The 144,179-nt window shown below is 41.7% G+C and overlaps 3 protein-coding genes across 6 annotated transcripts in view; 2 read left to right on the top strand and 1 right to left on the bottom strand.

Annotated features, from left to right (window-relative positions):
- Positions 1-25,177, top strand: part of LOC142097510 (dynein axonemal assembly factor 8-like) — a 78,284-nt gene extending 53,107 nt beyond the window's left edge. For both annotated transcript variants that reach the window (XM_075179400.1, XM_075179399.1), the window contains exons 25-31: positions 1-9; positions 8,030-8,127; positions 9,459-9,555; positions 14,337-14,548; positions 16,311-16,396; positions 22,686-22,749; positions 23,049-25,177. The exon at positions 1-9 is cut by the window's left edge and continues 187 nt beyond it. In XM_075179400.1, the coding sequence (XP_075035501.1) occupies positions 1-9; positions 8,030-8,127; positions 9,459-9,555; positions 14,337-14,548; positions 16,311-16,396; positions 22,686-22,749; positions 23,049-23,126 (644 nt within the window). In that variant the 3' untranslated portion in view covers positions 23,127-25,177. The remainder of the gene's footprint in view (positions 10-8,029; positions 8,128-9,458; positions 9,556-14,336; positions 14,549-16,310; positions 16,397-22,685; positions 22,750-23,048) is intronic.
- A 16,010-nt stretch (positions 25,178-41,187) lies between these two features.
- Positions 41,188-111,159, bottom strand: SBK1 (SH3 domain binding kinase 1). 3 transcript variants are annotated; one of them, XM_075179398.1, is made up of 5 exons: positions 111,059-111,159; positions 109,149-109,225; positions 49,962-50,164; positions 48,491-48,693; positions 41,188-48,177 (listed from the first exon to the last, which is right to left on the bottom strand). In XM_075179398.1, the coding sequence occupies exons 3-5, from the start codon at positions 50,155-50,157 to the stop codon at positions 47,398-47,400; spliced, it is 1,179 nt and encodes a 392-aa protein (XP_075035499.1). In that variant the 5' UTR covers positions 50,158-50,164; positions 109,149-109,225; positions 111,059-111,159; the 3' UTR covers positions 41,188-47,397. The 3 variants fall into 3 exon arrangements, with proteins under 3 accessions (XP_075035499.1, XP_075035498.1, XP_075035497.1); XM_075179397.1 differs by lacking the exons at positions 109,149-109,225; positions 111,059-111,159 and adding exons at positions 59,784-60,207; positions 60,242-61,202; XM_075179396.1 differs by lacking the exons at positions 109,149-109,225; positions 111,059-111,159 and adding an exon at positions 87,287-88,023.
- Positions 111,160-111,336: 177 nt separating this feature from the next.
- XPO6 (exportin 6) lies at positions 111,337-139,215 on the top strand. The gene is made up of 24 exons (XM_075179395.1): positions 111,337-112,029; positions 113,767-113,857; positions 115,763-115,875; positions 118,034-118,231; positions 118,323-118,482; positions 118,672-118,749; positions 122,488-122,983; positions 127,433-127,559; positions 127,655-127,764; positions 127,856-127,964; positions 128,229-128,321; positions 128,847-128,916; positions 132,472-132,631; positions 132,713-132,805; positions 132,947-133,091; positions 133,180-133,326; positions 133,730-133,916; positions 134,005-134,160; positions 135,217-135,331; positions 137,049-137,220; positions 137,316-137,477; positions 137,788-137,886; positions 138,146-138,376; positions 138,588-139,215. Exons 1-24 carry the CDS (start codon positions 112,027-112,029, stop codon positions 138,687-138,689), a joined length of 3,417 nt encoding a protein of 1,138 aa, XP_075035496.1. The 5' UTR covers positions 111,337-112,026; the 3' UTR covers positions 138,690-139,215.
- Positions 139,216-144,179: the final 4,964 nt, after the last annotated feature.

Genomic DNA, 144,179 nt, shown 5'->3' with positions numbered 1-144,179 from the left:
GGATGTATGGTACGTGGATATGTCTTTCATATGTGTCTGACCTTGTTTTATCTGTACCCTCTAAATCAGTGTTGGCTAACCTGTGACACTCCAGGTGTTGTGAAACTACAAGTCCCAGCATGCTTTGCCAATCTATAGCAGCTTATTGCTGGAAGGGTATGCTGGGACTTGTAGTTTCACAACACCTGGAGTGTCACTGGTTAGCCAACACTGATCTAAATCATCCCCCGTCATCCTGATCTAAGCTTAGGTTTAGGAAGATTTGGGAGTAGCAGTGAAGTTTGCTTTCTAATATTGGGGGTGGGGGGTGGGAGGTAATTGGCCTGATTCACAACAATATTGTTGCCTACTTAAAAACATATTGGGCCTACTTCATCTTCAAACTTGCACCCGTGTTCCAATCCAAGTGGATCTCAAGATACGTTTCCATTTCAGTCTGGGTGTAAGTACGCTCTGCCTAAACGTTACTTGTCGTTTGTTGACAGACAGAACAGACTGCAGGATGCGCACAGGTATATGTGCAATATAAGATACATGGGGAAAAATATTTTTTAAAAAGAAATGACCTAATCTCATAATACTCATATAATAAAAATGTGTTTGAAAACAAAAATGTTTTAACTTTTTTTGACATTAAATACATAAACCAGGATGCTCTTAATGCATACTGGACATACAATACGTTTTTATCATTTCTCATACTTACATACACATGTTCTGTGCTATTTAGTGTTATGCATATGTGTAATTTTTAATACAAAGACTATGCCGTGTTAGTCATCACTATCAGTCGGCACTGACACCTGACCTGTAGCTGGTGGAAATGATACAGCTAATAAAACGTACTTTCGATAAGCACAGACCTTGTATCTGTTGCACCTGTGTTAACACGCCCTCGCCATGCCCTCGACACACCCTTGACACTCCCGTACTGTACATTGTGTGCGTTCATGCGCCCATTGCCTCCCCCATTCCGCCTGTCAAGTTGTAGGCTGTCATAAGCGTCATTGGCTTACAGACATGAATTGTATGCAGTTGAGATCACTGACGTAAGGTCCCTTTCTCAAAATTGACCACCAGATTTCTCTGAAAGTATAAAAAGAAAATCACTGTCAATATCTCTCTGAATGGCAGTCTGCACCCTGGTGGCTTTTATTATTCAAAATATATTTAACACCTGAAAATATGGGCTTACAATGGACCGGTATAATATAGTGTAACTAGTGAATGTGACCAGTCACAGCTTAGTGACCTTGCGAGGTGCATAGGGACAATATTAGACTGGGGCTCAGGGCACAAATCTTGGTGGAGCCTCCTACATGGTAGTTGATGGACCAGCGACATGCGGTATTACACAGGCCAGTTGCCAGTAATAGTGACAGCTACAATATGGAGACAAGACACTAAGTACTCAGAACCCCTTGTTTTTTTTTGGTGGTATTTTGTTTACATGTTTTCTATCCACGACCCCTTCTCCAGGTTACTGCTGAAGCATAAAAACAAACTGCTCAGATCATGCTTCCGGTTGTCCCTCAGTGCCACTTGGGGCCGGCAGTGCTCTATGTTCACTGACTCAGAGCTGATTGGATAGGCTGCAGCAGCTTCTGGTTCAGCACTGATTCCATAAACAACTAGCAATGTGGGCTACATAGGCGCTTACAGAATGGGCAGGTCTAAGCGCCAGCTCCAGAAGTTGCATGTAAAGCCATGCTTTCTGCCAAATCTAGTACGCTGGGCTATATTTGCGTTCAAGTACACAAAGGCTAAATCGTATGGTTACCTAGTATAATATGCTGAGCCATGCCTGGTGCCAGGTAAACAAAGTCTAATATGCAGAGCCATACATTGTGGCAAGTGTAATATGCAGTACCATATCTGGTACCAAGTCTAATATGAAAAGCTGTGTAGGATGCCAAGTCTTATGTACTCAGCTGGGAAATTGGGAAATTGTCAAGTTTGCCACCCAATACCGACATTGCTTGCACATTACAAAGACTGTACAGAATCAGCTGTGCAGAGGAGTCAAGAGGGAAGCCCCAGTTTCCACTCGCTCCACCCTGAGGACTGATAAACCCAAAAGCATTTGCTACTAATGCATCCACAGCTGTTTGTTGTCTTGCCTTTTCTCCACTGCTCACTGGGTACTGTAAGCACTGCCACCACAATAAGCAGGCAGTGTATGGCAGCATGGGAAGAAGGAAAGGCAATTCTTCATATATGGGCAGCACAGTGGCGTAGTGGTTAGCACGTCTGCCTCACAGCACTGGGGTCATGAGTTCGATTCCCGACCATGGCCTTATCTGTGTGGAGTTTGTATGTTCTCCCTGTGTTTGCGTGGGTTTCCTCCGGGTGCTCCGGTTTCCTCCCACACTCCAAAAACATACTGGTAGGTTAATTGGCTGCAATTAAAAAAAAAAAAAAAAAAAAAAATTGACCCTAGTCTCTCCCTCTCTGTCTGTCTTTCTGTCTGTCTGTGTGTGAGTGTGTGTCTATAGTAGGGAATTTAGACTGTAAGCTCCAATGGGGCAGGGACTGATGTGAATGAGTTCTCTGTACAGCGCTGCGGAATTAGTGGCGCTATATAAATAAATGATGATGATGATATGTCACCTGCACCACCACTAGGCTCTGGTTCTTCAGTGCAGGGTGCAGTAGGTAAGGGCAAGGAATCCGGGCCTGCCGGTGGTACAAGAATTCCTCCTGCTTTGCACACCCTGGTTCCATTGATGGGTGAGGCTGGTGCCAGCTGGTCTGTGCCATAGCTAGGAATTGTGGTGGTGGCGGTATTGGGAAGGTGTGCAGAGAGTGTTTTTGATGTGGAATGTGGTTCGGTTGGCATGGGCATGATAGAGCCATGTCTACATCTTGCATTGTCCTTATTATATAGATATAATTTACTGCATATCTTGAAGTTTCCTTTCTCTCTCAGGTGCCATCATTTTCCTTCTCTTCCTTCCCTGAATTGTTTTGTTTGTTGAGTGTGTTTTACATGAGTTTTTAGGCCGTGCCTTCTTGTAACTGGATGCAAAACTCTCCTGGATGCCAGATACCTATTATACAAGTAACTGGTATCTCTAGTTCTCCTGCAGCTTGTTAATACATTTTATATTCTCCTTACCTGATACAATAGATGACATATTGGATTTTTAAATCTCAGGCAAACTAAATGTAAAAGAGAATGTTTTCCAATAAAATTAGACCAGCCTCTTATTATTGAATATGAACATAAAAACGCAAATCTGGATTCCATACAATTCTGAAATGCTTTTGTTACAGATTGGCAAAACTACCTGAACTGAGGTAGGATGGCTGCTCTGCGTTACATGTCCGTCCATTAGAGGCAATGTTGGTTTTTACTATCTTACCTTTTTGGGGACTTTAAGGGCTTCTGCATTTTTTTAATGTTTTCTTTTCTTTTTAAATTTTTAATACAAACAAGAAATGAAACAACAATCAAAAACTGAGAGAGGAACTGGGGTAGGATAAGAGGACAAAAACAACAATAGGAGCTGTATTTATATAGCAATTCTCTTGCACATCCTCATAACGATATAAACGTAAGCGATATGTGATAAAATGATCAAACCCACGAGAGGCCATTGGCAACGTAGACCTTAGCAAAGCTCCATGTGCTGCGAGAAGCATACGGCAGATAGCAAGACCCTCTGTCCTTGTAGTTGCTAGAGATGTACCATTTAGCTTGTCAGTTGGGTATCCTACGTCAGACCCTATATGATGCCATGTTGTGAATTATCCAGGTTGTGCATCATGACTGTGGTTTTGGTCTCTAGTGGGTCATGAGGGTGATACCGTGTGTTTGTCTTATCTTGCCTGTTAAGTGAGTGGACCTGGCCCAATGCTAAGTTGCACTGGGCCCATCCTAGTACCGCTGTACACCATCAGCAGTGCACACTTGCAGCACTAATAAGCTAATTGTGCCCCCTTTGGAGAATAAAAATATAACTGTGGCCTCATTGTATTCAATATAATTAACTGTGCCCCCTTCAAATTAGGAATAATCACCTGGGTCTCATTGTATATTAATTAATTAATGCTGCCTCCATAGTATTAGGAAAAAAAAAAATTAATTTGTCCTCATTATTTTTTTTAATATTATTGGCCTCATAAATAAATTAATAGCATTCACATTTAATTAATAGGCTTATTTCCCCCCAATCAGCCTCAATAGCATATTAATAGCAGTCAATTATATTAAATAGGTCTATTTCCCACAATAAGCCCTTGCATTAAATCAATAGCCCCCATATTTAGTAGAGATTCCACATTGGAATAATAGCCCCTATGATATATTTATAGCTCCACAAAACCAACATTGCATTAATAGCTCCCACATTTAATAAAGAGCCACCACATAGCTTTAATAACCCCCACCAGCCACCACACTTATGAGCCACCATATAACACTGATACTCCCCACATACTACTAATACCCCACCCCCACATAGCTTTAATCACACACCAACTACCACATAACATTACTAGCCCCCACAATACATTAATACCACCCCCACATCTGTAATCCAGGAACCATAGCAATAAACCTGTGCCACTTAAACCAGTGTCCTCCTGGGATTCCTACAGCCCCCCTCCTAGGTTATGTGTCTTTTGTTTTTTAAATTGCTAGGGTTATCTGGGTGGCAGACAGGCCCACTAAACTGTAGGTGGGTGCCTAGGTTGCCTTGCCGTCCCTACTTAGCATAAACCTCCTTAAAAGGCATAAACTACACATAAAACATTTACAGACTTGTGCATAACGTTTTCGAATCCACATAAAATAAATGGTGTGTGGAAGTGATAGTTCGCCTTTAATATTTTCTTGAGAGTAATAAACCTAGCATTTGCAATGTGTAAAGGGTAAAAGCAGAACATTTTACACAATTAATGATGCACTGAAAATGACAGCAGTGAACCATTATTAACCACCTTGTCAGTCCATATTTCCTACTTACTGGAAAACCTTAGTATGTAGGGTTTAAATTATTGATACATTTCCTGTACCTCTTCCAAGGATTATAATAAAACTCTTCATGATTGCCTTACTTGTCCAGTATATTCTGTCCATGCATTAAACAGCGACTTCATTTCTTTCCATCAGTACAGAAAATGATCATGTGATTCATTAACGGTTAACCACTTCAGTAGAGGTCATTTGCAAAGTGCACATCAGCTGCTCCACACAGCAAAAAGCAGCTTTGGACCTTCCGTGCAGCTTAGAGTGCGCCTATCTTTCCGCTAAGATGCTTAGGTTCCTGGAACAAGATGGCCGTGTTTGAGAAGGAGTTTGTACAGGCAGAGGGGAGGATTTGGGTGGAGTGAAGGCGTTCCTACTAAAGTAGGCGCAGAAACAAGATTACATTTTGTGGAGTAAGACTATAGCATTGAGATAAATTGGTGGAGAAGACATATTGTCAGTGGTGTTCTTCCATGATGTACTTTAGCAGTGTGCTGACTTCCATGTACATCCCCAACAGGTTGGACTTTTATGTGAAGATTATACTTTTGCACAGTGCTTCAAAGGATATTTCCATCACTCAGCACATCAAAGCTCAGTGCTTGTTTGTAGAGGTGTCTTCTGAGAGTGGAGAATGAGTGTGCATCTTGACGTGGGCTGGTAGACCATCTAGATCAGACCTGGCCAACCTGTGGCTCTCCAGGTTTTGTGAAACTACAAGCCCCAGCATGCTATTCCAATAGATAGCCAACCGGTAGCTGTCAGGGAGTGCTGGGACTTGTAGTTTCCCAACACCTGGAAATGGGCAGCACGGTGGTTAAGTGGTTAGCACTTCTGCCTTACAGCACTGGGGTCATGAGTTCAATTCCTGACCATGACCTTATCTGTGAGGAGTTTGTATGTTCTCCCTGTGTTTGTGTGGGTTTCCTCCGGGTGCTCCAGTTTCCCCCCACATTCCAAAAACATACTGGTAGGTTAATTGGCTGCTAACAAATTGACCCTAATCTGTGTGTCTGTCTGCGTGTCTGAGTGTGTTAAGGAATTTAGACTGTAAGCCCCAATGGGGCAGGGACTGATGTGAGTGAGTTCTCTGTACAGTGCTGCGGAATTAGTGGCGCTATATAAAAAAATGGTGATGATGATGATGATCATGATGATGATGAAGCCTCAGGTTGGCCAGGCCTGATCTAGATAATATACCAGTGCAAAACCTAAGGCATTCAGATGTGCGCACTACATATTCTATTACTTCAGTGTATCTAACACTGACTTTCAATTCACCTCTGTGTCCTATTCCTATTTGTAGTTGATCCTTATATCTAGTGCACATTCATATATCAAGTTGATCCTTGTGATTTTTATCCAATTTCCACTGATCTTGTGTCTTGAACCTATTACTAGTGCCTCTTACACTAGAGATGCAGATGTTTGTGACGTTATGTGTGTGAAGACGCATTTGTTGGGACGTGACCGGTTCCTTGCAGACATTGGGGCTGGATATTTTAGAATGACCCAATGATAAACTACAGTGGCAGGCTGGATGCCGAGAGTCTTCCCTAGTCCGAGACATCATTTGTTAGCGGCCTCTGACCCGCAGTACATGTGCTTCCACACGCATGTAGTGTGCACCATCAGGTGCGCAGACAGCAGCGAATCAGGAGGTTATTCTTTTTCACCAACATGGACATAAAATTCCTCAGCTTTACTTTGTCAATGTCGATCAGTCGCCAAAAATAAAATAAATTTACCTAGATGTACTGTTATTAAGTTATATCCTACAGCTTATTTTTCTATGTTGTGAGGATCCACAGGTAATGGGCATACATAAAATCATGCTTTTGTTCATGTCGAAATTTACATGTAAGTAATAAAATAATGCATGTTCTCCAATTACGCTGTCATTTAAACGCAAGTTATGGTTTGATGAAGGAGTCCCTCTTATTCATGTGCAAGTTGCTTTGTCCTCTATTCCATACTGACTGGCGTTGAGACAACACTCTCGTTCAGAAACTTCATGTAATAACACAAGGACTATAGACCTTAGCAGGGGCGCATGGAGGATTTTTAAGGGGGGGTTTCCCCTCCACCCCCAAAAAAAACGACCCGCGAGAGAGCTGCCGCGCATGCGCAGCAGCTCCGTTTCGGCAGCACTGTACTATACAGCAGCCGCGGCGCTGTCAAAGAAGCATCCGCGGCGGTGCTGTATGCAATACAGCACCGCCGCAGGAAAGCTTCTTTGACAGCGCAGCGGCTGCTGTATAGTACAATGCCGCTATGTAGGGCACTTTTTAGCGAAGGGGAGAAACCCCCCCTGCGTACGCCCCTGCTAAGTACTGAAAAACACTAACACACAACCTACCTTTTGGCTCAATAGCCACAACTACAGTAGGTGTAGCTCATATCTCAGTGGGTGTTGGTTGTATTCTGTTGCCCTGAGGCATATTGACAGACAATAGATATATTTATCAGGATGTGAGGGAAGCCAGCATTTGTGTGGTGCCTAGTATAAGTAATATTAATGAAAAAGTGTTACTTAATAATATGTATATTTGCATTCTCCCCTGTCCCTCCCAAATAGCGGAAGATGGAATTGTCAAATAAGAAATATCTACTATTTCCAAGATCCAAATTCCTGCAGTTTGGTGGTCTAAACAAGCTGGTTTCCTTGCAGAGCAGTTGACGTTCACTGTCACTTTATGTTTGACGTATCCCAGCATCCTCGCTGCCAAGTGGCGCCATTTACCGTAACATTGTCCAGATATTGCAGGTCTTGGAGGGAGTTGGAGCAACTGCTAGTTACGGGTCTATCTGTGTGGCCTTCTCCTCTTCCCTTGTGACGCTTTTACTTAATGAATGCCGCCTGGCAGTTGACCATCATATTATACAAACCTGCATAGAAGTGAGCGCCAGGGTTATAAATTGGTCTGCTTCTAAGTAAGCTTAAAATGTATCCTGATGTCCAGCAACGATATTTCTTAGTGAGTCAGCATCTTTGCTGCTTTAATATGGAATATATTTGTCCATTACTCTTTTCACCCCTCTCTCCCTTTACACCAGGTTCCACATCTTACCAGGCAGCAGTCCGAGATATAAAGTATTTCTTTCCCGAAGGTCTCGTCTGCGATCACTCATCTGTTGTTCTGGAAGCTGAGCAGGTAGAAGGCATCATTCTTTCCTTCTTCACAGTCAGGCCAAGCAAACCTCTCTGGCCACTCAGTGGAGGGAGGCGCTTTGTGGGTGGTACCAATATTTTACGTCAATGCTCCCTAACTGTAGGTGCAGAATTGGCAGCTGACCTAACCATGTTGCACCGCCTGGGATGCATTTGTAAACATTTGTTGCATGCAGGGCAAATGCTACATACCCTTGCATGCCACACGCACACATACTGGCTAGCCGTAGTTTTACACTATATTTTAGAGTTGAGCTCAGCCACGCCCCCCCCCCTCCCCCTCTGAACTCTAGATTGGGTTGTGCATTGTACATTTTGCCCCCTGCAGCACAGAAATGGTTTCTTCAAGTGCAATTTAAAATTCAGCCCCTAAGTTCCCAGCTGCCAGTCAACGTCTGGCCGCTCAGCAGGACATAACTCACTGAATTTTCCTTTAATAAATGGAACACCACTTGGCCAGGAAGCGTTAACACAATACTGGAAAACTTTGGCTGAGTTATGGGAGACCAGACAGACAGAACAGCTTTCCAGAACATACCATGAGACCGTTGCCCAAAATAGCTATCATGAAAGAACAAGGCGTATGTTGATATTTTTGGTTGTCCTGAATTTATCAGAAAATGATGATTCTGCAACGGGAGTGGGGGGGACTGGGCAATATGTATTGTATTTACAATAAATATCTATTTCTGTCACAATACACTGAGTGCCTGTGATTAATGCACAGCTGCGTCCTTATGCATTCATACTCAAGGGACATTAATGCTTCAAAATATGTATTAATATATGAAAAGCAATTATTTACATGCTGAAACTGCTTAGCTGTTTTTATATATATAAAGCAATTACCTATTTCCTTATGGGAATGTGCTTGTAGCCGTGTATGACATGTGTTAACCTATCACCTTGTGCTGGACTGCTGTAAGCATATTGATTGACATGTCCTTCACCAATGGCGAATTTCCTGCACAATAGTGGTCTCTAAGGCTCCTAGTGCAACAGATCTGGTCAGTAAGGATCTTTCAGTCATTGCCAGCACATCATCTGCGTGAGATAGACCCATATTACAGTAGAGAGCTGTAATCTGCTCTCTCGGCTTGCTTAGCTGGTGTGACACTTCCTAAGGCTCATTTGCTGATGTACATGCTAGCAATCCCTTGCACGATATTATCTGCTAAAGAGTGGCCTTAATCCTACAGTGACCAGTAACGTGAGACCTTACAGGATTCTCTAGTACCAAAGACGTGTAAGAAATGTAAATTTAAAAAGATTTACCCCCCTGCTCTAAAGACATTAACACCTTTTTGTCTCTAGATCTCCAGATTGACACGTGATGTCTTATTCAACGCCAGAGCTCAGCGACAGACGAGGAAGAACCTTCTATGTCAACTAGGGTCATCCCAACGTATAGGTAATTTCTCTTGTGTCCTGCCTGTCAGTCCCGGGTGTGGGTTCACTTGTGGCAGTCACCAGCGGGAGCAGGACAAACTTATATTTGCCACAGTGAGAGTCTAACCTCATCTTTAAGGTGTTGGACATTGAACAGAGAACTACACCGTCACCAGTGTTACTTTGGATCCCAGGAGATAGCTTCCCCAATATTTGTCATGGGGGATAATGTGGCCCCTACGGTTTCTACCTGGACCCTGTTTCTACTGCTCGGTTTTTTTTTATGCTAAAAAAAAAAAAAGCTTAATTGCTGAAACAAATAGCCCCTGAGTTGTCCTCCCTGGCATTTTGGAAGTCACCCGTAAACATTGTGCTACTGTTATACAAATACGTCTATCAGGTTGTCACAATAGGTTTGAGGAGGTGTGGGGATCTTGGGTGGAATTGCTCCCTATTGTGAAGATGACTGATAACATGTCATCATTACCTGGAGATGTTCTTCTTATCTGCGTGAACTTCGTTTTCCACTAAGGGCTAGGGTTGGCAGAACAAGGTGATGGCATTTGCGGAAGAGCAGAGGCTTGTTCAGGCCAATTAGAGTAATTGGGCGTAGTGCCGTAGCTTCTTGCTAAGCACAAGTACCAGTGTGCCTATTTTTATGGAGCATCGCAAAACGAGATTTCATAGGCGGAGTGAAATGATTGCCATTAGTGGTAGATAGTGTACATGTTTAGGAGCATTATTTGATGTACGTATGAGAACATAGCTATTTACACTCTCAGATGGCGCTGGAAGTATCAGGTCATGTCCTGTACTCAGTGGCGCATGCAGGGGGGGGGGTTCTGAGTCTCCAGAAACCCGCCCCCCCCCTGCGCTAACTCAGTGCCCACCATATCGGCACTGTCCTATACAGCAGCCGCGGCGCTGTCAAAGAAGCGTCCGCGGCGGAGGGAAACCCCCCGCCTGACAATCCTGCATGCGCCCCTGTGTACTAGTGGGACAAATTTTGCATCTTTTAATAATAAATAATAAACCAAGCAAAAATTGAAATGTTTAGTTTAATGAATGGGGTGGATGTTAGGTAGCATACCTCCCAACATTTAGGGGGGAATTCAATTCCCTGCGTTGTTCTTTAGAAGAACACGGGCCACACAATATTACAGTTATTACGGTTATAGTGCACATTGTTACAGTTACTACGGTAATTACAACGCTGATTTTTGCTTGCGGTAAAAATTTGTGTTGAAATTACCGTAGTAACAGTAATGATGTGCGCCCCGTGAAAACAACGTGGAGAATTGAAACTACCCCATAGAATTAAGAAATCAAGCCAAAATAAGCCTCAACCCCATTCTGATCAAACTCCGCCTAGAAATGGAAATATTTATGTATACGCCTCCCAATTTTGTTAAGCTGCAGCCTTTTATGGCCCGCGGATTTGGATCTCCCACTAAAATCAGGACGGTTGGAAGTTATGAAGTAGTAGAAGGTTAAACTTCTATTTGACAATCACACTTTTGGAGAGGCGCACTTCAAGTTTGCAAAGGTGTCTCCTGAGAACGGAGACCACAAAATACTCTGAGGGAACCATCTGAACGCATTGGGGCAATAGCCAGGCTATTTGTAGTGCGCATTGAGAGCGCTTCATATATGGGGTTCACTGTTTATAGTGATTTGCATACTCGGTAACTGGGATATATGTGTGTCTATCACCTTCAGGCTTAACAATAAAGACCAGTGGTTAGACAAACACTTGGAGCCTCTTAAGTGTATGGAAAATGCAAGTCACATACACACTCACACGTGTGCTCTGCTTATGACGCACACTTGTGTCAGCAACTCTACACAGGATCACAGCTGCTGAGCACATCCGCTACCGTCAGACAGCCCCAAGACGCGCCACACTTTCTCATTAACCCTTTCACTCACAGCATGATGCTTTATGAACTGTATGCCGTTTGCAGATATGTTTAGTTTCCCCAGTCAAACGCCTTAACTAATCCTGGCTGAAGTTAAATGGGTTCTGTGTATCAAGCAGATTAGTGGAATTGTGTTTGCGTGTCAGACATAATGGAAATAGTAGAACTCTGCGCCTCGCTTTGTTTAGTATGTCTTGGGGCTAGACTTACCCAGTGCAATTTGGGAACAGATGTGGAACTGGTATAATTAAATCGTGTGCGTTTCACATTGTAGACTTCAGTTCTCTGAAATAAAATTTATATTTTGCCCTTGTAATTAACTATACGGTGATTTTGTGGAAATGTGCAGTTTCCCAAAAATTAAAAACTACCTATTTAATAGACATATTTCCAGCTCACTTTCCACCCCAAAGTAATCATTTGGCAAAATTAGTAGTTTGCTATATTGGGCTCATTTAGCCAATCAGACATTAGGGGTCATTTAAAAAAGTGCAGGCCTAAGGCGCAAATGCTGTTTTCTGATTTCACCCTCCTATTTTTTAGTGAACACACCTGTTTATAAGTGGAAGTGCATGGGTTTCAGGGCCCAAATGGTGGCATCTGCAGGGTGCAAAATGAAGCATATTCGGATGGGAGAAGTTGGGTGGATTGGGTATTTCCTTGCTGCAGTGTGTCGGCGGCACAGCCTGGGGTAGTGGGTGGGGCGCACAGCCTGGAGTAGTGTGTGTGGCTGCACAGCCTGGGGTAGTGGGCGGGGAGCACAGCCTGGAGTAGTGGGCGGGGCGCACAGCCTGGGGTAGTGGGCGGGGCGCACAGCCTGGGGTAGTGGGCGGGGCGCACAGCCTGGGGTAGTGGGCGGGGCGCACAGCCTGGGGTAGTGGTGGGGCGCACAGCCTGGGGTAGTGGGCGGGGAGCACAGCCTGGGGTAGTGGGCGGGGCGCACAGCCTGGGGTAGTGGTGGGGCGCACAGCCTGGGGTAGTGGGTGGGGCACACAGCCTGGGGTAGTGGTGGGGCGCACAGCCTGGGGTAGTGGGCGGGGAGCACAGCCTGGGGTAGTGGGCGGGGAGCACAGCCTGGGGTAGTGGGCGGGGAGCACAGCCTGGGGTAGTGGTGGGGCGCACAGCCTGGGGTAGTGGTGGGGCGCACAGCCTGGGGTAGTGGTGGGGCGCACAGCCTGGGGTAGTGGGTGGGGCGCACAGCCTGGGGTAGTGGTGGGGCGCACAGCCTGGGGTAGTGGGTGGGGCACACAGCCTGGGGTAGTGGGCGGGGAGCACAGGCTGGGGTAGTGTGCAAGGTGCACAGGCTGGGATAGTGTGCGGGGCGCATAGCCTGGGGTAGTGTGCATGCGCACAGCCTGGCACATTCTAAATGGAGGGCAGACAGACAGGAGGCACAATGGGAGTCAGAAGAAGAGATCAAGCGCAAGAGGAGCAAGTAGTGGGAAGGGCATGAGAAAGGGTGAGGTAGTTAAGCATGGTGAGAGGGTTAGGTGGATGACAGGTAGGCTTTGAGGGAACAGATGAGTTTCGAGTGCGCGTTTGAAGGTGCACAAATTAGGGGGCAGTCGGATGGAGCGTGGGAGGTCGCTCCAATGGAGGGGACAGCCCTGGAGAAATCTTGGATTCTGGAGTGGGATGAGGGGATCAGGAGGGAGGAGAGACAACGGTCATTGCCAATCACAGGGAACAGGATGGAGTGTGAATGGAGAGGAGATAAGAGATGTAAGGGGCAGTGGAGTGGGAGAGGGCCTTGTAGGTGAGGGTGAGGAGTTTAAAAAGGATTATTTCAGGGAAGGGGAGTAAGTGTAAGGCAAGTTAAAGAGGGGAAGCGGAAGAGAAGCGTCGAGAGAAGAAGTTGAGTCTTGCAGCCGCATATAGTCTAGACCTAAGGAGTGCAAAGTGGGAGAGGGGGAGACCGGTGAGAAGAAGGTTACAATAATCAAGACGGGAAATGATAAGAGCATGGATAATGGCTTTAGAGGCATCCTGAGATAGGAAGGGCCGGAAGTGGGTGATGTTACGGAGTTGGAAGCATTACATCGCTCTATCACAATTGCCCGCAGGGTCAGGCTTGGCTGGGGGGCATTATCCCCCCCGGGCTGGTCCCATAGTGGGCTACCTTGGGCTGGGTCACTGGACTACCTGGATTTTATTTCCTTTCAAACATTCATAATAGGCTGCTGAGTTGAGTCTTGCCCTATGGGCCAAAATATCCCAGCCCTCCCCTGATTGCCCTCTGCTGGATTTTTTAAAAGTAAATTCCACTTCCAGCCAGTATAATACCAGCCTCCCCAGGACATATAATAAAATATTAAATGAAATTGTGAGAAGAGATTAGCATACAATCCCATGTTTCTCTTTTGCCTGTAATAGATCAGTGCAGATGGATAAGACAGCTGCCCTCGTAGCACGCATACAATCTATGGTAAAGATCCTTGCAGCGTCTATGAGTGTATTAAGCGCACTGTTATCCCTTGTGCTTTCTATAATTATCAGATATAACTTGGGTGACGACAAGCCCAAATACAGGCACAATGAAAGTGTCAGTCGAGTTTGATGTTTCTGCAATTTGTAAGTAGATGTATGCACTGCACAGAGCACATCGTATTATTTTCTACAGAATAATTATACAATCATGTCAATATTTAACGTATACTAATCAAGAAGTAACACTCTTAAATCACTCTATAAATTACATGTGACAGGCAGGTGGTGTGTCTGCTTGTCAGAAAGAAATCCCATCTACACTGTGTATTTTATGCTAGAAATAACTTAGTTAATACCATTACATTATTATACCAATGCATAAAGTAGTAGCATTTGTTTTTGATTTTAACCTACACAATGAGATGTGTGACATAATTTTCTGTGTTTCATATTTTAGATCTGCCGTTCACTAGTGCTCTGTGCCAGACAACCTGCTTGCTGTTCCCCTCTCCGGCTCTAGGGGGCTCTTCACCAGTGTACATCCAAGGACTAGAGCAGCTGATTGACAGAGAGTTCCGTGTCACAGGGGCGCGGCTCACGGTGTTTGACCAATCACAGGCTCAGTTTGTGGCAGAGTTATACAGCCTAAAGGATAGCCTGACAGCTGAGGTATTTCTATGCATGCAAGGTCCCATACGCATCTCTCATTAACTCGTTGGGCCCGATTCATCGGGCGCGTATCTAACGATTATAAGCGTATCGTACGCAAAATCACTTTGTGCCTGCCCAGATCCGGGATGTACGCCAGTAAACGCAGCCCTCTCCGCTCAGTCTTTGTATGCAAAGGACACTTACTACAGCCTACTATTTTGGGGAGTGAACAGGGCGGGGAATGGACATTCCTGTAGTCATTGTACACTAGGAGCGGGCCATACTCAAGCGCACGCAGCCACATCTGAATCAAGTTCTGGGCATTGGAAAGTTACTTGTCTTTCTGTCGTATCTCCAGCTACAGGGCTAGTCTAAGTCCTGAGTACCAGTCATGTCATGCGTTTTAAACCAAACGCAGGGTGCGCTCAGTATGCGTCCCGCCATTAATCAGGCCCCGTGTCACCACTTGGCTAAGCTTTTCAACATTACTGTCCGTAAGTATAGTATTTGTGGAGTAGAAGTACTTATGTACAATCCATCATTCTGCTTTAGTACAATGTGTGCATCCATCCATACAATGACCGCAGCCCCCAAGTGGTACATTGACTGGACCAAGATGTCTAGATGCCCCTAGAGAGATACTTGTGCTCCTCACGTACAGCTTTACTGAATTCATACTACAGTGATGTCTGAAACACATGGCAGAACCATTGTATGACCCTGCAAGAACATTCATACAAAATAGATATTATTAAAATTAAGATTATGCAACTATAATTAATAATTAACAAAACATGCCATAGAGAATACATGGGAGCAGATTAAGAAATTTAGTTTGACCTTTATAAAGTACTAAGTCAGCACCCATCTTTAGAGAAGATGTGCACCCAAATATAGATTTTTTTTTTTATAGTAAACTTCCCTCCCTCAATTATCGTAACAGAAGTGGCACAATGCCTGACAACCCAGCCATTGAAGAAATACCCATCAACTAAATACTCATAGAACAGTCATTTTCTGCTCCTTCATCGTAAATACTGCAGCCATAGATAACAATGCCTGCACTATATAAGTATAAAAACCACCTCTATGCCTGGCCCCTCCCTAACCCTGCCCTAGCCCCGCCCTGGTCTTGCTCTAGCCCCGCCCTATGCACAAGCAGCCTCCCACAGACTATCCTCTCACAAAAAAAGAGCTATGCCACGGCTTTCCTTACTCTGATTTAAACAAACAAACAAACAAAAAAATATATATATATACATATACATAATTTAATACACAATTAAAAACATAAGTACTCCAAAACATGGTAGCTCCAATGCTACATTTATTTGTCAAACAGTGCTTATGTATCATAAGGAGTAAACCAACCTCTATTTTGATATATAGAGTTCAATGCACCATACAGAATGACACGGAAAGACCTGCTTAATATAATGGTGCTATACCAATCAACGATAATAATAATAATAATAATAATGACTTGCATATATGGCCACAGGACTCCTCTGAGTCTCCTAATACTCTTGTATATCACAGTAGACAGTGCATTATCCCATATATAAATGTTATATGTATAGAATAGAGTTTCTCAGCTATCTCAGTATAAGCACCCATGAGAGAGACAGATTAATGGGCTACTTCAGTTTGATATGTTAGTGTAAAGCATAAAGTATAAACAAACGTCATTTATTAAACATAGAAGGGCATTTAGACATAATGGGGTTTTATAAAACTGTTCGACAGCACTTATTTCTGGTTTTGTTTTTGTTTCTTGCAGTTCAAGGTTCTAATTGAGGGTCCTTGTCTGCTAATAGCTGCTCAGCGGGACAATGCACTAACCTGTTTCCACTCACTAATGGGCAGGTAAGCGCCAATGTACTTATGTCAGGATTAAAACACATGAGAATAATTAGCAAAGGAAATTATCTAAATAATTTATTGCCATTATATTGATCATAACAAATTGTTTGGACAATGAATGTTTTCCACAACAAAAGATTAATGCAAAGTGAAAATGGCTTGGAAAATCATCCAATAGGAAACTTCTTTGTTGCCATGTGGTAATATTTTGCTTTTCCATTGGCTTGAGGGAGTTTGGATGATGGTTTTGTCACTGAATTTGCAATAACGGTTCAGACTTTTACCTCACAAATCAGTGATTAGTGGCTCAATTGTAACTTTCTGGCTTTTTTTTTTAGCATCCCTGCATTTTTTAGTAGGTCAAATTTTGCAGTTCTTCAGAACACATCACACGTATCAGTTTTATGCAGTATGACAGTATAAAATTTGCTTTTGATTTTAATTGCTACTACACCCACCGGATCTGTCACAACCCATAATCTGTCTTCATTTTCCTGTACTAGTTTTATGACATTTTGTTAATTAGAAACTTTATGTTTTGACAAAGGAATTTACAGGTGTGACACATTACATATTCTAGTAGTATATATTATATAATAAGGTTAGTGTTTATAGACCGGTTTTAAAACCAAACACAAAAAATACTTATAAACAAGCAAAGGGCTGATTGATATGTTTTTAAAATTTTCTATTTGCTCATATATGTAAAAGGAGAGCATTCCTGTCTAGAACTTTAACTTGTGGTGATTTGTTTCCAGTAATAAATTATGGGAAGGCACTCCCACAGGGTGTGGTAACTGGTGGCGCTCAGGACAGTAGGTGTAGGGCGGGTACCTGGTGGGGTTGTACTGGGCCACTTGTGCTGGGGTGAGGAAAGCCTGTCTAGTATAGTGAGCAGCACAGTGGCCTAGTGGTTAGCACTTCTGCCTCACAGCACTGGGGTCATGAGTTCAATTCCCAAGCATGGCCTTATCTGTGTGGAGTTTGTATGTTCTCCCCGTGCTTGCGTGGGTTTCCTTCGGGTGCTCCAGTTTCCTCCCAAACTCCAAAAACATTCTAGTAGGTTAATTGGCTGCTATCAAAATTGAACCTAGTCTCTCTCAGTCTGTCTGTCTGTGTCTGTGTGTGTTAGGGAATTTAGACTGTAAGCTCTAATGGGGCAGGGACTGATGTGAGTGAGTTCTCTGTACAGCGCTGCGGAATCAGTGGCACTATATAAATAAATGATGATGATAGTATAGTTGTGTAAGTCTGTCACAGAGACAGGGGAAGACTCTGGAAAGGATCTCAAGAATAAATTCTTAAAGCGAATCATCTATGAGACCAATGTCTTCCCCAGGCAACCGGGGCTCAAACCGAATAGCGTATCACATCACGTAGGTCTCCTATACCCTTCTTTTATACAAGAAATAGCCTCCAAATCCTCAATCTGAGGTAGTGAGTCAGGGAATTGTGCTGCAATGCTATGTCTGAGTTGGAGATAAGAAAAAAAGGGGTATTTGGAATTCTGTTTTGTTGATGAAAAGGATTCAACACGAATTAAAGCCGACGTAGGGTCCACGCGCCCACCTTCATCCATGCGGCAGAATCCAGCAACGAGAAAAGCCCAGGAAGGTTATTAATGACCCATAATGGGGCGCAGTGAACAGTTTTACCTGACAAAGATATAGACCCGACTTTATCTCATTTCACTTTATCACCAGTTTGAAGATGTCCAGTGTCAGAGGTGAAGGAGAGGAGCCCAGGGTCATGTTTACATGTTAACAAATATTTTATAGACAAACAGAAAGTGCAAAAGAATATGAGGATAGAAGGGAAGAGCTCCGTAAAGAGGAGGGAAGTGCAAACCATGGTGAAGGGTCGTTTTGTCCTTCTCACCACAGGACCCAGACTTCAGTAACTAGATCTGGTCTGATCTGAGATAATATGTCCCGTAACCCAAGGGGAGGCAGGGGGTCTGCCTGTTTGCAGTGGGATGCAATGGCTGATGTGGCTGGTGCCAGGACATGTGAGGGCGATTGTATGGAGTGTTTGGATAAGCTTTAGGGAGAGTATGAAAGGAGATCGATCCACAGTTCTTTAGGGATCTAGATTTCCATCATAGAGTTGAGGAGTCCGTGGATATTGTCCCAAAACTGGGACTTCCAGGAACAAATCCACCATATGTGATGTTCCCCTTTAGCCGCAGTTTCACCAACAGGTGGGGACAGATGTGGGGAACATATTACTCAGCTTGTCAGGGTTATAGTACCACCGATACCTTCCTTACTTTAAATATCGGCTATTACACTTTTTCTGCCTTTTTCTTTGTAATGGCGTACCAAAAAACATGAACACATAACGGTGAATTAGTATGTATATTTACATGTATGTTTGTGTCTTTTTGTTGACCATTTAAGTAAAGATTTATTTTTTTTAAAGAAAGAGAGAAAACCATTAACATGACATTAACACAGATGGACAATGACCACATGCGCGGTCAGATACAACCAGATGTACCAGCCTATATCTGGATGATCCAGTAGTTTTGAGCCCACGCTGCAATTTCTGACCAACTAGATCTAAAACAATCTATTTGCCTGACACCATTGAAGTGTGTATTGGCACCAAAGTTGTCTGACAAATAAGTCCATAAAAGTACACACTTAGGGCTAGATTTACTAAACTGCGGGTTTGGAAAAATGGAGATGTTGCCTATAGCAACCAATCAGATTCTAGCTTTCATTTATTTAGTGCATTCTACAAAATGACAGCTAGAATCTGATTGGTTGCTACAGGCAACATCTCCACTTCTTCAAACCCGCAGTTTAGTAAATATACCCCTTATTGGTGACATAATTGTGATGACACTCTAATTCTTATTCATCTGTATATCTGTCTCTTAATTAGCATGTGACGCTCATTAGACCGTTATATACTAAAGCTGTGCTAATAAACTACCGGATAACACCACCTCCAGGTCGGGGTTCTAATCATGGCAGAAGAAAGCCCTTGTGTGTGCAAGGAATAGGACATGCTGGATCTTCATCCTTGTGCCTCAGTTCATCACCTTGCGCCACGCTTAACAAAATCTCATTTTATGGTTAGAAATATAAAGCCTCCAATGTGCCTCAGCCCATCTCACATCCAGAACAAACCCTTTGCCATAGTGATGCCACCTTGTCGTGTAAACCTGTGGCCTGGTATACAGTCCGGATTATATCATTACTAAAGCAATCTCACAACACCACAACTAAGAGTAACAGAATTTAGTGTTGTGCTGTCTGGATACCAATGACTAACAGTAATATTTCTACCCATGCCTAAAGCCTCCTATTGGCACTGCTGCTGTATTCCAGGGCAGCGAGGGGTTAACTCATAGCATGGCACCGAGGGGTCAGGGAGAGAGAGGATTTGGTAGATTGAAGCCGGGACAGTTCAGTTTCCTCTGATGGATTACGCTTCGGGTAAATCCGTTTATAGAAAGCTTTTGTTATGCCACAGATTAGACGGTGTGTCAGGATTTCCATGACTTAAAAGCTGTCACCGAGCTGCCCATACAAATGCCAAGAGCGCACCTTCACGCGCCGTCAAGGGCACCGGGACGCGTTAACCCTGTCGGCGCTGTGCCTGGAGATCAGCCTTCGCATCCAGCTTGTGTTCAACCAAGTTTGTACAAAAACATGGTGACTCTATAACCTTAATAACAAGGGGTACACTAATTATTTTACTACTAGAAGAGACATTCACCTTGCAGCTTCTCACTGACCTCATACATGTTATCTACATGAGGAATAAACCACCAGAATGTTCTGTGTATCACTGTATCCTCAATTCCTATCAGCCGATCTGCCAGCGACAGAGGCCAGTGTGACGCTGTGAACCCAGGTCTGGCCAAGTGAGTGCCAACCAAGTGCGCAGCTACACATGTAACTACACACACACACATATATATATATATATATATATATATATAATATTTGTATAGCTACAGACACACGCTTATTATATATATAATCCACCTCTTCCACAGATATAATATATATAATGTAAGATACAGGCGTTTAATTCAGAAAGCCAACAGGGACCAGCCTGTGTGACAGGAGGCTGTGTCAGTCCCAGCGGGGAGCTGTGTTGATTTCTTCCTCTCTGTCAGAGGGGAGGGAGGGGGGCACAGGCGCTCCTGACTTGCCCCCTCCTTAGCTCTCTTAGCTCTTATCTCTGATGTTCCAGCACTGCTCTCCTCAGAACCATGAGTTATAGCCAGCTGTACAGGGAAAGTAGGCCAGACAGAATTTAAAACATTCTATTGAAATAATACAAAACTGAGCGAAGGGATTTTTACTTACCTTCACTCACATGGTCTTTTCGGATTGGTTATTTTGAGGGTACTGGGAAAACGATTATTTTTCTGCCCACTATTCAAAACTCTTTCAGAGTTGCCACCTTGCCAACCGCTGACTGTTTTTTGTTTTTTTTTGTCAAATGCGGTTCTTTATATTTATACTGTCATCTTCTCCCATTTGTATAATAAGATTATTTTTGTTGTTTTATTATCAGGATGCTAGGTCAAACGCAACCGAGCTTTATTTGAATGCTGTAGCCCTGCTTAAAGTTAGCGCCAGTGTTAAGGGGCGCAGGACTGTGCAGTTCTGTCCTGTTGTCCATTTTTCTGTACGTGCGGAAATGTAGGAATAGTGCAGCTAAATGACACTTGTCTGCATGAGGGATAAAACTACAGTATACAAATAAAAAATGGATCCAATAAGATATTGTTATTGTAAGCTATGATAAATAAAGTTTGATCGTGTTTGATTGCAATCTAATGCCAATTGAAATCTGATATTTCCCTCATTGTGGAGGTGACACTAGTAGCATCAAAATGATGTATTTTCATATTTTCAGGTTTCCACATAGTATGTAAGGAGGGCATAGTTATTTTATCAATTGTCAGAATTAAAATGACTATGAGCAGCACAGTGGCCTAGTGGTTAGCACTTCTGCCTTACAGCACTGGGGTCATGAGTTTGATTCCTGACCATGGCCTTATCTGTGTTGAGTTTGTATGTTCTCCCCGTGTTTGCGTGGGTTTCCTCCAGGTGCTCCGGTTTCCTCCGACACTCCAAAAACATACTGGTAGGTTAATTGGCTGCTATCAAAATTGACCCTAGTCTGTCCGTCTCCCTCTCTGTCTCTGTGTCTGTGTCTGTGTGTGAGTGTGTGTCTATATTAGGGAATTTAGACTGTAAGCTCCAATGGTGCAGGGACTGATGTGAATGAGTTCTCTGTACAGCGCTGCAGAATTAGTGGCGCTATATAAATAAATGATGATGATTACATTGTGCTACAGTCATTATTTCTGTATCCCCCCCCCCCTGCTTCTGTGTTCTGTTACTTTTTCCTGTGCTGAGTACAGTAAGTAGCCGAATAATCACTAATTTAGCTGATAATAGAGCAAGATATATCACCAAATGACACCTAACTGCTGTCCCAGAGAAAAACTGCAACGTCTGATATTTTATTTTGGTTACACAGCACTACTTTATATTAAAAAGCATACAATGTCAAATATATTATTGTATTTAGCAAGTGTGAGATGAGAATCTCCTCTCACCCACCGCAATTGCGTGCGACTCTCCCAAACCCCTTCACATCATGAGGTGCTGAAAACGTAGTGAACTTTATGGGCTAGATTTACTAAGCTGTGGGTTTGAAAAAGTGGGGATGTTGCCTATAGCAACCAATCAGATTCTAGCTGTCATTTTGTAGAATGTACTAAATAAATGAAAGCTAGAATCTGATTGGTTGCTATAGGCAACATCCCCACTTTTTCAAACCCGCAGCTTAGTAAATCTAGCCCTATGTCTTTCTTTGAGGAAGGAGAAGTGTATTACAAAGTAACCATCAGTAAAACAACATATTTCCCGTAGTCAATTGTCACTGGGAATGTTTTCATTTTTGTGTTTTAGCGGCTCTTAACATTTTTCGTAACCCAATTACTTGTGAGCTGAAGATTGCAGATCAGAGTTCTTACAACTAATTGTCGTTTTTAACTTTATTGCAACATTGTTGGCAGATAATTAGATCATTTTAAATATTTTTAAACAAAAGGCAGTAGAAAAATGAATAAATATTGTTTTCAAATCATCTTGTTATCTCTTATAGCATATGAATTTAAAAAGTTATTGGGCATCTCCTTTAATTTATTACAAGCTGATTTTTTGGGGCGACTTGGTGGCACTAACAGGCCACAGCTGCAACTATAATCCATCAACGTCTTATTTATCCCTATTTCTCTCTTTTCCTGTTGCAGCGTTAACTTGCAGAATGGACAGAGCTTCGTACAGTTAGTTCTGTGTCCTCAGACCCAGTCACAAGTAAGTAGCGAGTTCCGCAGCATCGTCTGCCTGGTATGATGACTTATACACAACTGACACAAAGCAGACGCTGGGAAGGTTGTGAGAGAATTGCATTTACGCAGTTGATTTCATTTAGCAGAAGTGAATTCCATTCTTGTCTGGGCCTTTGGGAAATGCGAGATAAGAGTGCGATATGCTGACGCTGTATTGTGTTTCTGATCATGCTGCACCTTCTCATTTCTCCTTTTTTCTGTGCATCTACCGTCTTCTATCTCCCTCTCCCACCCTCACTCCATCCATTCTGCTTCTCTCTTCAGGCCGACAAGATGATCAGCTGCTTTTTTGATTCACTAACCCCTGACAGCATTCACCAAATTGTGCCTCAGGCCTCCTGAGACAAGGAGGTAGACATCCTTTTTCATCAACGCTCCAATGACAAGACTCAATGTCATCCTGATATTCTACACAAGAGAGGTTAACCCATGTGACTCTGGATAGGTTGTCATATATAGACACCGGAGGTGTATCTGGCATGGAAAGGCCTCTGCCAGAGATACCCAAGAGAGACCTCTCTGCTAGAACTGGGAAGACCCAGCTGCTCAGAGCTTCAGCCCTATTCTCTGGTGACCACCTTGATCTTCCATTTAGCTTGATTGATCTGATGGCCTACATGAACTTTTATTTGAGATAATTCCCGTAAAAGCTGGGGCTGGAGTGCAGAGGTATGTTACGGTCTCAGAAATGCCATAGCTATAAATGTGTCTTCTCCTGAGGGGTCCTGTCCAGCTTGTGTTCTCATTCTTTGAGGTGGCTCATGACAGTTTTATGTAATAACTTTTACTGTAATAAAAAAGGCAATTAGAGGTTCCTGAAACCTCTTCAGGGTATATTTACTAAACTGCGGGTTTGAAAAAGTGGAGATGTTGCCTATAGAAACCAATCAGATTCTAGCTGTCATTTTGTAGAATGCACTAAATAAATGAAAGCTAGAATCTGATTGGTTGCTATAGGCAACATCTCCACTTTTCCCAAACCCGCAGTTTAGTAAATCTAGCCCTTAGTTTCTATTCTGGTGCACACAGATGCCCCTCTGTGACATGGCATGTTGAAGGACATCTTTTTGGATCAACGCTCCATGGACCTGTCGCCTGAGTTCTCGAGATGTCCGTGTGTTCCATATAACATCTTCTTCCCTTACAATTAATTGTATCTGTTTTCTTATGGTCTGTTGCCTTGTTATGTACATGATAGTCTCACTCAAACTTGGTGGCTAATTTAAGACTCAATTCTCTAATATCTCCTTCCATAAGAGGGTAATTCTGGGTTGTTTCTGAGGGATAAGTTTGATATTCTTTTTTCAAGATGATTTTTTCACTTTGTTGTTTAGTCCATTTGCTTATTAACTAATTTAATATCATTGTTTCTGCACCTTACCCTAAACCACTAATATTAGCAGCCCACTTCTAGCTTCTTGAGACCTAGGGGTAAATTTATCAAGCTGCGGGTTTTGAAAAGTGGAGATGTTGCCTATAGCAACCAATCAGATTCTAGTTATCATTTATAATTATATTTAGAATTTTTAGTACATTCTACAAAATGACAGCTAGAATCTGATTGGTTGCTATAGGCAACATCTCCGCTTTTTCAAAACCCGCAGCTTGATAAATTTACCCCCTAATCTTCATTAAAGGACTTAAGCCAGTAGGGAATATTCGTCCATCGGAACCAAATTAAGTTTTAAGAGACTCTGCACTAGGATAGCGGTGAGAAGGTCTGTAGTAGTCCCATAACTATTATTTATAAATATCTACAATACAGATGAAACAGATTCCATCGATGATGTGGGAGATCTCCCAGGAACTAGAAACAAACAAACAGGAATATTCTGTGGGTTGCTATCCCGAAGGTGATCTCTTTCATTATGCTGAGATACTTGGTAAATGTTGAGTTTGATGACGGGTAATATGGAGTTTCTCAGGGTTTTCTCCTTTATACTAAGATGATTGATCTCTCTCATGGTATTTTAGAATGAGCCATATAAGGTTTTCTGGGTCCACCTTTAATGAAATATACCATGATTCCTTTTAGGGATCTGTTATTAAGAATAAGAACGTGTGTCTTTGCCATTGTTCCTTCTAAGCGCCCCAGTCTGTAAATATAAGGGTTAAATACTTGCTCTCATGAGAACTCCACCCAGAATGGCTGCACCGTGTATCTAGGATTCACTGCAACACTATATAATGGGCAAATCACAAGTACTATTTAACTCTTCCATCACCGGATCACCAGCTTGTACAAAAAAACGTCCTCTTTCTTTCAAGACTCAATTTTGTCAAAACAAGAAGGGACGAGACACACATTTCTTGCTTCTATTCATTGTTCCTGGTTTAAATTATTCTAACTCAAATATATTTATTTTTATGTTTGTAAAAAATAAAACTTCTACTTAAGGTATGGTCAGCATCTGTCTTTTTTTTATTCTTAAAGTGCACACAGTGAAGGCAGCTGTATTAATTATCTAGGAACCAATGAGATTTGCTCTCCAGTGACATGACTGGATCCTAGTGGATCCATCCTCAGGAATAACATTCCAGCTCACAACATGGCAGCGTCCAACCTTTTTTCCTAGGTTTAATGAGAGTTTGTTTATAAAGAAGGGAAGATCATTAAACGTAGTAGACAAATAAACATATTTGTAGAAGTAATCAGGCCTTTTCACTAAGATGTAGAGACCCTATACACCTCCCCCTCCCTCCGCTCACATTTTTTCAACATGCCAGAATTATTAAAGATAAAAAGGTGAGCGGAGGGGGGGGGGGGGTGTATAGGGTCTCTACATCCTAGTGCAAGTAAAACGTGGACTGAGTGGACTTAATGTGGGGTTAGCTCGGCACAGAGTGTGGGTTTCCTCCGGGTGCTCCGGTTTCCTCCCACACTCCAAAATCATACTAGTAGATTATTTGGCTGCTATTAAATTGACGTGTGTGTGTGTTAGGGAATATAGACTGTAAGCTTCAATGGGGCAGGGACTGATGTGAGTGAGTTCTCTGTACAGCGCTGCAGAATTAGTGGCGCTATATAAATAGCTGCTGCTGATGTTGAATTCTGGCCAGCAGTGCTATAGACAAGACAGCCCTTACAGTTTTAATTGATATTCTCTGCTTAAGAAGTGGCACTTAATCTTTTCCATGCATCTATTCCAATTTACCTGGTTGGCTTAGTGCTTTGGACCAGGTAAACCAATGATCCGAAAAAACAAATAAGATGACACCAAAGTTAATGCAAGAAGAAAAATAACCCCAGAAGATGTGTAAGATTAAATAAATAAATAATAGATGCTGAAGTATAATTAATACTATAAAAGCTATCTCTTTTTTATAATTAACAATACGATATAGCTTTTATTTGATACTTATATCGGATAGCTTTTATGGTTTTTAATCATTCTTGGCATCTATGATTCATTTATTTGATCTATCACATCTTGTTTGTTTGCTTTTAATTCTTCTTCTCGTATTAACTTTGGCTCCGTTATTGTTTTTTTCCTGTGCATTTTGCATATTTCCTTGTTAAAAGGCAGCCTAGTTTTTTAGTTTTATTGTTGATTGATTTAGTGTCTTATAGGTCGTTTTTGTTTGGTGGTGGTGTTTAGCCCAGTGAGCCGCCAGCGAGGATCTTGTTGCTGTAAGGATTTGGGTCATCAGTCTCTGGTGGGAAGGAAAGACTAGAGACATATTCTCATGCCTAACAAAACAGTGGTTTGTTTTGGGTGGGTAGAAGCAGAAAACCCGGCCAAAAGTATCTCGGCCACAAGACAGGACCACCAGAGGTGATGTAAGCTACCCACCGATTCACCAGGTTCCTGTAAGCAGAATGTTAGGAAAGAGAGACCTTGTCAATCTGAAAGGAGTGAGGTACTACCTATACATGATCTTATATATTCATCTACTTGCAGATACCCTACCTGGATTTGTCTGCACTGGTCCTCACCAGATCCTGGTCACATTTATCCATAATAGGGACTAATGGGAGAGATATACAAGATTGTTAATAGTAGCTAGCCCTTGGCCTGGGAAGGTTTGAAAGCAGAGTTTCAAAATGTGTCTGATCGTCAGTACTGCATGGATAGGGGTTGTAAAAGGCATCTGGGATGAAGGTAGACTCCCTGTGAGTAGCAAAATAGTTCCCTATATCAAAATAGTGAGAGAAAACTAGATGAGATGAGATCCATGGTGTGAGAAGCTTTGGCTGAAGCCCAGGGAAGAACTGAGTTGAAGTGAAGACAACTGCTGGAATTGTCTTCTGAGAGCAACTTGAACCTAAAGGAATGAAGGTCCCAGAAGGCCGTGGGTGCACTCATTTAATATACAATGATGTACACAAATATAATTTGCAAGACATCATTTGCAATTTGAGACAACCTCAAATTGTAAATGGTAAAACCATTCTCATTCTGCATGTGATACAATGGCATGTAATAACTTGCTCTTACGTGCAGACTGTAATATTTAAAGCAGGTAGACAGGTGTGTGCAACAGTCCTGGTATTTTCCAGAACACTATGGGCTCATCGAGAATGCAAAACATCTAGCCAGTGGAAGTCCTTTGGTCAGAAGCAAACCATTTGTCAATGGAGACTTGACATGGCACCCGGCAAGTTAAATTCTGTAAATAAACTCATTGCATCTTGCCATGGATAAGAGTATAACAGCCAACCCCAGAAGTCCGTAGGTCTATCCTGCTGGGTGTCAACAACACAGGCTGGTGGTTTAACGGGTTGGCATGTGTCCTGTTGCACACTAAGGGCTAGATTTACTAAGCTGCGGGTTTGAAAAAATGGCAATGTTGCCTATAGCAACCAATCAGATTCTAGCTGTCATTTATTTAGTACATTCTACAAAATGACAGCTAGAATCTGATTGGTTGCTATAGGCAACATCCCCACTTTTTCAAACCTGCAGCTTAGTAAATCTAGCCCTAAGTATCACTTGATATGAGATACATGATATCAGAATTTCAGTCATGATATCCAGAAACAGCTACCGTAAATGAATCTTAATGAATAATTCACCATCTTCATAAAATTGAGCAACTGTAGAATGAGATGGAACCTGCTATTCAGAGTGGAATCCACACCAGCCAATATTCAACAACAATGGGAGCTATGTTAGTCTATATGGTGCACCACTCCTGTGTCACTTTCACCAAAATTACCAACAGGCCCCACCCTTAGTTAAAGTGTATTAATTATGCGCTCAATAAATTACACATATATGGATCTTGTGCTTATTTTACTCAGAAGTGACAAATATGAGATACAAGTTATCTCCAAACAACCTTAGACTGTCAGCTCAATAAACAAGATACCGAGGCAGGTAAACAATTTCTTTTGTCACGTAGGGACATCCGAGTAGTCTTGGAAACAAGTCCACAGGGAGTCTGCACTGATCCTTCCAGCTGTGTCTCCAAGTTCCCACATGAGTCCTCTCTCCAACAGCAAGGTAACATATGAGACCGACACTAGTGTAAATATCCCTATAAGCCTTTTACAGGACTCTGCATGTTTTTATTACACAAATTTTTTTTTACAAACAGATAAAATTATTTTAAAAATTGTAAAAAAAACTTTTAGATATTTTAAAAATATTTTTTATAAAGAATAAAGCATTGTTGGGATTATTTTAATCTCGTACTTGCCGACTCTCCCAGAATGCATGGGAAACTCCTAAAATAGTAGACAATCTCCCGGGCCCTCTCGATAGAGTCTGGCAATCTCCGTTTCCCAGCCAGAATGAGATTTGGTGAGCATAGCGCAGCGTGACAATGCGATTGGGTGGAGAATCATGACGTTAATTGTATCATTAAGATCCACTTAATCTGACTTCACGGAGCTCCCTTCCTTGTCTCCCGGAGGAGAGCTCAGGAAAATAGGCGAGTATGGTTAATCTGTTATCGAGATCAAGAGATGGCAATAACAGAAGAGATATTGCAGTAGTGGAAGTGTTAAATAGGCTTCCTCATGGGATCCTTGGATATTCATGGTGTTATCATCATCATCATCATTTATTTATATAGCGCCACTAATTCCGCAGCGCTGTACAGAGAACTCGCGCACATCAGTCCCTGCCCCAATTGGGGCTTACAGTCTAAATTCCCTAATATAGACACACACTCACACAGACACAGACAGATAAAGAGGGAGACAGAGACTAGGGTCAATTTTTGATAGCAGCCAATTAACCTAGCAGTATGTTTTTGTAGTGTGGGAGGAAACCGGAGCACCCGGAGGAAACCCACGCAAACACAGGGAGAACATACAAACTCCACACAGATAAGGCCATGGTTGGGAATCGAACTCATGACCCCAGTGCTGTGAGGCAGAAGCGTTAACCACTAGGCCACTGTGCAGTAACCCTTTGATGCATAGGGTGAAACTAAAAATCGCTGACATAAACGACAACTTTCTGCTTCCAATAGGGCTCGTTGCCCTTTTATAAACCTGACCCTAAATGTGTCACTTAAGTGCAACACTATTGCGACTTGTGTGCCTAATCCATACTTATCTGCCCAATTCCTCCAATCAGATGGTGAAATATTTTACTCCCCACAGACAGCACCATACTGACCCACAATTCCATGCGCATATGCCAAGAAAATGGGCCAATTTGTGCAGAAGTAGGCGTATGATGAGCAAAAGAACATTTGCCCTGCACTGGTGCACTTTAATAAAAGCACGTGAAGGGGGAATAAAACTAAAATAAGAATAAATAAGAGACAGGCAAGGTGGAAAGAGGGTTAGAGAGATGGAGATCGCTTGCAAGGAAAAATGAAAGAGACCGTATCATCAAATGAGTATATGTTTGTCAGTTGTGATTAGATATCGCTTGAAGCAGGGAAATTATTATATGTGGTTTTTATTTGTTTGTTTATTTTTACTGTTCCGTTTATGGAATAAATGTCTCTTATGATTTGTCACTTTTCACTCCGGCTCATGTACTAAGCGCAGCCTATGTGCAGACCATCTCATCATGCGTCGCTCTGTCCGGTGCATACATTGGTACACACCCACTTTCTGGTTTGGGTCATATCCTGGGGGTATATTTACTAAACTGCGGGTTTGAAAGAGTTCAGGTGTTGCCTATAGCAACCAATCAGATTCTAGCTGTTATTTTGTAGACTGTACTGAATAAATGATAACTAGAATCTGATTGGTTGCGTATAGACAACATCTCCACTTTTACAAGCCTGCAGTTTAATAAATTAAGTTCCTAGTGTAAATGCTGTGTGTGACCATTTATGGGATTCCAGAATCAGATGGAAACACAAATGATGGAACAACTAAATATGTGACTTTACATTGCCGGCTTCAAGGGGGCGGAGGGATCACGCTGGCACCAAAGCCAGATAAGGAGGATTGAAACAAGTACACCAAAAATGTTGAGGAATTGGAATAAGGAAAAAGAACCTTGCGCTCCGCTTTCCCTGCATTTGTTGTTGATTTTAAATAAAACGGTGACCGTTATTTACACCCACACCAGCCTGTGCGTTTTGATTTCAGAAAATCGGGTTTGTTTCTTCCTGCTGGATGCCAACATATCCTCCCTTGTGTCACATTAGTACCATGCTTTTAATTCATTACAAAATGTTACCTTTTTCTCCTATAACACAGCTTGTTCAAACCTCATTTGTATATTAAATAAGTAATGAGAGTGAGAGGAGATCAGGGCTGACTTTATTACATGTATCGTAATTGTACGATTTAATGTTTGATTATTGGGTATTTGTGCACTTAAAAGTGAACTTTTCCTTACAAAGTGGGTCTGGTTTATAGTCCCGATCCCTGCCACCTCCGATCACGTGTAAATATTATACAGCAAAATAGTCTTCAGTCCACTGGAATTAGTGTCAGTTAGTGGTAGTAGCTGCAGTCCTGGTAAAGACACTTCCTCCAAAGGTGTCTGTCAGCTCACTATAGATGCAGATTACAATGTATCAAATAGATGACCATAGAAAGAGTATTATAATGCCTCTGAAGAAATCATTTAAGAGTGAAGAGACGCATATGGCCGATGTAACCTTGTGGGCTGTCATTATCACTCGCATCTGTATACCGGAGCTTTCATTCACATGCGATGGATACTCCTATTGTAACCCCACAGTGAGCAATGTAAGTGTTCATCTCGGCACATATGCTGCATTGTAGTAGTCTCCATCCTTTCTGCTCCACTGATTGAACTGACTTACTTTTACTAGCCTCCGTTGATGTGGTGGTGCCCGCTTCAACGCTGGAGTTGGTGATCTCCTATTATGGTCATCTATGTGATGTATTGTAGCCGCTCTTCCAGTTACCTGCATTTATAGTGAGCTGACAGACACCTTAGCGTGGACTGTATTTATTAGAACTCCAGCTGTTTTCACTAATATCAGTGGACTGAAGACTGCGTGTCATCTGTATTTATCACTTCGATTCAGGACCCTTGGGTCTAGCTGAAGCAGGAGTGAAACGGATCCAGGAGGCCTCGATGATCGATCTGCTCATCTAGAGTCCTCAGAGTCGCACAAGCAGTATAGGAGTATTAGGACCAGAGTCTGTGTCTGAGTACTGACTGGAATTCATCGTAATAACAGACTGGAACTGTTGTTAGGAACTCAATCTCGGCTCCTGTGGCCAGGCACACAGGACTGGAACCCACTAATAAGAACTCAGATAGAAAACACACAGAAACTCAGAACAGAAGAGACTGGAACTGGAGACAGGTGCTAGGATCTCAGAACCGTTACACAGAATGGCAAACTCAGGACTGCACGTCAGCCATAAACCTGGAACCCACTGACAGATACACGGAACTGGAAATAAGCCCTAAAGACTCAGAACCAGCCGTAGCAACAGAACTGGTGATACTGGTAAAGCCACAGGTGCTGCAGAATAGACACTGGATAGTACAAAGTTCTTACTGAGATAAGCACTCTTGCTGAATGCAGAATATTGCAGGAAGATGAGCAGCTTGGAAGTGCAGAGTACTTGCAGACAGATGAACTCCGGGTAATGCAGGATACTTGAAAGAAGATATACACTTTGGAACTGCAGATAGTTGTAAAGAGATGTGCACTTTAAAATGCAGGATGTTCACAGAAGATGATCACCTTGTAAACACAGGGTAATCAGGACCAACTGGAACCAAGCACTATTCTCAAGAGAGAAGTGTGTTGTTCTGGCAATCAACAGATCTCAGCAGCAGGTTTAAATAAGATGTTCCACACAACTATTGGCTGCACAGTTCATGTGATCACAGCTCCTGAATCTGGTTGGTCTGGAACGATCACCTGACTGCATCCAAGATGGCCACACCCATGCAGCAGAACAAACAGTATGTGTTTGCTTACAAACAAAGATGTGATGGACAGGAATGCTGCAGGCGACCAGGAGTGACATGGGTAGCCGCGCTATAACAGCGGTGGATGTGGTAAGTGCGGCTAAGACCCCGATGTGTGACACTGTGGAGTTTGTTGTGAGACCTTATGTCATAGTTGCCTACTCTTCCGCAATGTCCGGAAGACTCCCGAATTTATGGGAGTCCTCCTCCTCAATGATCATCCACATATAGGTGTCTAGACTACATTCAGCAAGGGTAACCCGCATATAGGCGTCTAGACTACATTCAGCAAGGGTCACCTACATATAGGTATCTAGGCCACATTCAGCAAGGATCGCCCACATATAGGCGTCTAGGCCACATTCAGCAAGGGTCACCCACATATAGGCGTCTAGGCCACATTCAGCAAGGATCGCCCGCATATAGGCGTCTAGGCCACATTCAGCAAGGGTAACCCATATATAGGCGTCTAGACCACATTCAGCAAGGGTCACCCACATATAGGCGTCTAGACCACATTCAGCAAGGATCACCCACATAGAGGTGTCTAGGCCACATTCAGCAAGGGTAACCCATATATAGGCGTTTAGACCAGCTGCACCCATCCAAAGAAGCAATATTGTGCATCCCTGCATCATATTATTTTATATGTAACATTGGTTAATAGACTTGTTTATGTAAATAATTTGTGTTTTCTCCTTATGATAGTGCCCATTGAGTGAATAATACATGGCAGGAAGTAACACCATTCAGGTCTCCTCTGGCAGTAAAGTAACATTTCACCTCAGTGACCCCTAAAATCTGGGTCACATCCTACCTCAGCCATTGGGGCAGGGGGTCATTCTGTCTGATTAAAATGCCCAATTATGCAAAGCACCGCGACTCCCAGACTGATGGCTGCTGAGGCAGCCAGTTTATCAGAGGTAATTAAATCATTTCCACAGAATGAACAGAACCTTCTGATCACATAGCAGGTATGGTGCGGGCAGCCGTGCCAAGCTCCCACGCGTGCTGCCCTGCCAGATCCTCCTCCTGTACACAGAACAGGTACAGAAGGGGCGGCAGCAGTGCTGTCCTCCCCCACACAGGCTCCGTCCTGCCAAGTGCTCTGTTTGTAGGAAGGAGCAGGCAGTGCCAGACTCCCTCTCACTCTGCCACATATATGCCCTCTGAGAGTCCCCTGTTTATATCATTACTTGTGTGCCCAACAAATACCAGGCGTAACGCTCTTTACAGTCTACACTTTCCAGCAATATTGCCAACCTGCCTACCTCCCGCCACATGCCTCATCACCTCGTTGTACCCTGATGTTTATTATGATGATAGGAAATGGAAACATAATTCTAATAGGCAACAGCTTTACATTTTACTTTCATATTCCCATGAATGTTAGTGATCTACTCTTCAGGGCAGACACTATTTCAGCCATTCAGCTTCCCTGTTGTGTTCGCCACACTGGCCAACGTAAACGCCTGCCTCATATTATATAAAACATAGTATCGCTACCTGTGGCAGCGGAGAGGTTGTGATAGGTAGATGCAGTCTTTCCTTCTCTCGCGCCTAGGGCAGCAGTGTTCAGTGGGCAATATATAAATAGATTTATGCTCATTTTATTTCCTTTTTTTTCTTGACCTTATTTACTTGGTCTTTGCCAACCTCTTATTGGGAGTTTCGGGCAGAGGATCTTGAACATGTGGGGTACACAGTTATTTATTTAGAGCAGATGTATTCACAGCACACCCCTGTTGGGAGTGTACAGCTACTCCGTACCGTAATATCTGATTCTACTAGGGATCAGCACAATTTACCTGCACAAATTCCCATTCCGGCACTGAGGCCGAGCCATAGGGAACTTCCTAAATGCTTGGAGTTTCCAGTCAATCCAGAATGTCCTCCAGTTAATCATTCTCTTAGGTGTGGAAACTCCATGGTTCTAAGCCAGTGTTGGCTAACCTGTGACACTCCAGGTGTTGTGAAACTACGAGTCCCAGCATACCCTTCCAGCAATAAGCTGCTATATATTGGTAAAGCATGCTGGGACTTGTAATATCACAACACCTGTCACAAGTTAGCCAACACTGTTCTCAGCAAATGTGATACTATTTGTCTGCAAATCTATGCCCAATACCCAAGGCTAATTGTAAGTGGAATAGCTGATGTGACTGCTATGGCCAGCACGTGGAGATCTGTGACCAAGAGGAAACATGTTTCTATACCTCTATGGCAATTATAAGCAAGCTGATGAGGGCTACATGGCGGGCCCTCTAACCTTCTAAAGGGCCACACATTATCTTTAATCTCAGTGATAAGTAAAAGCAATACTGTAATAACGTATCAGCGGGCAAGTGTTACCAGCTATAACAAACACATCTGACAATAAACCAGAAAGGAGCCGGGGCCGCAAGTGGAGGCTGGGAGGGCCGCAGGTGGAGGCTTGGAGAGCCGCAGATGAGGGCTGTAAGGGCCGCAGGTGAAGGCTGGGAGGGCCGCAGGTGAGGGCTGGGAGGGCCGCAGGTGGGGGCTGGGAGGGCCGCAGGTGAAGGCTGGGAGGGCTGCAGGTGGAGGCTAGGAGGGCCGCAGGTGGGGGCTGGGAGGGCCGCAGGTGGGGGCTGGGAGGGCCGCAGGTGGAGGCTGGGAGGGCCGCAGGTGGAGGCTGGGAGGGCCGCAGGTGGAGGCTGGGAGGGCCGCAGGTGAGGGCTCGGGGGCCGCTTGTTGCCCATCAATGCTGTAAGTCCTCCCCCGGCCAACTGGATTCAGCAACTACTGAGGGTAATTGGAATATTTATATAGTCCAGGTACGTGTGTCAGATGGGCAAACCTGCCCTTATGCACTTGGGATCCACTGTTGGTGAACAGATCTGACCACGCTGTTGAAGAAATATTGTCCCTTTCAGGAAAGGCTGCATCTACTACTCACAACCTTATACTGTCAGATGTCACAGGTAATGACATTATGTTTTATATCATCTCAGAGGAAGAGATGCGATAACAGATGGTTTATAATCTGTCAAGCTGCAGCAGGAATTCTCCAAGCCCTGTGTTCTTCTATAGCGCCCACTTAACTCGTGGAGGAATTTGATAAAGTGGGTCTGTTGGAGCTCTGAGAGGTCGTCTCACCGTGTGTTCTATCTGGGCTATTAAAACGTCAAACATTATTACCCTTTGATATATCTAGGCTGCAGGACGATGGATGTATAACAACATGTACGCTCTGAATGCATTATGCCGAGTGCTGAAAGCATGCACTTGTGATATACTGCTGTATGAAGTCTGAGAAGAATCGCATTACGTAAGCCCTATCATGAGATATAACACTTGGGGGTTGATTTATCAAAGCGTCTAGATGGAAAACTGGAGGTGTTGCCCATAGCAACCAATCAGATTCTAACTATCATTTTCTATAATGAATGATGGCTATAATATGATTGGTTGCTATGGGCAACACCTCAACTCATCCTTTTAGGAAGCTTTAGTAAATTTACCCCTTCATGTTAGCGCTATGCTGATCAAACCTATAATATGGATCCTTAAAGTGCCCCTATCGCCTACACATAGCTGGGGCACTTTTTTTTATGGATGAACCAATATCAATTCACTAGGAATTAGTGACATCAATGAGACAAGTGGCACATCCCTCCGTGATGTCAGTACCTCCTAGTTAAGTGATGTGCTGAATGTTGGTTCAGGCCACAAAATGACTACCCCCCACTTTACCAGACTGAGACTTTGGTAATCTATACCCTCAGATGCACACAGATTGGGATGCACGGTGACAGAGTGGTTAGCATTGCTTCCTTGTAACACAGGTTTGTATTTGACCAGGACAATATCTGCTTGGAGATTTCCCTCCCTCTCCCTGTTCCCTATGTTTATTGGCTTGTGACTAAATTGGACCTAGTGTTTGTTTTTGTGTACCTGGGAAGTGGGAAATTAGATTGTAAGCTCCGTGACATGGACTGATGTGAACAAACAATCGATCTCAGATTGTACAGTGCTAGGTAATATGTTGGAGCTATATAAACAAAGAATAATCCTGCAAATACTAATTTACAGCATAAGGAATAAACACACCGCAACCGTGACAAGGACTCTTGTGCAGGTAAAGACCTGCGTTTTGTTCATATACTGCTGCTATGGCAAGCCAGGGGCTGATTCCTTATCCCCTAGTATGTAAGGTAACTACATGTCTGTGCCAGGAGGGGAGGGGGAGCACAGAGCTCTATACTTCGTCCCCCCCTGCAGATTTAACAAGGGTTGTACTCTGCACGGTCCTTTCATGTGGTTATCTGATGCTGTTGCCGCGGTAACCGTGAGAGCCCGCTGGGTAAGGTCTACATACAGCTTAGGTATCACACCAAGGACCATACATAACGGGGTACAATAACAGGCTACAATTAAAGGGGTGACATATATAATGTATACATTAATATTCAGCTCTGACAATGGTAAGAGACAGTATTGTGGTGCAAATATAGGCGGGTTCTTTTCAGCAAAAAATATGTCCTTTTATATAACGGAAATGTGCAACAATAAATTCCGCCACGCTTAATGCAGAAAATATATATATGGAGATTAGTATATGTCATATACCTTACATGAGCAGTCCATGGCTGTAATGTAAAATTATGTCCTCCAGTTATATCATTAGCAATAAGGAAAGTGTTCACTGGCTGAGAATGACAATTGTTTATATCTCTGTACTGAAAATGAGTTTTAAGCAGGATGACATCAGACACTGTGGTTTGGCTGTACAAGGAAACGCAATAAATGTTGGTTCAGAACTATCCAACAACTCCAGACCTCTGATCCAAATAGGCCCATTGGCTCCTATGAATGGATAAGAGCGGATTTCGCTGCTGGACGTCAGGAGAGGAAAATACATTACCACAGTTAATCTGCAGACGGACACATTAATATAGTTTGTACAATCTAATCGTTAAGGGGAACATTTGCAGAAGAAATCATGCAAGAGGTTTAGGGGCTGACTTACTAAAGCACGTAGCTATTGGTAGCTTGCCCTATGCGGTGTAGAAAAAATATACAAAAAACAAAGCAGATCTGACAATGAGCGAAAGTTACACTAGTAAATCATATCTAAACCCTGTTTTGAGAATCCTGAAAAATTCTCACCAGCAGGGGCGCCCAGAAGGGGAGAGCAGGTACAAAGTACGGGGCCCCTGCCTGTCTGCTGGGCCCGGACGTGTCTGTATAGTGGGAGGAGCCACCAACCTGCTGTGGACACAACCCCTCAGTGGCTATGGAAAGAGCCCCAAAAAGTTGCTGTACTGAGGCCCAAAATTCCTCTTGGCAGCCCTGATCACCAGATTGCACAATTATGGTGTAAATAAGCACATCGGACAGTTCAGGGTTGAGAGTTACGTATGAATGCCGTGTGTAATTTATTATAAAGTTAGTTTTCATTTCTCAGTGTTTGACACCCAAACAATGTCAGCTCTGGCATTTCACCAATATCTGCAACTTGCATTTCTGTGGACACGGTATGGATACGTAACTAGTTTAATGTCTCTCAGTGGAGCAGAACACTCTATATATATTTATAGTAATGGACCATCTGTCATTTGGTGCTTCTTACCCCTAAAGCAGACCATGCTGTTTACCACGCTGTTTGACATACTGATAGACAGCCACAAAATAGCCCACAGATTCACAGTGATAAATGCATGCAGACAGACGCTGGACACAAATATGAGACACTGGAAGAAGAGACTCTGAATACTTTGTATTTTCTTACCTCTTCCTTTCCCATAATCCTCTGTTTCTTCTGTCACAGTGATTGGCTTATCCCTCACCTGTCAATGATTGATGTGAGCAGGTTAAGGCAAGTTCTGGTCCAGGCGCATGGGTTACTGAGAAATGGTTATATTGTAAAGTGATGAAGAGAGAGCAATAGGTGAGAGGAAGGGATGGGTGCATTTGTCTGTGAAGAAAACAGAATATCGTGGACCTTGCCTAAAGACATACTCGCCTACTGTTTGCATCACCCCTCTGGAGTCAGAGGCACAAGTCAGCCATTTTGTGGGCTGAACCAATATTTTACCAGGAACTAGTGACTGAGGCATGAGGCACTCTGTGATATCACTAGAGCTTAGTGAATTGACAGGCTTGTTGCTATACGCTGCAAAATGGCTGACTTCCCTTTGTGTAGGTGATAGATAGATTTTAACTATATATATATATATATATATATATATATATTTTAACAAGCAATAATGTTTTTTTTAAAAAAAGACATCTAAATATACATGACAATACGATTATGTTTTTTTGTGTAATACAATCAAAACAAACATGGGAGTTTATTAACAGACGGAGAGCTAATATGCAGTAACCCATAGCAACCAATTAGCAATAAGCTTTCATCTGTCTTTTAGTGCAAATAAAACATATGACAGCTGTTTGCTGATGGGTTCAAATGTACAGTAACCCATAGCAACCGATAGTAAATAACCCTCATTGTTGTAAAAAATGGTAATGTATTACATAAGTTATAAAGTTATATATTATGTGTGATATTATTATATTCATTCTTAAAACACGTTCCAAACTGGTATCTTTTTGTAAATCAGAATTTAGAATATGCTTGAATTAAACACAAATAAAAATGTTGCTCAGGTAACACATTTACAGATATACAGCATTTATGTGCCCTCTAAGGCCTGGGCTGCATTCAGAATCAGCAGTACCTCACTACCCTGCCCAATTAATTCAACCTAACAAGTTCAGTTTTTAACACTATAATCTCCAAATCAATCAGCGTAGAGGGAACGCTGCACAGCAGCCAGTGACAGATGATATAGGGGGGGCAGGCCGCGGTGAATACAAGTGACAAGCTTACCAGGCTGACCTCAATCCATGTCCTTACACCATTCCCTCCTGGTGCCTTTTCCGGGAATGTCTCAGTTTGAGGTAGACACAATGCTGATCTGGGCCACAGATCCAGGGATGTCCTTCTCTGATCCCTGCCTGTCTGTTCACATCATAAAGCGCCTGAAAATCAAATCACCTTCATGACTGTACAGTGTATTTAAAAAACATTTGTTTGAACCCTGATCGGTTCCATCGGAGATTGTTTAGGTTTTATTAGGCTTTGGTCTTCTCGAAGTTGGCTTTGTACCCATCATTCAAGTTTAATTTATGTATTTCCTTGGAATTAATTGGCATATAAGTAAGAATATTATTAGTATAATTATTACTACAGTATTAAATTAATATTATTTATTTTAGAGACCCTCAATTCATATTAAGTTATGACTTGGTCACTTCTGTTAGTATATACATATTTACAAAAAATAAAGTCTCTGTTTTCAATGTGTGTTCCATACAATGTATATAATCTATTTCTTTCTTGCAAATGTCTGGAGGTTATATATATGAGCCTAGGTGTATAAATAGCAAGCTCTGTGCCGTCTCTGTGACACTTTTTTCCTCAGCCTTAGATTGCAGGTTTTTTTTCATGTGTTAATTTGGTGGATAAATATAGAAAAATTTCATCCAATAAGAGTATAAGAGCAGCGAATATAGAAAATGTGTTAGATATATGGCTAGCAACAAACGAGAGGCAGCAACTGGTACCTCTTGTGGAAGACTTCATTTTGGCTAGGAATATGCATTCATTATTTGCTTTACCTTCTTAGTACATTTCCATGGCCTTTGTTCAGACCTCCGATAGCACAGGAAGTGGTATTCAGGGCCGTAACCAGGGCCGTGCGAGAGGGGCGCCCGTCCAGGGCGCAACGCTGAAGGGGAGGCGCAATTTATCAACATTTTATTTAAAATTGAGGTCTATGGGGATGGCAGTTTTGCTTCTCGCCCCGGCACTAAAATCATACTTACCAACTTTTCCTCGTTGACTTCAGGGAGATCTCGGGGGAGGTGGGCGACGAATTGCATTATTTTGAATAATTAATCTCTAGAGACTGAAGTGTCTTTTACATTTCTGTCTCCATTACTAAAGTCATGTTGTCTTACCTGCCAGTCTTTGATTAAATCTTGGTCTCCATGAAAATGGCCAACTCCATAGGCATCAATACATGGACAAAGGACACAATTTCTGAACTGTGTCATCATGTCACAGATGGCGAAGCCAAGCACGTCTTGTACTGGCTCAGCATCAGGGAGAATGCCAGACTCTTCAGTGAGGTAGGGAGATCACCCCTATTTCAGGGAGTCTCCCTGACATTCAGGGAGAGTTGGCAAGAATGGATAAAATTTTAAGTTACGGCTCTGAGTGGTATTATAAAGTCTGCTCACACTTCACAACGGAGGTTATATACGAAATTGAGAAATGATTGGTCCATAATTTTTGCACAAATGCAACTATTTGTCCTCCATAGAAATGCACAGGTGAGGTGCAAGCCCTCATTCTGTTCTAACTCGTGTCAAGTGCGGGGGGGGGCTTCGTGACGCCATTGGATCACAGTGGCTCTGCCCCTGCTATGTAATGCTGAGATTCATATCATCACATGGTGGGGGTGGGGTGTGATTGCTATCGCCAACTTTTTTAAATAATTGAGGGTTCCTCCACCCCTACATAAAAATTATAAGTGTTTATTTATAGACATTATTAGGGGCAGCACAAATATTGGTGGCAGTGACAAGCTTAGATTGTAAGCTTGCTTACCTCTCTGTATGTGTGTATTACCCAGTATTGTTTTATTAATGTTTGCTCCCCATTGTAAAGCTCTACGGAATTTGCTGGCACTATATAAATAAATGTTGATGATGATGATGACTGCGATGATGTCCGTCCTCTTGCGACCCTGCTCTGCCCCTGTGTCGGCTTCTCTTTGCTTGCCCTGACGTGGTGGATGCAGGAAGTGGCGGAACTACCACCGGCAGTTACGGGCCCCCTGCTCAACTCCTCTCCCCCCCTGCATCAGTCACACACCATTCAGTAAAACCAGGGTCGTTCTTTATCACCTGCTGGTTAGAAGTGGTATTGCAGCAGCTGCTTTAGACAGAAAGACTTGTCTAGGGGGTAAATCAGAGAATCCTATCACCACCACCCCTCTGGCTTTCCCCGATGTACCATCCTCAACGAAATTAAGGAAACAAAACAGCCATTGTATTATTTTCAATTTTCAATTTATTGTCTACCAAGAAAAGAATACAAAGTAAAAATACACGCACATTGTATAAGCTTTTCCTCTGCACCGCCGGTACTGTACATATTATTTTCAGAGGCCGCAGAGAGGATTCCAATACAATGACTACATTTCCGAGGACATGTTTGTTTTTTTTGTTGTTTTTTTTTTTTTTTATATTGTTCGATTATTAAATTGCTCCTCCCTAAATTGCAGTGCAGGGACACACAGAGACACTTTTAGCACAATGACAGACCACACAGTTAAACCTAAGAAAACAAGGACATTTTGTTCCACATCCGACATTGATATATTTATTTATTTTTTTTGCCGTTGTCAGAAACGCCCAAATTTTGGGAACTTCTGAAGGATTCGTATATTTACGAATGAGCGTAAAAAATATATTTATCCTGAAAGATAAAATATACGTTATGACTGGAACTGGTGAAATCTCACAGGATCATTGAAAGTCACTGAACTATTTGAGGGTTCCACATAAATGATTTGTACAGAAATAGTAGAGCATGTTTCTTCATAAGGATTGATATGTGCTCTCTTCATACATGCAGGCACATGTTCCATATAGGAACAGTTTAAACTGCAGCAAGTGAAGAAGCCTGAGATGGGAACTCGTAAGACTCATTTATTCACAGGAAGATCCATGCTCAGTGCTTACATATGATTTTTAAGTGTTTTTAATTTGTTTGTTTTTTTAATGGGCTCTGTAGGACACCATTTATATAGCATCTTGCGAATGCATGAAAAGTAGTTTTGAGGCACAGAGCAAGAAATTTATTAATTGGATTAGTCATACTTGCCAACTTTAATGATCTCCCCCTCTGGGAGAAAGGCCTGCTCTCCCGGGGCTCGGCGAGAACTCCCAAAATGCAGGAGTCTCACGGTCATGTAGAAAGAGTAGGCAAGTATTAAACTGAACGTGTTGTCCAATCTGCGTGTCTGACATTACACATCTTGCCAAAGTGGCTTCTAGTTATAGACTATGTCATAAAGCCAACTAATTAGATGTTGCTTTTGTACCATTCTTGCCAACTTATTGATGGTTCCCTCCGGGAGTTCTCGGGGCGGAGGGGACATGATTTGTGCCATTTTTGCCCCCCCTCCCCCATGACGTAATGGCACGCCTGCATTGCAGCTCTAATTCTGCCCACTTCACTAGGAAATGGGCAGATGAAGGAGGATGTCCTACTCTCCCGAGAGTCCGGGAGACCTATCTGGAATTCAGGAGACTTCCGGGAGAGTTTGCACGTATGATTTATACTCAAGAGAGATGTAAAAGCTATATCACTGCAATAAGCATTGTAATAGCCACCAAAAAAATGAGGTGGACATTTTTGGCACCTCAGTAGCAAAATAAAAATCCCAAACAAACAAAAAAAAACACATACTAAAAAGTTTCTCGGCCCTACATTTCTGAACTACAATTCCCATGATGCCGTCTGAGAGGTCCTCTCACTTCTGTCTGTATTATCCAGTATTGTTATATTACTGTGTTTGTTCCCAATTGCAAAGCGCTACAGACTGTGCTGGCGCTATATAAATAAATGATGATGATGATGAGAGTTCACCAACAGTTTGTGAATCAGGGTTCAGTTAAGCACTATGGGGCAATTAGTAGCTCAGTGGCTGTATACCAATGACACTGAAATGCTAGACACCAAGGTTTTTATCCTCCTGCTAATTTCTACTCACCTTTGATAAAACACTCATCTCCATGTCCCAGGTACCACAATTATATTGTAATCTTAACTGGGCACAATGATATTTTTCTGCTCCTAAACGACCATAAGTTACAGTGTGGTTCCGGGTCTTGTGCTTGGATTCCGGCTACAATACGCCCCCCTCGCCTTCATCTACAGTCTCCTCAAATCATATTTGCGAAATGCTAATATAAGAAAATTAAAAGCACAATGAAAGTGCCTTCCTTGCGTGCTGCGGGCATTAACAATTGTTAGCGGACGTTTGGTTAGATAGCACTGACTAAACTCTCTAGGGCCTAAGCTAAGTATCTTATTTATAATGCATAATATTATTAAGTATTCTCAGGAGAGAACAAAGAGAGAGAAATTAAAGACTCGGTGGACAACTGTGTTTGGAGTTTGTTAAGAAGATACTATCAGCAGCTTCTTAAGGAAGAATTACAATATATTTACATCAAAGTTAACAAGAAAAGATATTTTGCAGGACATTTTGTAGAGATTTCAGCTGTTTTAGCACACTGCAGAACATGATATAGCGGATAGAATCTGAATTTTTAAATGGTGATTAATATCTGCGGACAATAAACTGTACACAAAAGGTTTTCTTTTCAAATGAAAGGATATTAAACATTGTTATAGGTGGGTTATATTTTAACATTTTCCCAACATTGTACCTCATTAACCGTGGATTCAAAATGGCGGACAATTTGAGTAATCTGAGGGGGAAAAATGCATTTGATAAATAATAGGTCTGTTTTGATGGAGGTATGTGGAACAAAAGGCATTGCATTCACAAAAAAAATAAAAAAATCCACATTTACAAATATGCTTAGCTATCTCTATACATAACTTTATCTATATATATATATATTTTTAAACAGGTCAGCTAAACTGAGGTAACTTTTCTAAGCTAGCCCTAACCTGGAATCAGAAATACTCTACACTTAAGTTAAAAAGTTTTTCAATCATCACCTTATCTACATTATTGCACTAATATTGTGAACATTGAAGACGTCTAAGGCAAAAAGGGGGAAGGGGGTATGCTACTTTAGTTGTCTACCCACTTGGTTTTGAATATACAGGGTCTTACTCAAGAGGAAAACATGAAAACTCAGTACTGTATACCTAGGCCCTAAAACCAGGGAGAGACAAAAAAATAAAAGGAGGATTGTGCTCTGACTGATTATTTCCAAAGACGTAAACACAGTTTTATAGACATCTATAAATGATTATCTTTCTTGACTTAGCTCCAAAGTATAGACAGAGGCAGCTAGACCAAATGTCAGGTTTTTTTGTTTTTTTTTAAATCTGATTTGTACACTGCTTTTCTGTGATGGCCACTGGTATTCGCTGTGGCGTTATGGCACTTCTGCTATTTTAGCAACGCTGTAGCCCTTTACATAGTTTGTATTTACCGAGGCCTTACTTGCAAGCCCCTGAATACACATTGAAAGCTTGGAAAATGCAGAAACTTAGCATGGGAGCAACTACTGCTTGTAGTGACAACAAATCTGAAAGCAAGTGTGACTTAGGCCACTAATTTCATGTATGTATATAACAGCATCTTAAGGGAGGCTAAAGAAGAACCCTTAGTGTTTTATTAGGTACTACACACACCCTGATTTAGTCGCCACAAAAGCTTCAAAGCTGGTGCCACTAGCTATTAAAGTCGACCCAACACTTCCACTCAGTGGAGGTAGCCATTTTGTTTTGAACCACCATTCATTGAAAAATGTAGCCTATCAACTCGCTAGGAACTAGTGACATCACCGAGACAGCTGAGTTGGCAGGCTGGATAAAATGGCTGCCTCCGTGCTGTTTAGATGAGGATTCGCTTTAAATCCATGTAGCAGGAACAACAATGAACTAGCATTGGCCTTTCCAGAGAAAATGAATACCGAATGAAAGACAAGATTTAATCCTACACAAAATAATAGACAGAGTCGATATGCCAAACACAACCGTACACTTGCTACATATGCTCTGCATAGGCAATTTTTTGGGATGGGGAAAGGATTACTGCAAGTACACCCACTAAATAACCATTTCTCTGTCAGATGGACTGTCAAGGCACATAGTTGCCAACATTTTAAATAATTGCCAGGGACCCTGCTGCCGTGGAGATACATAAATGCCCACTAAGCATGCTACTGTCTAGACGGGCGTTCGTGCACTACAGTCCCCACCAAGATATTTTTACAGACCTTGGTGATAATGTCATTTTTTTGTACCTTAAATACTCAAATGCAAAAAATATTAACTTATAAAGCCTTGGGAATGTAAATAGATAATGAAAATTGTATTCAGTATATAAAGAAGATGACTTATACTGCTCAGTTGGTCAAACCTGAAAAACAGGGACGTTTTTTTTGGGGAAAAATATTAGAACTTGTGGCCGTCCCTGGAAATTAGTGACAGTTGGCAACTATGAAGGCTTTGTATGGCTATATTTGTGTTAGGCAGGAGGCACCACTCCACAGAATCCAGTGTGTCCTAAACTAGTCTGTTTTTAGGCTGGAAATTCATTCAACTTTGACTATGGTCAAATTAGAAAGTAGGGAAGGGAGGTCAGTCATCATCAGTCATCTCTGAGTGGCAAATCAAGTAGGTATGACCATGTCATGCCAAAATAAGTCAAATCAAATTCTCATACCATCTGAATTAGCTATGCCTATAATGAGGCACCAACATTTGGGAGCAGCAAAATGTTCGATTTTGTAAGGGATGAGAATGGGTACCAATTCAGTGAGGCGCATACCGGCCTACAATAAGATACTTGCATATTTGCCTCATGACTACATATACAATATGGAACATGTATTAAAATTGGTGCACAGGAAAAATGCATTGTATCCCATATTAACCAGTAAGACTTTTGCTTTCATTTTCTAACCTGCGCTGGAAAAGTGACAGAATGAGATTGGTTGCCATTGGCAACAGCATCTTTGCCCTGTGCGCCCATTTTCAAAAGTGCCCTCGTTGTATTGTATGCATACTTTGCACAATTGCCATATACAGTTTTTTTTTTTTTTACATATATACGATCAAACATTCAAAACAACAATATACTAAGGATAAAAATAGCTTTCTGAAGGACCCCAAAAGTTCTCTCATACGGAACTGTGTCTCTAGATGAGCATTCTATAGCTTTTCATGGCAGGTTCTGTGTTTCCATGGAAACTGTCTGAGCCAATCAGTGCCACTTTCACAATTAGTTATATGAGCTGGCTGAACATTAGCCAATCAGAATGCACCTGACATCCTTGTGGTGAAATTTCCTATCGCTTGTGCTAAAAATATGAGAACCTTTGGGATACAATTTCAGTAACCAAAATGAATGACAGTGACCATAAAACAAACAAAAAAAAAAAAAAAAAAAAAAAGATTCACACATTTCTGGTTTTCATTTGTCCCTACAACTTTCTACTGTGCAAAGTAACAGAACTCCCGATTTAAAGGTTCCCGTTCTGGATTCTCACAGGGATGTTCAAGTGTGTAAAAAAAAAAAAAAAACACACACACGTAACACAATTTAAAAAAAGTTTGATATGTTTTCAGGGAATGTTAAAGGCGCCGTATCTAAAATTAAAGAGTAATTTTCAAGATCCATGATCTAGACTTATATGAAGAGATTACCCTGGTACATCGGCCATTCAGCCTTCTGGATGTGCTATAAATTAATGCAAGCCCTTATTTGTCTGGAGGGTTGAACAGCAAAATAGAAGGTATGAGCTGTGAAGAGAATGAGCGACATTTATTAAAATTGATGCACAGGTAGCTGCGAAGATTTTTTTATGATGTAACCCATAGCAACTAGTCATATTCTAATTGTCATAGAAAATAAAAGCAGACGTCTAATTGGTTGCTATGTGCTGCATATATATTTGCACAGTTACCTCTGCACCAGTTTTCATATCTCCCACTGTGTTTGTTGCCCTGTGCAGTAATGTAGTCTAGTGTCCGGCTGGTTAGTCAGTTGCTGTGCGCCAGGTCTGGTCTTCCTGTATAAAGTAACTTTGTGTAAGAGTATGTGACATTGCACTACTGGTCTATTGTATCGTTTGGTTGTGTAGAAAACGAGAGGGAAAGCTTGCATTAATACTGCCTGCCTTATACCGGTTTTTAAACGTCTGACACCTCTCTCACCCTTATCATACAACCCATGTAATATAAGGTTCCTGGTCCCGCAGAGGCAGAAACAGCACAAAAGTCACTACCCTAACAATCCTTTTGATCAAAAAAGCGCCATTATCCTCTCCCTTCCATAAAATATCCATAAAACATCAGTTCTTCCTTTCACCAAGCCATTCTCACATCAGCAATATATTTATTTTATTTTTTTTTGCTTGTAGGCTCATGACCATTAAATGCTAAGAGGTCAAACCCGTTTTATGTCTTAAGCCAGGAGGTGACCTTTACTGGAGACAATGACATCACTGTCCGATGAATATGAGTGGGTGTCCTGTCCGCATTACACACATATCTCAATAGCGGTTGCTAGCAGCATCTGAGCTTTGCTCTTGTCCTGCCTCCCTTCTGTCCTGCCAGTGCCAGCAGGTGGTTGTCCTGCTTCTGCCAGAGAGTGAGGGACACGTGGTGAGGAGCCTCCCTCAGTAAGTATTGTCCTCTTGAGAGGAGTGGGGTTCTCGTGACGCTGGGGCACCTGTGGTAACTTTTCTCCTGTCTGCTTGCGGGATCGGTAAGAAGGTCTACGCCTAGCTTCTGACAGTAGGTCATATTTTATGTAGAAGAAGACCTCCTTAACTGGGCTTCTCTTTTCTGATTCTAAAGAAAGAAGGCGTTGGAACATTCGTAGGGCATTGTCTGAAAAACGGCGCCATTGGGAAGGAAGACCGGGAAGACGGCCTTTCTGCCAATGCACAAACTCCTCAAAGAAGGCATCTCCCGGTGAGGCGGACTCCCAGGGAAAGTTGCCAGTGAGAACACAGAAGATAAGTACTCCAAAAGCCCAGACGTCCAAGCTCGTCTCTACTGGAAAGCCTTCTGAGCGGCCAGCTTGGCACACTTCTGGTGCTGTGTAGGGGATAGTGCCGCTCACGCGTTTCACGCGGCAGCCCACCTTACGAGTCATACCAAAGTCAGCCAGCTTAACCCGCCGACACTCCCGATCAAAGAGAAGAACATTCTCCGGTTTAATGTCGCGATGAACCAGACTCTTGCTGTGCATAAAGTCTAGAGCCAAGCCCAGCTGTTGTACACAGCGTTTCACCATGTCTTCAGGGAGTCCCACCTTGAAGGAAAAACATAATTACTGAGAAGTTTCAAAGAGATCTTATAACTATGTTCAACTACTGCAAATGCACCAACTTATAGCTATGGACCGGAGACCAATATCTGGCATTCAGTAGAATGACTCCCGACAATGAACGCAGTGATTATTAATTAAACTCTGCCTGTTGTCTACATACATTGTGGTGTGTACATCTAATACACAACTATTGTTCACAATTGTGACTTTGGTTCAGGATTGTATTTCCACACACACCCAGTTACGCAGCCAGACATAAAGAAGAAGAAATATCATCTGATGTGTTTGATCTCACCTGTGGTGGAATAATATCAAAGAGGTCCCCAGCGGGAGCATACTCCTGAGCGAAGACATAACACTCCTCTGTCTGGAACAGCACATGAAAAGCTCTGATAATGAAAGGGCTGCAGGACAGAGCGCTGGTCACACTGAATTCCCGCAAGAAGCTCTTCAGCTTGGTTTTATTTTTGTTCACAAATTTCAGAGCCATCTTGTTACCTAGAAAGTGAGATTAGAGGTCAGATATGTACCACTTACACTTTGTATATTTTTTTACATGACTATTGTAACTTCTGGCACTGGAAGAGTGAAGCACAAGATTCCAGTGGCGGAATCCTTCATCTTTAGGGCATAAGGCACAGAGTCACCGCTGTAAAATTACAGATGTTTTTTTAACATTTAGTCAAATGTAAATTTAGTTTTGGCTTAGTATTTGGTAGAATACTTTCAAATATGAACTTGGTACATTACAATCTCTAAAATGAGAACACGTCTTTTTGCAAGATTTTGTGGAGCCTGCCATTTGGGGGAATAGATTTTGCTTTGCACGAATATTTCGCTTACTTAGCAAGTGACAGCATTATGGGGGAAAATGGTTTATCTGGAGAAACAAACTAATATATTTATCATACATATTTCTGGAGGTTAGAAACAGCTTATTAATACAGAGCTACCTTGGGTACTGGCAACAACTGTACTGCAATAAAATCATCCAAAACGAATATAAGACTAATTATAATAAACTAGGGCAAACCTGCTGAGTCTACATGGCTAGGAACTTGTTACAGGGATATGTTCATTTTTAAGTTTCACTCCAGTTAAAATATAATTTAAACTTAAAATCTACAAGAGGTATCAATTCCAACACATGCTCTAATGGGATCATTGTTAACACTGGGACAAAAGGCATTGCAGTGCTGGTGGAGAGTAGTTATTTTTCATTATGGGGTCCCTCATCATCATCATCATCATCATTTATTTATATAGCACCACTAATTCCGCAGCGCTGTACAGAGAACTCATTCACATCAGTCCCTGCCCCATTGGAGCTTATAGTCTAAATTCCCTAATATAGGCACACACAGACACAGACAGACAGAGACTAGGGTCAATTTTGATAGCAACCAATTAACCTACCAGTATGTTTTTTTTTTAGAGTGTGGGAGGAAACCGGAGCACCCGGAGGAAACCCACACAAACACAGGGAGAACATACAAACTCCACACAGATAAGGCCATGCTCAGGAATCAAACTCATGACCCCAGTGCTGTGAGGCAGAAGTGCTAACCACTAGACCACTGTGCTGCCCCTCCTGGAATGGAGCCACCAAAGTTCTACTTGTTAAAGGTTTTTGGAATGTTATGTAAAAATTGCATTATAGCTGGAGTTGCCCTTTACGGTAAAGGTGACGCCCACCTTTGGACATTAGATTGTCACCGATCAATCTCACCTCACCTCCATTATTCCAGATATGTTCCCAATATTACCTGTGCTCTTGTGGGACACCAGCTCCACCCTGCCATACGTTCCCTTTCCCAGTTCCCGAATCAGCTCATAATGTTTCTGCACTTCGCTCCCGGTCAGGCTGCGGATTGCTAGTGCCTGCATGTCTTCCGTGATCACAGGTACGCCACAGCAGCCCAGCTTCCGAGACGGTTCCTGATCCACCGAGCCAGCACTCATACTCACACTGCAGGAACAGAAGGTACCTGGTTACAAACACAGCTAGCAGAAGGCACAACAATTAAGTCCTAACATAGGAAATATGATTCTGGGCCTCCCTGTAGAACAAATAGACAAGTCAACAAATAAACTAACAACACACATAGGCAGCGTGGTAAAACTTTTAATCGTTCGTTACTGGAAACGACCTGACTGTCTTTCATGTCAAGAGATTCTTTAAAGTGCATTAGGTTTGTGTCCAGCATGGAGTATATCCCTAGTATGCAGTACAATTTGGTAAAGAACTCCCAGAAACTATGAGAACCCTAGAACACCGGACATTCAGTATGTTTACCGGGAAACATATATACACCAGGAAATCATGAAATCACTCTTGGTTTGGGTTGTCCACTTGAAATTCAATCCCTTTCCCCCAGCTCCTCATCCCCTGGATAAACCTCGTTAAAAACCACCATAGGCTCTGATCTTACCTTTTAATACCAACTTTAGTTTAATTTCTATTCACTTAGGGCTAGATTTACTAAACTGCGGGTTTGAAAAAGTGGAGGTGTTGCCTATAGCAACCAATCAGATTCTAGTGGTCATTTATCTATTGCATTCTACAAAATGACAGCTAGAATCTGATTGGTTGCTATAGGCAACATCTCCACTTTTTCAAACCCGCAGTTTAGTAAATATACCCCTTAGGACTTTTGGGCTGATACCAAACTCCAACTGCAAGTACAGGTCTCTATGGTATCCTGACCTGCACAATAACCCTCTATACTACATCAATAAGGACATGTTTATCAATTATCCTCTTCAGTAATCATTATTGATTGTTTTACAAGCTATGTAACCGGATATTGAACACAACAACCATATTACTATCATTGTTCCTCTCATGGCAAGGGAGGTTTGTGCAATACTGTTTTTGATGTAACCGTGCAAAATTCTAAATAAAGAGTATAAAAATTGCATATATGCAAACTAGGAAATTGTCTAGAGCAACAAAACTTTCAACGGGGTGGAAAGCTAACCAGTATTCTCTGTTCATTACTGCTCTGCATGGCAGAGCACTGGTGAAGGGGTGCCACTTGCACTGGTGGGCACAGCAATGGAGATGTTTGGAGGGGAGGATACCTAGCACTTCAAAAGCGCTAGGCACGCCCCCAAGGTGTGGCCAAGCTCCTCGTCGTGATGTGACCACATCCCCATCATGCCGTGGCCAGGACCTCTGTACCGATGCTGGCTACCGAAATGTTGGGAGGTATGTTACAAGCCAAACCGCACATTAAGGCGGCTGGTATTATGAATAGGTTCCCCACATCACAGGAACACTTATTTGTGTCTATACCTCCTCTGTAAACACAATCTGAGAATGGTCATAACAAAACAAAGGCTTAAAAAAAATGTCACTTTAGAATAATCATTATTTTATCTGCCACCTCTGAATTGTATTAAAAAAACACCAGATGTATTTATCAAGCATTAATACATGTGTTTATAGGATATGACCCTAAATATACCCCGTTACTAATAATTAACATTTTGAAAACAATTAACACACTTGGTTACAGGACTTGCTCTCCATGGACGGATTACACGGGGATTATACATCTATCTCCATTTCATTAAGCGACTCTGCGTACTTACAGGTGGCGCCTAGACAACTCGCTCTTATTAAAGAAAGATTATATATATATATATATATATATATATATATATATATATGGAAAATAAAGGAGCAATTTCTGACTAGTTTGTCTTGAATGCCTCCAGGCATCATCTGTGAAGATCACAAGGTGACAACAAAGTGTGAATTCATTAATTTACCCCCTCGAGGATCAGTTGGCCGCTCTTCTGTCGAATCATAAGCTGATTTCCTCGGCGGACCTCCTTACGCAGACTGACACTATCATAGTGTAATTAACTGCAATACTCTCCTGCATACTATGGGACATTACATAATTTATCCAGGTCTCCACTCTCACCCGACGCACTGAAGGACGAAGTTGAAACCTATCCCGCTTAAAACACGCTCCCAAAACTCTTGCGTGAAAATTCAGCTGCTCTAAATGAGGACATTACGGTGGAAGAGATCTCGGAGCCTATAAAATCTATAAAGCCTTCATCTGTACTGGGACTTTTTAAACCAAATTCTGGAGGAAGAAGTCTTCGACTGTGAGCAAATATAGGGGTGAGTCCAAAGTCGGTCAAGACCCTACTCTCTGCTCTAATTACTGGCCAGTATCACTGATAAACATAAACCTAAAAAATGATGCTAAAATCCTAGCTAATAGATTAGCCCTTTGCATGTAGGAATCAAGCTCAACTGGGTATATCTGTCGTGGAGGCTGAAGTCTATGGTAGGTTTCTAGATATAAGATAAAATCCCAAAAAACTGAGATACTAGATTTCTACCTTACCTATACAGAAAAGACTATGGGCTAGATTTACTAAGCTGCGGGTTTGAGAAAGTGGGGATGTTGCCTATGGCAACCAATCAGATCCTAGCTGTCATTTTGTAGAAGGTACTAAATAAATGAAAGCTAGAATCTGATTGGTTGCTATAGGCAACATCTCCACTTTTACAAACCCGCAGCTTAGTAAATCTAGCCCTATGTTGGGAAATAGTTTTATCTTTAAATGGCATGATGGCTTGGTGATGAATTTGGTCAACTAAATGCATCACCAAGCAGTACCACCAGCTCTTCCAGGCCAACCTCCCTTCTATTCTACAAGAAATCAAATCAGTCCTGACTAAATGGAACAAGTTTTTTATATCCTAGATAAGGCATATCAAATGAGTGAAAATGAACATCCTACCTAGGATCTTCTACCTATTCCAAATCCCCCCCCAATTCAGTTTCCTCCCCATGTGTTTAGATCCATTCAGCGCAATGATTTGACCTTTATATTGGCAAACAAGCTTCCAAGAATTAAGTTCCTAAAACTTACAGCTCTCAGCACAGTGTGGAGTCCTGGGCATACTGAATTTAAAGCACTACTATTTGGTGGAGCATCTGACTCAAAGGGGTGTATTTACTAAACTGCGGGTTTTAAAAAGTGGAGATGTTGCCTATAGCAACCAATCAGATTCTAGCTGTCATTTATTTAGTATATTCTACAAAATGACAGCTAGAATCTGATTGGTTGCTATAGGCAACATCTCCACTTTTTCAAACTCGCAGTTTAGTAAATATACCCCAAAGTGTCCAATGGTGTCCTCCAAAGATATCTCTAAAATTTGGTCTGCAATTGAGGTGAATTCAATCAAGGTTGATTCCCTCCATTCCCTCTTGTGGCTCCTGCGGCTTCTTTACCCTTGATCATCACTATCACTATCATTTTGGGATCACGTAAAATAGAGCCGTTCAACTAGTCCCAACTCCATAATTCCAATATGTAACAACCCAGGATTCAGATCAGTTCGCTCAGACCTTACAAGTATCTGATTCCACCCACCTTGATTGACAAGTGACATTAGATAACTGAATGATCTTACTCATGGCCAACCATTCCCAGACTTTCCAGAGTTACCATCACAATTTGCCATTCCCAATAATTATTTTTTTTACCAATATCTTCAAATACTACCAATATCTTCAGCTTGACTAAGACAGGCTCCCACGAAAGGACTAGTTTCAACACTATATGATGAACTTGTCAAACCTGAGACCTCACTAAAAGGCCCACATGAACAAATTTGGACGGCCAACCTTCAGGAAATCAAAAATGATGAAGAATGGTCCGAAATTAGAGAAAAGACAGCTAGTAATCTACTCTGCTTCAAAATAAAGGAAACTTCCTATAAACTTTGGATGTTTCAGATGATTTATGACAAGGTTGTTCTGCTGTCGGTTTTCATTGACATTTGGGGGCAGTACCCCACATTGATCCCATTCTGGAAAGACATTAAAAGCTTAGTAAACTCTGTTCTGAATCTTGCCATCCCTTTGTCGCCCAAATATTTTCTTTTTTCACTGGGTGTACCAGCTACCATCAGCTACCCACCACCAAAAGAAGATTAATCAGACATATCATGTCTGCTGCCACCTTACAACTAGCGGACAACTGGAAATAGCCAACAGCCCCAACCAGACAAGTAATCCTCAACAGAATTTGCCTGTTCCTTGCCAAGTACGGAATAAGAGCACCTGCGCAGCTAGTTTTGCAGAGCAATGCAAAAATAAGATTTCATTTTGTAGAGCAAGATTATTGAAATGAGATAAAGCAGTGCAGGGGGGCCGATCTTAGGGGCATTCCTTGCTGTGGGGAAGGATGCCCACCATCTTCCCTCCACAATAGGGGCCTGATTCATTAAGGATCTTAAATGAAGAAGTTTCTTATTTAAGTCTCCTGGACAAAACCATGTTACAATGCAAGGGGTGCAAAATAGTTTTCTGTTTTGCACATAAGTTAAATACTGACTGTTTTTTCATGTAGCACACAAATACTTGATAGCTTATTTGTACACTGAAATCTAAAGTTGATATTTGTGTGCTACATGAAAAAACAGTCAGTATTTAACTTATGTGCAAAACAGAAAACTAATTTGCACCCCTTGCATTGGTAACATGGTTTTGTCCAGGAGACTTAAATAGGAATCTTCTTAATTTAAGTACCTTAATGAATCAGGCCCTAGAACTTGATATTTGCATCAGCTCTGAGCTGATAGAGCTCTTGTGAGAGGTCTTGTCCTTTACCTTTCACGGGATGTATTTTGTGCCTTTCAGTTGCACTTTGGCACATTTCTAGGTGCTGTATGCCCAATGTAAGAAAAAAAAAGCTTCAAAACACACAAAAGTGCTGATATATAATAAAGACAGGGACAATCCCCCTCACTCTCATGATCCATTTTAGCTATAACTGAGCAGTATTTTAGGAGTAAAATAGAAAAAATGAATAATTTGAATGAAAAGGGTAATTCTATAGGGGTAGTAGGTTAGACAGCTTAAATGTATCAAGCTGCGAGTTTCCGGCAGGTTTGAAAAGTGGAGATGTTGCCTATAGCAACCAATCAGATTCTAGTTATCATTTATTTAGTACATTCTACAAAATGACAGCTGGAATCTGGTTACCATGGGCAAGATCTCAACTTTTCACACCCGCCGGAAACTCTCAGCTTGATACATTTACCCCCTTGATGTACAGTACATTTCGTGAACTTGATACTCCCTACACAGCTTTAGTGCTGAAATACAATCCCAATAACAAACAATTTTTGCAGTATAATGTAATAATCAAATAGCTGCAATTTAGAAAGTCAATAGTGATGTGAGAATCCTGTGTTGGGTCCTTCTCTGCTGCTCTGCACACTTGACCGTTTCTCAGCTCTGCTGAGCTTTGACAATAGTATGTTTGACAGTGCACTATTATTCCTTGCTATGGGATTGATCCGTCAAATGTACTAGTTGACAAGGCACAGCAGAGCATGAAGACTGCCAAGCGTGTAGGCTGGGAGAGAAGACCCCCGCTCCGGACTGTCACTCTGGATTTTGTAAATGTTTAGATGTGTGAGTGGCCATCCCATTTAATGTAGAAAAAATAAAATGTATTAACACAAAGGTAACATTTTTCTTTTTGTCAGCACTGTTTGAAATCGGGGTCAATTTGAGGATGCTGAGTGCCCTGAGGGGGTCCCGTCCTTGCATCTTCCACCACTGTAATCACCATTTGTCCCCGCAGGTTGACAGCATGAAGGTAGGACGGGTTCCTAGTATGCTAAATAAAGGAGAGCGCTGATCATGAAAACAAGTCATCCAATTGTTTAGACAAGAAAACTTTCAGCTTCTATCCACTGTCCTTTCCCCCCTTCCACTGATGCAATACAAGCACACCCCAATCCTCTCCTAAACACTCACAGCATTAATCATGACAGCTGGGATGGATGGAACAAATGCTAGAGGGATTTAGTGCAATATAATCAAATAATTCCATGTATATTGCATACGGACATATGTTGTTCTTTAAATGGCTCCCCCCAGTTTTGCTATCCAATTGACATTGACTTGACATGACTTTCATGCAACTATGAAACACTCCATTTATGGAACCCCAGGGAATTTGAGAAGGGACTTAGTTTTGTGAATTTATTTAATTCACAAGTAGCTTAGTTTACGGCATTAAAAAGCCTAATTGTAATATAGTAACATTACTGGTTCATAATAATCCATAAATAAGTTCAGGATGAGATGCTAACAAAATGGCTTGTCCACTGGCAGCACACTCGGTGCATGGCAGTGTATTAGACCGCTCATGTAAAATACACGTCTCAATGAGAATGCCTTTTTTTGCACCCAGGCTGCATTGCTAAATCTTCTCCACTGTGTCTGATAGATATACAATCTCGGTCACTGGGTCACTGGATGGTGGCAAAACGAATTAAAGAAAAAGAAAAAATAAATAGTATATTCAGTCTAATGACCATTCCCTGGATGAACAGTGCAGACAGCGCTCTATGAAATGGCACGCAGGGAGTTAATGTGCTCCTGTCTCTCTTTGATATACAGATTCCTAGTACAGTCAGTCCTCTTGTCCCACCCTGCAGTGCAAGAAAACTGGGAAAGGAAGCATATTAAATTTCTGCTCTGGGCCTCATTGTCTCCCAGGTGTCAGGTTCCTGAACCTCGTATACCTGAACAGATATTTCATATATCACCTAACAGTGGGATTAACCCTACAAATGCAAATAGCAGGTAGACGTAAGGAAGGAATCAGCATCGACACAAAAGATCACATATATAACAATAAGCCAACAACAAATAAGAGCGTGTAAAGAATTTAGCTACACTCAAAACAAAACAAAACATGTAGGACTGAGCCTGTTTATAAACAACAAATACAGTGAATGGCTTTATCTGCACATGAAACACAAATCCATATCTTTACATCAAGTATAAGTACAAAAATTCAATATACAAGTGAGAAAACTGCATACACACATCCCAAATATAAGTATGTGTATACATATCACAAAGCACAATTATTCCCCGATACACAGCAGAAGCTTGGTGTAATTGCAACAATTCAGTGTTTGCACACACCAAATAATCCCTGTACTTGGTAGGAAGGAAGGATGTACCTTTAAAACGCACACAAATACATAGAACAATGCTTTAGCGGAAAGTAATCATGCAATTACACGATTGGAACAGCAGACAGAGAATTGATATTGTGATATCTGTACACAACATTCTATAAATGTACTGTCGGTTCCAATCACACATGGAAGAACATCAGCTGTCACTGTTGTATACAAGATCATATCAAGGTAACCTAGCACACACAGACTAGGTAACTAATATATGTAATTTGTGAGTACACCCCATAATTCTAGTTGATCATACATCTTCCTACATCATTCAGATGTTGCTGTCAGGAAGCATAATATTCCATGCATGTGTGTTTAAAGAAATATACATCTAATACACAAATATGCATGTAAATGATTTGCAAGTGTATATATACTGATTGGTTAAGTGATTCCTGGTATTTGTTCCTTTTGTGTGTACACTTTGCATAAGAGCATTGTACATACAGACCATACTGTGACCAGACAGAGTGCATAAAAGATGTACTTACTCAGTAAGGTTTCGGTGTACACAGCCATGTCTGCACAAGCATTGACTAGGACACACTGTAGATTTTGTGGCGTCCCCCCACCAGCCCCCTGAGCGCACACAGCCACACCTCAGAGCACACCCAGCTGCAGACAGCCCCTAGAGCTGTCACACACCTGTACAGACAGCACACAGAATGGAAGCCTTCCCGGGGGAAGCTTCCCAGTGATAGATGAATAAGCCTCTTAGTATAACATTACACCTGAGGTACATACTGCAATGTCTCAGTAACTTCACCCTATGTGATTATTTAAGGAACATCCATTGTCTGTACCAGGGCCAGAACAACACTGTAGCTAAACTTGACATTAGTCAGCCGCCTGAGGCTAATGGCAAACTACAAGGTGAATTTAGCACCACCTTGCTTGCAGGATTTTGACCCTGTGGAAAATTCTAATCCCATTTCATACCTTTCTGACATTTTCAATGTTATGAGGTAAAAAATAATAATAATAATCATAATCATCATCTCCACCTATTAAAAATGGAACAAATTAATTTTGAAATTAACATGACAAAAAAAAACTGGCTAATGTCAACACTGGCCAAAGTTTCAACATCATAGTTTTTTAACATACCCAGCTGCTTCTAGATTTTATTATAAAGTGCTTTACTATTTGAGCCATGTGTTGATATATCCACAATTGTTGTTGCTTTTTGTTATTCAATACATTTAGCCATTGTCTTGTTGTTTTCCTAGAGACAAAGAAATATGTCTTGGTTTGCAAGACATAATTCAAAATGGCTGACACATAGTTTTCCATGTATCCCTGACAACGGACACATGCAAATTCCTGAGGTAAAAAAAGATGTACACCAGATATGTGTGGATTTAGAATAATTTTCATAGCCAGGCTGTATGTGTGTAGGTTCTTAAATAATACAAATAGGTCTTTTCATTGCTATCCTGTCTATTGTAGGCATGGAGTATGCAAAAAATGAACATGTACATGCACAGAAGCAAGCATACAAGTAGCCATTTATCTAGGCACACAAGCATGTAGAGAACAATGAATTGTGTTATGATAAGAGGCAAATAGGTTTTCTATGCAGCCTTGCAGTTCGGTGTGATTCACACAAAGGCGCACAGTGTGTCTGTCTCACATACAAATATTGCACAATGCCGCAGAATTAGCTCTTTTCATGACCACAGTTCTGCCCTGTAGGTGTCATTCGTAGAGGCCCGCATGTGTCAGACATATACACATAACACTCCAACATAACATTACTCTGTAGGAGTGACCCTGCAGGCTGGCCAAGGCAGCTCTTACAGAGTTAAGTACACAACTATACATATATTTTCCAGGATACACCAACTGGACTTCAATGCTGTAATGTCATGACTATTAATGCATGCATAATAATACAAGGCCAGGAAGAGCTGTAGGAAGCATAGTTCTGCAAGGCTTATCAGATATGGTGCTGGGGTGTTATACTAATCCTTTATTTGTGCAGAAAGGCCTAATATGTAGTGGTGCTATGAGTGTCTGTGTGTCTGGCAGAGCAAGGAACACATAAGATTGATCTGTAGATGGTTATTATAATGGTCTGCTATGTAGCAGGGACTGGCTACCGGAGCAACAATCTGCAGGCCTCTGACAGCAGACGTGGCTAAAAGGAGATTTGCCAGAAAAGCGATGGTCTGCAGTTGCTGGGCAGAAAAGTGTTAATGATCTGATGCTCATTCAGACTTGATAAAAAATAGGTTAATGCGCTGGCTGTAGTTGTCATGCATGTTATGGGTTAATTAGCAGAAAAGCTGATGATAGACTAGGTTCACATATAGGTGTCATTGGCAGCAGAACGGTGAATGTGTCTGGTAAGGAAGGGGTGCACAGCTTATCATATAAGTCTGGTTACTGTAAAAATCTAATTTTTGGGCTTGCAACGTGTATAAATTGCCATGGTTAACGCTGCTGGTGGGGAGTTTAGGGGAAGCACCCTCTGTGGACCCCCATGTTAGTAAGAGTTAATGTTGGCCTGGCACTGAAGAGGGTATTGGTGTGCATAGGGCTTCCTTACCGGTATGTGGTAGTAATCAGATCCTGGGTGAGAGCCCTCTTTCCTCTTCTCTCATGTCCGATTGTCCTGGAGTGTCTTCTGTACCCGTATTGCTTGATCCAGTCACATATTAGACACTGCTTTACCTTTCATAAGCTGGGCCTCCCCTTCTGTCCTAACCTGTCCTCTAGCTGTGTATGCAATGCCACCCAGCTGCCCAGAGAGCCTGTGAATGGAGCTAGAGGTATAGCAAGCCACTGTCCTCTCCTGTCTCCTACCTGCCCTGGCAGTATTCACCATCTATCCCCCTGCTCTTTTGTATTCTCCATGGTCTGTAGTCTCAGCTGCTGCACCTCTCTCTCCCTTTCCTTGGTCTGCAGTCTCTGTCTCCGTCTCCCTAACCTGGGTCTGTATTCTCCGTCCCTTCGGCAGTTCTCTCCCTAACCTGGCTCTGCAGTCTCTGTCTCCGTCTCCCTAACCTGGCTCTGCAGTCTCTGTCTCCGTCCCTTCTGCTTTTGTCTTCCTTACTTGGGTCAACAATCTCCGTCCCTTCTGCTGTTCTCTCCCTTATTTGGCTTTGCAGTCTCTGTCCTTTCTGCTATTCTCAGTCTTCCCTGGGTCTCCAGTCTCTGTGTCCTTTCCTTCTGCTATTCTACTCCTTCCCTGGGTCTCCAGTTTCTGTCTCTGTCCCTTCTGCTATTCCACCCCTTCCCTGGGTCTCCAGTCTCTGTCTCCTATCCTTCTGCTATTCCACCCCTTCCCTGGGTCTCCAGTCTCTGTGTCCGTCCCTTCTGCTATTCCACCCCTTCCCTGGGTCTACAGTTTCTGTCTCCTATCCTTCTGCTATTCCACCCCTTCCCTGGGTCTACAGTCTCTGTGTCCGTCCCTTCTGCTATTCCACCCCTTCCCTGGGTCTACAGTCTCTGTCTCCTATCCTTCTGCTATTCTCAGTCTTCCCTTGGTCTGTAATCTCCGTCCCTTCTGCTATTCTATCTCAGCCTGTTCTCTCTCTCTCTTTTGTCATCCTTTCCTGGTCTGTATGTCTAAATCTCCCAGTCTGTGCTTATTTCTGTTTCATCCCTCTTATTCTTCCTATATCCCCTTTTCTCTGTCTATTATGTGACAGTCTCTCCCCTCCCTGTTTATCCTCTCTGCCTCCCCCCTCCCCTGCACTCTATCCCATCTCTTCTGATCTCCCTCCTTCCTCTGTCTACTCTCTTCGCTATTTCCCCATCATTCTCTCTCTCTTGTCCTCTAATAACCCTATGTGTCCCTCTCGCTAACACTCTAATTAATCTTTTCAGATGCTTCCTAATTCCTCCTGTCTAGCTTCCCTTCTGAGCACTCTGCTTCTCTGATCTCGCAGGTGCTTTAACCAACATAGAAGTATATCTCTCTCTTTAGCTCAACTGTCTCCTTCTTCCCATCCCTATTATTTGCAAACAGGTTATTTTGCATGCCCCCCTCTGCAGGTCTATTAATGGCTCTCTCCCTACAAAATACAGTGTTCTGGTGCACGGTTTGTGTCCATGTGTCTAGTCACTATACATGATTAAGCACACACCTATCTAATTTTTTCATCATTTATTTTAATTGATAACCACACCGAACCTCTTCCCCCCCCCCCTGTTTTGCCACCCTATTATTTAATATTCTCCGCTCAGACCCCCACAAACTATTTCTTCCCCATATCCCATGGCTGATTGCAGCTGGGTCCTAGAGGCTGCATGTTGGTTTCTAGGTCAGCTGTGTGGGAGGAGGGAGCGAGAGTGCTGTCTCTTTAACAGCAGGTGTTTTGGGCTTCCCTTAACCCTTCCAGCACCAGTAGGGGAGTTCCAGATCGCTGCACGACAGCGAGGGGGATCAGAGCATTCCTAGATCACACCATCCATTCCTATATATACTGTATATGTCTTCATGTAAGAGCTGTCCTTGATATTCCATATTACAAGAACATGCCCTCATTATGTCTGACACCAGTATACTTGCCTATTGTGTGTGTGTGAGCCTATTGTCTGATTTATGTTTTCAGATGTGTCCGTCTGTGCTTATTATATCAACCTCATTGTTTGACGTTGTCATTGTGCCTTTTATATCTCTGTGATTTTTTTTTCTCCCTTGCTCTTGGTCCCATCTTTAGCAATTGAATCTCTGGACCCTTTGTCCTGTTGACAAATTCTCATTTGAGGAATTCAAAGCTGTTTTAGAGATGTATAATAACAACGTAATTGTGACCTGTGAGTTTATAACATTTTCTTTTGACTCTGCAATTCAAGGGGTGGACAACAGGAGGTCCAAGGCACGCATGTGGCCCTCTTAATTAGGGTAATATCCCTTTCGGTTGTGTTTGTGGAGACTGTGATGTTGCAGATTATTTACCCAGTCCACTGGATGTGGCCGGTTAGTCTGTGATTGGATGATGTCCTCTCACCATGTTGGTCGGCTAGATAACCATAGGCTAACCTACAGCCTGGGCTGTGTGAGCACAAGGACACTTGTCCCATGATCTCATAATGGGATATCTTGTTTCTCCACAACGTCAATGTGTGTCCCTTTTCTCTGAACAGTGGCCGCTTGTAACGCCCCTGGACAGCATCATCTTGTCCATCCCGGGTATAATTATTCTGTAAAGTATTAAGATTAAATTTGGAAAAACTACATTTGTAAGTACACAGGCAGATTTTTCTTCTGATTATAATATCTCTATACAAGATATGATTGATCGATTTTACTAAATATAAAAGAGAAACTAAACATACATTAATAAACCGGAGTACATGTTCAACTCCTCTGTGTTACCTTTTTGGCTACCATAAAAAAAATGTATTAGCTGAATAATAATGAAATGGTTGCTCAATTGTCTATGCCATATTTGTAAAAGTCTGGCTCACCTATCTGCCTACGGAGTCTATTTATGATTTGGGGGGGGGCAGTAAGCATCATCATGTTTATTTACCTTGGCATTTTGGATAGTCACTGCTTGTTAAATAGATCGATATATACACTAATATGGAGTTTTATTTTTTTGCTTCACTTGATGAAAATGCACCAATATATTCCACAAATACAGGCGGCAAAGCAATTATATACACAGAAACAACAGATAGAAAGCTAAACTTACTAAAACTATTTTAAAATTAATCATTTATACAATACAATATGTCACAAATCTACTGTGCTGCATGTATACAAAACCCTTAAAAATGTTTTCCATACACACAAGTGTACATTGTGCATGTAAGAACTCACACATACTAAGGCTTAGTTACCTACTGCAGAATATGGGGATGTGCAGTGCATTACATGTTGCCTAAATATACGTATTTGTTCTCCTCATGCATAACAAAGTGAATGTCCGCTTCTGAGTTTTGGAAGTTCCCCCATACAAGCGGGATTCTGAGCCACAATGAGAGTGCGCATGGCAGGACAGGTAAAAGTGTTTATAGTATAAAAAAAAAGAATGGCCCCTCTGATGTCAGCTATAGGTAACCCAGACCTAAAGATGGGCTCTGCGAATCGTGTCATTTGGCCCTGACCAAAGACGCAATGATGCAAACGCGTGATTTTATCGCAGGGGGCGGACCCAAAATTATGCGATTCCCAGAGATTGCGTCATGCAGACTTCAAATTCTCCCCACTTTGAAGAGAGCAGATGTGGGAGAATGCCCTACTTTCCCAGGAGTCCAGGAGACCTACCCGGAATTCAGGAGTCTCCCGGACATTTCGGGAGAGTGGGCAAGTATGAATAAATGATCTACCTAGTTGATGCCTTTCACACATCTCCTCATCTAATCTGGTAATACCACTTCCATTTAGTTAAGACTCTGTCTAGAGCGGAAGGATTTTAGTTTGGAAGGGTGCAATAGAAAGATTATACTATTTTTTTTAGGATAACCCAGTGGGATACTCTCATCTGTGTCCACACCACATTACTTGATTATAAATAACATAAAAAATTTGGGATAACAAAAGTCTGTTTGAGAGCACCCATACGAATTAAAACAATCTCTCTAAAAAGCTGACCTTGTTATCGGATGCCCCTAGATGCTTGCCAAGGGAATGGCAACATTTAACTAGCACTACTAACATTCACCACTAGAGGCAGTACATCAGTTAAATGTCTAGCTCCACCCCATTTAGATTGTTTCTTGCACCTATCACACAAAACAGTTTTATTCTGCTGCCACGAATGCAAAGGACATTGGGTATTTCTGTCCCAAAGTCTGTGCGTTTACAGTTGACGTGAACTTGTCTTTTAAATATTTAAAATAAATATAAAACAATTCCGAAAGCAACCTTATATGCCTGTAATTAATACTATCTACTTTCTGACCTAGATAACAGTTAAAGAAAACTGTTTAGTGTAGTGACTTATAAGTAATGTCTTTTTTTAGCAACATGATATATGACGACAGCACAAACTTATTTAGTCATTTAGGTCTTTTAATTGGTTTTAAATTTCAGAAATGTCAACTTTAGTCATCATCATCACCATTTATTTATATAGCGCCACTAATTCCGCAGCATTGTCAGTCCCTGCCCCATTGGAGCTTACAGTCTAAACTCTCTAACACACACAGACATACAGAGAGAGAGACAGAGAGAGAGAGAGACTAGGATCAATTTTGATAGCAGACAGTTAACCTACTAGTATGTTTTTGGAGTGTGGGAGGAAACCGGAGCACCCGGAGGAAACCCACGCAAACACGGGGAGAACATACAAACTCCACACAGATAAGGCCATGGTCGGGAATTGAACTCATGACCCCAGTGCTGTAAGGCAGAAGTGCCAACCACTGAGCCACCGTGCTGCCCAAATGAGAGATCATTTATGTAAATCTCTGACTGGGTGGTAGTCCGTAAAAAAGGGTAACAAATGCTAAACTAAAGGGGTGGATATGATGTAGGAGTACGGTAGTATGGTCTGCCTAATTTACTATTTTTCCTTTCTATTTACTGCAAAACTTTAAAGGGCTCACCTGCACTAGAAGGGAATAACATACACAATGGGGTAGATGTATCAAATCTTTTAAAAAGTAAAAGTGGAGGTGTTGCCCGTAGCAACCAGATTCTAGCTCTCATGTTCTAGAATGCGCTAAATAAATAATAGCTAGAATCTGATTGGTTGCTATGGGCAACACCTCCACTTTTTCCTTTTAGACAAATTGATATATCTGCCCCTATATACAGTATATATTTACTACAGCTGTTACCTGAACTGTCAGGTAACAGGGTAGATAAGTCTGTGGATCCTGACGGTATACATGCAAGAGTATTAAAAGAATGAAGGGAAACTTGTTAACCAATCACTGCTGACGTGTATAATTTCGGGTGGAAAATTTAGTTCCACTATACAAAAAAAGACAATAGGGAAGAATATGATAGTTATACTCCTGTGTTAAAAAACTGTTGACTATTTAGGGACAAACAAATTAAAATATCCAAGTTAGTCTGGGTTTTCTGATGGATTATCAAATTGAAAAAATCTAGTGGATTTATCGGATGCTGTAACTAAAGATGATAGGTCAGGGTGGATTAGCGGATATCACTTAGTTAGATTCTAGCAAGGCATTTGGTACAATATCCAAGAAGAAATCAATTCAGAAACTGAAAAACCTTGGATTCAACTCAAAGCTAGTGGAATGGATAAAGCTTTGGCTAAAGGACAGAAGGAAGCGTTTTGCAGGCAATGGTGTCCCCACCGCTACTGAACTTGACACTCTATTATACTCTTTGTGCCACACCAAAGACTGTTACAGACTAATTGTCTTTCCATTACAGACTACTGTGCAGCATTTTGTTGGTCACTTCATACTTTCGCCCCATATTGCCGTTTCTTCGCCCACCATCATCATAAGACATTTTTAACTTGCCTTTGGGCTACACTGCACCCTCTTACTGATATCAGTATTTGAGCGCATCCGAACTATCCAGACTATATTACTTTAGGGGATTGGTTACCCCCGTCCGGACTGCAGCTCATACTACATCACTATTTGTCCAGTGCATCCTTCCTCCACCCCCCTGTCCAATGGTGTAAGATGAACTGGACGGCTCGTAACTATCTGAGTACCAAAGGATTCAGTCTTGGGTACTGCTTTGTATAATGTAGTCATTAGTGATATTACTACAAGGGAAGGTCTTTTTTTGCAGATGACACAACTAGTTAAAATACGGTTGATTCCCCTGAAGGGGTAAAACTTAATCTTACATTTGATACATAAAAAAGTAAAATAATGAATGTGGGACATGAAATCTGAAATCAGAATAAAGAATGAATGGTGATGTCATGCCAACAACAGAGGAAAGGAATCTTGGAGTCATAGTACAAGCTCGTATGAAGGTCAGGGAGCAGTGTGGTCATCGGATCACTTGGAAGTTCTATTGATACTTAATAGGTCACTGGTGAGACGTCACCTCCAGTACTGTATATAGTTATGCAGCATGATCAGGAAGACATTAATAAAAGAGAAAAATAAAATGACAGCATGGCTACTAACATGGTGCATAGGAAGCACACCAGCTTATCAGGAAAGACGTGAAGAGGCCAGTTCAATAACTCGACCTGCGCACTATTATTGTTAGTACGGTAAAAGTGCGCAGTATTACCGTACGGATGCTGATTGTTGCTCACACCTCTTGGGGTAGCGAGTAAACATCCGGGTAAACACCATATTAAAGGTAATAGTACTAATGTCACATTAATCCTAGACTAACGTTGCCGAAGTGAATCTGCCCGTAGAGTACAACATCTACGGATTATAGGAGAGAAGAGACAGAGGTGATATGATAGGAGCATTCAAATATATCAAAAGCAATAGAGCTCAGGAAGGCAGCATTTTTAATAATAAGAGAATTTCTAGAACAAGGGGACGCACTTTGAAACTGGAAGGAAGAAAACTGGAAGGTAACATAACGAGGAACTTTTGTACAGAATAGGAGACAGATCCATGAGATGTTGGAGGGGACTCATACAGTAAAATAATTGAAGAGTGGGTGGGACAAGCGTAGGGCTATTGGTAAAACTTTGATAGAAAATATTAAAAAGGAAAAATACACCCTCACCCACCCCCCATGAAAAAAATTACAAAAAAGGGCAGAATAGATGAACCTGTAGGTTTTTTTTCTATCATTAAATTCTATGCTTGTTTCTATGGAGATTATCTGGGGATAATATTTCAAGAGATACAGCAAAACCCTCAGAGGGTTAAGACTTTTATAAATAAATAATTAAAAAAAAGACATTTTTAATGCCAAATAAACACATACTTTCAGCAATTTGAATAGATTTTAATAGGCATTATCTGTTGTACATTTTTATATTATTGTTTACTGATAGAGTATGTCGATGTATCCAGTAGAACAGTGCATTTGCGGGGAATTACATATGGAATATAGAGACTGTAGAGAGTACCCTGAGTACAAGAGCTCACAATCTAGAAAGATCTGGGAAGTAAAAGGCGTTGTTTGAGCCAATCTGAAATATGTAACAAAGGGTTATTAAGATGAAGTGTGGCCAACCATAAGCTCCACGCGAAGGGGATAGGAGTGGTGTTAGGTAAGTTGGTGGTTAAAAAAAAAATCAGTGAGTCAGTTGAGGTTGAGATGGGTTCAGTAAGGAGGAGTAAACCTTTATGAAAAGATGGGTCTTCAGATGACTCTTGCCAGGTGCAGAGTTGGGAGAGAGTACCAAAGCAAGACATTCCATTCTTGTGATACAACTTGGGAGAAAGACTACTTCTGCCACTATCGCTGCTTAGGCTGAGAACAAACTACAGAAAAATTCTCCTGATGCAGTATTGTTAATGATTTTACCAACGACTGAAAGTCCCGATCAGCAGCCGATTCATGTGTACACACTATACAAGATTTACCTTCAGATCTGTGCTCTTCATCTGTCATAACCATCGGCTGAACCAATTGTGACTGTAAACTCTATGGAGATCTGCCTATGCTGGCGGTTGTGAGTGCGTACACACTGCAGAATGTGCCCAACATCATTCCATTGTTAGACTGAGATTTTTAGTCTGTTTATAAAATCAAATCAAACGATACGATGTGCTTTGGAATGATAAAACAAGATTCTGGGAGCGTACAAACTAAATCGATATCAGACTTGTGATTGGCCTGTTAAACGGTGAAAACCTGTAGTGTGCACACAGTCTTAGTCCCGGTCATTGGGGTTGAGTGTCCCGGATCACTACAAGCTTCAGACCACACACACAAGTTGATAGAAGTCATCTTCTGGCCATAACCGGAGCACCCGGAGGAAACCGACGCAAACACGGGGAGAACACACAAACTCCTCACAGATCAGGCCGTGGTCGGGGATTAAACTCATGACCCCAGTTCTGTGAGGCAGAAGTGCTAACCACTAAGCCACCGTGATCATTAATGTGTATCACATTCAATTTGGATCCACACATTCGCCTAGTGCTGGGAGATTCTGTCTTTCCAGCACCTGCTTGAGGATTTGGGGTACCTCACGGTACGTTTTGCTCACACTTTAAAGATACTGTACATTAATATATATGACCCGGTGTTGGTACTTCCACTGGATAGCGTTAGGACGGTCTTATTAAGGGAGACGCCTTTAAAGTGGGACGTGTCTCACCATGTATTTGATGATGTATGCAGCTGATATTACTACATGTTAATACTTTAGAAGCAGTTTTAATTATGTTCTGTGCTGGGAGGATTCTGTGTGTGTTTTTGTCCCATGCAGGCGTTACTTTGGAGCCATTGTGGACCACATTACAGATATGAAAGAGAAAGTGTTATAGAGGTGATGGTGTAAAGGACATCTTTGAACATAGTGATTGGCTGTTGGAGACTACAAATGTAAAACAAAGTTGAATAATTAGGGGCTTTTAAAGAACAGCAGTAAGGAATCAGGAACTAGTGCAGAGACTGACATGGAGGAGAGGCAGATGTGGACTGTTGAGAGGTAAAGATAAATTGACAAGCGGCACGGAGGATAGATTGAAAATGAGACAGTTTTATGAAGGAAGATCGGTTAAAACAAAGTTATACCAATAAAATTACAAAAGACAAGGCAGGAGATACACATTGCATGAGCAGTTTATTAAGTAGACCTGCCTTCTGCATGTAATTGTTGATCAGCACCTGAATTGTGAGTGTGAGATTCAGGGGGAGAATGAGCAAGATAAAAGATTTAAGTGACTTTGAACGTGGTAGTGGGAGTCAGACATGGTTGGCGTGATTGCATCAGGATTAGCAAGACCAGGTACAGCTACTGAACGGTGCCAGCAACAATGCCCCACACCACAGATTGTCCCTGTAAGTGCAGGCACAGATTGCCCCTGCACTTAATAGGGACAGCACGGTGGCTAAAGCTGCGTACACAGTACACGGTTTTCGTCCAATAATCGGCTCAACCAGCCGACATACGACCGCTCGTTCAAAAGTCGGGTCAGTGTGTGCAGCGACATGATGGTCGAAAGTCTGCCCAAATGGATGATTGTCACCTCATTTGGTTGGTCGTACAGTTTAATATTTTTGTTCCAATCTCGTTTCCGTTGTGTAGTGTGTATAAGTTTGCGACCGATCTACAGCAGTGAGTACGAAATTACAGTCATTGCTCACAACAACATGGCTGTAAAAAGTCGCTAAACAAACGTCCGCTCTTCCCTTTATCGTCCTAAACAAGGCTAGTGTGTATGCAGTCCATGGACCCAGCGATCGGGACATCGACCGCATGTAAAATCAATCGGCATAAAAAGTTGGTGGAAAATTCTGTAGTGTGTACCCAGCTTTAGTGGTTAGCACTTCTGCCTTACATCACTGGGGTCATGAGTTCAATTCTCAACTGCGCTGCGGAATTTGTGGCGCTATATAAATAAATGGTAATAATAATAATAATAATGGCTCCATCCGACCTAGGGTATCGTTAGTAATATAGCTATATTGCGGAACTGCAATGATAAAAGAAAAGAAGCAAAGTGGCTTTTTGTATGATAATATCATGTGTGTATCAAGAATGGGCCACCACTTACCGACTGTACTCAGTAAGAGGACGGTGATTACTTGTGCAGGAGTCAGTCAGTCAACAGCTCAAGCAGTGGCGGAACAACCATTGGTACAGTAGGTGCCGTGCACCGGGGCCCATGGAGATAATGGGGCCCAGTTCCCTTCTTCCCTCACCGGGGCCCACAGCTTGCTAGTTCTACCTCTCAGCTCAAGACAATAATGATACTGAAAGAGACATATCAGGATGCACAAACCATCATCATTTCAACAGTTGGGTTATAGAAGTCCACAGTCCGAGTTCAGCTCCCGTTAGCCAAAAACAATGTGTGCCAAGAAACACAAACACTGGCCACTGACGGACTGGAAAAACAGTGCTTGGTTTGATCTATCCCTGTTCCTGCCATTTCACAGGATAACCAGGATAAAGCCAAAGCTGGATAAGTCCTTGGTTCCCTCCCCCGATATGGTAGTTGAACAGCCTTGCCAGTTTGGTGCATAGCCTCATACCCAAGCATAGGAGAAACTTGCAATTATGTAGCTTAAAAAGAAGCCTGTTATCAATCACAGTGTGTTTTTATTTAAGCAGTTGAAGCAGGAGTCAAAATTAAGTAAAATAATGGTAAAGTTTATTAAGATTAACACATGTGAGTAACAAAACATAGTACACCACAAAAAGTCCCGGAATAAAAATAATACAAGCTACAATATCATAGAAGCAAAAGTCACTGAAGTGTAAGTAAACTCAACTTGGAATGATAATATGGAGTGGCAGGCTTACATGGTAAAAAACTGGAAGGGGCAATGATGAAACAGTCAATCAGCCAGGATCAGGAATCGGAAGAGATGCAGGAAACCCGGAACAAAAGACTGGATCAAGCCGGAGATCAGAACAACAAAGCAAGGGGCATAGATATACAGCAGGGAGGTTGGTGCAGGAGATTAACCCCTCATAGGTAAAATGTCCACAGGTGAGGTACACAAAGTCCAGAACTGCATCCCCTCTGGTGGAGCAGAGGAACTGCATGCCACACAAGTTCAGGACACAATCCTAACACGGCCAATCAGTGTATGTCCCGATGTATCTAAATTAAGAGTTCATTACAAAAGAAATAGTATAACTGTCTAACTGCATTTGATTCCCCCAAAAGATTTAATGGATTTAACAAACATTTTGAAACAAGGATGTACTTTTAATTCGAAACAAAGATGGAACCCTGAGACTGAGAAGACAAGACAGGATTTATTTTTTGGGTTGGAAACTTCACAACAGAACAAAGATGGGGAGAAAACGAGAGTGTTAGGATTTTGCGAAGACGATAATGTCGATAGCAGTTACAGCGACTGTAAAATTCCGATTGCTGTGATTTCGAGACCTAGCGGGTGTGTAATGTATTTTAGGAAGGCCTGGACAGTAGACACCGGCCGGATCCTCGCATTGCCCCTTTAATAGCATAAATGTAAGGGGCATATTTAATAAAGCACGATAGTGCTTTTAACGGATAATTAAGGTCCCACAGTGTCCTCCGCAAATTTATTAAGGGGGCATCGCAGCAGATATCATGGATATCTGCTGCTTTGCACTCCTCTTCGTTTTTGGGAGCAGTCACCATTCAACAGAATAGTGACTGCTCCTGGCCGCAATCTAACAAGTCCCGAAAAAACATTTTTTTCGGGAACTTGTCATGAAGCTGGCGTACATGAGGAAATCTAATGCTGTCAGCTCTGCTCCAGGGAGCAGAGCTGGACAGCGCATGTGTGGAGGGATCACATGATCCCTCCCTGTCACTCACAGCTCTCTCTCTGCAACTATCGTTGCAGAGACAGAGAGGGGATCTGTGTGCGCATGTCCAGTTCTTGGAACTGGACATGCGCAATTGAAGAGTAAGGAGAAGACCCGAAGACAGCGCTTCCGAAGAGGCAGGTAAGTATGATTTTTTTTTTTCACAGAAACAGCAGATTATCGGGACTGCTGTTTCTGTACTCCGGTTTTGATAAATTTGAGAAATGAATCAATACTTATCCGTCCGATAAGGATTGATAACCATTTCTCTATTTCAACGATAAATGATAAATGTGCCCCTAAGAGTCGCGATTTAAAATGACGTTAATGTCAGTGACGTAATGTTGTAATGGCGGAAATCTTCACAGTCAGTTTTTCATCCAGTCGGAAGTGACAGTATCTCGGAATTACAGCAATCGGAATGTTACAGTCGCTGTAACCGCTGTCGGCATTATCGTCTTCGCAAATGTGACTACCCCCCGGGAGAAAACAAGGATGTAAAATGATTAAATATTGAATATATTTACAATTGTAAATTACAAATGGAGAGTCATTGAATTATAAATGGCATTTAGTTACAGCAAAATTGGGATTTCAATCTTGCTAAAAATGTTGTGAATCTACAAGAGATGAACACATACAGTATAATATTAGATTTGGTGCACGCAACTTTATAAAGTAGCCACTGATTCTGACAGCCTGTACTGTGTAATATAAATTGATCAGAATGTTGTGTTACCTTTGTCTCAGGGTTACAATTAGTACTGCCTGATAGCTGAACTGAACACTTTCTTAAACATTTATTTTTCAAAGCGTGTTAAGTTTGGATCACATCTGTTTCCAAAATTATCTTTGTGTGATGCGGATTTAACAACTGCAAACAGCAATCAAGTGATAACAGTCAGACAGTCAGTGACAGAATTATATTTAGAAAAGTAATTACAGACAGAGGTGAGGTATCTACCAGCTTCCAACCTTAAGGGCATCATATTACAAGTACCTATGTAAGTATATAACCAGAAATAGTATTTCTCATTTCTCCTTGACAGATTCTTGTTAACCTTGACCTTTATAAATGTCATTTAATGTATGTGATTTTAGGTAATATACATATTTCAAATCGGTATGGTATTCACAGCCTAAAGCCTATATATGATATTTATTTTAACAATGGAGACTGATAAATATGCTTCCTGTCCAATGGGCTGACAGCTAGTTAATAATCATGTACTGATGTCAGGGGCTTTCAAATCCTCATTACAGAGGCTGTGACTTTGGACAGATGACTCACTAGAGGAGACTGACCACACGTAGAACTTCTATGGCAGTAGAGCTGGGTACACTCTACTAGGTAACTCACTACTGAAACTGTCAGGGCGTTCCGTTAAAGAAAATATGATTTATGACTACATTAGTTAAACACGCAAACAGTGGATCTATCCATTAATTTACAGTTACGTCGTCAATGAGGTTGAAAAAAACCCATATCCATCCGGGTGAACTTTTCAATTATTTTTAATGATATAAAATAATCAGCATAAAATACCAGTGGCTTTCTATGTATCCTTAAAAAGGTTGTTTACTGTTTTCATAAAACCACTGAATTAGCCACAATAACATCATCTAGTAGCTGTTTATATTACTGCACTGCTTTTTATTTATTGTAAAAAATATTATATACACATTTAAAAGAAAGAGTTGTGGATTGGAGACTTTTTATGGCACAAAACAAGTGCACAAACAACAAAATGTCTTAACCAATCAGGAGGGTTGTGACTTGATCACTATTAAATAACTTTTGGTAAAAATGTATTTAAAACAAATAGCGCAGGGCACTTATTTATGTAATTGCAGTGCACATATTTTTGATATTGTGTACACTGTGATATAGGAAATCGTTATTTCTGAGACCAGAGGAAGAAATTCGTCTCTTGCTTAACCTTGCTATAGGATATGCCTATTTCTGATGTATATATCTGATACAATGAGCCTGTGTTTACCAAGCCTTTGGTGTATTGTGATGTGGGGAAGTAGCTTGTTTTGGGTTTGTTTGTTTGTTTTTGTTCTGTGGGAATGGGTATTCGGCAACTGTCTGAAGTATTCATGCCAGTCAGACCTTTTGACTTGCTAGTGGGTCTCCTGCCTCTGACAAAAGATCCAGGAAATCACAGCAAGGTTTTTAAGAATTTCATAGCTAAGTATAAATATTAGTGTCTTTGCAATGCATGTCAATCTATGTTTGTGTAAATAGAGTAGATCCTGATGCTAAAAATAGCATGTGTCTGAAAGGTATAAATGCACTGACTTGTACACTGAAATGTATCATTCTGATGTTCCATCTGACCTGACCACTGATACCTTAAATCAGTGGGACTGTCCTTGTCAGGACACTTGAGCAATAAACATCCCTCTGCTTCAAAGACCTGCTTGACAACTTCTTCAATATTGCCGTAATCCTGTGACCTGCCGATTAGACCCTAAATCTAATCTGTTCTCCGGCTAATTCTGAGATTTGGACCCAAGCTTTTCCAGTACCACCGCTCTGCCTGCTACCTGCAGCTCTGGTCAGTGTGATAGGCCAGGGAGGATCCATCCACAGCAACCTGGATCCATAGTAAGAGATCCGGAGTTACCAGCCCAAGTGTACCAGCACAGGAGTACACTAGTAGTGACAGTTAACCAGAAGGAACGTGGTTCTGAGCGCCATAAAGGAGTTCAGTGGTGGCAGTATTATAAGCCCCTCCTACTGCGGCAAGAGGGCGCTTTTGGGATAATGAAAGGGAACGGTAGCAAAGTAAGCCCAGCCGGTTCCCAGCAACAACAGACAGGGTGGCATAGGCGGTCCATCCTGTCACAAGGGTATTTTTAGATGTGACTGAAGCAAATTTATAAAAGTGATGCAACATTTTTGTAGCACAATACAATAGTTTCATTGATTGCACTGGACAGAAGAAAATCGCGCTGTACTATCTGTACAAATGCCATAACCCTTATTCCTACCATCGCACTCTGTCAGTGGAACGTCCATGAGATTTATAGTGAATGTCACAGACATCATAGTGCCCTATGGAGAACATACAGGCTATGCACACTATTCTTTCTTACTTAATGGAAGCATGGCTGCTGGAAATGATCGCAGACTGTGTTCATGGACCTCCATCTGTTTAGTTGTATCAAACAATACTAGTGTATATAGATTGTACATTCTTAATAGGGACCTATGAACTCTTTGTCACTTTCTTTAAATGCTCTATTATCTGCGCGATCAATGAGTGAATGTGACAGAGTAAAGTCTAGGTTCTCCATAAGTCAGTTGTTATAAATATCCCTAACTACTATCTAATCTAAGGTTCTATTCACAGGCAAGTGCAGGGGGCTGAAGCCCCTTCGAGATTACAGTTATTAAGTAAAATATCACTAAAAATGGCTTCATTGCCATCCCTATCACTGCACAAGCACTTCCACCGTCTCCTATCTGCAGTGCTGTGTAATTTGTAGGCTTCTCCAGAGTAGGACGTATACACCGATCAGCCACAATATTAAAACCACTGACAAATGAAGTGACTAACATTCATTATCTCGGTACAATTTGCACCTGTCAAGGGGTGGGATATATTAGGCAGCAAGTGAAGAGTCAGTTCTCGAATTTGATGTGTTGGAAGCAGGAAAAATGGGCAAGGGTAAGGATCTGAGCGACTTTAACAAGGGCCAAATTGTGATGGCTAGATGACTGGGTCAGAGTACCTCCAAAACGGCAGGTCTTGTGGAGTGTTTTCAGTGTGCAGTGGTTAATACCTACTAAAAGTGGTCCAAGGAAGGACAACCAGTGAACAGGGACATGAGCACCCAAGGATCATTGATGCGCATGGGGAGCGAAGGCAAACCCGCCTGGTTCAATCGCACAGAAGAGCTACTGTAGCACAAATTGCTGAACAAGTTATGCCAACTATGATAGAAAGGTGCCAGAACACACAGTGCATCGCAGCTTGCCTTCTTATAAGGCTATGTAGCCGCAGAATGGTCAGAGTGCCCATGCTGAACCTTGTCCACCACCGAAAGCACCTACAATGGTCACATAAGTGCCAGAACTGGACCATTAAGTAATGGAAGAAGGTGGTCTGGTCTGACGAATAACGTTTTGTTTTACATCATGTGGATGACCAAGTGCGTGTACGTTTTTTACCGGGTGAAGAAATGGCACAAGAATGCATTATGGGTAGGAGGGAAGCCGGTGGAGGCAGTGTGTTACTCTGGGCAATGTTCTGCTGGGAAACCTGGGGTTTTAGCATTCATGTGGATGTAACTTTGACACGTACCGCCTACCTAAATATTGATGCAGACCAAGTACACCCCTTCATGGTAACGGTATTCCCTCATGGCAGTGGCCTCTTTCAGAAGGATTATGCGCCCAACCACACTGCAAAAATTGTTCAGGAATGGTTTGAGGAGCATGATAAAGAGATCAAGGTGTTAACTTGGCCTCCAAATTCCCCAGATCTCAATCCAATCGAGCATCTGTGTTGGAAAAACAAGCCGGAGCCATGGAAGCTTCACCTCGCTACTTACAGGACTTAAAGGATCTGCTGTTAACGTCTTGGTGCCAGATACCACAGGACACCTTCAGAGTCCAGGCCTCAACGGGTCAGAGCTGTTTTGGCGGCATGAGGGGGACCTACACAATATTAGGCAGGTGGTTTTAATGCTGTGGCTGATCGGTGTATATATAGAATATGAGTATTTTAGTGTAAGGCAAATTTGTAATCCTGCTGCCCTATTTTCATCTTTTGTTGTTTTAACATTTTTTTTCCTATCTGAAGCAGCAAAAGGAGATGATTGGACTAAATTAATTACTATTCCATTGATTTATAGCCACTTCTTTATTTATATTTTGATCTATCAGAGGATATTGAATTGATTTTGAAAACTGGATAATTTGTTGCACTCAATTATTTAGGCAAATGAGTGCAGAGTACATCGTGATAACATTGTACTTTTTTTTCCGAAAGGGGAGAAGGTCAATTGCATACCCAAAAAAATAAAAACTATTAGCTATGCCATGGATTCTCAACCTGTAGATCAATGGAAAGTTAACTCCCAGTGAGCACTTTTTGGGCTCAAGACCCAGGTCAAGTTTTGTTTTGCATAAATCTCATGGTTACCTGTTATAAAGCAGGGAATAAAATTTGAATGGGAGAAGCCGGATCCGCGTCACTTCACCTCTCTGCACACGGAAGGAGGTCAAGGTGCTCATACAATCACTGGAGATGGATCAAGTTCAGTATATTCTCTTCCTCCTTTCTCTGCAGATGTCCAGGTAAGTATTTTTAGACTGTCAGAGACTGGGGTGCAACAAAGGGTGCCGGAACTCAGGGTAACCAATTAGATTCTGTTAGATTTTGAGTGCAGTTTAGAAAACCAAAGCACACATCTGATTGGTTGCTATGGGTTTTGCCAGCAACATACCCACCAGTTAAACGACAGGATCAGAGTCCAAATAAATAGGATGAGTTTGATTTGCATTGGTTCAAGAGTGTGGGTCCTTGTGTCATATGCCTGGGGTTCAAAAATGACAAATGCACAATAACATAAGCTAGTAAATATCTTGAATACTGTTGGGTACGCAGCAGAACACAATGCATTTGAGTTGATAAAGGTAAATCATCTGTTGTTTGGATGAAGTGATGTGATAATGGCTGAAAGGTTCAATTGGTGAAGACCTGTGGTCCTTTAAAGTTATAACTCCTTTTTATTTATCCGAGTTCACAATAAATGTCTAGAGATCGTAGATATATTGGAGAGGAAATCCCAGCAGTACTTGACTTTGATTATGTAATATTTTTTTTAACAGGCTTGAGTGCCCTTTGGTAGCCCAAGGCTTCTAGAGGTTTGGAAGTCATGAACGGCTTAGTAATCCATAATTATTTCCCAGGAGTCGATATGAGAGCTGAACAACCGAAAATACTTCTCTCTCGTATATCCTACCTAGATGTTCTTTGCCAACGTGCATTACTTCCAGGCTGCTCATGAAAGCAGGTAAAGGAAACTAGATGGCAATAATTTCTGGTTTCCGGATACACACTTTGAGGCCGATTCAATTAGCTACAAGGTTCTGAAGTAACCTCCTGGCTCTATTTCTGTGCACAAATACTGCAATTATGGCAATTAATACATTGCATATTTTTCCACCGCTAGGTGGTGTGAGCAAAGATTAATACCTAGAACATGTCCGTGAGATTACTACGAAATCAGTAGATTCCAATGGCAGGAGTGGATAGGAACAGAATTTCAGAAAAGAAGGCACTAAACCTCTTTAGTACGGAAAGTGAGTCTGAGGACTCAGGTAATAGGAGCCAGGGAGGTCATAGTCCAAAGCCAGGACTTAAGAGCCATAGAGGTAGTCATCCGAACCCAGGGGTCAAGTGCCAGAGAGGTAGTAGCCTGAAGCCAGGAGTCAAGTACAGTAAGACAGCCAGAAGATAGCAAAATCTGGAGTGCTGGTTTACACAAGCTGGTTCAATAAAATGGCGGTGTGCTGGTGCTCAAGCTCAGTGTCGGACTGGCCTGCCGGGGAGCCGGGGTATCCCCCGGGAGGCCCTGTTGCCTGATAACCCCGCCCTCTTTGTTGGTGAGGCAGAGCAGAGAATTACCGAGTTGCGGTCAGTCTACATATGAAACGGAGACTGTCAAACTAATCCCTGCCTACAGCCAGCACGTGAGAACACTTCCTGCTCCTGAGACAGAGAGAGGCAGAAATGCTTCACAGTGACACAGATCTCAGATTACTCCTTCTGCTGTAGTTGCAGGCGTCCTGTAGTCATAAAGTTGCCATCCTAACTGCAGTGTGAGTCCGTGTAATCAGTAAGTAATAAATCGTGCAAACTTCTCTAGAGCTCTCCACTGTGTGACCTCGGAGGGAGGGAGATAAATTAGAATGGCTTCATTGCAATATACGTCTTCAGTGCCTCTATAAAAGGATCCTATTGCAGCTGACCAATGAATGGATTCCTAATAAACTAGTAACCAAATTCACTGTTTATATCATGTTCCATGTTTATTTGTTTTCAATCAATTGTGGGACTCTATTCCCTATAGAAGCATATCTTAATCAGAATAAAACACATTCAGACAGTTAGGTCCTTATAGGATTGCATCTGCTATATGCTTTAATATTAATGTTTTGCTTTTGTCCTTTGTAGTGGCATTGGATTATTATTGAGTGTACATTTTGTGGGTAGATCATTTTTTAGAGTCCTGTTTTTATTTGCCAGTGTCTAGAGTGTAATTAGATTTATGTAATATTTTAAATGTGCATATATTTTTATGCTAATAATTTTGTGGTCTCCATAGTGCTTCATGGATATATTAATTTTTAGTCTATACCCTTATATTGTGGTTTTCATATGATGAACGGTTGATCTCTAGTACTGTAGTATAGCATTTGTTTTCTGTGTACACTATGAGGGGAGAGAACACTAACCACAAAGAATGGACAGCACACAAATAGCTGATGATGATTGATTGTATTCAATTCATCCCTCCCCTTTCCCTGTCTCCCCTGTTTCACACAGTGCCCTCCATGCTGCATTTGCTCCCCTTCACTTACTTTCCTATTGACTTCTTTCTTCTCTTCTGTCTTTTCCTTCGCGGCTCCTCACTGCAAATGTCCTCTTTTTCTTTATGGACCATACTAAGGTGCTATACGTTGTCCTCCATGGCCTGACCCCATCCCCTTTAATGACTGACCACAACCCCTCTTACAGTTGGCCACACCCCATTGTAGTGGGCCCCTACCGCTGCATTTCCCCCGGTGGGCCCTTCATGTCCCAGTCCGACACTGCTCAAGCTGCCTCTTTATCGGGGAAGTTGGTCACGAGCCAATGACGTGTGTGGGGGAAAAACTTACACCGAGGATGCAAAAATGCAGAAAAAAATGCAGTATTAACATGGGATGTGCCACTTCTATTTCATTTCTTTTTTTAGATTAGGGTTTTCTTGCCAGATTTTGATATTTTCTGCCACTGGCTACTGGTACCTCTTTGTAATCGTGTTTTTGCATATTTGGGAGTATATTTACTAAACTGTTTGAAAAAGTGGAGATGTTGTCTATAGCAACCAACTGGATTCTAGCTGTCATTTTGTAGAATGCACTGAATAAACGATAACTAGAATCTGATTGGTTGCTATAGCCAACATCTACACTTTTTCAAACCTGTGGTTTAGTAAATATACCCAATTCAATTCAACTGAGAACAAGGACTATGCATCCACAATCATTAAACAAAACTAAAAAAGAGGGCAACACTATATGACTGCTGCAAAACATGTGCTGATATTCCCAGAGCACAAAGCCAACACTGAAATTCCATTGTTAGTGGTAATGTTAAAGCTGTTCATATATTCATTGCTTTTAAATAGAGGGTTAATGCTTTACCATTGGCTCCTTTCCTCTATTGGATCAACAGCTCAGTGTAATAAATTTGATTGTGGTAGAAGGTATGAGGGAGAAGGACATTTCTGGACCCTTTGTGACAGGTGGGGCGTGTAACATTTGTATTTCCTATTTGCACATCACTGATCCATACATTATATTCATGATGAAGCTGCCAGTCAGTCCGGACAGCACGGTGGCTAAGTGGTTAGCACTTCTGCCTTACAGCACTGGGGTCATGAGTTCAATTCCCAATCATGGCCTTATCTGTGAGGAGTCTGTATGTTCTCCTCGTGTTTGCGTGGGTTTCCTCCGGGTGCTCCGGTTTCCTCTCACACTCCAAAAACATACTAGTAGGTTAAGTGGCTGATAACAAAACTGACCCTAGTCTGTGTGTGCATTCACAGTGATTCTACTGGTTCCAAGTGAATGAATATGATGTACTTTGAACTTAGTAGCTTAGTGGTTAACACTTCTGCTTCACAGCTCTGGGGTCGTGAGTTAGTTTCTCGGCCTTATATGTGTAGAGTTTGTATGTTCTCCCCGTGTTTGCGTGGGTTTCCTCCCAAACTCTACAAAACATACTAGCAGGTTAATTGGCTGCTATTAAATTTAACTTAGTGTCTCTTGGGTCTGTGTGTGTGTGTGTTAGGGAATTTACACTGTAAGCTCCAATGGGGCAGGAACTAATGTGAGTGAGTTCGCTGTACAGCGCTGCGGAATTAGTGACGCTGTAAAAAGAATGATGATGATGATGAAGCTGCCAATCAGTCTAAAATAATTTGATTTTGGTATTCTAAAGATATATTGTCCTGAATTCCCAAAAATGGAGTTTGTATTGCCAAATACCAAGTCTTAAAAATAATTAAAAATCTAAAAAAATGAAAGCCACTCAAATTGTTTGTTTATTTTTGTATGCCATGACTTTTTTTGAGTGAAATTATTTACATGAACTTCTGTTTTTAAAACCTCCATTAACAATATTAAAAATAATGTTCTTATTTTAAAATCAGATTTTAAAAGTGATTCACTATAAAAAAAAACAAAAAACAACCCCCCCCCCACTATTTGATAATCATTAAGCCACACCCAGATTTTTTCATTTCAATAAATCAGCTGGATGTTTAAATTTGTAGTCGTCACAAGACTCGTTATTTATGGATTTTGAGTGAAACATTTATAAGTACATGTATAATGAACTGATTATCTATTTGTGTGCCTGTATTGTCCAAGATTTCCATTTCAAGGTATGCCTCTTATTAAAAGGATGATGACATTTAGTAAATCTCCTGCAGGTTAGTCAGCTTTGATATAATGACATTGACATATTTTAATGCATAAAAGTGACTGCTAAGCACCGAGATTTGTAATAATAATAATAATAATATAGACATTAAAAAGCCTTTTATCTGCTCACCTTCCCCCCCTCAGTGAGCTCACAAGGTCAATGTACAGAGAACACTGACTTGCAGAGTATACTGTGCTATGCAGAGGTTAATCAGCTACTTGGGAGTACAGCAGACTCTGTCTGGGACTATGGTGGAAAGACAGTCTGGTATCCCCCCCTAAGGAGCCATTAACCCCGCAGTTTCCATGCTGATGCAGAGGAGGGTCACTGATAATGGGAAGCGCTAAAAGGTTTGGAATGGAATTAATTGATTTCTCCCAATAACAAGATGAGGCTTCTTCCGGGAACACATTATTCTGGAGAGGGAGATGGTGGAGGGGGCACTTCACTATAACTATAGCCTTTTTTTTCCCAGTACCCAGACTAAATGTTTCCTCTCTTCAAAGTCTTCTCCGATTTCACAATTATCAGGCAATTATCCTAGTCTCAGTAATACAAATAAAGATGATGATAATTACATGATTCGTAATTAGTTTAGTCAGTCGAACCACGGATAACACACAGTTGTGTGGCAATAAAATGACATCATACGCTATGTGGCACTGTGACCAATCATTAGGTCATTACTATTTACTTATTAGATAGTTAAGGAAAAATTACAATTTAAGTGTGTGGATTAATGGTAGATAATAAAAATCCATTAGTAAGATTAACCAATTAGAGGTCAGCAAGAAGGGTCCAAAAAGATGATTGGATGGTAGGTAAAGTTATCTCATTCTGAAATCTGTACAGGTGTAAAGTGGACAAATACAGGACAGGATATCAGTAATTAATTTCAACACTCTATTTTTATATACCGGTATGTATGTAATGTCCATTCAAATTAGAGTACAGGTTTTAGGCTCTTTCATGTGGATAGTTCCATCAAAGCATCTATAATTTATTCTGATTTATCATCACACACATTGCAGGACCCAATTGTAAAGTTGTACTAAGTACAGTCTTGGGTTCAGCACTGCGGACAGCTCCCGTCACCTCCTGTATATAAGAGTCACTGTTTACTACAGCACAGATTCCACTCAGAGCCAAAAAGAAATTGACATCAACCAGAACGAGAGCCAATATTTCAGCAAAGAGCAAGAGACTGTAGGATTTAACACCTGCACTAACAAATTGTGGACGAAGAAAGGCAAATGATCACATTTTCACCCTCTGGATTTTATTACATCTATGCATATTGATTAAACACTGCAGCATGAATGAAAGCCTCTTATAGTGTGTCACAATTAGCCCACAGTTTACAGACTGTTCAATCAGTGGTATGGTCAATTTAATTGACCAGCTCCACTTAGACAGGGATGCTTAGCCGTGTGACTTTCCAGGGCTACATGAGAGAATACAGGTTTAGGCAGTCCTGCAGTTATAGATGGTGTCAGGTGCCCTACAAGTATGGAAGGTTGTACAGAGGAGAGATTTTTAATCTCTTTATTTTTTTGCATAAGTGGTTTGGATCAAACCAGTGGCCGGCAGCTTAGGTAGGAATATCTCCAAAACATGGGTGCAACATGTTTTAGGCAATTCTGAATATAATATGATGGCATCATCATCATATGGCTTCTCTACATACAAGGCTATCAGCCAAAATTTAGACAGTCATATATCACTGTGGACTCTAGAACATTATAGATACATAGATCTCATAAAGTGTTGTGGATTCTGTATCTATATTAGTGTACAGTGATTTCCTGATCATTATTGCAGCAAACTAGGCTTCTGTCTTGTGTAGCTTGGCCTCCTGAATATTATCAGGACAGTTTCAGAGCATCTCCAGTGTATAAAACACAGTGATCTCCATCATCTCCAAAGTCATACATGCAAACCAATGTCAGCAACACAACCTAGAATAGAATTGAAGGTCATCTCATTATGTCATTGGCTTCCCTTGATGTCACAGCACCCTCTAGTGTTCAGATATGGTCTGTACAACAACAAACATTCATTTGTTTTAGAGATAAATCTTACTGCTCCACAGTTCCTGACACACTTTTCCCTGTATGGGTGGTGTCAGAAAATATTGCATGCAGCATCTTTATAGCTTATTGCTACAGTGTGACATGAGAGATTGCAATCGCCCTTCATTCACTTCCACCTGTCAGCGGGGGAGTGACTGAGCGCTATGAATTATAAAACTTTATAGCTGGAAAAGTACTAGCATTTAGAGCTGGTGACATCAGTGAGGCACATTGTGCCTCTTGCCTCAACAATGTCTCTACCTCCTAGAAAGTTGACACTCTAAATATTGGTTCATCCCACAAAATGGCTGCCTACATTGTGTGTAGGGGGTGAAAGGTCAATTCCTACCTCATGTATCTAACTACAGGATGGAAGAATACAGATTGACAGGTGGGCTAACACTTTTACTTTTAAAGAGGGTCAGAAAGCTTTACCATAAATCTCAAGGGGAAAAGCATGTTCGGGAAAAAACAAACAAATCCATTTTAATGTTTCTTTGTGGTTTATTTTTTAATGTATTTAATATTGTCAACATTGTGGCCAGCGACAGCCTCTCACTTGTTTTTATCATCTTCATCCTAAGGAGTGAGGAGGCACCGTCGGAAGCATGCACAGGCTAAAATGACACTCATGTAATTATTCACTCCACCCATGCAATAGACTAGTACTAGCATTTACAGAGTTGGGACTGTCAATCATAGAGGATCAAAAGGGGGCAGCATCCGACAAACTAGCTATCTGAGACAAATGGTCTGATTTATCAAATGGCAAAAAGCTATCGAAAATGGGTGTTTTATCTGGCAATATGTTTTTTTCACGCTTCATCCTATACGACACTGCTATCACCAGCGGTAAGATTCAACAGATTTCTTTGATTATGGCTTTCCCCATGCCTTTGTGTGGGGACGCCTAATACAGAAAAGGCGCATGTACCACAGCAATATTTATTCTGTTATCGCCATTTTGGGAGGTAGACAACAGATGGAAATCTATAAAACAATGCTTTATGCTTTATTCTTTGAACAAAGCATTTTTTAATGCTAAGGTGTTTAAAAACGTACACGCGAGCCGTATGTCTGCAGAGCATGGCCGTGCAAAGCGGGAGGTTAACCCATATCTCTCTGGGCCAGTAAATTGTGATGGTAAGGGATGTTTTATTACAAAAATCAGCCTCATCTCCAGAGAAAGTGGAATAAGTCTCTAAACCTTCCTAAGAATCTGACAAACACCGGTTAATACAAAAACTGACTAAGTACAGCATCGCAACTTTGATTGCATTGCTATAAAGATTGCCTTTATTATGAAGATGGACAACCCGGTCTAAAATGCTCTGTTGACCCCAGATGTAATTAATGTTTGGTAGATGAAATCTCACAGATCTGGGACCAATGATCTTGACTTTTGTTTTAGAATTAGTGGTACTCCTTGGCAGGCCAGGCTGACTCTCTCTAACCACACAAATCCATCAGTAAGGTAAGAACACCAGCCACAGACATTCTCAGAAGTGTAATTACTGCAGGAGAGACGATAAACAGAAGAAAAGCCATGCACGTTAGACAGAGGACGGGGTGGATATGAGACAGCAGTAGAAATGGATGGAGACGTACACTGAGATTAGTAAATTATATGTGTTAGAAGCACAGTAATGTGTCTATGGGCCTGAACACTCTTTTATCACCAGAAATGTGTCAGTTTCTTATGTTCGTCTAGGATGCATTTGACATTTTTGCATTTTTCTTTTAACTTTGCATTTATTCAGTAGCAGCCTGTGCTATTTTTGTTTCATCTTTACTGTTCCTGTTAATCTGGATGTGAGGAGAGAACACCAAGCAGAAAAAGCATGATAAAAAAGGAACAAAGCAGAAAATAATCGAAGAAAACAAGGCAAAGACAAAACGCTCCTGTGCCCAGGCCCTAAGGGTCCATGCTTCAAAGAGAGAGGATGACAGAGTATTTACATGAGAAACAGAGACAGTATGAATGACGCTGTGTTGTAACCCATAGCAACCAGCCACATTCTACCTAGCAATTTTCAAACAGGTTTTTTTTTTTTAAATAACATCACCGTGGTTGCTAAGGGTTACCACATACTTGGTTACGAAATAAGTTCAGATGTGAGATGAAGAAATATACAGGGCACCCAATACACGCAATGAGGTACATGCCTCACTCAGCACAGCTTACGGGGCAGCAGAAATATAGCTGGACGTACATTTTCCTTACTGATTTTCTATGCTAACTGGTATATGTCAATATATAAAATATATAAGTTCATCTTACCATATTTTTACCTCTGGTTGATCTATTTATCATTAAAGTGAATATATTTCCTGAAATATGTTTTGCTCTACACTAATACAAGTTGTGTAAAGGATGATAAAGGAGCCCTTTCATTTGGCAGCAGGGCGGCATGACTCGCCCCTGGACTTAAGGATGCAGTGTGCACAGTTACTAATGGAAGGTGCATTTATTCATTGTTGGATAACAGAAGAGCACTGTGTGGAAGGACAGGGGAAATCTGGATGTATGTCGGGCAGTGTTGTCGGTGTGATAGAGTGTACGTGAAGACAACTGATGGGAAGAGTGTGTGATGTGAGAGAAAGAGAGGGAGCCTTTAAACATGGAAGATGAGAGGCGGAACTTAACAGAGTGTAAATGACAAGGATACAGAAGGGGACACTGGTCATCATCAGCTATTTATATAGCGCCACTAATTCTGCAGCGCTGTACAGAGAACTCACTCACATCAGTCCTTGACCCATTGGAGCTTACAGTCTAAATTCCCTAACACACACACACAGACCGGGAGAGCCTAGGGTCCATTTAATAGCAGCCAATTAACCTACTAGCTGGTGTGCTGACATTTAGAGACAGGCAGTATATTTGGGGGTGGCTTGTGCCTTAGTAACACAGAAAGTTCAGTAAAAAGGCGAGACTAACTTTAAAGCAAAGAGTATATCAATCAGCCACAGCTAAAAGGCATCTATCAGTACTAGAAAGTTACTAACACAGGGATTAGCTGTACCCAAGTGGTACCTACATGAAGCATAAACTGAAGGTTAGACAAGTGAATGTTGGAACAATCCAGACTCTATCTGGTACACAATATCGTGCCTAATGAACTAAAGGTCAAAGGTGAAGGTTGGCACAACGCAGACCATATATATTATTTATACAATTTAAAGTTCTGTGAATAGTGTTTTGTATAGCGAGACAGGCATAGTCTATCCTGCACCCAAAACGGTTTTTATTGAGGCAGACACTGGGACATCCAAGACTGCACCTATCCTATGCAAAAGGCAGTTTATTTTCACAGCATTGTGAAATGTGGAAGTTCACCCAGCCAAAGCAACACTGATCAGGCAGCGAAGCCGTGTTTTGTAAAGGTTGTTGCTGCTCAAACTCTCTTCTCACTTATTCTGTGTATAAACGCCAGATTAATGAGGCTGACATTATAACCAGTGTGTTCATAACCTTACTCAGAGCCAAGTACTTGGCTGGTGAACTGCAGCTTGTCACTGCCGAATGCCTTGTGCATAATATAAAGACAGGGTATTATGAAAGCTGTAGCTCTAATTCTCTTTCATCCTGTGTATAAACAGTAAGTTATTGAGGTTGGGACTATATCCAGTCTGTGCAAAGCTGAAATGTAATGAAAGTGTATTAGTTGGTGTGACCTACCTGGTGTAATATGTATAAGCAATGAAGCAGCATGTGGGGGAGTGGTAGGTTAAGTCTGTAAGTTACTAAAACAAGCAAGTAAGAGGTTGGCAATGGCCAAACAATACAAATAAACGATACTAATAACTCATTGTGCACTAAAAAACCAGCAAACATTTGCACGATTGAATTGAATTGGCGCAAAACGCTTGCCAAGATACCGTGTAGCCATTGGGTAGTTACAGGATTTTCTGGATCCTGAATATATATACCTATGTACTAATGCCCACTGTACCCACTCTCACCTTGTGCTTGGTAGCTGCTGCAGAGCCTTCCGATGGAAGCAGATGAAGCAGAAAGACTCCATGTGTCAGCAGAGTGGGCTGGCATGAAGGATACCTGGGCTGCTTGTCACACCTGCTTTGAGTCTTGTACTTTATCAATGTGAAAGGCATAAAGTCTGCAAGATAATAGTACAAGAAGCACAAAGGGAGTCTTGAAGTAGTAAGAGATTCCCTGTAGACATCTTAACAGTGCAGCCTTCAAAATAACATGGTTTGAAAGATACAATCAATTATCTTCTTCTTTGACCGTTGGCCTTGGAAACACTGATATGATGACAGAAGTGCCTGCGAGTCTCTTAAAAGGAGTTTGCAGAGCAATGCTCTGCAGGCGTTAAAGAGACAGAGCTCTTGTGATACATCTTGTCAGTAGAGGATAATGTTCTGCAGGACAGCAAGGGATATGGTGCAACAAATATTGGCAAGGATTGTTTGATGGAGTGATGATCTGCAGGAGCAGAGGGTTTGATGTTCTGCAGGTATTAGCCAGCAGTTGTCAGAGATAGTTCTAGTCAGGTCTCTATCCTGAGTATGGAGAATTCCTGGGTGGACATCTTAGGGGGACTTCATCCCGCATATTCAGCGTCTCGCTCCCACAGGACTCGGGCTCCATGTGTCAAGCTGCTGAGAGAACTGCCTTCACCCTTCCTCGCACACACTTGTGTACACACACACACACACATACAGAGGGGTGTGCGAGCAGCCTGCCGGCTGTAGCAGACACAGCCTGGTATAAATAGCTCCTGCTACCAATTCTGCCAGGGTAACCCTTCACCATCCATCACCGAGGAGACTGCACAGATACATCTAATTGTACCCAGAGAAACAAAGCTGTATCAGAGCGCCAGACACTGGCACTCAAAAGAATGGTTTACTGTAACATCAACATTTCCCTCCTCCTTGGAACCTTTTCCAAGACAGAACAGTGTGTGTGTGTGTGTGTGTGTGTGTGTGTGTGTGTGTTTATTATATATATATATATATATATATATATATATATATATATATATATATATATATATATATATATATATATATATACATACACACACACACACACACAACCATACATACAACAAAATGGATATGGATTTTTGTTATCTTTTAGAGCTCTGTTCCAGCAAATAAGTCCTCCGTTCCTATTTGCCTCTTTTGGCGCCACTAGTCAACACACAAAGCATGGTTGCTGTCACAGAAGAGTTACTTTATAGAGATGCTTCTACGCAGGGAAGCATGATTAGTGTATATGGGGACACATTATTACACCGTATTGATTATCATAAAGCTGACTGTGGTATTTTGAGGGGATTGAAAATACATATTCAGTTTTATTGCAACACCAAGCATGGTGCTGATGAATTCACGGCCAAAGATAGGATTAGTTAAGCCAGGTATTACATTCTCTGGTGCTAGCAGATTATTGGAGGTGTTAAAAGCAGAGTCTCCCGCAAGATCCCATAATAACAAACTAGATTTTTTGGGCAGGTCAGGTGGAAAAGGAGCAATGTTCTGCATTTTGGGAACAGATGGTTCTGTAGGTCAGTGGCCAAGGAACCGTGAACAGCACCGAGATCTGTGGTAGGAGGAATAACCAATAGTATCTCGGTTCTCTCAAGGTAAGGGTTAATCAGTATATCAAGAGCCGTTTTCTAGCATTGGAAGAGTTACTCTGCATATCTGCCGTCTTCTGGAAGGTGGAGACACAATCTATGATCAACAGTTCTCCGACAAGTGATGAGTTAACCAGAATAATATAATCTGCCGTTTGTTTTTAACAATGCAAGATTATATTTGGTTATTGTCTGCAACGGAAGAGTTGTTCTGCAGTTCTCAGTCAGTAAAAGATATTGTCAGACTATTCTGCATGTGATGGGTTAATGTACATATGCTCTGCGGGTGCTGGAGGGGTTAATGGGATGATACTTGTTCCACTGACAATATCAATTATTAATGAGTTTTCATTTGTGTTTTTATTTATATCATGGAAACATCAATTAGTATTTATTTACTGTTTATTCCCATAATGTGGACCGAATAAAATCTTTACAAACCCGCCTTAAGATCATAGCAGCCATAATGATTATCATGGATATATTCACATATATGCACAGTTTTATAGGAATACTGGTAATAACAGCTGATATTAAGTGTTGTGAATATAGAACCCTCAGTCCTAGAACCACACAGGAGAAGAAGGTCTTCCTGGCACCTCCTATGGAAGTGCACTCTGGGGCATTAAGCCAGTGAAATACAGGTAATGTTGGTATTCACCATAAGATATGGACAATGCACAGGGCCAAGAATTGGATAATGTTGATGTCCAGATAATTTCAGTAGCTTCCAAGCACAGTCGGATGACATAAAAAAAAAGTTAAATTCTGAGCATTTTCGAAGCAATGTTACTAGTTGCCAGCATTAGATACCAGGCAGGTACAACTATATACTAACTCACACTAAACATAGTCATAATACAATTCTATTACTCTCTATACAGACATTGGACACTACACCCCCAACATGACCTGACCACTGGACATGATCATAATACAATTCTATTACACTCTATAAAGACATTGGACACTACACCCCTAACATGACCTGACCACTGGACATGATCATAATACAATTCTATTACACTCTATACAGACATAGGACACTACACCTTTAACATGACCTGACCACTGGACATGATCATAATACAATTCTATTACACTCTATACAGACATAGGACACTACACCTTTAACATGACCTGACCACTGGACATGATCATAATACAATTCTATTACACTGTATACAGACATAGGACACTACACCTCCAACATGACCTGACCACTGGACATGATCATAATACAATAGGCAACCATATGCCTCACAATTGACTGCGATATATTTTTATTTGTTATATTTTGAATAATGTAAGATGATCTGTATAGTGAAAGCATCATGTGTTGCTCTAACATCCATTTTGATAATATGTTACACATATGGATATGAGATCATTCATACGGATGACTGCCATCATCACAGGGATAATATGGATAGTTTACTAGTTCTAGAGGTTTATGGATGTGGTACACATTAATGTAATAAAGTGCAATCCAATCCATTAGCAGGAAGCCGGTGGGAGGATGATGGGAGAGTTAGAGGTCAGAACCCCTCCCGTCCTCTAAGCACAAGGATACATACTGCTATATATAGGGCTTGAAGGACTGAGGAGTCACAAAATGATCAATACTGTCTGCAGGTTACGCTGCAGTCTCTGCTAGCACCAGAGACAGCTCATAATGAGGCAATAGTTGTGTGTGACACTTCTCCATCCACCCCACTGATCTCATGTCTTTTCCTGGAGGAAAAGGATTAGTGATCAGTGAACGAGCTAAACACAATCAGAGAGAATATTTGCTATGTTACAAGCTGAACTAGATTTTTTCCTATCACATAATTAAAGTGTACCTGTCACTTAAACAAGTGATGACAGTCTAGGAACCAGCAACAGTACCTGGAGGGCAAGCTATCCATTCACCTATACTTGCACCTCCCCTCCACTCAACTGAAACCGCCCTGGCCAAAGTTACTAATGACCTTCTCTCGGACAAAGCCAGGGGTGACTTCTCCCTGCTCATTCTCTTGGAACTCTCTGCGACCTTTGACACCGTGGACCACCCCCTCCTTCTGCAGACCCTTCTCTCTCTTGACCTCTCTGGCACTGTCCTCACTTGGTCCACCTTTTACCTTGCCAACCGCTATTTCTCTGTTTCCACTCCTGACTCATGGTCAGCCCCTTCCACCCTCCTCGTTGGGGTCCCGCAGTGTTCTGATCCCGGCCCTCTTCTGTTCTCACTGTACACTACCTCCCTGGGTGATCTCATCTCTTCCTTTGGTCTCCAGTATCATCTCTATGCTGATGACTTTCAACTCTACATCTCCTCTCCTGACCTTACACCCCCCCCTCCTCTCTCCTGTTTCTGACTGTCCCTCTGCTATCCGAAAACTGAACTCATTGTTTTCCCTCCTTCTAAATCTTCTACCCACCGTGATCTTTAAATCACCGTTAATAACACTACCATCTCTGCTGTTCCCAAACTCCGCTGCCTGGATGTCACCTTTGACTCCTCCCTCTCTTTTTCCCCCCACATTCAATCTCTCGCCCAATCCTGTTGCTTCCAACTACGGAATATTGCCCTTCTTCTCTCAGGAGGCTGCTAAAACCATCATCCATGCTCTCATTATTTCCCGTCTCGATTACTGCAACCTTCTCCTCACCGGCCTCCCCCACTCCCATCTCGCCCCTCATCGCTCTGTTCTTAACGCGGTTGCGAGACTTATCTTTCTCTCACGCTGCTCTTCCTCTGCCTCGCCCTTCACTGGCTCCCTTTCCCCTTCAGAATCCTCTTTAAACTCCTCACTGTGACCTACAAGGCCCTCTCCCATTCCACTGCCCCTTATATATCTAACCATCCACACTCCCGCCCGTTCCCTGCATTCGGGCAATGACCGTCGCCTTTCCTCTGCACTGATCACCTCATCCCATGCCAGAATTAAAAACTTTTCCTGTGCTGCCCCCCTTCACTGGAACAACCTCCCTCCCTCCATCCGCCTGTCCCCTAATCTTGGCTCCTTCAAACGGGCTCTCAAAACCCATCTGTTCCTTATGGCCTACCAACCATCCACATAACCTTATCACCAACCACTTTTCTGTCTCCTCTTGTACTTGAACCCTTCTGCTGACTCCCCTTCTGCCCGCTGTCTGTTTCCCCTCCCCTTAGTATGTAAGCTCGTATGACCAGGGCCCTCTTCCCTTCTGTCTCACTACCATTTCTTCTACTCCTTCGTCACTGTACTTGCTATGCTTGGAGATATTGAAGTCTTGGCTATACTCGTTTTACTCTGTACCGTCGTACCCTTGTATACTGTCTGTACTGTATTTTTGTATTTTGTACAGCGCTGTGGACACCTTGTGGCGCCATATAAATAAAGAATAACAATAATAATAATAATAATAATAATAATAATAATAATAGCAACTCCCAGCCCAGACGTGTCGAAAGTGGAACTTCATCTCAACGCTCTTCTTCTCTGTGCCGAGACTGTTTATAACCCTCTCTATTTCTCAAGCACCCTGGATGGCTCTCCTCCTTTTTATTCATGTTGGCAGAGTTCCTATTAGGATGGAGACTGAGAGAGAGGGAAAACTGTTACTTGGTCCTCTCCCTGGTCTCATGTGGAAGGCAGCTCTGGTTGGTCTGGGGTTATTTGCAGCCTACTCATTCACTAGGAATCAATGACACCACTGACAATGTAGCCTGTCCATTCACTAGGAACCAATTACATCATTGAGAATGCAGCCTATCCATTCACTAGGAACCAGTGCCATCACTGAGAATGCAGCCTACTCATTCATTAGGGTATAATGACATCAAAGAGAATGTAGCCTATCCATTGTATAAGAACCGGTAACATTTCTGAGAATGCAATCTGTTGACTAGGAATCAATGACACCACTGACTGCAGTTTAGCAATTCACTTGGAACTTGTGACATCTCTGAGAATGCAGCCTGTCAATTATCTAAGAACCATCATCAAAGTATATAGCACCACTAATTCCGCAGCGCTGTACAGAGAGCTCACTCACATCAGTCCCTGACCCATTGGAGTTTACAGTCTAAATTTCCTAACATACACACACAGACCAAGAGACACTAAGTTAAATTTAATAGCAGCCAATTAACCTACTAGTATGTTTTGTAGAGTTTGGGAGGAAACCCACGCAAACACGGGGAGAACATACAAACTGTACACATAAGGCAGAGAAACTAACTCACGACCCCAGAGCTGTAAAGCAGAAGTGTTAACCACTAAGCTACTATGTTCAAAGTGCATCATATTCATTCACTTGGAACCAGTGGAATCACTGTGAATGCATCCTGTGAACTCACTATCAACTAGTGACATCTCTGAGCATGCAGTCTATCCATTCACTGGGAACCAGTGACATCACTAAGAATGCAGCCTATCCATTCCATAGGAACGATGATATCACTGAAAGAGAATGCAACCTATCCTTTGACTGGGGACCAATGACAACACTGAGAATGCAACCTATACATTCACTAGGAACCAGTGACATCACTGAGTATGCTGCCTATTATTAGGGACCAGTGAAATTACTTATTTGCTACATGGGGACTTCAGGTCATAAGTAAGATGGATTGGGAAAAGGTGGGTAAACGCTTTAATGGTTTAGTCACAGAACACCAGTATTTATAAATTTCTTTATTATTGTCCCGCTACATGTGCTTAGATTAAATTCGAAGCATCTACCACTCTTTCAGTAAAATATTTTCTAAAGTTACTCCTAAATCACCCCTATAAAAGCTTGATCTCTAAACTTTTGTAGAAAACAAATACCATATCTCCTTAATAACTAGTGTTCTCAGGGCTGGTGCTAGGGTCCATGGCGCCCTAGGCAAAATCGGCGCCCTCTCCCCCCCCCCCCGCAAAAATCGGCGCCCTCCTCCCTCCGTCTTTTCTTACCTTGTCTCACCACCGCCGCCTCTCTGCTCTGTCTCCTCCCCTCCACTCACTGACACTAGTGAGTGGAGGGGAGGAGACGGAGCAGAGAGGCGGCGGTGGTGAGCAGTATCCTCTCCCCCCTCCCCCGTGCATCTGCATGCTGTGCGGCGGCCGTGACAGGTATGGTCAGCGGTCGCCGCACAGTTTTAAAATTAATTTCCAGTTCTGTGCCCTCCAGGCGCCCTCCAGAGCCCGGCGCCCTAGGCAAGTGCCTAACCTTGCCTAATGGGAGCGCCGGGCCTGAGTGTTCTGGCTGTGTCCAGTGTTTCAAATTGTTCACTGTCTTTTCTCAGAATCCCCTGCTGCTATTTCTAGGAAAGGAACACTCTCCTGTTTTCACCAACCCCAATGGTGGGAGTTTAATTGTGAAGATCTCGGTAAAACCACTGACAGAATGTAAAGACACTAAATTAGAAAGTAGGACATATTATTTATCACACTAGGAGACTTGTAGGGAACACTGACTGTTCATCTAGTTTATAGTGTGCTGGTTGCCTTCACAAAGTCAAGGAAACATTTTTGCGAGCTGAACCAATGTTCAACCTATTATTTCAGTAGGAGCTAATGATATCACTGATGCTTGAGGCAAATGCCCCAGTAATACCAGAAGTTTATAGTAAATATATGACATTGCTATGTTACCTACACACAGCCATTCTGTAGGCGGAACCAATAGATTGCAGCCTATCAATTCACGAGGAACGTCAGGAACTAGCGACATACCACATTAATACCGCTCGCTGTCTCTTAAATGTATTGGTAAAAAATAAACAGGTTATAAATAATAAAGTTTAACAGAATAAGACTATGGGCGCGATTAATTAAAGTATGCAAAACTAACGTATTGTGCGTTTTGTTTTTAAAATGTACTTAATTCAGTAATATGCACGTCTGGATTCAACAAGGAGCGCATCTGAAGAAACGTCTTTTGTTGAATACGGGTCTAGGTGCGCTCTGCTCCTACTGACAATACAATGATGTACATGTACAATACATATGTGGAATATAAAGTACCAGCAGAACACACAGAAAAAAATATATATATATTCAATCAATGTGACCTTTCATAATATACAAAACATAAAAGAAAAAAGTTTTTTCCATTAATCCCCCCCATAAAATACATTTATGTTATTAATGTCTACTGTACATAAAATGCCTTTTTACATTTGCTCCTGACTGCAAACTCATGCTCTAGTATCCATACACAGCCGTCATTACTAACACTCGCCACACGTACCTTTGATATGCCCAAAGGGTGACAAGGACGCTCCTGCGTGCGTTCGAGCTTGGCAGGCCTTTATTGTAAATAGACTATGTCCATACATCCATCCCTTCCCTGCTCCGCCCCTGAGAACACAACCTGTCGTAGGGGTCCTTTGAGCTCGAAGATGAATTGCATGTTCTTGTGTTCAATGGCGCATGGTCCGGTTCTGAGAATGCGCTGAGCAAAATACGACTTGTCGGCATTTACGTTCCTTTAACGAATCAGGCCCTATATATTAAATTTATATTTTTAATCAGATATAATAAGCCAGATACTCTATCTATCTCCCTAAGGAGCTGGTCTGTTCTTCAAGGCACAATGGATTATAAGTTATTGTATATTTTGTGTTTTATTATATATAGGTAAAACCTTATACTATCTGTATGAACAGTAGAAACAATGATTATTACAATTTAAGGAAAGGAATACAGTTAAACTTTTCAAAAAGCTCATGTGTAAATCTGTTAGTTTTATAACTACAGTATTCCTCTCTTTTTTACAAAATTAGTTTACAAACCTCTCTTTGTAGGTCAGACTATATTGATTCTGTACTCACACATTTTAGATGTGATGGATCATATTTAGGCATCTCATCAGAATGTGTGAGTATATGTGTCAATGGTCTATCTTCTATTTATTTCTTAGGAATTATATATATATATATATATATATATATATATATACACATACACATACACATACACATACACACACACACACACACACAAGTTAACCCGTGCATGATACTCATGCATTCTAGTCAAATCAAGCTACTTAAGGTGTTAAAAAGGTTCTTGTCATGCATTTGGGCCTAGCCCAGGCCTCCTCAGGGGAAGAGCGTTACTTCCCGACGCAAGCGCCCTTTTTTAACGTGGTTTTGTCCACATGTCACCACCTCATCATTTTTCTCCATCTTCATCACCACATCCTTCATCAAGCTACTTAAGGTGTTAAAAACTCCCCACTGTCACCCCCGGCAACCACCAACCACTCCCAACTGTCACTTCTCCTTCAAGAAATATATAGGTCAGTGTATAACTCTGCCCAGCAGGTGGCGCTGCAGCTTGTTGTTTTTTTTCCACATACGCCACTAGACATTTATATAGTAGATATATATCTATACACACACACACACACACACACACACACACACACACACACACACACATACATATATATATATATATATATATATATATATATATATATATATGTATATATATATGTATGATTTTATTTTCATTGCACGAGGCTGGTACAGAAGACATACAGGTTATTCAAGAGTTCCATCATTTCCGATCTTTAAATAATGTTTTGGGTTAAATCCTCAACATCTTGAAGATTAAAGAGGTAAGGGTATGCTCTTAAAGCTCCAGCTTCCTCTTACCTGTCCTAGTAGTGCACATTACTTTCATTTAAGTCAACACAAAACAAACACATTCAGCTAACTAACCATTGGAACGTTATAGAACACTAACATGCCTCCTAAGATTCTATAAAATTCCACATTAAAGCAGCAGTGGGCTGAATATATTAGAATATACAATTAATAATATCTATGGTTTTTCAAGTTCCGCTGAATCTTAATAACTGACTCTTTTACATTTATTTAAGTCTCTTTTTAACATTTATGTTGGTGTTGGCAATTCACGTACACTGAAGGCAGCGGTGAGGTTAATTAAATTGGACCAATAGTTGTTTTTTATTTATATTTTAGCGTCTAGTAACAAGTTTTTTGTAGTAGTCTATTCCCGTTCATGTTATCATGTGATCATGTGATCCCAGAGATAAATCAAACATTATATTATATAGCGAGGAGTTCATATAGTTAGGCGTAGGTGAGCAAAAAAAAGTTGAAGGCGGTAATTCATGGAGAAGCTCAGAAGAGAGAAGTAAAGATAGATATTGTCTAATCTGAAAATAAACTTAGAGCTTTGGATGTAGTGAGGGGAAATTATGTTAGATGGACTGAGATGGACCCATTTCAAAGAGGTCCATCCCAAAACAGATACCAGCTTGGGTTCAGGATTGGAAGAGCTTAAGGGTCAGTACTGGTAGAAAAAAATTGGGGTATTCCAAAGAAAGTAATAAGGCGGCGGAAGAGAGGCTAAATCTAGTTGAGCATGCATCCCATATTTTTGTGGAGAATTTAAGTGTCGTCGGAGGTTTAACTGTGGTGTCTGTGCTGTCTAGGAAGAGCAAAGATGGATGACAGGAAGGTCAAGTTAAGAAACCTAGATTTGATGTCTAACCAAGAGGTCAAATTATCCGGGGCAGCCAATTGCACTAGGTGAGAAGATACAATTTGGTATCCTGAAAGCCTCGTCCTTTTGTACTTTTTTTAAGCAGTAACTGACATATATTCTGAAGTCTTCCATTCCACACAAACACAGTGAAGGACTCTTGTGACTATAAAATGTGAGACTCAGATTGGGAGAGTCTGGAAGTGGTATAGGAATTTCGAGGGTAGATCAGCCTTAAGTAGTGGTGGGAAATTCTCTTGGTATAGGACTCTTATGTCTGAATTTGGCGTGTAGTACCTCTGTGCTACCAGAGGTGCTGCTCTTAAACCTGGACAGTTTCTCCCTGCTTGCAAGAGGTTAAGCCCACATCATCAGATCAAGATCGTGATCACCTGTTTCTGGCCTTCTTAAGACTGCCTTTTCCAACAGGCCAGTGCCAGTTCATTTATTTTTGTGTTGACTGCTGCTGGTCTCTCTGTGAAACTCCTGTTTGGATCCTGACTTCGCCCTGGTATTTGATTCCTGCTTTGTTTCTATGTTTATCACCTCATCTTGTGACCCAGATCCTGACTTTGTTTGACCTTGCGCTTGCTTACTCCCTGGTATATAGTGGATCTTCCAGCTTATCACCCCTGACTTGCCTGAGCCTGCAAAGGCTTTTATTGACAATTACATTAAGTTTATGCAAACAGTCATTATTTGCAGTGTTGACCCTTCCTTTTGAAGACTTCTGCAATTCGCCCTGGCATGCTGTCAATCAACTTCTAGGCCACATACTGACTGATGGCTGCCCATTCTTGCCTAACCAATGCTTGTAGTTTGTCAGAATTTGTGGGTTTTTGTTTGCCCACCTGCCTCTTGAGAATTGACCACAAGTTCTCAATGGGATTAAGGTCTGGGGAGTTTCCTGGCCATGGACCCAAAATTTCGATGTTTTCATTCCCGAGCCACTTAGTTATCACTTTTGCCTTATGGCAAGGTGCTCCATCATGCTGGAAAAGGCAATGTTCATCACCAAACTGTTCTTGGATGGGTGGGAGAAGTTGCTCTTGGAGCATGTTTTAGTACCATTCTTTATTCACGATTGTGTTCCTAGGCAAAATTGAGTGAGCCCACTCCCTTGGCTGAGAAGCAACCCGACACATGAATGGTCTCAGGATGCTTTACTGTTGACATGACACAGGACTGATGGTTGAGCTCATCTTTCCTTCTCCGAACAAACGTTTTTCCAGATGTCCCAGACAATCTGAAAGGGGATTCATCAGATAAAATGACTTAACCCCAGTCCTCAGCAGTCGAATCCCTATACCTTATGCAGAATATCAGTCTGTATCTGATGTTTTCCTGGAGAGAAGTGGCTTAATTTGCTGGACGTCTTGACACCAGGCCATCGCCTCACTGTGCGTGCAGATGCACTCACACCTGCCTGCTGCCATTTCTGAGCAAGCTCTGCACTGGTGGTGCCCTGATCCCGCAGCTGCATCAACTTTAGGAGACGGTCCTGGCACTTGCTGGACGTTCTTGGGGCGCCCTGAAGCCTTCTTCACAACTATTAAACCTCTTCTCCTTAAAGTTCTTGATGATCCAATAAATAGTTGATTTAGGTGCAATCTTACTAGCAGCAATATCATTGCCTGTGAGGCCCTTTTTGTGCAAAGCATTGATGACTGCACGTGTTTCCTTGCAGATTAACCATTGTTAACAGAGGAAGAAGAATGAATTCAAGCACCACCCTCCTTTAAAAGCTTCCAGCCTGTTATTCATTAGCCTGTAACTCAATCAGCATGACAGAGTGGACTCCAGCCTTGTCCTTTCTCACCTGTGTTAACGAGAGAATCACTGACCTGATGTCAGCTGGTCCTTTTGTGGCAGGGCTGAAATGCAGTGGAAATTTTGTTTTAGGGATAAGTTCATTGTCATGGCAAAGATTTTGAACATGACTATATAATATCATATGCAAATAATTATATCTTGAAGTTAGTATGACCCTCCTCCACCCCATGAATATCCATTGAGGATATAATAATTGCTGCTAGGAGTTGTACCACCAGGGCAAGGATCAAAAGGAGACAACAGGCATCCTTTTCTGGTTCTGATAGAAACCACTTCAGACGGGGTACCGCTGATCACATCCTTAGTTTAAGATCAGCAGCCAGCGCCGCCATGCTGTGGCCATTGCATAGCAACTCTGGACCGAGTCTTTCAGTCAGACGCCACCATTCCTCCAGCTGTAGTACTGGTTGCTAAGCAACTGCAGTCAGCTCCCCAAAGCGGATGTTATGCTCCTCTCTGGGTTTCTTAACAACAAGCATAGATTAAGAGGCATATTCCTTAGGTGGGTCATGTGATCAGGAAGCTTGCCATTGGTTCTCTATGCTTTATTAGGCTTCCTCTCCTGTATACTTGTGCTGGTTATAGTTTGTTCTGACCCAGTGTGCTGACCCTGTGTCTACTGTGTGCATCACTTTTTCCACTGTGCATTGGACCTTGCATTTTTCTTCTGCCCCTGACCTTGGATTGTTTGCGGGGCTCTGCTTTAATACACTGCCTGCCCTTGGATTGTTATTGGATTTTGCGCTCACCTCTTGTTGTGATCAACCTGAGATAATAAGCCCCTACAACTACGTATTCACAAGCATATCATGCTCAATGACAAAGGGGGAAGCTATAGGTGAAACGGTTCAAGGTGTCTCATCATCTCAACAGATATTGTCCTAACAGTCGGCTAATGGAGAGCATAGGGTTTGTATGCCTATAAAGTTTGGATAATTGCCAGTAAGTTCTGTTGAACACTTTTTCAACATTGAATGGATTGCAGAATGGGTTTTCCTGGTGTTTATAATTCGGACAAGAACAATGTTGACTGTAGCTTTGTGCCCTGTAATTAACCCCCCCTGATCATGTTGCACCAGTGTAGGCAGTACCTGGTTCAGTCTATTGGCCAAAATTGCATACAACTTTGTCATTATTCAAAAGTGAGAGACCTGAAGCTCACACAATTGTGGATATTTTCCCCTCCTAATGGATTACATTTATTCAAGCTTTGAGCGTTGAGTTCAAGAAGAGCGTTCCCTGAAGTAAAGCTTTGTACATGAGCTGGAGATGGTGTGTCAAGATTGCACCCAGTTGTTTGTAATATACCACCAAAAAGCCATCAGGATCTGGTGAATTGCCTGGTTTTTCACCGTTAACGCTTTTATGGAGATTTCTCTTCTAATGTATTCTGCAGTTTGATGGGAGAGTTTAGGGAGGTTGGCCTTGGAAAGAAAGTTGTTACCTAGCAGTTCTGTTAAAGCTAACTGCAGTCTTGAATGTTGACACAGGTTGTATAAATTACTCTAATATTTGTTAAATAGTGCATGGATGGCTTTGGGGGCAATATCATATAGATTCTAGAGTATGTATCATGGACAGTGAAGTGGTATGTATATTCCCTTGTTAGCAGCTCCATCACTGTCCAGGAGTCATGTAAGAGGTGAAGATTAAGGAAATCTTGCAATGCCTTAGTTCTCAGGAGTTCTATGTTATCAGGTGAACTGGCTAGAGGGGAACATCTATCAAGGTTGGTGTTAAGATCTGCATTGATGTCACCTGCCACAATGACCTCACCCTTTCTAACAAAAGATAGTTTGGCTCCCAATTTAGAGAAGAATCTATGTTGGTCCTGACTGGATGCTTACATGTTCACTAAAAGTATAGAGAAGGTTATTTAGATAGTCAATTAGAATATTTATCTTTAGTAATATTGAATGAGCAACTTCCATATATGCAAGTTAGTAATAATGCCAACTCCTGCTTCTTTTGCTTGTCCTCAGATACACAGAAAGTTAAAAGATAAGACAAGAGAAATGAGAAATTTGTTGTTTTTTTTTTTGAAGGAATACTAAATCCGCCTCATATGTTCTCATGGAAGAGAAAAAATTACCTCTTTCTGAGGGCTGTTAAGTGAAGCTATTTATAAAGGTCATGACGAGACTTAAAAACAACCTACATTACGATTCGTTTTTACCTTAGTTGGAGGTAATCTAGTGCATAGTATTATTTTTTTTAAATTTGGAATAGACAATTTTCAATCAATCTGGAGGAACAGATTTAAGTAAAACATACTATAGTATAGATCCAGCAGAGATCCGGAGCCTCACCATCAATCCGTGCTGCCTCGATGTGTTACAATCACATCAGAAATGTGTCTTCAGACGGTTTTGTTGGTGATCATTTAGTTTTATCACTGGACGCAGCCATATTGAAATCAACTGTTTAATGTGTTCAATCACTGCTCTTAGAACACATATGTCAATCATTCCTTTAGGCTGCTGCTATTGGATACCTGTTCTTTAAAAAGCTTCCGCTTCCTGCTTCCTGCGCTGGTTGTAATTTATCTCTGCTAGTGTGTCCCTATATTTCTCTGTATGGATTGTTTGGATCTTGATCTCTGCTGGATTTTTGGTTTTTGCTCGTACTCTGCCTGCACCGACTTTTGGATTGCATTTAGACCTTGCTCAAACGCTGTCTGCTCTGACCTTTGGACTGTATTTTGGAATTTTCTGGAACTTAGCTTGCCATGATTTTGATTTAAGTTTCGACTTCTATTGGATACCATATTTTCAGGACTTTTCCTGAATACTGATGCTTGATCTCCTTGGGCCTCCCCGTGTCATGTCCTAACGTCTACGGTACTTGTCAACCTAAGCCTGCACTACCTAGAGCTGAAGGGGCACACAACTATAAGTATGGTGGCTGCTATAGGTGAAGACCTCTGCAAGCAAGTTCAGCTGGTCTTAGAGTTGGCATCGTAACACATACGGAGAATGTTCCAATTTATTTGCACATGTATTATTTTGCAGTTGTGTTATAAAAAGATATTTGTGGTTTTTTTTAACTACCTTTATTTTTACTATTGAGAAGAAATGATCTGCTTAAATTTAATGGCATTATAAATTACTTTTTCTAGCTATCCCTTTTCTCATCTACTTGAGGGGCTTAGGTATTTTCATTTTTAAGAATTTATATTTGTGTTTTTAAAATGTGTTCTGGTAGGAAGGGTGTTATCAACAACATTAATATCAAAATGTATAAAGGTGATTTGTATTTTAGAATAATCATATGAGAGTTTTAAATTTAATTTGGTATTTTCTAATCCTTTGCTGAAAATTAATTTAGCTAAAACTAAGAATAACCGATTTATGAAACAAACAGCAGATTTCCCTATGGGTTTAATGAAATGTCAAACCTTATTCCCATTTAATAATAATAATAATAATAATAAAAATAATCCTGGATTGTTCTGCGCATACAAAATAGTACAAGTATTTTCCTAACATATAAAGAATAAATTTCAGTATGTCTTGAACAGGCCAGCCCCAATAGACAGGTAGGTTCTAGACCAGCGATGAGCAATAGGGTCCTATGCGTCCCTCTGAGTCTTCATCTGCAGCCCCCAGCTCCTTCCTGCTGTATTGTCAGATTTGTTTATTAAAGCTTGTAACACTTGTTTAAAATGCCTTTTGGTATGTTACTACTAATAGGTGTCTTTTTCTTTGATTAAATATATTGTTTTAACTTGTTACTGAGATTAAGAGTAATGTGCGGCCCTTTGGAAGTTCAGAGTGCCGCCCATGCGGCTCTTCAAGTGGATCAGGTTGACTATGACTGGTCTAGACAGTAAGATAAACAGATTAACTGGCCTATTATATCTCATGAAATATACCAATTAAATACATCATCAGTTACTTATAATACGCTACAAAACTCTGCAGAGCTGGACAAATATTTTAGAATGTTATTATTTAGAAACTGTTTATTTTTTATAAACACATTTCTAAACGGACAGTGGTATTAATGCTTTTTTGTATGTATGTAAGATTGTCATTTTAACATACTTTTAGTAAATTTTATTGAAGCCGTTTAATGGCAAATCCAGACTGCCTAATATTTAATATTATATTTTTATTAGATGAATATATTTATGTAAATACAGAAATAAGACCACTGCGCTCAAGAAAACAGAATAACCTAGACTGGTAAAACTACATCTAATTTACCAAGGTATCCCTCCATGGATATAACAATAGACAATGATAACCACACAAATTACTGCGCTACTACCATAAATAACTGGTATGAGCGCAGCAATTTGTGTGGTTATTGTTGAATATATTTATGTAGATAGATGTTTTTACCAATGTTTATGATGTTTGATAAACATTCATAGATTTACAAAACGAAATGCATTAAAGCAGTCCTGCATCTGGCAGCCAATAAAAGATTTGTATCAAGGTATTTAAACCATTGTACACACACTGTGGTATGAGCCATTGAGATAGGACTTATCTAAATCCTGTTTGGCCATTTGAGACAGCAGCAAGCGCACCAGTAAACCCTCACTTCTAGTTTCCGGTATTCTGTGGCCATAACAAAGATACCCTGTGATATTATTCAGCAAACTGCATGAACTCTGTTACCATGTATAATATAAATCAGATATTGTTTATGTTTGTTCATAAAACTGCTATATTTTAAAACCAGCTTTTGCCAGACAAAAGCAAAGCAAGGTCCAAAGGTTCAGACAGAGGTCAGGGCAAGTAGCTAGCAGAAACAGTCTAAGTCCAAGTGGAAGTCAGAACAGGCAACTAACAAGAAAAGTTTAAGTCCAGGCAGAGGTCAGAGCAGGGAGCTAGCAATAAATGTCTGTCCAGGCAGAGGTCAGAAGAGCAGGGAGCTAGCAATAAATGTCTGTCCAGGCAGAGGTCAGGGTATGGAGCTAGCAATAAATGTCTAAATCCAGGCAGAGATCAGGGCAGGGAGCTAGCAAAAAATGTCTAAATCCTGGCAGAGATCACGGCAGGGATCTAGCAACAAATGTCTAAGTCCAGGCAGAGGTCAGGGTAGACAGCACATAACACAACCAGGTCCTGGTAGAGGTCAGGGCAGTTAGTACACAATAGAATAGTCAAGGTCCACACAGAGATCAGGGCAGGGGGCAAGCTGTAGTATCAAATCCCAAAAAATCAGGCAGTGATCAGGTCAGGGCAGTTAGAGAGCAAAACAGTCCAAAAACAGTGCTGGGGATATAAGAAACACAGAAAAGGAAATGCTCTATTCATGTACACTGCACCCATGACAGGCAGCAAATGAACAGCTGCCTGAACTAATGTAGGTGCAGGCAGCCAATGAAAAGCTCCAAAAGGAGTTCAGCCCCTGCAGCCGGCTGCTCAAAAGCATCCATGATGATCGTGCGGCTGGTGTGGACTAGGAACAGGCGCTGGTACTGGCCAGCACCAATTACACATATTTTTAACTCAACATGAATTGATAAACATCAAATAAAATTTATATGAATACATTTATGGATATTTTTTAGTATTTTGGACAACCATGATGTGGTACTCACATTAAACAATTTGGTATATGTGAGGCATTGGGATTGACAGAAGTACATTTCAGCTGTATCTCACCCGTTGTTAATTTGATTTGTTTTATTTAGCAGACATATTATCTATCATGTAACAATATAATGATGTTAGACAATTTGTATACTTCCGAATTACATCCACGTTTATTATCATCTGTACTAAGTAACATTTTTTTAACCCTGTGGGTAGATAATTTGTAGTTTGATATATTATTGATGTTTTTGTTGACATGGTCTCTTTAAGTAGAATGTATTTACATATGATATGTGACAGAGGGGCAGCATAACTTCTAACAAATTGCCTGTATCGAGGCAAAGTCCAAAAGCCAACTGTATATTTTCTTGTTTCTGAATTGGAGCAAAATGCGTAGAACATCTGTATGTTTTCAACTGTGTGCTGTATTGTGTAGGAATCTGTATTCTTCTACCTGCCATTTCCATTTTCCTCTGGTTTATGTTAATTTTGAGTATGAAACATTCTGTTTTTGTTATTTACACATGTGAAGGAGAGCCGCTTGCTTATACGCACTGTGGATTCCGGATTTCTGCTTGCAGTTTATCGCTTGATTCGGTATACTTGGCACTTCCCCGAGGGTCCTGGCTGAAGGCATGGTAGCGTTGGAATCCCCCTTTATTGCAATACACATACTACACTACCCTCTCTTACCCGGTCGTGCTTCCTCTATACAGCTGCCTTGCCAGTCAGTAAATGTGCCCTGAGTATGTCACGAGCTGTAGCGGCGCCCCAAGCCGCCGTGGCTCACATCATACTCACAGCTCCCGTCCCGGCCATCGTCATGACGACCAGGACATCACTTAATGCATTGCCGTCCCAACCGTCTCCTAGGCAATGGTCGGGACGCTCTTCCATTCGAATTAGCGCTGCGTTCCGGCAAGAGTGCCAGCTGGGCACGTGCACATTTGCTAGGATTTAATTCATTAATCAACCCCTTGGGCTGATTATTCACAGGCTGAGTGCCTGTTTCCTCAATGGACAGCTTTTGTATTTAAGACAGGGAGGGCTTAGCCTCCCTGCCGGTTATGGCGTTTGTGTGCCTCACAGTTTGCTGACCTGCTCCTTTGGATATCTTGCTGTCCTAGATTTATTTACCTGTTTTGACCCCCTGCTCGTTTGCCTGTGCCCTTTTGACCATTTGCCTGTTTCCAGGATTTTCTGTGTTTGCTACCTACCCCGACTTTCGGCTTAGATACTGACTTTCCTGCCTGCTATGGACCCACGACCTAGGCTTGTCCATGGTTTCTGCCTCCAGTATTCCGCTTCGCTGCAGTTATACTGATAAGATTCTACTAAACTAGAGTTAAGTTCTGGGGGCATCTGAGTAGCTCCGAACACATCTTGTTCTATGGGAAAGGCAGCTGTTAAAGGTGAAGACCTCTACTTGTCCGGTTCTAAAAACTTAGCCGCAGCCCTAACACAGTAATATAGTAATTGCATAAATTAATCTATTGTGTTGCATGTATTTTGAAATTTGATGTTTTACATGTTCTTAAATGTTGCCAGGTGGGCTCACAGATATAGTTATTCCTATTATTAGTACAGTGCGCCTGGTATAATATTGTAATTCAGTAACTGTATTGTGAGTAGCAGCAGTATGAACGAGGGCCTGTACATAGCAAATCACATGTTATTGAGCCTTCCTTTGGCAGCAACGAGGGATGGAGACATCTTCACAAATTGCATTCCTTTGTCAGCAGGAGGGGGGTGTTAATCTCATTGTATACTATGGGCCTGTTATCATGTGTCTTAGCATCTATTCTGTAATAGAGGAAGGTATCATCTTGACAACTACATTCCAGGGTGGGGACTCCTCTGATAGTCTATCTTGGTGTTTGTGTCAAAAATCTCCAATGGAAGATTTTCCAGTGTTAAGGAAACTGTGTTGAAACAGATATGTGGGAAATCAAAGGTTATAGTATATTATGGTCAAATCTTCATCTGAAATATTCATTGCCCCTATGACTAGAACCAGCCCGTGTTACTAAATATTAATATGTAATGACTCTGTATTGTAAACTCTCCAGTTGGCACGAACAGCGCTATATGGTCCTGGAACAACCAGGGAAGGAATTAGGTGGACACGCTCATATAGCCTCTGCCCACTGACCCAGTCAAACCAAGTCCTGAGTGATTGACTCATGACCATCTCCCCTCTCTGCCTGATTGGGTACCATGCTCAAACACCCACCAGTATTTTAAGTTTTTAATCTTGTTAGGTTGATTAGCCAAAAGCAGGAGGACATTGGGCTTCAATACTGTCGCTCTGTAATTAGGACAATGCTCCAAGGGAAACATTTATTATAGCCTCTTTAAGGTAGGGAAAAGGAAGCTCTATATGTGATGAAACCCTGGCTTTTGTTACCAGTAATCATCATCATCATCAGTTATCTATATAGCGCAACTAATTACACAGCGCTGTACAGAGAACTCATTCACATCAGTCCCTGCCCCATTGGAGCTTACAGTCTAAATTCCCTAACACACACACAGACAGAGAGAGACTAGGGTCAAATTGATAGCAGCCAATTAACCTACTAGTATGTTTTTGGAGTGTGTAGGAAACCGGAGCACCGTGCTGCCCCATGATTATTCCTGTGTGTTTGTTATATCTATTTTTGATATCAGATAAAGTGCCCTTATAATTTCTCTCTGGTTTGTCTAAGTGCTCACAGAGGTACCAGGTACCCTCAGCCATCGCATAAGGCGGCCTTCAGGCTGACCAGCTAGTGCTGAGTGTGCATAACAGCTATACATAAGTCCGGTATCCTCACACTAACTGATAATATTGACACCTGTTTTGCACATGTTATTCCAAGCCAGGAGTAAGTTAATGGTGCTCAGTATAGAATGTAATGTTTGACATTGGTCTGACAGATTCATTCTGCAGAGACTTCACAGCTTGCACAATTTCAGCCACTGGCACACTTAGAAATTAACAGACATATAAATGTACGAGGATGTACAAAGTAATGTGAACCTTATACGCCAATGTGACAAACATGTAAACGCACTGATGGAGACATATAACAAAAACAAATATTGAAATACATGCTATTTATTTGTCTACCACTTGCTGGGGGCTGTTGTGTGACTGCAGACCACAGAATTAGAGCGGTGCAAGAACAAGATGTAACATGACAGCCCCCCCAGGACAATACAAGAATGTCAGATATCTGAAAGAACAGAGCGCAGCTGAAACACTTCACAGACATCAGGACAAAGATACCTCTCCCCCCAAACCACCAAAACTCATCCACACATACACTTCTAATACACAGATATCAGGACAGAGACCCCAACCCACTTCTAATACACAAACATTGGAACACAGACCCTCCCTCACACACGTCTAATGCACAGATATCAGGACACAGTTCTCTCCCCTCCTTCTAATACATAGGTCTCTCCCACTGTTCCTTATACACATATACAGACCTCTCACCTCTTCCTAATTCACAGACATCTCACATCCTCCTTATACACAGACATCAGGACACAGATCTCTCCCCTCCTCCTTATACACAGACATCAGGACACAGATCTCTCACCTCTTCCTTAAACACAGACATCAGGACACAGACCTCTCACCTCTTCCTTATACAGAGACATCTGAACACAGACCTCTCTCCTGCTGCTAATACACAGACATCAGGACACAGATCTCTCACCTTCTCCTTATACACACACAGTTCACAGACATATTCCCTTCTCCAAATAAAGAGGCATCAGGACACAGAGACCTCCCATCCTCCTCATACACAGATATCCAGACAAAGATAGTTCCCCTTTCCTTACACACAAACACCAGGACACATATCCCTTTTTGTATGAGGTATAACATGAAACAATGTGGGCCTGATTTATCAAGGAACACAAAGTGAACACAATTTGCGTTTTTTAAAATCAGATGGAAATTGCACACACGTATGCTCTTATTCAAGTACAAGAGGATCTCAAGAAACGTTTCAATTTGAATATGGGTATAAACCCGCTCTGGCTATACGGTAATTTCCATATGCAGACAGGGAGAACACACTGCAGGATAAGCACTTGCATATGTGCAATAATAATCTGGTCAAAATGAAAGATCGCTATTGGACTGTTTTTGCAGTCATTATCATGTGCTGTACTTTAGGTGATTTAGCACTCTAAGTTAATGATTTTTAATGCTAAAAAACAATTCTGTCCTAGTAGATCCTAAACAAAGCCCAACAATGGATAATCTAATACAGTATTGGGCAACTGGCAGTCCTATCATATATGTCACGTCACTGCACAGTTACTAACACAAGTGTGTATCAGGTCTTCTTACCAGCTTGTCAGCCACAGGTTCACCTGCTGGATTGGCTCTTTGGCCACTGTATATTTCTTCTCTGGTCTGATGCTTCTCTGCAAAAGTAATGTAATCTTGTGAGACCAAGGGCCACTTGTGAGGGCCCTGAAAAATGACATGATATCTAGCACTTGTCTAATAGTTGGTGAACAAGTAAAATGTTGCAGACAGTGTACAGACACTTGTGAATTAATTGCCAACCTGGGATAAGGAATGACACACGCAGACCCATTCTGGAAGTAGTAACAACAGTATAAACTTCTATTTATGACTGTAATTATAGTGGTCTACCATGAAGAATATGATTTATAATACATTAACCTATATGTAAAGTATACATGTGAGAGAACTGATTACAAAGGATAAATAAACAAGTGTATCAAAGTATATACTCACTTTAGAACTCTGCGGTTTCCTGGTCAAAATATTTTGCCGTTCTAAAATGTTTATGTGACCTTGGACTTAATGTGTCAGGAATTAAAGGGATGACTTGTGCAGCCACAGACACTGATTTTGATATCTTGAGTTAAACTCTGCAGTTTTACATTGTCATTCATTTGGGCGTTATTGGTGTAGAATACATCTCATATTTGTAATGGCAGATTTCACCACATTCCAAAAGCATACTTGCCAACTTTGGAATTAAATTTAGGAACCATATAGGCCAAGTCCCTGATACAACCACACCACACTCAGATCTGTCCATACCAATGCCGTTTTTGGGAAAGCCCTATCCCCATCACCAGCAGACCAAATTCTGGACAGTCCTGGGAAAATCCGTCCCAGTGACACAAACTCTGCACTAACTCAGAGATACACATAGGCTACATTAACACAGGCATAACTCTCACTCATCTATGTGCTCTCCAGTTATCTGTCTGCATATCCACTTAAAGCAAGTACCACTCAGTCTACTAAACCCTGCTCCTTGCAGACATGCTAATCCCCACCTGCTCACTAACCCAATTGTATATGGCAGGCAATGGGATCGGTGATCCATTCCACCTTGTACAAAATTATCTGCCCTCAACCTTCTTACATTCCTATTGGTGTTACCTGTATTTACTTATCTTTACAAACACTTCTTATACATTCATTAATTCCAAATCTCTCACCTTCATCTGCATTACCCCTTGTGCTTGTTTAGATGGGCATTTAGTGAACGGTATATTAAAATTTGCTCATAAAGTGCCAACATGTGGAAGATATTTGTATGGTTCAGGATTTACGGTTTACTTTTGGCATGAATTAACGATTAGGGTATAAGTGAAGTTTGAGATCATCTAGTTTACTGAGCCAGGGGAGGTCAGGCATAAATTAAATGGGAAATCCAGAGTCAAACAAATCTCTCCCATGAAATGGGTCATGTTGGCATGTCTAAATCTGCTCTGAATATTGTCCAAACATTAGGATAATTAATCACAATACCCGCACGTATGTCCAGGCGCACAGTGGTAGAGACAGCACATCATTTCCAAATGCTGGAAGACTGAGTATGCCCTCATACATTGTTGTCTTTGGACTTCTGAGTGGGTTTTCCACCTGGACCACATTGTCTAGTGCAGGCCTGTCCAACCTGCGGCCCTCCAGATGTTGTGAAACTACAAGCCCCAGCATGCTTTGCCAGTTGACAACCTGTTGATAGCTAGAAGGGCATGCTGGGACTTGTAGTTCCCCAAATAACTGTTGTGACCTACAACTGAGTTATACCATTATAAAAGGAAAATGAAATGTCTGTGATTATATTTACTACAACTGATTTGCTATTGTAATTCTGCTCATAATACTTATTCCAATAATTCAGTGAGTGATGTCTGTCAGGTGTGGAGAAAAACATCCTCTACTAACATGGCGGACAGAGGCGCAGCCGCGAGACACGTGACACTTACAGGCTACGCAGCGAGCCCGCTTTCCTCAACTGTCATTGGCCGGCTCTTGGAACTGAGACACGATCTTCCTCCACCAACATGGCGGCCACACTCTCCTGCCACGCTGATTGGATTATCGTGCTTTGAGATCACGCCTCACTTTCTCATCGCCGTTATCTGATTGGCTCCGGTCCCGGCCCGGCCAGGATGACTTCCGGTGAAGCGGGGCTTTACGGCGCTGTCAATTAACAAGGGGACGAGAAGGGAAATCGGCGGGACCAACCCCTCCCCTACAGGACCGGAACCGGAAAGCGCGGATCGAAAGAGCCCCCCTTGGGAGTGGTGAAGGCTGACCCCTGACCCCCAAACAATTATCACTTGCTGGGTGTGGCCCCTGTCACAGAGAAGGGCCACAAGAGGCACATGTGCCATTTATCTGCGTACTCTTTCTCTTACTGACCCTGTCTGCGTGTTCCGACCATTTTATGCCTTCACCATTCATATCTGCCTAAATTAACTGTACATAATCCAGTTATCTCCCATTACCTGTAGTATAACCCCCCCATCCTCTGATCATATATGTATGTCTATTATATATAGTTCAGACAACATCTGACACATGCTCCACACCCCCCCTCTCCCTCCATGGTTAGTAATGGAGTGCCCTCTATAGTTTATTTCCAAATTTGGGGTGGTAGAGGGGAAGCCCCCCCAGGGGGTGTATATAATATTTTAGAAAGTGATCTGTTTTACTTATGAGATGGTTCTAATGAAATAATTTTTTTATATTGACATCCTATATAGCTACTTAGTAGCTTGTAGTGGTGCTGATACGTTACAGTGCCATTTTATATTCAATTGGTGGGCATCCATTGTGTTTTATTGTGGGGCGAGTGGGGGGGGCGGGGGGTCATATCTGTCAGGTAGTGTGACATGAGCTGTGGAAGTGACGGTGGCGCTGAGTGACCAGAGTGAGAACAAATACCAGCATGGTGAGTCCTGGCTGAAATCATTACTGCACTCATTTTAAGCTGTATTTTTGCTGGTTGAGGAGTAGCCTTTGTATATAGTGTGTGTGTGTGTGTGTGTGTATATATATATATATATATATATATATATATATATATATATATATATATATATATGGTTCACACACTTGTATACCTTACTTCATGGACGATCTATGAATTTGATTTTGCCATTAAAACAGAGATGTCAACCTGACCCATTTCATCTGTGAGGGGGTTGGGTATACCTGACTTCTCAGGAACTCAACACTAACTTTTCCTGGACACAGTTCATTAGTTGATGTACATCAAGTTCTCTACATAACTCGGTTGAGCCCAGGTTAGTCCAGCTAGGAAGATGGTACTAAATGCAGGAACAAGTTATGTCCCAGGTGAAATGGGTTAAATTTACACCTATATTAATGTGTGTCTGTCATTCTGAAAATACTGATGTTATCAAATGAACATTTATTCTGTTAGTCGTGGTTTGGCAATTTCTGTGTAAATTTGCTGTCTTGCAGAAATGGTGACAGTTGTCTTCATTTGGAGCTGCCTTTCCTCATCTGACTGTATCTAAATAACTGAAGTGGCAATCATTTTTGCAGTGGTCTATAGAGACATTGTCATATCAGTAAATGTGACCTTTTAAAACATGGTGGTTTATACAGGAAGCAAGGCAAACTATACAAAAAAGGCTGAGGCACCCATTTTTGTTGGCTGAAACAATTGTGATACTATAGTCAATTTAATAGTGACTAGTGACTAGTGAAGTCACTGAGGTAAGAGACACTGTTTCATATCTCAGTGATGTCATTAGTCGTTAGCGAATTAAAGCAGCAATTCCACATAGATTTATTTGTTTTCTTTAAATAACAAGTTAAGTGCCTTTTTAAATCATTTTTGTTTGTTACCATCCTACAAATAATTATCTCCTTTTCAAAAGCCCTCTGGTTAGCAACCAAAAGAGGCAGTCTGCACATACACAGGCTCACAGCTCTCAGTATGTCATGTAATGGCGGGGCAGACAGAGCTCAGAGGGGAGTTCCAAAGCCTCGCAGCTCACTACATCATGTATCATAGGACTATGGTTGTCATGGTAGTCCAAAATCGTCAATCACTAATAGCAGCCTGGAAGACAAATGGTGAATACCAACATTCCTCATATAGCCCGCTGCAGTAAATTATGTTAAAAAGAAAACACCTGATTTATTTTTTTTTCTTTTTAAAGGGATTGCTGCTTTAAATGACTGAATACTTGTTCAACACTTAATGGTTGCCTGTTTGCATGTAGGTACAGGTAGACTTTAAACATAACCATGCCACGAACATGATTTTTGTTATGACACACTGAGTACTCTTGTTTCTAAAAGGGAAAAGTGGAAGTGTTGCCCATAGCAACCAAACAGGTTCTAGTTATCATTTATCTAGACTGTACTAGATAAATTATAGCTAAAATCTGGTCGGTATGGGCAACAGCACAACGTTTCCTTTTTAGAAGGTTTGATATATCTACCCCTTAATGTTTTTTTAGAAGCTATGAAGCAATCACTTTGACCCATAAGTGCTACAATTTTACTTTGATGCAGTGTAATATAACTTTTAAAATATGTATGAAATTACTCGCTGAACATATTTTGCAAACTAGTGTTCTTGGATAAAATGAATAGATCTTTATATTAACCAGATGTCGAGGTCCTTTTAAAAACACATTTTTGTTTCCAGGCGTCAGAGGAGGCCTCATTGAGAGCCCTGGAGAGTCTTATGAGTGAATTTTTTCACACAAGTACATCCAATGAACGGAAGAGAGAAATCGGTAAGATAGTATTGTGATTGACAGTTCTTGTAGGTGGCTTTTGTGCATGTGGTTTTTGGCTTATTTTGCATATTTGTCACTTTTCCCTCGGATGATGTTGGCTCTGGTGCTGATGCTGCGGTTGGGCATACTGAGGATTGTATAAACTGCTCTAGCTGGGCAGGTTAATGAGTGGTGGTAGATTTTAGTAAGAGGTTTTGAGGTACTATGTTTTATTGTTGGCAGTAGGCTGTAGAGAAGCCGATAATTCTGGAAATGATTGATTATAGAATAGAGGTTGTACTCTTTTGGAAAGAATTACTCTGGGTAACATGCCTGCAGGCTTATTAGTTCTTATGTTGACATTGTTGGCTAAATATTTTTTGTTTATTATTTGATTGGGCAGGGGGAAATATTCACCTGCACTAAGAAATGGTCAGTAATGCAGTTTTTACGTTAGAAGGGTTGTTGCCCAGAAATTGTAATGCTGGATTATATGTACATTCTGGAGACTGAGAGCCTCAGGGTAATGTGCAGTCCAGAATGTCTGTCTAAATTTGCCTCGGTGGGCAATCCAAGGCTGAAACATGCATGCACATGTCCTCTGAGAGCATGGCAAGGAAGCCTGCCTCTCTAACCGTTCATGTGTGTGCCATGGATATCTTCTGTGAAACCCACAGCATATGTCCTGTTGATTGTGCCAGTGGACAGGCGGTGGAAATTGGGTCCTACAGATTATGAATGATTGGCCTGTGTTTGTCTAGTTTGGCTATAAATTGTATCCAAACTGTGTGTTTGTCAAACCTGCAATTTGATCCAGTAAGGAAGAAAGCTGGGATGAGGCTTTGCCATTTGTCCAGCATGTATATTCTAGCTAGAATAGACGGCCATGCCGTTGTGCACTACGCCCAAGTGTCAGATCCAGATCAGAACAGTTACAGCCACACACTGTTTTACTTGCTTGTATTTAGTGCTGGCACAATAGTGTCACAGCAATTATCACACAAGTAAATGGGCGCTATACCTGATAGTAGTGAGTTTGATAAGCTAGTGATCGGAGCATGACAGCTATCGACCTAGGTTTGCAGTCTTCTTCTTGCACCCATGAAGCCGTAGTGATTCGGTCTGAGTAGGGGAACAGTAGTATCGTATCAATTTTAGCCACCTACATGTGTGGAAAAACTGTATATTGGTCCTAAGCAAAATAAACAAAACAATACTGTTTTTTATAGATTGACTTCTGCTTCGTTCACATGCAGCAATCTTCACTGGTTCTCATCCAGAAAAAGCACAATTCGTATAACAATGCAACAAAAAGAGGATGTTAATGGCGCATTTGATTGCAAAGTTTCCAATGATTGATACTTGTGTGTAATGTAACAAGACCCTAATATAAACATAAAACAAATGATCTTTATTACCAGATAAATCTGGATAGCAAAACGGAAAATACAATATTGAAATCCATGTACAATTTCCGATTTCCCTGTGGGTGTGCGCTTACCCCACTGGAACAAACAGAAGCAAATCTCTGCAGTTACCACCACAGGACGCCGACCGCCTTTCTCCACCCTCCTATAAATCACCAGGGGTAGCGTCTCGCTGGGATTCAGATCCCCCACTGCCACCTCTTTTTGTTGTATATTGGTCCTGTCCTATATGTAGCCAGCCTAATATCCAGGTCTTTGCATGTGTACACTGTTTAAATGTCTTGTCACTATGTACTGTACTGTAAGATAATAGGTAGTTGTATTCTCGCTAACCATATTGACTTGGTAGACCTGCACAAATAACCGTTCCATATCAGTAAAATGGAAGCAATATATACTTTACACTTTATTATTTCAGTACAGCAGATAGTGTTCCTTTTAAAATATTTTTGTTGTGTTTACCTGCATATCTCACCCTGTTCCTCCTCCTACACAGAGTCTCTGCTGAATAACTTTGCTCAGCAGCTTGGAGCCTGGAGGTTCTGCTTCTACTTCCTGTCCAGCTCACACAATGACTATGTCCTGATGTACAGTCTCAGCGTTTTTGAGGTGAGATCTCCTCACTTGTTACATGAATATGTAGCTGCATCTTAAGGGTATTGCGGGCCGGCCTGTTGGGGGTGTGTATATACTTCTTTCTTCTTTCCAATGTTGTGTCTACAGGACAATTCACCCCTCCCCACCCGCACCCCCACCATATGATATAGTCACTGGACATGACTTGAGTCAAACTCCCAGAGTCCTTTAGCTTTTGTGAGCGTTTGACTCCCGCGGACGATGAGCGCATGGTTGAAGCCAACCGGGTAACCGATGGTTGGATAAGGAATGCAGCTTGTCTCACGCATGGTCTGTCCAACAAGTGTTGAGACTGCATGCATCTAGAAATGGTGTTTGTCAGACTATTTTGACAAGTGTTTAAAGGGTAACTTGAGAAGTAAGATATAAATGCAGGATATCCAACATCTATGGTGCTCAGTGGAAGAGTTTTGACAAAGCGCTGTTGACAGGAGTGAAGTCGGCCTCCCCTCACTGTTGCAGAAGTGAGGGTTGGAGGAGGACTTACCAGATCGGGTTGATCTCTACAATATATTCTCTCCCAGGCATCACTACCCAGGCAAAGCTAGTTGGACAATTGTACTCCTTGGTTCAATTTGCTACATAAGTTCAAAAAAAATATATTCAGGACTTTTTAACTCCTTAATTTGCACAGCTGATGAACAACCTGTATAAATATCTGGGGAATAATTATGTTTTTGCAAAAAGCATGTTACAAATGTAAATGTAAAATGCTGATTAGTGTGCAGAATGGTGTGACTTGTGCATATACCACTGTAATAAAAATATGAATGTACAAACTATCAGTCCTGATGTCCCTATCATGACCTAATTATAACATAAATAGGTTTCAACAATCGGTATTTTAGAAGAAATAAAAAGGAAAATATGTAATTACATGGGCCAAAATATGTTGAGATGCTGAGATATAGTTAATAATGTTAATAAGTTTACTCTGTTCAACATGCACGTTCCCATTTGACCTCCCCCCCCCCTCCCCACTAGGGAATCACACTCTGAGTCCTATGCAGGCCATTCTAAGAATTAGGTATTATGCTCTTCACAGCTTCCATCTGTTAGCCGGTGTGCACTATAGTTATGTGGACATTTATTTTCATTCATTGTTTGTCAGTGGAGTTGAATTGAGGAATCCTCTTCTTTTAACCTCTGCTTTATCGGAAATTCCGGCCTAACAGTATGTTGACAATTGTTTCCATTTACTAGTGTTTGCCTCTTGCTCCCTTACTTCAAAGTAGAATAGGAAAGTTCTTGTGTACACATTCCATCACATTAAAAGCTACATGCTGGCATGTTGTAGTATGTGTTAGATCTTCCATGGATAATTGCTAGTATCGATGGTTCCTAATAGCAATTAATTACTGTTATTTATGGGCAGCACGGTGGCTTAGTGGTTGGTACTTCTGCCTCGCAGCGCTGGGGTCATGAGTATGATTCCTGACTATACCCTTATCTGTGTGGAGTTTGTATGTTCTCCCCGTGTTTGTGTTGGTTTCCTCCCACAATCCAAAAACATATGAGTAGGTTAATTTGCTCCTATCAAATTGACCCTAGTCCGTGAGTGTGTATGTTAGAGAATTTAGACTGTAAGCTCTAATGGGGCAGGGACTGATGTGAGTGAGTTCTCTGTGCAGCGCTGCGGAATTAGTGACGCTATATAAATAAATGGTGATGATGTGTAATCTATTTAAAATATATATACCAAAATATTTTAACATATTTTGAAATTTAACACCTCCTTTTTCAGTTATGTTTATTTAAACCTAAATCTTGAGTCATTCTCAGCACTATACTGCTTTATTTTTTATTTTAACCCTTATAAATAGTTGTGCAAAGCATCTGCACATAGCCACTTCCCAAAAGTAGGAAATCAATGCACAACTATAGTCAAATAAACTCAGAATTTTGAATCCGACCTCGTCGTTGGCTCATCAGCCGCGTGACGCGGTGTCTGGCTGTCATTATCTATAATTATCATCATCATTCTCTATTGCTCCACAGTGAATAAATAGCTTCCTGCACATGGCTAGACCTTAGCGGGTACAAATTTTGATGCTCTGCAGATTTTTAGGGTGCAGATGGGTAAAAGACCTGTCCACATAGCCTATGACATTTGCTGATTTTCATCCTGCAGAACCTGATCAGTAAGATGTGGCTTGGGGTCCCCTCAGAAGAGAAGATGGAGATCCGCAGCTCTCTGCCAAAGCTTCTCCTGAGCCAACACAAGGCTCTCCCAGGCTTTATCTGCAACAAGCTGTGTAAAGTCATCGTGGACATGGGCAGACAAGACTGGCCCATGTTCTACCACAACTTCTTCACCAACATTCTACAGGTGAGAGAGGACCTGGATCTGTGTATGGCATCTGTAGACAGCCAGTGTATGCAGCACACCTCACTATGAGCTTGTATCTCCCCTATCGTAGCTGATCCAGACGCCCAGCACCACGCCACTTGGTCTGATCATGTTGAAGACTGCGTCTGAGGAGTTGGCTTGTCCACGGGAGGACCTCAGTGTGGCCAGGAAAGAGGAACTTCGTAAACTGCTGCTGGAACAAGTGCCAACCGTGCTAGGGCTGCTGACGGGTAAGGCTCCGAATTGTGGTAAGGGCTATGGCAGGCTGGGAATATTGTAACTTCCAAATATATAATATTTACGTGACTCAAAATATTTTATTTTACATTTATTTTTAGATGTTGCATAACCTTGTACTCTGTGAGAAGTCAGTTTATGCTGGTGCTTGATATAATATATCGCTTGTTTGTCACTCGCAGGAGTCCTGGAAAGTATTTGGGAAAAGAACAGTGTTACTGCAGCCACGCCTCCACCTTCCCCCACTGCTTCAGATGCCGGTAAATAAATGGGCTGACTTCTAGACCCTTCTCGTACACCCTACCGTAGCTTGCTATTGTATGTGTATAAAAGACTGAAGCTGGTTGCACACTGAGATCCATTTGGGCAGTTTGGTTGTTTTTCACCAAACTGGTCAAAAATTGCACCATGTCTGCGATAGAAATAATCCTTCAGCCCAAACATAATCCCAAGTGGGTTGGCTTGCGATTTGGTCATTCTCTGTGATCGCCATATGCCCCATTTCTAGTGGTCAATGTCTATAGCCAGTTGAGTCATTTGTGAATTGACCCAAGCTAAGAGATTATTGCTTGCGGTCACCTGACTATAGTCACAAGCAGAGGAGTAGGTTGTTGTGGATATATGGACAATAGATACAGAATTTTGATGAAAATGGCTATTATCTATCGGTGATAAAGGTATTAAAGGGAGATAATTACATATCAAACTTTATTGTGTTTAACATGGATCTTGGGAAATGTCTTTTGGCCAGTATGGTTAATGTGTGGTAATTGCCAGACTAACATAAAGTTTCCTTGGTGTTGTCACAAACTATTTGAATATGCACTTGTCTCCTGTACGGGGCTAAAATGGCCATTTTGTGGACTGAACCAATATTCCTAAGGGGGGCAGCCTACCAGTTCCCTTGGGGGGCAGTGATGTCCCTCATTAGGCTGCTTACAAATATTGGTTCAGTCCCCACAATGGCTGCCCCTTGCTGTTCCTGTAAGTTTGTAGCTATTAAGTGATTACATCCTTCACATAAATAAAATAATACAGCAATTAAAAACCGGTTACAGATTTGTCAATTTAGGACCTTAATGTCACAGAAGTCGCTTAGCTTTGACCTTTTTTCCATGCAGATGTTTTCAATTGTGTTTCCCAGTCAAGTTTGCTCCTTTTTGGAGACTGAGACAGAATGAAAAAATTGACATTTGCATTACAAAGAGCTGTTGTTGGGATGAGAACCAGGGCCTCTAACAAGCCTCTTGTTACTATATGGTAACGATTTCTGCTGGTCGAGTGGACAAGCCGTGCACCCACTTCCACACTCATGTGCTGGACTCTAGACAAGAAGTTATGACATGAAAAGCCTAGAGTTATGGAGCAAGTGCACAGCATCCCCCTAAACTGAATTTAATATTAAATCTGATTGTTTAAAAGTGATTGGTCCGTGCTCTATGCATGACCATCCCTACTGTGGACACATTTCTATCCACAATTTGTCAGAGAGGCGTTTTGAATTTCTCCTGTCGATATTGGAGTGCAGATAGTCCCCCAATGTCTGTCGTGGTCTATGGATACTCTGTTCTTATTCTATCTGCGCTGGTAGTTGGGAGTCAGGGAGAGCTATAGGTCCCTCCTTTCTGGTATAGGATATTGGTAATTGTAGTAGCTGGAGAGCTGTGTGTTGTGTGACAGGGGCTTTCTAAGAGGCATCCTCCTCCCATAGCTAGTTACTGAGGGTCTGAGGAAGGGGACACAGACTGAAGTGCTACAATAAGATGGCGGTTTGTCTCAAAGTGAGGAGACATGTTAGTACTGCTCTAGTACTCAAAGCTGGAGTGTTTTAGTTTATTTACATTTGTTTTTATCCTTTAACATATGGCTCCAGTGTCTCTTCCGGCATGTCTGACATTTCGCCTCAGATCAGTAGAGTCTGTGTGTTGCTTATTTCCTTCCTGTTCACGAAAGCATCTGTGGTTCCCTTGTGTAACTCGCCCTAATGCTTTCCCTGTCAGTAGGTTCCTGGATGCTGCTCTAGTCAAGGTGGCAGGGAGGGCCGCACACTCAAACCTGACAGAAACTTTAGCTTTTGGAGGACATTAGTGTAGTCTATGATTAGTCTAATGCTTTTGGGCAAATGAAAGCAAACATTTGACTCCTTGATGTAGGTTAAAGCACATTTGTGCTATGGAAATCATGTTTAAAATGGTTCATCTGTACACAATGAGGGCAGCCATTTTGAATCGATATCCTTCCTATGTATTCATTCAGTACTAGTGATATAACTGAGGCAGGAGGCACATTGTGCCTCGATGAAGTCATCAGTTCCCAGTATTTATACTGAATATTGCCTCAGGCTGCCTCTGCTGTGTGTCTGTGACACGTCCACTATAACAAACCTTTAATTTTTGCATCGCCTTTGAAATAAATAACTCGAGAGAGAGAGATTTATATAAGAAAGTGGCTATTGTACAGCTGTTAAATTTAATGTTGTGAGAGTGAAACCATTTTAATAGAAATGAAGCCATCACTGAAAGCCTGTGCAGTAGGAGAAGGAGAGAAGTCACACACTCGTCTTTCCAATATCCGGATTTCTAACGTCATTGGGAATAGATTTGTAATAAATACTTTCATTATAAAGTACCAGAGGATAATTCCAATAGAACCTAAATATGCCACCTTCTATCCTCTCTTTGCAATGCTACAGTCTATTTTAGTCATTGCCTGGGGACGTTTGTGAAAACACTTAGAAAATAGTACAGGGAAATGTGTTGTTGCCCTTAGCAACCAATCAGTGTGTCATTCTTAAACTTTACTTAGCTAGGGTAGATCACCTTTTTGCTATTGGTCCTCTTTACCTGCACAGTCGAGTGTCCCCAGTTTTTAAATGATTTGCAGGTATAACAACTGGTAGCCAATTAGATCAATGGATTGTTCACAGCAGTGCAGATTATTTTGAGAGTTTTTATGATTACAGGCAGTACCATTTATCTTGTTGCACAAAATAAAATCTGCAGTGTTTATAGCTTTGCATGAAAAGACAAATAATGCTCTTCCTGCAAATGAAATCCTTGGAGAGCTCAGGCTGGGTTAGATGGGTCGGTGCCAGCTGCGGGTGGTGTGAGCTAATGACTCGTGCCTTGCTGGAGGTGTCCTTGGTATGTGTAGACATAATGACATGGTCAGGGATTCCATACTTGTTAGGCAGAACCAAGGTCAAGAATGGACAGTAATAAGACTTTGAATGCTGGTAGCTGAATAATGTCTATCGTACTACTTGAGTATTGTTTTATTATTTTCTAAAAACAAAATGCATATACCCCATGCCTCAGATGTGGTGGTAATTAGTTTTAGCTAAGTAAATCTGTGCTAAATAGAACTGATTTCATAGAACTGATATCTCAAGTGTACCAGTCACTTAGACGCAGTGGATTTTGTATTGGCCTGAACCTAAATGCATGAGGATGCAGTCACTAAAGCAGTGTGCTGATGTAATGCTTCCAATTGGTTCACTAGGAACCAGGGACATCCCTTACAGTCTGTTCTGTACGCGACTCGGTGATATTGCTGATTTATAGTAAATTGATAGGTTGAATATGAATGAGTTCTCTGTACAGCGCTGCGGAATTAGTGGCGCTATATAAATAAATGATGATTATGAATGCTCATAAATGTTGTCGCTGCCCCCACTGGCGGCAAGCTGCAAGTACATTTATTTTGGCTTAGTGGCAGCTGTCACTAATGGTGGTAGATGTTCATAAGTGGAGTAATATACTTCTCTGTGACTTATTGCCATATGTTTCACATAAGACTTACAGTTAAATATTAACCTTATTAATATGAGTATATTTTCCTTTTTATAGTACAGAAGCCTACGTATACTGATACGCATTGTAATAGTATCTGCTTGCTTGTTTTGTACCCAATACATCTCTCTATACTTTTTGGTTTTAGATTGTTCAATTCTCCCACCTTCATTCTGGATTTTTTGCCTTTTTTTTTTCTCCTCCCAGACGACCTCCTCAGTAACCTCGTACACACCCCCACCTTGGCCAAACAGCTGAGCCATCCTCCGCCGAGCCTGGAGGCCGAGAGCGAGCGCATCTGTTCCCTGGCCCTGGAGTGCCTCTCCCACCTCTTCAGTTGGATCCCCCTTTCCGCCAGCATCACCCCCTCGCTCCTTACCACCATCTTTCACTTTGCTCGCCTCGGCTGCGATGCCGGGTCACGAAGGACTCCTGCTACCCCCACCTCCTCTGCCACCGTTAACGGCGGTAGCAACAGCCCTCCCCTACCATTGACATTGCCCACCTCTCAGCGAGACCGCGACAGACTGGGAGTCTTGGCCATGTCTTGTATTAATGAACTGATGTGTAAGAATTGTGTGCCCCTGGAGTTCCAGGAATACCTGTTACGTGTGTGCCAGCAGACTTTCTACCTCCTGCAGCGGATTACACGAGAGACTAACGCACACAGTGTGCGCAGCCGACTGGAGGAGCTGGACGAGAGGTAGGAAAGCGTTTTCCGGGCAACAGTTACACTATTGCGTATTGACAACTGCTAAGATTTCTGTTTCACATAGGACATACTTACATAAAGCCAAATTAAAAAACAACCATTGACTTCTATTCCAAATGTTCCAAAAGGCAACAAGCTTTATTCAATGTACATTCCATTTAAAAACCTATATAGCAAACCAAGGCTGGCAAGGGCCCAATGGCCAGTGTGAATAGGGAAGGGGGGGGGGGGTTGTTATCTGGGGTACCCAGTTATAATTGGTACAGGGGAATCTCTTATATAGGGGAACTGTCCAAGGGGAGTGTGCCGCGGGAGCCAGATGTCCTCTGCGGCCAATTAGCATGCGCGTGCAGTAATATGGGCGGGGCCTCCTTACCAGTATGGTTCTGTCTGCTGAGGTGTATTGATCTGTGAGAGCAGCTCCTGTAACTTCCATGTTACTACTTATTGCTCTACTTGCAGGACAAGCGATACAGCTTCGATGTGGCTTTGAGAGACCATGAAACAAATAGGAATGTTTTTTATTTTTCATAGCTGTAAATGAAGAACATGCATGATATCCCATCACTTGGGTAGCTTACATCTTGTAGTAAACCTTGCAGAAAGCATAACTTGGGGGAGGGGAAGAAAGGAAACCTGTGTATTTACAGCTTAAAATAAAACACCCGTGATGATAAAGGATATGCTGTTGTCTAATGACAGGGAGATCCTTCAAATTGTTCTACTGATGTAGTATAAGCACAGTGCATTACATTACAGGGCTTACCTTTCATTGAGATCTACTGACTGGTGTATCTCTAGGTTCTACATATGGCTTTTCATCACACTAGTGCTAGCAGCCTATATATGTATTTAATAACTACCAGAACTGTGCAGGTCTGAGGTCTTATCCTGAAATCTGCTAACCAGAGGAAAACCTGTAAAGAATTGCTGCTATTCACACAGGTATGATAAACAAGTGTCTCCTCCTGCAGTCACTGTGAAGAGCACTGCGAAACAATGCCATGGCCAGAGTAAAGAAATATATGGGTCATTCTTAAATGCCGTTTTTAGTGTATTTTGCCCATGATGCTCCAAGTTTTGGGATGAGGTCCTGAGCGTTCTGGACAATTGATCCCATATCTGCCTATATCTGAGGTCACTCCAGCTCAGTTTGGGGAACATTTTATTTGATGATACACAGTAGTCTAAGTGTCTATATGGAGATGTAACTGAATGGCTCCGCACAGCACCTTGATCAGCCTGATTGTCATCAAAGCAGTGGTGAGAATCGCCATAATAAATGTATAGTACAGTAGAACGTACTCATTCAGCCAGCAAGATTGTGTTCACTTTCAAGTGTCTTAGGTTCTCGCACTGTGTGTTAAATGTGTATTTTTGTATTGGATGAAAGGTTCTTGCTTCATTATTTTCCCTTCCGCCTATGGAATATGGCTGCTGTTAACGTTTCTTAACAAATGGAAATTTGCAGAAATGTTTCCTGTGCTAAATAACTCACAGATGCCTGATATCTTCTGTTGCATGTTTGTTACGCTGGATGTATTCAGATCTGTAGATAAAATCTAGTATTGGACAAAGGGACCCTGAGCGGACCACTTCCTAATTATGTAATTATCTGGTGTCCCCAGGAAGAACTATTGTAGTGAAAATGCAGATATATGGGGAATGTGGCAGCACACTGAATGGAGGCATTATGTTCTGTCACTTCTCAGCATGTCAGCAGGGAGACTTTATGGATTGGTTAAAATAACTGCTGTTACTTGTCTTATAAAGCAAGATCAATCTTTATATAACAAGTAATAATAGTTGGAGGCTTTATTACTTTGTTCCCAACAAATTATATCTATCTATCAGGCCTGGCCAACCCGTGGCTCTCCAGGTGTTGTGAAACTACAAGCCCCAGCATGCTTTGAAAGTAGGTAGCCAATTGGTAGCCGGAACGGCATGCTGGGACTTGTAGTTTCACATCACCAGGAGAGCTGCAGGTTGGCCATGCCTGGTTTATAATGTTGCAATTTATCTGCAAGAATCATATACACATAGGAGGGAGGCTCTGGTCTAATAAACACAGAAGATTACTATTGTAGGCAGAGCTATTGAAGGAAAATGTATGGGAATCTTTAACAAGCATTTTTCTTTTTATTAACAGAGGTTTCTAAACTTTTCCTCCAGGGGAAATTGATGTATCTTTTTTTTTTCGCTTATTTAAATAGGAATAGAAGTCTTTGTTTATTTAATGGAAAGGGAATTAAAATACTGTTTGTCTATTTAAACAAGATGCCCGGAATAGAGGTGTGACTATGGGAAAACGAGCTGTGAGCGCTTTAAATAAATGGATATTATACATTTTTAGTAGCAGGTTTATGTAAGAATATTTCTCTCCCCACAATAAGTGATGGAGTGCCGATGATGATGATAATTTGATTAGACATCTGTCGAAGATAACAATTGTTATTAATGGAATGTAACACGTTTGGGAGTAAGCTTCACACATTTTAACAATCATTTCTGTGACTAATAATAATCTATAAAGCGCTCGTTTTGGGGCATCAGCTGCGGAGTGTTCGGAGTTGAAGAGGATAATAAAAGGAATTGCAGATCTCACTGGTGAATAATAAAACGTAGACAGCTGTGTGCTGTAGCCCTATCTTTATTCATAATGAGAACCTACCAAATAGTTAATTATGAAAAATAATTGAAGTTGGTTATTAACAAATGTGTAACACGTGATTAAATACGTTTTAATCTCTTACCATTTTTGTTACACTATTTTTTTTCTTTTACTATTTCACTTGATTTTAATAATTACATTTTACAGAATAAATGATTTCGGTTTACTGACTTTCAATAAAGGAATAATCTTGTGAGATGAGTTATACAGAAGTGCATTGTTATTATGACCATTGTGTTTTTTTTTTCTCTTTTGTCCATTTGTTAATCGGTTATATAGGGTAACAACTCTTATCTATATTTCTAATATAATATAGGGGTTTGTATAAACTGAAATACCATTTTTTCCAGAGGATATCCCCCTACACCACTACAAGATAGTATTTTCCTTCTTGGATACTAGAGTAATCTGGAGGGTAATTCTACTACCAGGGGTTTCTCCTTTTAACTTAATGCTGTCCGTTCTCTCCTCGGCATCTGAAGAACCAAAGTTGTTTTTTTTTTTTTTTCTTCCGCTTACTTCCCCTCCTAGGATTGGACAGAGTGAGATTGCCGGTTTTAAGGCGGCAAAGGTCGGACCCGCTACCTGTATAATGTAATACAGGCAGCGGGTCTGACCATTGCCGCCTTAAAACCGGCAATCTCACTCTGTCCATTGGAAGTGACGTAATTCTGACTGGAGAGATTTTACACAATCGCAGTTTACATGTGCCGCCGATAAAGCCTGTGGGGCACTTGGTATGTCTATTATATAGTAAGTTTATGTATACTCCTTGTCACTTCCATAGTAAACGGAATTTTCACGTTGCTCTAACTTTTGTCAGCCTTATTGTTGACTACTACCTCCTATGTCACTTGACCCTTGGTTAGTTCTGTTACACAAAAGATCTTCCAAATTTTGAATCGCATCGGAAGCTTATATCTGCCTGGCCACCCACTGTTGTGTGGCTTAGAAGTGTAAATCCGCCATTCCCACTTTAACTGAAATCAGATGTAAACTACTTGGTTTCTGCTATGGAGTGGATCAGAACCTCCCTCAATACCACTTATGATACCTACATTTCTTGGGGTCCCTGGATACACTCTCGTTTCCCGTCCTAAAGACTTTTACAGATTGGTCTTTTTACAGAGGTCTCTGGGACGTGCGGGTAATGGGTTTATTGTATTGTAGAAAATGATGTCTGGAAGGGCAGCCACACCCAGGCTACAGGCAGAGAGTTGCTCGGGCTTGGTTTCCAAGACAGTTTTTAGTGATTCTTAGCCTTGATAACCTAATTCTCTGTTGGGTCATTAACCTGTAGATTTTAAAGCATGTTTCTTAGTGTCCAGACCTCAGATGAATAGCTCAAAGATAAAGCTTAGGAATTGACATTTTTAATAGTTTTCATTTGTTCTTCCCACACTTTGTGGCCGCTGTGTATCACTTCTGCCGATGTTTAGTCGTTTTTGCATTGTTTAGTAACTATTTATCTGTGCAGTCTTGTTTGGTTCAGTTGCTGATTTTTATGTTTTCTAAAAACTATTTTTGGTGTGTAAAAAGTGTATTCTACACTAGTAACTGATCTAGATCCTGTAATACTATATGAAATTTATATATACTTGTTGAAATACCTTCACACTCTCACCCCACCAAAAATCCTAATTTTTAATTTTGATTAAATCTGCACACACAAGTGCCACGGCAAACCTACCTTGGCTGTGTGTGTTTTTGGCTTTTTTTGTTTGTGTTTTCGGCTCCAGACATCCGATGTCTTGTTTGTATTGTTACAGTTACGTGGAGAAGTTCACAGACTTCCTCCGGCTCTTTGTTAGTGTCCACCTGAGAAGGATAGAGTCTAACGCCCAGTTCCCCGTGGTGGAGTTCCTGGCACTGCTCTTCAAATACACCTTTCACCAGGTACTTTTGTACCTCCCAAACTGACTCCGTTTAATGTGAGGACACCGTAGTTGTAATTGTTATATTGTTGTTCTATCTTTTGTATGTCTCCACAGCCCACACATGAAGGTTACCTCTCATGTCTAGATATCTGGGCACTTTTTCTAGACTATCTGACCAACAAGATTAGGAACAGACTAGAAGACAGAGAGGCCATCATCAGCAGGTGAGTGTCTCATAGGGTCCAGATTGTGTGTGTGTGTGTGTGTGTAACCAAATCCTGAGATCCATTAAATACCATCATTTATTGGTTGCAGGTACGAAGACGCCCTGGTGCTGCTGCTCACGGAGGTGCTGAACCGAATCCAGTTCCGCTACAACCAGTCACAGCTGGAGGAGTTGGATGACGAGACTCTGGATGATGATGTAAGTCAGCGAATGAGGCATTGTGAAGAGAGCAGAGCACAGCGCTTTAATTTGACCTGTGGTTAACATGGGGGTGGTGGGTTAGGATCATGGATGGACAAAGGTAAAGCGATCTTTTTGTGATTATGCTGCATACAATGCAGGTCGTAGACGTCCGTTGACTTCAAGCTTAGTTTTATTTCGTTGCAAAGATTTGCTTTCACAAGACCCAATCTGCTATTTTTGATACTGACCTGTGTTTTTTTTTTTTTTTTTGTTCCACAGCAGCAGACTGAGTGGCAGAGATACCTACGCCATAGCTTGGAAGTGGTAGCCAAAATCATGGAGCTGCTCCCCACCCATGCCTTCACTACACTGGTAAATGTCTGACTATTTCCTTTATTCACATGTCAATCATGGGGGGCTGAAAATGGTGGTTGATTGGGGTAGACGAGCCGGCCTATAACCATGCATGGGGTCATAGTCTGACAACCCTAATCGAGCCCCATCTGTTTTGGACCTAGCACCATTTGGCCACACTGTAATAGACAAAATTTTCATGAGCCCTGACGGGTTGCATAGACTTCTTGCTTTTTTACTTTTCCCTGCGGAAACTTGTAAGATTATGTATGTTGGACATTGGGTGGGCGACTGCAGAATATTCATCTCGCAACAGAGCATGCTGGGAAGTCATGCTCCTGCTGCCCAACCTAATAAGAGACGTCTGCACTCATGATCTCAGCTATCGTCATTTACTCACCACTTGCCCTAAATGACTGTTTTAATATCCGATTATTCCCTGGATCCATTTCCTGTTTAGATATTCAGTATTCTGTACTCGGCCCTGGTGTTTGTGATCTTACATATAATATTTATACTGTCTTCCTTCCATTATTCTCCTAGTTTGCTGCATTGCAGGAGAACCTAGAGGTTTATCATGGATTGCAGCAGTGTATAGTGAACAACGGGGCAGGTATGTATTACTGGCAAATGCCCTTATAATGTGACTTGTTACACCTCATTTTATTGAGTAGTGGAAAGGACCATCTCTGGATTGCAGAGTGGTTAGCATTGCTGCCTAGCAGTACTGGTGCAGAGTGTTTCCCATGTCAGGGAGGTTAATTGGCTTCTAACTACATTGGCCCTAGTATGTGAGCGTGTTCATGTGAATGCATTTGTCCACCCATGGCAGAGAATTGGATTGCAAGCTCTCCGGAAACAGGGACTGCTGCAGATATTTACACAACGCCAAAGTAGAACAATAAGAATATTAAAAGCCTTTGAGTATATTTTTAGATCCAGATAGTTTAGCATATTCATCTATTAATTTATATAGGGCGGATATTGAAGTGTGATGATTAAGGTACAGAAGTATACTATGTGAATAATGAAATTTTAAACTGGCTTTCTATGAAGGATCACCCTTTGGAGCTTCTGATGGCCAGGATATTAATTTTGGATCTTTTTGCTCTTATTTTGGAGGTCAGAATCCAATCCATATTCTCTCTATCGTAAAAAGTTTCTTGAACCATTTTAAGTTTTTTTACTGAGAAGAGGAGGCTCAATTCTGTTCGTACAAAGTTTCTCAAAAAATGTATAGATCTGGGGTTTGTTTGTGTTGCAGTTCTTGTGTTTGGTAATTTTATTTTTCTTATGTCTAGAAGCCATGCTAGTGAGGCCATTCCGATAATATTACATTAGTTAATGTGGAAAGATATAGAAGAATGATTCTGTAGAGTCTTGTATAAGGAAGGGATGTGTTCTGGTAATGATGAACAAGTGGAAGCAAAAGGATTTTATATAGACTGACTGTGCGTGCAAAATGGAAGGCGTAATGTATTAGATTCTGTGACAAGTGAGAACTGTCACTGCTTGCTATGCTTAGACAAAGTAATATATCTTCCATAGTCTCCAACTGAAGTGTCAAATGTTGGCTGCGTTGTATGAACAGGTGCAAGAAACTTGCTTGGCATTAACGAGCAGTAACTCTTCAATACTCTGGTATGAGAATGGCATCGTTTCATTCGCTCAGGGAAAATGTTTGAAATTTAATTTGCTTTCAAAATAGGTATTTTTTTTTCTTATAAAGGCGTAGTTTACCTACTTTGTAAAAGTTGATGTTTTCCAGCGCTAACATGTCTGTGAGAGGCTTTTTTTTTTTTTTTAATTCTTTATTTTGAATGGTCAAGCAATACAAGGTATACAAGATACAAAATCTGAAAGTTACATTGTGTGCATAGGAAGACATTTACATTGTACTGAAATCCTGGAAGGACATCCACAGAGAACTTAAGCTGTAAAGTGACCAGTTTTTTATATTATTTCTTGCTTTATCTTACATAGATCAGACAACATCAAAATAGAATTGGGGGGGGGGGGGGTGTAAGAGAGGGGGGGTGGGAAGGAAGACCACAGAAGTTAGGCAGGGGTACAGTCAGGGGGAAGGTAATGAATGTGTGTTAGAGGGTCATGGGTTGGTAGAGCAGGAGCAGGGACTCACTCGCCACACATGGGCCTCCACGGGGAAATAAAGTATCAGAGGGAAACGCGCTTGCCGCCATTTGCCATGGAGCCCAGACTTGGGTGAAAGCGTAACCTCTGTCGTGTAGATGGTAAGTAATCTCTTCCATTGCTGCCACATTCCAAATTTGTTTTTTAAGGGCCGAAAAAGATGGAGAGGAAGCACGCTTCCAGTTGAGGGCAATAAGAGATTTGGCGGCTGTGAGGATGTGCGCCGTCAGTTTTTTGGGCGAATTTATCAAGATCCGGGGGAGGGTAACAAAGGAGAAAGATCCAGGGGTCCTTTGCAACGGGAATCTCAAATAAAGTATTGATAAAGCCATGGATCGCGTCCCAGAAGGGAGCGATAATTGGACAAGTCCACCAGATATGTAGCATAGAACCCCTGTGGCCGCAATTCCGCCAGCAGTCCGGCGACGCGGAGGGGAACATTGCGTGAAGTCGAGTGGGGGTATAATACCAGCGATAGTAAATTTTATAGGATGTTTCTTTTAGTCTGGTCGATATAGAGCTTTTGGCTATCCCCAGTCTCATGTCCTCCCAGGCCTCCTCATCTGGCGGAGGGCCGAGATCTCTCTCCCACTCAACTTCATGGGGGAGCTGAGGGTGAAGAGTGGAATTGAGAAAGATACTATAATGTTGTGATATCATGCCCTTGGACATGGGGTGGTGTTTGCATAGGTTCTCAAATGGAGTGAGGGGACGCAGTATAGGATTGGGTGGCAGGGATCGCAAAAAATGGCTGATTTGAAAGAACTCAAAGGGGCTAAGCGTCCGGCCTGGGGAGTGAAACTGGAGCTCAGCTAGTGGAAGCCACTGGCCCTGTTTCGAGAAATCTGATGGAAATTTAAGGCCGGCCTGAGTCCAGAGACGGTGTCTCAATCTAGAGAGACCGGGAGGGAATATGGGGTTAAACCAGATGGGGGTCAGGGGAGAGAGGGCAGATGTAAGCTTTAATTTGAAGGAGTAGGAATCCCAAATCTTAACGTCAAATTTAATGGTGGGAAGGAGTTTGGAGGGCGAGGGGCGGTGTATAGGGGATAAACCCCAAAGTGGTGTCAGATCAGGGAGGGCAGTATGCGCCGCCTCTAGATCCAGCCATGACATGGAACCTGAGGGGGCATATGATGCAACAATTTGAGAGAAGTGAGAAGCTAGGTAGTACATCTTAATATCGGGTAGACCCCTCCCACCACCGGGAATAGGCTTCTTCAGGACAGCCACCGATACCCGTGGGGGCCTATGATTCCAAATAAACCGAGTGAGGGCCTTCTGGATGTTGGATAGGAGGGTGGCAGGGACAGGAACTGGTAGGGTTTGGAAGAGATACAGCGAGAGGCTTTTTTTTGAAAATATAATGCTTAGTTAATTCAGAGATTATTCTACCATTTATTTACCATGACCACGTAGTCATTAGAGTTGCTGTTCTAATTGAGTTTTTATGGTCTATATTTAATTTTCTTTAAGTTGAAGAAGCAGCATTGCAGCCTGCGTTTGGATCAATAAGTTATGATTTATGACCATATATTTTACTGAACATTTATGTAAAACTAATTAAACTGGGTTTAATTTCCCATTTAAAGGAGACCTCCACCCACCTGCAGATTGCTCATACTTACCTGTTCCTAGAAACAGGTGGAAGCCGTAACCTACACAGCGCGGTTGACTGCACTGCTCCCTTTCTAACCCTTTTGTGATTGGCTAGCTGTCCCTGTGACAGCAAGCTGAGTCACATTACTGTAAGGAAGAGCGCACCCTAGAGGTGGTCCCAAAGAATGCATCTATCAGTTTCACGGGGTGTATTGCCTGGAAGCACAGGAAGTATGTAGCTTGGTTGTAGTTCCCACTTATGTAATAATTGCTTATTGTATTGATTGTCCTTTATCGACATTAATGCGGCTATGATGGAGCTACGGAGAGCACATATTGGTTACATTTGTGGCCTGTTGACCATACTGTGCAAAAAATAACCTGTGGTGTTTGTAAATGAATGTCCTTGTCCCCACAGAACAGCGTCTCAATGTGACTGCGGAGAACGACTGCCGGAGGTTACACTGCTCTTTGCGGGACCTCAGCTCTCTTCTCCAGGCCGTGGGGCGGCTTGCAGAGTACTTCATCGGGGATGTATTTGAAGCGCGTTTTAATGATGCTCTAACTGTAGTGGAAAGGTAAAGGCATACGCTGATTACGTTGTCCTCCGTCACAGATTAGATTAAGATTCTCACCTATCCCCTGTCTCTCTCTCCCAGGTTGGTCAAAGTCACATTATATGGCTCTGAGATTAAGCTGTACAATATGGAGACTGCCGTGCCATCTGTGCTGAAGCCGGATCTTGTGGATGTGTGAGTATCTCTGGCACTGCCACTTATATTCATTATGGCTGGTTGTGTGATTGTGTTGGTGAGGGACTGGAAGAGAAAAGTGTAAATAATGAAGCATTATCTGTGTTAATGGTATAATGTCTCTGGTGCTTCCCCCTGCAGCCATGCCCAGTCGCTGGCAGCGTTACAAGCTTACTCCCACTGGCTTGCTCGTTTCTACAGCGAGGTTCAGCGTCAGAACCCGGAACAGTTTATTTCCATCATCTCCACGGCAATGGAAGCCCTTCCCCCGCTCATCAGCACAAAGGTGAGAGAAGGTGGAAGTGAACTGGGTTAGATGTCTTTTTGGAGGGGGACATGTGGGCACCTTACCACCTCTCTTCCTGTCTTTCCAGGTACAAGAGAAGTTGCTGCTCTCTGCTTGCCATCTACTAGTTTCTGTGGCCACAACGGTGCGGCCAGTGTTTCTCATCAACATTCCTGCCGTCCAGAAGGTGTTCAGCCGGGTGACAGACAGCTCCGCACAAAGACTACCAGAAGAGGTGGGTTACTTTCCGTGTAGGGTCCATCCTGAGCTCGCATATCAGTCCGCCATCTGGAACAAGTCTTGGACTAGGCCTGGTGTAAAGGAGGCTGTATATATTTTAATGTTTTGGTTTTTTTTGGGCATTGCACAGGGTTTATATTTAGACCATATCCCTTTCCAAAGTTCAAGCAAAGTAGCCACAGACAACCAGTCCTAACACAGCCTTCCCGGGGCTGAGAATTCCACTCAGGACTTGATCTCGGTTATTCTGTTCTCCAGAGTGCATGCCCTGGCTGTCCTTACTATCACACCTAGTACGAGTCTTAAATATTGGTCCATTCCTCAACATGGCCACCACTGTCCTAATTTTGCTTTCATGTTGAGCGATTCCCTTTCTTTTGCTTTGCTCCTGTATGCAGGCTCAGGTGCTGTTGTGTCGCGCTCTATCCAATGTCCTGCTCCTCCCATGGCCTAATGTCCCTGAGGGAGATCAGCAGTGGGGAGAGCGCTCTAGTCACCACACCAACCTACTGAGTGCTCTGACCAGAGACTACCGCCAACTGAAGGGTAGCGCGCCTCCTCAGAGGAAGGGTCAACTGGAGGCCAGTGAGTAGCTTCATTCCCGTCTATTGTTTTCTCTTATCTCATTGTTGTAAATGCTTCACTCTCACACGTGTGCACGCTTCTCCTCTAGCTAAGCGTGTAATCTGTCAGACACTGGGAGTTTTGAGGGATGTCGTGGAGAACATCTCTGGTGAGGGCACCAAGCCTCGGCAGATTTGTTACCAGTCCATGCAGGAGGCGGCTCAGCTCTCCCTCACCCTGTTCCCGACTTATATCCACCAGTCAGGTAAGTAGAGCCTCTGTCATTGTCCATGACCTACACACAAGAGATTAGTGCTGAACTTTGGCTTGTTACAGGTGAAAAGTTCTAATCCCAAAACTATACTGCTGTAGAATCTGATTATGGGACACACACTAACTGATGGGATGTAAGCGCCACCAATAGGAATCTGTCCATTTACAAAGAGAACCCAGACTCCTACTAGCCCACACTACCAGACATGGAAGCTCCATGTGATGTGCCCTCAGCTCCGTAGGCTAAGAGAACCCGACTCCTACTAGCCCACACTACCAGACATGGAAGCTCCATGTGATGTGCATTCAGCTCCGTAGGCTAAGAGAACCCGACTCCTACTAGCCCACACTACCAGACATGGAAGCTCCATGTGATGTGCCCTCAGCTCCGTAGGCTAAGAGAACTCGACTCCTACTAGCCCACACTACCAGACATGGAAGCTCCATGTGATGTGCTCTCAGCTCCGTAGGCTAATTTCTGACAAACTATTTTAATGGAAATCTAATCCTAATTTATTTATTTTTTGGTCTGTTTTGAAACTTGTCTAATGTAAATTATATTAAAGGATGAATGCATATTAAGAATACATTTATATGACTTTAGTTTCTAGGATGTCTTTTGGTTCTCAGTGTGTTTAAAGGTGGGATACACTTGTCACAATACAGTAACTTAGGGATGGGTATGGCAGGGCATGTGTGAAGTCTTTGCGGAGCGGTCTAATATGGAAAGATGAGAGAGCAGACACAACTGCGGGAGTGTATTCATAGCCTGCACACTGAGATAAAATAGCATATTGATAGTCCTCTGTACTAGGCACAGTTTAAAGGGCACTGACATCAAATATTTTGAGTACTATGTTGTGAAATTCATTCTCTAGACCCAATTAAAAAAAAAAAGGGCATAAGCCAGCGTATGAATCGGTAAGTAGGTGACCTGAAAATTTGGCTGAGCGAACATGCGGCTACTTGTAGGTCCAGGTTACTTATGTGCGGAGTGTGAGCCTTTCTTCTTGTGTATGGAATCTTCTGATTACCTTCCTCTCTGCAGATGTGACGGAAGAAATGCTCAGCTTTTTCTTAGCCTTGTTCCAAGGACTCCGGGTGCAGATGGGAGTGCCATTCACTGAGCAGATTATCCAGACTTTCCTCAACATGTTTACCAGGTAATATCGGGTTATCCACCTACTTCCAGTATGCAGACTGCAAGTGGTTGTATATGGGATTCTGCTGTGTTCATGTCAATGACCACTAAGTGCATGGTGCTGTTTAGAGGATAAAAGCTTTCATATTTTGTGTCCTGTCACACACAATAAGTTATAATCAAGGATATTAAATCCTCCCTAAGACCTGTATCTTATATTTGCTGTCTTACAGCTCTATAGCTTCTTTTGTATTCCAGTGTTGACCATATTTTCATCAACTATGAATATTCACGAGTATAAATAAGTGTTAACACCCGGGCCTGATTCATAAAGGAATGACTGCAAAACAAACGTATTGTACTCAACAAGGAGTGAATGTAAAGACACATCTGCTGTTGAATATGGGTCTGGGTCCACTCTGCTCATCCGACTAACCCCCCTCCCAAAAATAAGTCTTAATTAACGTCACCTGTTAGTAATATAGTCATCAATGGCAAAACATTAAGGAGCATATTCAATTCCGATCCGCGGTAACGCGCACTACTGCCGGTAATACGGTATCGCAATAACGCGGATTTTCGAACGCAGCCCTACGGGCTGCGAACGAAAATCCACGTTATTGCGGTACCGCGGATTAGGTTCGCGGCCGTTCCGGTGCGATCCCGCGAATCGGAATTGAATATGCCCCTAAAAGCGTAAAGTGTTGGGTTTTCTTTATTTTGTATTATTTTTCTGTAATAGAATAGTTATTAGGATGTTAATGTTTACTGTATATAAAATGCATCTTTACTGTGCTCCTGATTACAGTCGCACGTTCTAACATACACACACATCTGTCATCACTAGTAATCTGCACTTATAACCGACCTGTAGCTGGTGCAAGTGATGTGACAGACATACACGTACCTGAGGTGGCCAAAGCTTGATTCTGACGCTGCTGTGTGCACTTGAGCTTTGCACGCCCTTGCTGTACACTGACTACATGCGTCTGTCCAGTCCCCTCCCGCTTCTGTCCATGAAGTTGTAGGCTATATTATGGGTCCTTAGCGCTTGAAGATGAATTGGACGTTGCTGCGTTCTCTGGCGTATGGTTTTGTTTGTTGACGTGCACAGTTCGATCTTACGCATGTATCGGCCTTTACGTGCCTTAGTGAATCCGGCCCCCTATGTCCTGGCAGGAGCATGTTCACGGTACACACGAGAAACATTCTGTGACATCATCAAACTGCCAGCTTTCAGTACATTGGCTCTAGATGGTCACATGAGCGCAATGTCCCAGAAACTTCTGGTTGCAAAAACAGCTAAATTTAAAGAACGCCTAAAGCATTTGTGCCTGAGAAAGGGAAGGGCACAGTTTTTAAGCCATTTTTTCTCAATAATGGTTTGTGCGTTAATGACTGTACATTGCGGTTTCATGTTTTACGCTGTGTGCTGTTGTTGTTGGCTTTTTCAAAATTGCTTTAGTCCACTTTAAGCTGCCACTTTTGCCTTTATCAGATTATTTTTATTTATTTTATGCTATTTAGGGTTATGGAACAGACCCTGCTATGTGCACTGGTACTATAAAATGGATAGTACTTTTTGCTGGGTGCTTGGCACATTTAGTAGTAAAATGAATGAGACTCTGTGTGATACTCAACCAATTTAATATTTAATGAGTGTGCTGTTTTGTCCCATATCAATTGTACAGTTTAGTCACATTATTTCCAATAATCCTCACCATGCCACCTTCTTACAGAGAGCAGCTGGCAGAGAGTATATTACAGGAGGGCAGCGCTGGCTGCCACGTGGTTGAGAGGTTTCTGAAGATCCTGCAGGTTGTAGTACAAGAACCTGGTCAGGCTTTTAAACCTTTCCTGCCCAGTATCCTGTCCCTCTGCATGGAGCAGCTGTACCCTATCATTGCAGAGGTAAGTGACTGGTACTACTGACTGTTCCCTGTACTCCTCATCTCTTCCTATTAGTGTCTCTAACACCCTTCCTCCTCTCCTGGATCCCCCTGCAGCGCCCATCCCCGGACGTGAAAGCAGAGCTGTTTGAGCTCCTGTTCCAGCTTCTCCACCACAACTGGAGGTATTTCTACCGCTCCTCCGTTCTGGCCAGTGTCCACAGGGATGGAGCCGATGAGCCTATGGAGAACCAGGCACAGTTTATTGGGGTTATGCAGGTGAGTCCAGACCCAAAATCATCTCCTATAAAGAAAGCAGAGGAAGAATGCTGTGCAGCATCTATGTTCGTGGGATAATAGTTGCACTTCATGTGGACTCTGGGTGAGACTGGTTGACACCCTTCTTTCTCCTCTGAACTGTTTGCTGGACCTCTGGTCATCAAGCACCTCTGGTCCTTGATGACCAGAGGTGGGAACCTGCTGCATTGTGATGTATTGTAGGAAGAGCAGGTCTATAGATCAGATTTGGTGACCATCTAATGGAAAGCTTTGTTATAAATCTCCTTTTTTTTTTTTTTTTTTTTTTAAGGCATTTGGTCAATCGTTCCTGCAGCCTGATATCCATCTTTTCAAACAAAATCTCAGCTACCTGGAGACCCTAAACAGCAAGCACAAATTGTACCATAAGGTGAGACATTACAGAAGTTTTACAAATGAATCTCCTCTTGGTATCTAATTATAGTTCCTGTGACGGGGAGAAGAAGCAAGCACTGAGATAGTATTACTAGTGTCGTCTTACAGTCGGTACAATTGACCACTGTTCTGAGAGCATGTTGTAGCCACCTCCTAATACAGTGTGATTTCTCTCCATGTAAAAGGATCTTTGAAGCCTCATCCACTTTGAAGTCTTGTCCTCTCACCGTTTGTCTGTTCTATATCTTTCACAGAAGCTGTTCCGGGCTGTGATGCTTCCCCAGTTTGTCAGTGTTTTGCTTCAGGTCCTTATTCACAAGTCCCATGACCTCCTACAGGAGGAAATTGGCATTGCCGTCTACAATATGGCGTCTGTGGACTTCAATACTTTCTTCTCTGCCTTCTTGCCGGAGTTCCTAACCGGCTGCCAGGGCTTGGACAGCGGTCAGAAGAATGTCCTTGCCCGTAACTTTAAGATGGAACGGGTAAGAATAGCTTGTTGTCTTTCGTAAATTGGTTTCTTTCTTTTTTTGGGAGGGAGAAATCGTCAATTCACTAGGAGCTCGAGACTTGTGCATGTGATGTTCCTAGTGGGACAGAATATTAGTTCAGCCACCAAGCTATAACTTTTTGAGGCAGGTAGATTTTAAACCTCTTTTCTTAAATTCAATCTTCCTTTTACTCTTCCCCACACAGGACCTGCCTTCGTTTACCCAGAGCGTGCATCGCTTGGTCAATGACCTCCGGTATTACAGGCTCTGCAATGACAGCCTCCCCCCAGGAACTGTGAAACTGTGACAGACCCAACTCCCCGCTGACGCCTATCTCTCTGCATCGATAGTCTTAACTCACCCGCTCCAGATGTGAAACTCTGCTACGTCGCTCCACCACTCATCTTGGTTTTTTTGGTTTTTTTTAAACTTTGGACAGTTTTTAGCACTTTCTCTCTGAGAGATTTCAGTGCCTCTTCTGGTTTCTCGATTTAAATCCCTTTGTTTAAAGGGTTGTTTATAAATCCCTCTGTTCGCTCAGGGGTTACGTAAAACTCCTCGTCTTTTTAACTATAAAAATCTTAAAGTTTCGCAAACCTTCAATATCATTCCCTGATATCGGAGAATGTGGGTGCCCGTCGCCCTTTATGGACACTGATGTCTGGATTTTAAAAGACCGTATAGTCCACTTACCCGCCCCGGTCAAATGGGGTACACACAATTTATGATGTAATGTTTTATAAATATATATTGTTTTTTGTTTTTTTTGTTATCATTCCATTGTGAAATTGCAGAATCGCTTCTCGCGAATAAAATGAATGCCTTGTTTAAAACTGCTAGTTTTTTTTTTTGTTTTTGTTTTTGTTTTTTTTTTTTGTTTTTTCCCCAGCTTATTATTGGAGAAGTAGGGTTAGAGCTGTCTTATTAGAGATCATCTTGACAGTCGCTGATAAGTCAGCAGATCTTCTGTTTTGAGTGGCTTCATTTAGGTAGGCTTTTAAGACGGGTGTTCATTCTTTAATGTGACTTACAAAAATCATTGGAAGTTGTGTTTAAATATGAAAAGGTGCACAGACCCCAGTCATTCTTCATCTCCAGAAGAATAGAACAACCTGTAGATCATCAGACTGTTCGCGACAGCGCAGAGTATTTCAGAAGATGAGTGATTATCTCATGGGAGACGGTAATCCTGTCCACTAACGTGATTGGGACAGGACGGGGTTTCTTGTGATATGGGCAGTGTCTTGATGTGAGCAGGGGAATGCAGAAGCCACAGATTGAGTTAGTGGAAGGAGCAGGGATCCCAACAGCACAGAGTTGTCAAGCTATGGCCCCGACAACCTGAGGGGGGGAGATTTTTTAAGAAATCTATAAAGTTGTCCCAATATCTGACAAATGAGAAAATGGTTTGTTCATTCCCACCTAAGTCTTTTACAAAGTATGTTGCTTTAATTTTCTGATTTACTTTTGTGTTTCTCAGCAAAGCGTTTATATTGGTGGTTATTTTTGTTGCCCTTGGATGTGTCATAGATCAGCTATGCTCTGTGCGCCTGCTACAAGGGTATCCAGGGAGACGTTCTGTTTGTATCTAAGGGCTAAATGGAAAAATAAACACTCCTCAGCAAGTAAAACCGTGTTAGTGAAAAGTGTAGACGCAAGGATAACATGGAAAGCAATGCAGTTAGTAAAAGTTGTATAATCCCAATAAATAAGTTGTCTAACCTCTAGGTCAACCAAACAGAAATAACTGCAGTCAGACTTGACACGAGTGGCTCCATGTCATGTACATTATTGATGGTAAATGAAACGGACTGCCAGGAGCAGAGAGATGTGATTCTCTATTTTTACATTAAAAATAAAAGCCACTTAGAACTGAGCTCAGTCTGCCATTTTCCCAGTGTCCTTGGCAATGTCTGACACTCTGCTGTCTGGCGAACAAATAACACACTGAAGAAATTAACTTTTAAATTAAAAGGAACATAAGCAATTCAACATAAGCAATTCAACAGCATGAACCTCTATATTCCGCTATATGAACCCATTGTGTAGTGTTTGGTTTGAGCAGCAATACCATTTCTTAGCCCAAGGAGAATGGTGACTTTTTTAGCAGTCTAAATGTCTATTAAGATCCACAAAGTGCAAACCCACAGCGCAAATGCTCTTGTAGAATGAGGGGCCTATTTTTGAGGGCAAGGAGATATATCTGAGGTCCAGCTTGGCAATGTCTATGGGTATATGTATGAACTGCAGAAGCCAGATTTCAGTTTGCTGGATAAGATTATTTTTTTCAGGCTGCAAAGTGGGGCGTGTACCTTGATTTGAGCGAGCTGGGTGAATATGCGCATGTAGAGATGTAACTGCAGGGCTGTTCTGTGATTTGTAAATGACCTTTTTTTCGTTTAACTATTCTCATCTATGTACAAAATTGTGTGGTTTTAAAATGGTAAATTTACTTTGAAATGGCAATGCTTTTTGTTTAGGACTCGGCACACGTTGCAGTATGACCACATTTTGCCTGTGAAGCAGTTTCATGGGTCCATCATGGGGTTAAAGTGTCTAAACCACTTTGTAAATACAGGTGACCAGAGCAGTCACTAAGATTTAGAGGAGGGTATGTTTTTATGAAAAAAATAAAAAATGCTGCTCCCCTACCTTTAGATGGTCTCACTTGCCTAAAATGTTGTTAAATGAATCTTCTGCTGTTTCAGTAAAATATATTCTATCGCCGCCATCTACTATCTATTTGACCGTATTCCCTCTTTTTGGACCTTGACTTATTTGGGAAAAGATATCCTTTCAGAACCTTGTGGAAATCCTTCTGTACTTCCATGACCTCTGTGAAAGCAATCCTGTCCCAGAACTCCTTATTAACTTCTAACATGTTTGTTTTACATTGAAGGGATACATTATTCCATTAGATCTGGGGCTCATTGAAGTCACATGATGCAGTGAGGGACAACGTGAAATAGCCTTCATAGGTGCCATATAGAGGAAGGAGGGGAGAGCACAACGTACACCCTCCTCCTCCTCTGTCTGCAAAGTCACATGGTATACTCAGGAAGTCACGTGACACGGATGATATAGTTTAAAGTGTCAATGTTGTATCAGAATCGCAAGGATAAGTATCTATTGTATTGAATATCATGGACAAAAGTATACTTGTACCACAAGTTTTTAATGAAAAATTATCTCTTGATAGTTGGGTTCTTTTTTGAATGGAGGCATTTATGTTATCGTTTTAGAATGTGTTAGAAAATATATATATATATATATATATATATATATATAATCATTCGCAGAGAGAGGATTGATATAGTTTATGCTTTGGTACATATAAAGGGTGAATGGAATTTTGATAGGTTGTAAAAGTTGAGTGGATTGCAAATATATTTTTGTTTCATTGGTATCTTGTGTAAAGGGTTAAAATATTTCTTAGTGTCTTTGTCTGAATAGAGGGTCTTGTGTTACAGGATGATCGAATTGATGCCAGATGTTTTAACTGGACATTAGACTTAGGAATGTAAAGGTCACACATGCTCTTTGATCTGTTCATAGAGTTTTACTGTTGTAATAACTGTCAATAGTATTTGTTTGATTTCATGTCATCTGTTACTTATTAGTTCAAAGAAATGTATTATGGTTAGTGACGTATGTGTGAGGGTTGGATGGTAATGTATATATTCTATGTTCAAAGAGTATTTCAATCTTCTATCCTGATCTAAGATTCTGTGCTTGCACATTTGGGAAAATAAAGAACGATTGCTTTTTCACACTTGGGGCTAGATTTACTAAGCTGCGGGTTTGAAAAAGTGGGGATGTTGCCTATAGCAACCAATCAGATTCTAGCTGTCATTGTGTAGAAGGTACTAAATAAATGAAAGCTAGAATCTGATTGGTTGCTATAGGCAACATCCCCACTTTTTCAAACCCGCAGCTTAGTAAATCTAGACCCTGGTGTCTCAAGAGAGCGCTTCAACAATTGGAGGTTCCACAGCGATATCCTCTGTAAATCCTAACGGCAAATACTATTTGGATGAAAGGAGATGTGAATTATACAGTCAAAAGTGGCCACAAAGGTAAATATGTTATATTTACTGATGGCATAATTCTGCCTCCTACCCTCTGATTTTGCTGAAAGGTAATTTTATAGTTTTATCTGAGTAAGTGTGAAATTGCAACTGTATTTAAACTGTCTACAGCCCATTCTTGCCTAATCAATGGTTGGAGAGTGTCAGAATTTGTGGGTTTTTGTTTGCGGTGGTAGTCATGTTCCCGAACATGACTACCACGACAACACTTACCCCGACATCTTGACTGCAAATCTGAGGACCCCGGCATGCTGTGAAAATCTATTCCTTAAAATAATGACTTTCAATCGGTGAGACTCTTTAAGAAGTTGCCCGCACACAATCACGTGACTTTCAATGCCGACACTATTATTCTTACTGTTAAGGGTGAAACGGAAGGAGGCGGCGTCATCGTAGACATCATCGCACTTACGTACCCGCCTCTTGAGGATTGACTAAAAGTTCTCAATGGGATTAAGGTCTGGAGAGTTTCCTGGCCATGGACCCAAAATTTCGATGTTTTGATCCCTGGGCCACTTAGTTATCACTTTTGTCTTCATGCTGGAAAAGACATTGTTCGTCACCAAACTGTTGTTGGGAGAAGTTGCTCTTGGAGGAAGTTTTGGTACCATTCTTTATTCATGGCTGTGTTCTTAGGCAAAATTGTGAGTGATCCCACGCACACTAGTGCAGAACTTGCTCAGGAATGGCAGCAGGCAGGTGTGAGTGCATCTGCACGCACGGTGAGGCGAAGACTTTTGGAGGATGACCTGGTGTCAAGAAGGCCAGAAAATAAGCCACTTCTCTCCAGGAAAATCATCAGGGACATAGTGATATTCTGCAAAACGTACAGGGATTTGACTACTGAGGACTGGGGTAAAGTCTCTCTGATGAATCCCCCTTCAGATTGGGGCATCTGGAAAACGCTTGTCCGGAGAAGGAAAGCTGAGCGCTACCATCAGTCCTGTGTCATGCCAACAGTAAAGCATCCTGAGACCATTCATGTGTGGGGTTGCTTCTCAGCCAAAGGAGTGGTCTCACTCACAATTTTGCCTAAGAACACAGCCATGAATAAAGCATGGAACCAAAACATCTTTCAAGAGCAACTTCTCCCAACTAGCCAAGAACAGTTTGGGGATGAACAATGCCTTTTCCAGCATGATGGAGCACCTTGCCATAAGACAAAAGTGATAACGAAGTGGCTCGGGGATCAAAACATCAAAATTTTGGGTCCATGGCCAGGAAACTCCCTAGACCTTTTATCCCATTGAGAACTTGTAGTCAATCCTCCAAGAGACCGGTGGACAAACAAAAAACCACAAATTCTGATAAACTACAAGCATTGATTAGGCAAGAATGGGCGACCATCAGTCAGTATGTGGCCCAGAAGTTGATTGACAGCAAGCCAGGGCGGATTGCAGAGGTCTTCAAAAAGAAGGGTTAACACTGCAAATATTGACTCTTTGCATAAACTTAATGTAATTGTCAATAAAAGCCTTTGACACTTCTGAAAAGTTTGTAATTTTACTTCAGTATATTATAGTAACATCTGACAAAAACACCTAAAACACTGAAGCAGCAAACTTTGTGAAAACCAATATTTGTCATTCTCAAAACTTTTGGCCATGACTGTACTTGTACCTTTATACCTTTTCCATTAATGAAAGTAAATTTAAGTGAGAAAAACGTAAAGGCTACAGGAGAATATAGTACTACTATGCCTCTGCATA

Source organism: Mixophyes fleayi, chromosome 7 (assembly GCF_038048845.1).
Source record: "Mixophyes fleayi isolate aMixFle1 chromosome 7, aMixFle1.hap1, whole genome shotgun sequence".
Taxonomy (NCBI): Eukaryota; Metazoa; Chordata; class Amphibia; order Anura; family Limnodynastidae; genus Mixophyes; species Mixophyes fleayi.
The sequence above is the reverse complement of the archived record's forward strand: the minus strand, read 5'-3'. Positions and strand labels throughout refer to the sequence as shown.

Bases quoted from the DNA above. Each gene is read 5' to 3' on its own strand.
- XPO6 (XM_075179395.1), top strand. The intron at 133,327-133,729 runs GTGGGTTACTTT...TCCTGTATGCAG, and splicing joins CACAAAGACTACCAGAAGAG to GCTCAGGTGCTGTTGTGTCG. The intron at 137,221-137,315 runs GTAAGTGACTGG...ATCCCCCTGCAG, and splicing joins TGTACCCTATCATTGCAGAG to CGCCCATCCCCGGACGTGAA.
- SBK1 (XM_075179396.1), bottom strand. From the start codon at position 87,348: ATGGAGTCTTTCTGCTTCATCTGCTTCCATCGGAAGGCTCTGCAGCAG. The intron at 50,165-87,286 runs GTGAGAGTGGGT...CTGTTCCTGCAG, and splicing joins CAGCAGCTACCAAGCACAAG to TGTGAGTATGAGTGCTGGCT. The intron at 48,178-48,490 runs GTGAGATCAAAC...TTTTCCTTCAAG, and splicing joins TTGATATTATTCCACCACAG to GTGGGACTCCCTGAAGACAT.